The sequence below is a fragment of the Tinamus guttatus genome, unplaced genomic scaffold, assembly GCF_059628265.1.
Source record: "Tinamus guttatus ecotype Peru unplaced genomic scaffold, ASM5962826v1 Tinamus_guttatus_pri_ptg000261l, whole genome shotgun sequence".
In the NCBI taxonomy this organism is placed as follows: Eukaryota; Metazoa; Chordata; class Aves; order Tinamiformes; family Tinamidae; genus Tinamus; species Tinamus guttatus.
In genome coordinates this window covers 607,364-739,853 of record NW_028288795.1, presented here as the reverse complement: position 1 = coordinate 739,853, position 132,490 = coordinate 607,364, and the positions used below count along the sequence as shown (strand labels likewise).

The 132,490-nt window shown below is 60.9% G+C and overlaps 13 protein-coding genes and 1 long non-coding RNA gene across 20 annotated transcripts in view; 9 read left to right on the top strand and 5 right to left on the bottom strand.

The window, feature by feature from the left end:
- DPP9 (dipeptidyl peptidase 9) overlaps nt 1–14,631 on the top strand; it is an 18,350-nt gene extending 3,719 nt beyond the window's left edge. Inside the window, exons 3-22 of one of the 2 annotated variants that reach the window (XM_088527103.1) lie at nt 1,232–1,334; nt 1,431–1,485; nt 4,007–4,119; nt 4,992–5,165; nt 5,375–5,543; nt 5,711–5,824; nt 6,131–6,259; nt 6,708–6,769; nt 7,271–7,371; nt 8,313–8,490; nt 9,227–9,392; nt 9,511–9,590; nt 11,160–11,312; nt 11,515–11,650; nt 12,053–12,198; nt 12,483–12,629; nt 12,773–12,925; nt 13,483–13,625; nt 13,922–14,033; nt 14,519–14,631. In XM_088527103.1, coding sequence (XP_088383229.1) covers nt 1,232–1,334; nt 1,431–1,485; nt 4,007–4,119; nt 4,992–5,165; nt 5,375–5,543; nt 5,711–5,824; nt 6,131–6,259; nt 6,708–6,769; nt 7,271–7,371; nt 8,313–8,490; nt 9,227–9,392; nt 9,511–9,590; nt 11,160–11,312; nt 11,515–11,650; nt 12,053–12,198; nt 12,483–12,629; nt 12,773–12,925; nt 13,483–13,625; nt 13,922–14,033; nt 14,519–14,611 — 2,527 coding nt within the window. In that variant the 3' untranslated portion in view covers nt 14,612–14,631. Of the gene's footprint in view, nt 1–1,231; nt 1,486–4,006; nt 4,120–4,991; nt 5,166–5,374; nt 5,544–5,710; nt 5,825–6,130; nt 6,260–6,707; nt 6,770–7,270; nt 7,372–8,312; nt 8,491–9,226; nt 9,393–9,510; nt 9,591–11,159; nt 11,313–11,514; nt 11,651–12,052; nt 12,199–12,482; nt 12,630–12,772; nt 12,926–13,482; nt 13,626–13,921; nt 14,034–14,518 lie in introns of both variants that reach the window. The other variant, XM_088527101.1, reaches the window with a different exon arrangement.
- Nucleotides 14,632–17,293: 2,662 nt separating this feature from the next.
- Nucleotides 17,294–18,989, top strand: LOC104575368 (procathepsin L-like). Its single transcript, XM_088527108.1, has 7 exons — nt 17,294–17,410; nt 17,499–17,621; nt 17,704–17,853; nt 18,022–18,246; nt 18,327–18,495; nt 18,674–18,788; nt 18,890–18,989. Exons 1-7 carry the CDS (start codon nt 17,294–17,296, stop codon nt 18,987–18,989), a joined length of 999 nt encoding a protein of 332 aa, XP_088383234.1.
- Nucleotides 18,990–19,969: 980 nt separating this feature from the next.
- On the top strand, nt 19,970–23,940 carry MYDGF (myeloid derived growth factor). Its single transcript, XM_010222701.2, has 6 exons — nt 19,970–20,158; nt 20,884–20,934; nt 21,970–22,031; nt 22,406–22,487; nt 23,046–23,118; nt 23,454–23,940. The coding sequence occupies exons 1-6, from the start codon at nt 20,003–20,005 to the stop codon at nt 23,531–23,533; spliced, it is 504 nt and encodes a 167-aa protein (XP_010221003.2). The 5' UTR covers nt 19,970–20,002; the 3' UTR covers nt 23,534–23,940.
- Nucleotides 23,941–24,016: 76 nt separating this feature from the next.
- Nucleotides 24,017–24,190, top strand: LOC148594281 (uncharacterized). Its single transcript, XR_015913518.1, has 2 exons — nt 24,017–24,100; nt 24,145–24,190. It is a non-coding gene; the product is annotated as an uncharacterized LOC148594281 (long non-coding RNA).
- Nucleotides 24,191–26,846: 2,656 nt separating this feature from the next.
- Nucleotides 26,847–27,424, bottom strand: TIPE1 (TNF alpha induced protein 8 like 1). The gene has a single exon (XM_010222700.2). It carries the CDS (start codon nt 27,414–27,416, stop codon nt 26,856–26,858), a length of 561 nt encoding a protein of 186 aa, XP_010221002.1. The 5' UTR covers nt 27,417–27,424; the 3' UTR covers nt 26,847–26,855.
- Nucleotides 27,425–49,213: 21,789 nt separating this feature from the next.
- Nucleotides 49,214–56,672, top strand: SEMA6B (semaphorin 6B). The gene is given in 17 exon segments (XM_088527104.1): nt 49,214–49,354; nt 49,799–49,913; nt 50,376–50,433; nt 50,525–50,587; nt 51,051–51,152; nt 51,356–51,446; nt 51,521–51,640; nt 51,713–51,801; nt 51,874–52,091; nt 52,286–52,417; nt 52,904–53,053; nt 53,782–53,976; nt 54,547–54,687; nt 55,457–55,534; nt 55,653–55,711; nt 55,788–56,020; nt 56,022–56,672. Coding segments are annotated over 17 exon segments (2,610 nt in total). The 5' UTR covers nt 49,214–49,239.
- Nucleotides 56,673–57,733: 1,061 nt separating this feature from the next.
- On the top strand, nt 57,734–61,413 carry LOC148594280 (perilipin-5-like). The gene is given in 8 exon segments (XM_088527163.1): nt 57,734–57,787; nt 58,788–58,916; nt 59,594–59,702; nt 59,705–59,791; nt 60,095–60,177; nt 60,265–60,406; nt 60,748–60,899; nt 60,979–61,413. Coding segments are annotated over 8 exon segments (1,191 nt in total).
- Nucleotides 61,414–62,638: 1,225 nt separating this feature from the next.
- On the top strand, nt 62,639–65,076 carry LOC104575988 (perilipin-3). Its single transcript, XM_088527107.1, has 7 exons — nt 62,639–62,695; nt 62,955–63,150; nt 63,269–63,351; nt 63,428–63,725; nt 63,895–64,085; nt 64,163–64,285; nt 64,729–65,076. The coding sequence occupies exons 1-7, from the start codon at nt 62,639–62,641 to the stop codon at nt 65,074–65,076; spliced, it is 1,296 nt and encodes a 431-aa protein (XP_088383233.1).
- A 6,397-nt stretch (nt 65,077–71,473) lies between these two features.
- Nucleotides 71,474–80,932, bottom strand: HDGFL2 (HDGF like 2). Its single transcript, XM_088527100.1, has 16 exons — nt 80,852–80,932; nt 78,397–78,473; nt 78,176–78,314; nt 76,417–76,596; nt 75,881–75,997; nt 75,667–75,738; nt 75,190–75,337; nt 74,931–75,006; nt 74,536–74,821; nt 74,001–74,095; nt 73,562–73,632; nt 73,191–73,261; nt 72,989–73,090; nt 72,678–72,891; nt 71,770–71,893; nt 71,474–71,525 (listed from the first exon to the last, which is right to left on the bottom strand). The coding sequence occupies exons 1-16, from the start codon at nt 80,921–80,923 to the stop codon at nt 71,474–71,476; spliced, it is 1,896 nt and encodes a 631-aa protein (XP_088383226.1). The 5' UTR covers nt 80,924–80,932.
- Nucleotides 80,933–82,637: 1,705 nt separating this feature from the next.
- On the top strand, nt 82,638–85,524 carry UBXN6 (UBX domain protein 6). 5 transcript variants are annotated; one of them, XM_088527099.1, is made up of 11 exons: nt 82,638–82,769; nt 82,854–82,882; nt 82,919–82,957; nt 83,024–83,143; nt 83,293–83,390; nt 83,594–83,669; nt 83,754–83,838; nt 84,042–84,261; nt 84,334–84,464; nt 85,034–85,179; nt 85,370–85,524. In XM_088527099.1, the coding sequence occupies exons 1-11, from the start codon at nt 82,685–82,687 to the stop codon at nt 85,496–85,498; spliced, it is 1,158 nt and encodes a 385-aa protein (XP_088383225.1). In that variant the 5' UTR covers nt 82,638–82,684; the 3' UTR covers nt 85,499–85,524. The 5 variants fall into 5 exon arrangements, with proteins under 5 accessions (XP_088383225.1, XP_088383222.1, XP_088383221.1 ...); XM_088527096.1 differs by lacking the exon at nt 82,919–82,957 and having other exon boundaries at nt 82,854–82,918; nt 83,003–83,143; XM_088527095.1 differs by having other exon boundaries at nt 82,854–82,927.
- A 1,138-nt stretch (nt 85,525–86,662) lies between these two features.
- Nucleotides 86,663–99,472, bottom strand: CHAF1A (chromatin assembly factor 1 subunit A). Its single transcript, XM_010228358.2, is given in 15 exon segments — nt 86,663–86,853; nt 87,425–87,518; nt 89,619–90,094; nt 90,438–90,699; nt 90,914–91,003; nt 91,165–91,245; nt 91,473–91,641; nt 92,197–92,420; nt 92,771–92,839; nt 93,281–93,341; nt 93,937–94,178; nt 96,082–96,138; nt 98,331–99,154; nt 99,422–99,460; nt 99,463–99,472. Coding segments are annotated over 15 exon segments (2,781 nt in total). The 5' UTR covers nt 99,470–99,472; the 3' UTR covers nt 86,663–86,767.
- Nucleotides 99,473–100,652: 1,180 nt separating this feature from the next.
- SH3GL1 (SH3 domain containing GRB2 like 1, endophilin A2) lies at nt 100,653–117,994 on the top strand. Of its 2 annotated transcripts, XM_088527093.1 has the most exons (10): nt 100,653–100,721; nt 110,699–110,767; nt 110,860–110,932; nt 111,487–111,630; nt 112,994–113,127; nt 113,526–113,684; nt 114,729–114,832; nt 115,826–115,950; nt 116,406–116,459; nt 117,569–117,994. In XM_088527093.1, exons 1-10 carry the CDS (start codon nt 100,677–100,679, stop codon nt 117,763–117,765), a joined length of 1,104 nt encoding a protein of 367 aa, XP_088383219.1. In that variant the 5' UTR covers nt 100,653–100,676; the 3' UTR covers nt 117,766–117,994. The 2 variants fall into 2 exon arrangements, with proteins under 2 accessions (XP_088383219.1, XP_088383220.1); XM_088527094.1 differs by lacking the exon at nt 116,406–116,459.
- Nucleotides 117,995–118,933: 939 nt separating this feature from the next.
- MPND (MPN domain containing) lies at nt 118,934–123,886 on the bottom strand. Its single transcript, XM_088527162.1, is given in 15 exon segments — nt 118,934–119,065; nt 119,141–119,233; nt 119,369–119,458; nt 120,230–120,300; nt 120,372–120,537; nt 121,098–121,174; nt 121,249–121,321; nt 121,449–121,545; nt 121,645–121,729; nt 121,803–121,899; nt 121,902–121,931; nt 121,933–121,956; nt 122,762–122,992; nt 123,063–123,289; nt 123,880–123,886. Coding segments are annotated over 15 exon segments (1,455 nt in total). The 3' UTR covers nt 118,934–118,978.
- A 1,665-nt stretch (nt 123,887–125,551) lies between these two features.
- FSD1 (fibronectin type III and SPRY domain containing 1) lies at nt 125,552–129,836 on the bottom strand. The gene is made up of 13 exons (XM_088527092.1): nt 129,785–129,836; nt 129,074–129,169; nt 128,786–128,917; nt 128,613–128,714; nt 128,143–128,165; nt 127,904–128,025; nt 127,083–127,292; nt 126,878–126,976; nt 126,597–126,756; nt 126,401–126,480; nt 125,941–126,192; nt 125,763–125,851; nt 125,552–125,676 (listed from the first exon to the last, which is right to left on the bottom strand). The coding sequence occupies exons 1-13, from the start codon at nt 129,794–129,796 to the stop codon at nt 125,566–125,568; spliced, it is 1,488 nt and encodes a 495-aa protein (XP_088383218.1). The 5' UTR covers nt 129,797–129,836; the 3' UTR covers nt 125,552–125,565.
- Nucleotides 129,837–132,490: the final 2,654 nt, after the last annotated feature.

The window sequence follows — 132,490 nt, the reverse complement described above, 5'->3', positions numbered from 1 at the left end:
TCCTTTCCCTTGATTCCCTCCACTGGGAAAGAGCTTATTATGTATCTTGCTGAGGCTGAAGTCTTCAAGATTTGGTTTGTGTGTAATTCTTATTTAATGCTCCAGTGTGGCAGTTGCATCTCAGAAGCTGTTCTTCTGTCAGAATGCAGGCGACTGTCCCAAATGACAAGCAGCATTCAAGAAACATCTAATTTGAAAATGGAAATCTTAGGGCTGCTGAGAACAAGGCCTTTTTTGGTATAATCCCTCCTCACTGGTTCATCATCTTGATGCTGCATTAAAGGTAGCGATTCTGTCTCCATGGAGCAAGCATCTCCAGTCTAATTCTCTCAGTAAGTTGTACTTCTGGAATTCTTTCTACAATTCTTCTTGATATCCTAAAAAAACCCCTAAAATGCCCTTGTGCGGGGAATCACCTGATTGGGATGATGGAGACTTGGGAAACCAGTTTCTGGCTCATTCCTGCTTTGCAATGTATTACATCATTAACCTTGGGCAAGTCAGTCTACCTCTCCTCAAATTAACATTTGCTTTAGTTGCGTGTGGAGGCGGCGGTTTGTAGATTCTCATTCAGTAAATGTTGGCTTGGAAGTGTGCGGGATGCGTGTTCCCTTTCACAGGATATGCCCAGCATCTGTGTTACTGCTCTCTTCTTTCTCCCTGCAAAGCCAGTTATTCTGTTACCTTCCTGTTTGGCATTTCTCTTGCTTCACTTTTCATTGCATTTACTCTTCAGGTAAGTGAGGTGCTTTGCTTTGGTTTAGCCTCATTAGGTGCTAAGCTGACCCCTTCCTTAGGGCAGGAAGGGGACTTCACTTCTAGGTCCTTCCACGTCAGAACTTTCTGTGCCTTTAGCACAGGTCATAGCTGTGATATCTTACCCAAAATCCTGGGGTTGGTTTCCTCTGGGTCAAACTGATTTAGTTGCTATGCCAGAACCTGCTCCTTGGGGTTCCTTTAGCAACTACTTCTTCTAAAGTTGGTCCTGGGAGAGAGTCTTTTGGATTTAGCATCTTCATTTACAGGGCTGACTATGGAATTGAAGGTGGGCTTTTCCTTTCAGTACATCAGTGCATGTTTAAAATGTAATCTTTGTGAATGTAGAGAATCCAAGGACCGGAAGGAGTGTCTGTCCTCTTAGGTTTGTTACATGCTTGGAGCCTTCTCTAAAGCAGGAACATGTGCTTGTTTGATTCTGTAGCTTAATTCTTTCCCTCAACTCCTCCCTCAGTTTTTTGACCAGTTCTGAAGGGGACGAGAGGATGACTGCAGTGGACACGCTATCAGACAGCTCAGAAGTGGTCGAGATGGAGGATGTGCCTTCCCAATTCCAGGTGCAAAAGCATTCTTGGGATGGGCTGCGTGACATTATTCACAGCAGCAGGAAGTATTCAGGCATGATAGTGAACAAAGCTCCCCATGATTTCCAGTTTGTCCGGAAAACAGAAGAGTCCAGCCCGCACTCTCATCGTCTTTATTACCTGGGTAAGCTGGGTGCCAGGCACCGGGTGGGAATGTGCTGTGGGAGAACTTCCAGCCTGAACGGGGGAAGAGGATGGGAGGTTTCTCCATCTGTGAGATGGGGGAACTGAGATTAAATAACATTGCTGGAGACTACACACTGTCTATAGCAAAGCCTGGGGCTGAGCAGAGGCTTGAGAAGCACTTGACAGACGTACAGTGTGGTGTCTCTCTCGGTCCACGCACCAGGGCAAGGGAAGGGAAGCTCTTCCAACTCAGCACTTTCTTGTGCCTTTGTAGCTTAAAATAAATGGGATTTCCTCAAGTGATTAGCCAGACTGACTTTCCAAGGAATTCAGTTTCAGTAACTTTTAACTGTTGCAAATCCCATGTATTGGTGCAGGGGAGAACTGGCATGGAGGCTTGTTTGTTTTCTCCCTGCTTTATAAAATAGTATGTACATGGAATCCTTTCAAGAGTAGGAAGGAGGATGAGGCAGAAACGAGCTATTAATGATACTCCAAGAGCAATATCCTCTTCCTCATAGCAGAATTGAAAGCAGAACGCTGTGTTGAACAGTGTAGATGGAGCCCCAGTGTAATTAGTGACAGAGTAAAACTCGGTGGTTGGGTTTTAATAACTGAATCACTTTGTGGTTGGTAGGATGGGATGCTTTATGGATTCTAAAGAGTTTGTTACGCCGCAGGGCATGAACTGGTCTTTACTAGGCCAGTAAAGACGCTGCCCCATGTCCAACTCTGGCTGCTTTCCTGGAGAGACCCTGCTTCTCTTGGGGTCATTGAGAGCAGGTCGCTAGGGGGTATAAGATACCAAATTGTTCTTTCATTAAAGCAGCCCCTGTGGCAGGTCTGTTACAGCTCCTCAAACATTCTAAGCACAGGTGCTGTTCTAAAGGGCAGTTTCCAGAGCTAGGATGCTTTTCTTTTTGAGTCTGAACAGTGAAACTTGATTTAAAATTGAATGTATTTCAAGTCCAAGTTGACTTTGATACTGTTTTTGATCTAGAAGATTAAAGAATCAAGTGACTAATTTACAATATTTTTCATGTTCTGTTGTATGAAAAGTTGGCATTCAGACTAGCTACTGGCTGCTTGGTGTTCTGCAGGGGTGTGACTGTTATACAAACTAGAACCAGGAGTTCTAGATTCTAGAACCAACATCTTTTCAGATTTTGGGGTTTTCTTTTTTGCCCTTTTTATTCCCCCTCTTAAGAAAATGTACCCTTCCTAACGAAGGGTAACTGCTAATTAATTTTATTGCCATAATGAGCCTGGTTTGAGTGGCACGCTATCAGCTGTGTGCTGCTTCAGTACCCGGAGCCCAGTTCAACAGTTCTTAAGTGTTTAACAGCAGACTGCTCTTATTGTGCCAGTGTTAAATAACACAGTTTTCAAGCTTCTTTGTGAACCCTTTTAGTGGGAGCCTGCTGAGAAGTAGGGCAAAGACTTCTGAAGAACTTTGCTGTAAAGGCTGGTGCTTTTTTTCACTTCAGGACAAGGCATCATGTCTTTGGGGGATGAAGGCAAAATTTTTCTTTTAATACTGATTGACTGTAGTCATTCTGAAGTCATTGCAGAAGATACTAATGTAATAGAGAAATTAAGTCCAGGTCACAGTTACATTAAAAAAAAATGTGTATAAGAACTTGTTGCTATCTGCAATTTGTTTTCTTTGGACATCTTAAATCGTTCCCAGGCTGTCCCTGTAGATTCTTATGTTGTATCATGGCAGATGCTGCTTATATTAAACACCACATGTTCAGCACTGTGGTGTTTCTGCCTCTCTGAGGGTTATATGCTCACATGTTGCTTTGCTTCCTGAGCACTTATTAATATTTCAGTTTTAATTTTAAGTAAATGTAGAGCCCAAAATATATGCAGAGTAGGCATCATCACGGTATGTTTCCTGTGCTAGATTCTGATCTAGGGAGTCTCCACGGCAAACGCAGAGGGCAAGGTCATGGTCTTTGACTACTGAAACTGCCAAAATTGGTGTCAGGGTATTGTATTTTTCACAGTTGTTTTGGAAATTGGGTGAAGGCCAACAGCTTATTTGATGGCTACAGTGAGAGGCTTATGTAAAATGCCAAGGTCTTTTGATTACTAGTAGACTGTATCACATTTGATTGGGCTCTCTGGAGCTTCCAAGGTTTTTTTTTTTTCCTCTCTTTCAGGCTGGCATGTTGGCCTGAATATGGTCCCTGTAGCAAATTTCTGGCTGAGGAATGTGGAAAGTAAAGTTGATGTTGAGTCAGCCACGCAGGGAGTGGCTTTTTAGAGTGGATCCTGGGGTGTGGGTTGAGCAGTCCATGCAGACCAGAGCTGGACATCGCTAATTCTGGAAAAGTTTGTGTTAATTTTGCCTACGGAAGCTTTTCCTTAAAGTCAGTGGATTTGGATATTGTTCCGAGGATGACCTGACAGCCACAACCGCTCTGTTATCGACGACTTTTTCAGTCTGTCTTGGTCCTCCTTTTCCTGCTTAACCAATCTAAAATAGGGTGATGCTTTTGTCCTCCTGATAGGAATGCCATATGGTAGCCGGGAGAATTCCCTTCTTTACTCAGAGATTCCCAAAAAGGTACGGAAGGAGGCCCTTCTACTCCTGTCATGGAAGCAGATGCTGGATCACTTTCAGGTAAGCTGAAGTGTAAAGGTTCTGGGTCAGTGGTGCTTGGGAGACCTGACTGGTGATGAGAGCCAGGTATGGTGTCCTTTACTCAGCAAGGAAAGGAGTAGCACGGCAATTGCCAGGAGAAGGAATGGGATTGGTGGGAATGCTATGCTGGGAATTGCTTCCTAATACAAGAGAGTCACTTGTACGTGCACCAGAACTGGCAGGGAGAGTGAAACAACAGTTGATGGAAAGTGAGTTTAATCTGCTGCTTCTGTCCTATGTTTTACTGCCAGCAAACCAGGAAGGAGGTGAATTTTCCCCTTCCCAATTTCCTTGTCTTAGGGTCCCTTTTACTTAGAGCACTGGTGAACAAGGGCCTGGAGGAGGTTGGTCCCTGCTAAAAAGGTTCCCGTTGAAAAAGAATTTAGTAGTCTTGAACCCACGTGGATTTCTTAGTTCCGTTCAGGGTAATTCAAGATCTCTGGAAGAGCTTTTGTTTGCAGTGTCTGACATGGAAACTGTTTGTGAATGGATGTAGATAATGTCATTAAGTTAATTGGTTGCATCTGATTTGCATAAGCAGAGCAAGTCCAACTGTCCTCAGCTCACGCTGAAGTGCAGCCTGCGGAAATGCTAGATTAACCCTTCATCCCTCATATACAGAGGGACGTTTGGGCCTGCAGCTGGGGGAGTCCTGGCCACACCTGCAGATCTCAGTGTGGTAGTTCTGGACTGTTTTAGTAGGATTGCTGGCTGGTTTGGGTTATAAATGTGTTATATTTGGGGTATTCACAGACCCAAGACTGATGCCACGCTTGGAGCATTCCTCTTCTGTAAAGCAGTAGGTTCTGTCCTTGCAGATTCTTTCAGATCTTCTTTTCCTTCCATACTAGGCAACCCCTCATCATGGGATGTATTCCAGAGAAGAGGAACTCTTGAGGGAGCGCAAGCGGCTTGGCGTCTTTGGAATAACCTCTTACGATTTCCACAGTGAGAGCGGCCTGTTCCTCTTTCAGGCCAGCAACAGCCTCTTTCATTGCCGAGATGGGGGCAAGAACGGGTTCATGGTGAGTCTGCCAGTGATCCCTGCAGAACGTGTGAAGTGAACGTGATATTTTTGGTTGACTTGGCTGCTCGTCTGAATCTGGTTGTGATCGTTGCTCCTGTGTGCTGTCCTGGCTGTGTTGTCCCTCATTTCACAAGCTGCCTCCATGGTTGAGGCCTTTAACCGTGGAGCTGGGCTGGTACAGAGCTCTTTGTGTGTCTCTTGCCCCAGGTGTCTCCAATGAAGCCACTGGAGATTAAGACCCAGTGCACGGGGCCGCGGATGGATCCCAAGATCTGCCCTGCTGACCCTGCCTTCTTTTCATTCATTAATAACAATGACCTGTGGGTAGCAAATATAGAGACAGGAGAGGAGAGGCGGATGACATACTGCCATAAAGGTAACTCATGCTACTTGCCAGATTAAAAAAAATCCCTCTGATAAAGGGGCTGGATGGAAGGGTTCATGTCTTGATGGTTTCTTACAAGCCCATTCTTTTTTTTTTTTTTTTTGGACCATTTTTTTCCAAGGGGATGTAAATGTACTCTGCTCTTTGTTCTTTCCCAGGCTTATCCAATGTTTTAGATGACCCCAAATCTGCTGGTGTAGCCACTTTTGTCATTCAGGAGGAGTTTGATCGGTTCACAGGCTATTGGTGGTGTCCCACAGCTTCAACAGAAGGTCAGTGTTCTATGTAACAAACCCTGACTCTATAACCACTGCTGGCCCCTGCTATAAATGATATTTTGAGTATGGTTTTGCGTGGCATTGGCTTGGCCTGCTTTTAGGGAGGCCACCTGGAGCAACTAAAATGGTTAGTAAATGTTGAGGGATATAATTGTGTGTGCTAAGGAGTATTTGTAAATAGTTGCTGCGAGATGTAGCTCTATGAGAAAAGGAAGGACAAAGCAAAAACCTGCACAAAAATGCAGGAAATCAGAACAACTGGAAAACACAGTAGCAAACGTGATTATTATTTGTTTCTAGGTTCAGAAGACTTGAAAACATTGCGGATCTTGTATGAGGAAGTAGATGAGTCAGAGGTGGAGATAATTCATGTTCCTTCACCTGCCCTGGAGGAGAGAAAAACAGACTCCTATCGGTACCCTAGGACAGGTAAATGAAATAGTGATTCTGCTAATGCAACTCTTGGCTCCTCCTGGCTGAAGCAGCAGAATTTATGCTGTAAACCTTGCGTGATTAATCTAGGCACTCGCCAGGATATGGAAGCTGGTTGTAAATGTTGAGGGCTAATTCAGTCTATGAGCCCAAAGTCTACTGCAAGAAAGGAGTAGGATTTAAAGTCCAGGATAAAAGAAGGGTTGTTAAGAAAATGGGATAGATCCAGTGCAGATATTCCATATTCCGGAATGTGTTTGGAATTCCTTTTTCCTTCTCCCTTCTGAAAACACATGCACCCATCTAGGCAAGGCAAGGACAAGCTTTTCCCGTATGCTAAATGCCAGCAGTGCTTGCATATAACTGATGTGTATGTGTTCACATGCAGCCACTTTAAGTTCAGGATTGGTTCTTATCGGGTACTCTCTCAATCCTTCCTCTGCAGGCAGCAAAAACCCCAAGATTACGTTAAAACTGGCAGAATTTAGAACGGACAGCAAGGGTAAGGTAAGTGGTAACAGCTCGGAATGGAATATTGCACAGGAAAGCTGAGTGCTTCTGAAGCTTTCCAGACTCGAGGATAATAAGAAATCCTAGATAGTGTCAGCTTTTGCTTTTGTTGTCATGTAATACCCAAATCTATCCTGTGTTTATCCAAGAAAGAGAAAAACTTTATAAAGCTGAAAAAGTACTGTACTGTGGAGAGAGAACTGGGAGCGGGGAGAGAAAAGGCAGAAGAAGGATTAGCCCTGATATATCATATTGTTAGTAGCAGAGCTGGAGAGACGAAGCCCAGATCTAATCCTGGGCTTCAACCCCTGGCCATATCCATTTAACTTATCCTTTTCTGTGGCTGGATGCTGAAATCAAGGTGGTAAAGGGCTTGCTTCTCCTAGCCCAGACTTTGCTGCTGCCAATAGCTCCCACCTTCCTGTTCTCTACCAAGCTCCTGTAGGAGGAGGTTTGGTAGCATTCTGACTTGATCCTGGCCCTTTCTTTTCGCTGCAGATTGTGTGTGCTCAGGACAAGGAGCTGGTGCAACCGTTTGCTGCTTTGTTTCCGACGGTGGAGTACATTGCCCGTGCCGGATGGACCCGAGATGGCAAATAGTACATATGTTTTTCTTCCAAACTACTGCTCCCAAGTGCTCCCTCAGCTGAACTATTGCAGGCCTCTGTGCTTTGTGTTGTAGTCATGACCTGTTTTTAAAGCTGTCAGCCCCATAAATGGCCCTTAAGTATTTGGCTTCCGCAATGCTGTAACATCCTAAAAGGAGAAGTTAATCAATTGGAGACCAGTGACAAGCTGTGAGTTGTAATTCAGAGCCACAACCGCACAGTTAAATGACATTGATAGGTCAAGCAAGCAATGCTAGGGAATTCTTTTGAGATGTTTTAACATGGGAACAACGTTGCTTCCTGCTGAAAATGAGAACTTGCTGTAAGCAATTTTGTAGTGGTTCATTTTAATGATTGATCCAGTTTGTGCTCAATGCCAAATGTGTCATGGGAAAGTGGTCCCATGGAAAGTGACCTGCCATGTGTCACGTTGAGAGCCTGCGGTGCAGCCCCGCTTCAAATGGCTCCTTGGAGAGGAGCAAGGCAGAGCCTCCTTCATGTGGCAGTTCTCCTAGGTCTGTGCCTTTCCCTCTAGTGCAGGGTGCAACAAGGAAGCTACAAATGGATTGTTTGAGCTTCTCTTTGCTTTAGGAGCTCGCTAGAAAGCGAATAAAGCTCCCTGACAGAGGGGCTGTCCGAGGAAAGTTATAATCTAGAGAAGAGGTTCTGCTGAGTGTGGTCTCCTGGAATAGACGCTCTGGCAAATCTGTCAGGCATCTTGTCTGAATGCTACCCCTGCGAAATACCGGAGATATCTGGCAGTGCATATTTGCTGGCAAAGCTTTCAGGAGGTCAGAAAGCAGCAGTGATGTTCAGCTTTTTGTTCAGTTGTCTAAATACCCTCTGCCAGTGGGAGAGAGTTGCATGATCTGAGTGTAAGAAAGGGACGTATGTTTTATGGTACTGACAGTCACCTCCGCTTCTTTCCCCAGCGCCTGGGCTATGTTCCTAGACAGACCTCAGCAGCGGCTGCAGCTAATCCTTTTGCCTCCAGCCCTCTTTATTCCAGTCCCAGAAAGCGAGGAGCAGCGTGCTGAATTTGCCAAAACTGTGCCAGAAAACGTCCAGCCACTTGTGATCTATGAAGAAACCACTGATGTGTGGATAAATGTAAGAGGTTCAGGGCTGGGAAGGGAATCCAGGCTGCCCCTTCTCCCCCTGGAGTTAACTGTTTTAGCATTGGGTTTGCATCCAGCTTAGTCCATGCTCCAGCAAGCTGCTTCCCTGCCAGTATTGCCAGGCCCCCTGTTAGTCCAGGGGGCTTGATAAAACCATGAAAAAGGATTTTCATCTACTCAGTCTGGAAGAGATGAGTTTCTGCCAGCTCCTTGCAGTTGGAGCCATTCATTTGATTCCTGGTAGTGTTCTCAGCAAATGGGGCACTTTCAGATGTGCCGGTCTCTTGTGGTTATCTTGGAAGACTAAATAGTTCTTGCATCATGAGCAACCCCAAGCCCTGAAATTAGCCCTGATTTGGGTAGCTAATGGGGTCAGGGAAGAAACTTCAAGCCCTAAGGCTAAGCATCTTGATGCACAAATGCCCAAGGGGCCTGAGATTCACTTGGGCGTTTGAAGGTGTGGGAGCAAGAAGCACCTTCTGGGACTTACCTGGGTGAGACATCTCGCTCGGAGGCAAGACCACCACTGACTTCTGTGGCAGACATTGAAAGCCCAGGGCATGTGGTCTTCTACGTGTGCACAGTCTCTTTGCAGTAATAGGAAAGTTTGAAATGTATTTTTTTTCCCCCACTAGTTGCTTGCCCTTTCCTTTGAGAGTGGTATTTCACAGTGCGGACTCTGTTGTGCTCACAGAGATCACTCATGAGCATTTTGTCTTGTGTGACAGGTTCATGATATCTTCTATCCTTTCATCCAGCGGGAGGGAGAGGAGGAAGAGCTCTGCTTTATCCGAGCCAACGAATGCAAAACAGGTTTCTGCCACCTGTACAGAGTCACGGCAGTCCTAAAGCAAGGCAGCTATGACTGGGTGCAGCCATATGTCCACAGTGAGGGTAAGAGCTGCATTTTGTCCCTATGTCAGTTTGGCTTTGGGAATCCCCTCTCCGATTTGCTCATATTGTCTTTTTTTGTTCATATTGTCTGATTTTATTCTTGTGTTCCTTCCTCTAGATGATTTCAAGTGTCCCATTAAAGAGGAGGTTGCTCTGACTGGTGGGGAATGGGAGGTGTTAGCGAGGCATGGATCGAAGGTACTGGTTATTTTTAATTTTCTCTTGCAGTGTTACAGCTCTGCACTGTCTGCCCACAGTCCTGGCCTATGCCCTGTGTTACGCCTGGGACCAGCTAGAACTACTTAAGTTTCATTTTGTTTCTCCTTTTTTCCCTCTCTCTCTTATTTTTATTGCTGCTCCTGCTTCCCCCAGAAGTGCTGTAGCCCAGTGCACATTGAACTGATTGCCTTTTTAATCAGGTTTCTGATTGCTCCTTAAAGGAAATCCCATGAGTGAGTCAGACCATAAAAAAAAAAAAAAAAAGGCTCAAGCCTGAGGTTCAAGAGCAACAAAGAACTCTTTTGTGGAGAAAGCTGGGCATACTGCCCTGGCTAAAGCATTTTAGCCCCAATAAGCACTTCGGAATTGGGAATTTGTCTTAGTGCTGAGAGTTATCTCTTGGTCTCCAGCTGATGCCTCAGCAGCCTTTAAGAGGGCAGCAGATGGGGAGCAGAAAGCAATTAGAATATGGAGGGACTACAACTGTTATTGGTTGTAGAATAGCCAAACAGGGATTTTTAGTTATCTTGTAAAGTCAAGTTCTGTTTTGCTTAAGGGATTAACTCCAAATCTGAACTTTAGTGCTCCCAGGTGAATTCTGTCAAAATAGAAACCTTGTCTGTTCATTCCCAATTAATCAGGATTTTCACTTCTTGCTTTGCAGAAGGCTTGCAGCTTCGTGCGCTTTCTTTGCTGCTTTTCCTCAAACTGCAATTAACCTGCTGTGCCTCCACACGTGGATTCTCACTATACACGATGCTGATTTGGGCCCCAGCACTTCCCTGTATGTGTTAGGGCTCAAATCCTGTTAGCAGCAATTATTTTGATGTATTTGTTGTTCCATGGAGCTCTGTGTGGCTTTCCCAGCCACCCGACTTTGATATTTCTTTCCCTTTGCTGTCCCCAGTGTTTTTTAAACTGCCGGTTAGCTAGAAATAGCATTTGGGCCTCAGCATTTGGAAAGTGTAAGGTGGAAAACAGTTTAGCTACTGTTGCTGGATCGATGCTGCGTTTAAAAGCTGTCATTTCTATTCCTGGCTGGCCAGGTGGTTTTTAGAAACCGCTCTTTGATTTATCTGGACCTTGAAAACATGCTTTCATATGAAGTTTGGTGCTGTTAAGGTTGTTATACTCTTCTTTCAACTGGGAATTTGATTTGTATGATTGCTGGAAAACACATCTTTACCTTTATAATCAGGAAATACTACGGGAAAGCACCATACTTAAGCATAGGAGCTTCTAGCTTCGGCTATAACGAACAGAGCCCTTTCTACTGCTTAGTAAGCAAATGCAGTGGGTTTCCCCAAAAAACTGACTGGTTTCTCTGTCATTTCATTGGGCTATACGTTGAGCTACATGCATTGAGCTGCACGTGTGTTCTCTAACCTGTCATATCAACAGGCCTTGTGCGCTGTCCCCGATGCCGTGAGCAGTCTGTCATGGTCTATTTGTGTTGGAGCCGCTTCTGCCTGCGGACAGACTGTTTACCTTGGCAAGGGAGCAGGAGCTGTCATCCTTCTGCTGCTGAGCACGCTCTTCTCCCTACAGATCTGGGTCAATGAGGCTACGAAGCTGGTGTATTTCCAAGGCACGAAGGACACCCCCCTGGAGCATCATCTCTATGTAGTGAGCTATGAGTCTCCTGGAGAAATTGTGCGGCTGACCACCCCGGGCTTCTCCCACAGCTGCTCCATGAGCCAGGTTGGTTCGTTTCTCCTTAGCCAGGAGACCCCTTCATCTCCTGAGTGCCCGCGGTTGTAACAAGGAGCTGTCCCAAGTCATGGCCAGTTAAGGAATCCTGAGGGTTTCTTTGCGTTGGGGAAGTGTAGAAACTCTGGTTTGAGGAGGCTGGATAGGGGAAAGGAAAGACTTTGGTCCCCTAATTTTTCTCTTCCCTCTGCAGAACTTTGACATGTTCATCAGTCACTACAGCAGCGTGAGCACTCCGCCCTGCGTGCACGTCTATAAGCTCAGCGGCTCCGACGACGACCCGCTCCACAAGCAGCCCAAGTTTTGGGCTAGCATGATGGAGGCAGCCAGTAAGTGCCCAAGAAGGTCTCAGTGGTGTCTGTGATGCTCTTCCTATGAGCAGGAGCCAAAACGGATGGAGGGGGAAGCGACCCGAGTGGCTTTGTTGGATGGGAAAATGAATCGTGTCCGTTCAGGGGGTGAGGGTGTAGATCCGTAGGGGAAAGCTCGGTCAAGGAAGGGGATAGGGGCTCTGCAGAAGTTGCTTCATGCCCCAAGTGAAAGCAGCTGGCCAAGGTGAAAGATTTACCTGGCTCTGTTCTTAGGTGTTTCTTCACAATTTGCCTAAAGAATTGGCCACTCCATTCCAAGGCTGCAACCTTTTAGAGGATGAAATGCAGCTCACAGGAGCAAAAGACTTTCTTCATCTGCCCGACGATGTGTTCATGGGTGATCTGAAATTCCTTTTGCAGGTTGCCCCCCGGATTACGTCCCGCCTGAGATCTTCCACTTCCACACTCAGTCAGATGTTGAGCTCTATGGGATGGTCTACAAACCTCACGATGTCCAAGCTGGGAAGAAGCATCCCACAGTGCTGTTTGTATATGGAGGCCCTCAGGTAAGAATGCAGCTGGTTAACTGCTGGCTTCAGCCTTGGGATTGCTGCCTGCGACAGCTCTGAGTAGCTTGGTCCTGAATCAAGACTTGTGCTCTGGTTAGGATTGATTGCTGGGCCTCTGCTTGGATCACTGTTTCAAACCTCAAATGACTTCCCCTATTTAAACCAATTTATGTGGCTCTGATGTCTCTTTTAGTGACCGCTGCTCAGCACAGGTTCTACATGGCAGGACAGTTGGAAGGCAGCTGCTCAGCTCTGAAACTTCTCCTTTTGTTCCCTTGCAGGTGCAGCTAGTGAATAACTCCTTCAAAGGCATCAAGTACTTGCGGCTAAACACGTTAGCATCCTTAGGCTATGCAGTGGTGGTGATTGATGGAAGGGGTTCCTGCCAGCGAGGACTCAAATTTGAAGGAGCCCTGAAAAACCAGATGGTAACGTACTTCAAATCTCTGCTCATTTACCCTTTCCGAAGCTACTTGGCTCTACACTTGCCTGTGTAGTTCCAGCCTTTTCCTGTCTCTTAGGTTTTTATGTTTAGACAGTCACTGACTTGAGCTTCCTTGTTGCCTTTTAGGGTCAGGTGGAGATAGAGGACCAGGTGGAAGGTTTACATTATGTAGCAGAGAAATACGGGTTCATCGACTTGACTCGGGTGGCCATCCACGGCTGGTCCTATGGGGGGTTTCTTTCCCTCATGGGTCTTATCTGTAAACCCAATGTCTTCAAGGTAAGTCTGTGCTTGGGTTTCATCTTGGGAGAGACGTAGCTCTCCCTGCTCTATACCTGGGTGTTTGAAGTTGGCATCAGGAGTTTTAGGAATGGGCAGTACTTTCCCTGTAATATCCCTACAAATTGTGCTAGCTCTTTGGCAGGATGTGTTCCTTCTATCGGGAATGTGCTTAGCGCATCATGGATTTAAAAGATTAAGTTGCATGACAGTAGGAGAAGAAAAATTATTATTTTGGGTTTTGTTTTGTTTTAGTTTTGGTCTGTTGTAAAACACCACCTAGCAATTCCTGCATTGTGCTGGAAGTTCCTTGGAAAAAAGTAGCCTTTAGTGTTGATACATAAGAATTTGCCTCATTCTGAATACAGGAGGAACAGCGTTAGGAAGGATCTAGGTGTTATATTGGGATCTGTTTTTAGAAGAATCCTGGTTTAAGCCATAGTACTTTTCCAGAGCCTTTTTTTTTTTTCCCCTGTCTCTTCAGGAGGACAGGGGACACTCGAACTCTTTAGCACTTGATAATTGAAGCTGTCTCCTGCCTCCTATCTCTTTGACAGATTGCTATAGCAGGTGCCCCTGTCACCGTTTGGATGGCATATGACACCGGCTATACCGAGCGGTACATGGACGTCCCAGAAAACAACCAGCAAGGCTATGAGGCCGGCTCCGTGGCGCTGCACGTGGAAAAGCTTCCCAATGAGTGAGTGTCCCCGGGGCTGGGCGACGGGCTGGAGACCTGCTCCCTGCTGCTGCTCGTGCTCCTGCCAAGCCCCGGGAGGGTGGGTGGTTCACGACCACGTTTAATTTTAACTCACGGGGCTAATTAGCTCCAACCTCTTTTGCCAGGGAGGGGTTGGAGACCATTTCTGTGGCCTCGTGCCCTGCCAAATGCTGCCTGTTCCCTGCTCGGTGGCGTGGTGATGGGCAGCTCTCTGCTTAGACCTACCACGGAGCTCTGTGTGCAGATTCTCATCCTATCTCCTATCCCCTCTGCAGGCCAAATCGCTTGCTCATCCTCCATGGCTTTTTGGATGAAAATGTGCACTTTTTTCACACCAACTTCCTGGTGTCACAGCTAATCCGGGCTGGAAAACCTTACCAGTTGCAGGTAAGGGGAAGCAGAGTGAGGTGGGGAGGTCCCTTAAAACTGGAAGGAAGCAGAAAAGGTTTTTGGCTGGCTGTCCTGGGAGATGGAGGTGGATGCGCTGCATCTTGTGGCACCACAGATGACAGTAAATGCTCTTGACTGCTTAGTCCCACCCCAAGAGGTGGCCAGGAGGTGGCACTGTGGCTGTTTTATTGCTGCCAAAGTGGCCCTGTGGCTAAAAGCATTAGGCAAACAGGACTCCTGTCCTCGGGCCTGGAACTTTCCTTCTCCCCTGAACTGCCGCTGAGCGGCCTCGTGGCAGGAGGAGGGATGTGGGGAGCCCTCCCTGGCTCCCCTTTTCCTCTGCGGAGCCCAGGTGAGAGCTGGGGGGAATCCCAGAATGGCTGAGGTTGGAAGGGACCTTTAGGGATCTCCAGCAGGGAACGGGCTGCACTCGGAGAGGTTCGAGAGGCTCCCGCTGAACCGCCCTGTCCGCTTCCACGCAGATCTACCCCAACGAGAGACACAGTATTCGGTGCCCCGAGTCGGGAGAGCACTACGAGATCACGCTGCTGCACTTTCTACAAGAATACCTCTGAGCGCCGCGGGCCGCCGGCCCCGCTCCCCGGCCCCGTCCCGCCGCCAGCGCCTCCCCGCGCGGCCAGCGCGCCCAGAGCACAAGGGCCAGGCCCCGAGCGAGGCCGCGGGGTTGCCCCCCTTTGGACAGTGCCACCTTCTTTCACTTCCCGAGCTGGGGGGCTGCCCCTGCTCGGCCGCCCTCCTCTTCCTCTCCTCCGGCCTGGCTGTTATCGCTTGTTTTGCTGCTACTCCCTCTCTCCTGGGAATCAATGGACAGCGGTCTGTCTCCTGAGGCTGAGGTTTGTGTCAATCTCTCTGCCCTGGCCTTGCCCCTTCCTCTGCGGTTCCCCTGCTCCCACCTGCAAGAACTCAGTGCCTATGTTGGAAATGGAAGAGCTGAAGCAACCAGCTGCCTTAAGCCAGGAGTGGGAGGGAAGAGAGAACTACCTGAGGTTGAGTCCCAAGGGAGCTGATCGCTGCTGCTGTTGTGTCCTGGCCCCGCTGTGACAAATGTGGAGCCCCGGGACATGAAGAGAGCTCTACAGGAGCATGCAACACTAGTCCTTTCTGGTTTTTGTTTTAATTTTGCAGAGCAGATGGAGGAAGGGGCTGGGGTCCGTAACAGTGTCCCCTGAGCCCTTCCTCTAATGGCCGCTCACAAGCAGAGTTGTGCCAACAGGTAGCAGGGCAGCCGGAGCCGCTGGCTACAGCCGGAGACCGTCTCGAGAGATCGCAGCAGCATTTGGGTTTTTGCAACACAAAATGGATGATATTTATGCAGATTCTCCCTCCCGCCGTTCTCCGTGCCGCCTCCTGATCCCACCTCCTTCCCTGGCATCCCGAGCTTTCAGACATGCACTGAAATTGGCTGTGCTTCAGTTCTCTGCGGGTCAGTGACTGTTCCCCCTGCCCATCGACTCAGCAAATGCTCCGGTCTGGTTTTTATTTCCCCGGTCCACAGGAACTGCAGTTCTGGGGAGGGGGGATTGAGCAATCGCACCTCAGGGGAGCACAAACCCCCTCAAGCCAAGGGTTCTGCCGGGGCAAAAAGAAAAACAAACCCACCCTAATGAACCACGTCAACTTGCCCTGGAGTATTTTAAGTGCGTATTATGAAAAGAAAATATTTTTATGGATTCTTATTCTTTTATAATTATGAGTGTAAGATGTAGCGACTCATTAAAATATTGGAAAGAGAGAGCGGCGGCTGCGCCTGTGTCTGTTGCTGCAGCGCAGGGGAGGGCGAAGCTGCGCGTGGGGCAAACCGAGGGGATGCCGAAGCCCCACGTTCCTTGGGGCAGAAGAGCCGGGATTCCTGGATCGTGATCCCGGCCCCGCCAAGTGCCATTCGGAGCTGGAACGTTCTCCTTGGTGGCCGTGAGCGTCCCCGTTGCAGCCGTGTTGCAGCCCCGGCCGCCCGCGCCGTTGAGCAACCCGGGGTGCAGCGGGGAGGCCGGGGGCGGAAGGGGCCCTGGAGGAAGCCGCGGAGCTCCGAGGTTTCCTCGGGCGCCGTTTGCAGGCGCGAGAGCTGCCGCCCCGTCCCGCTGCGCCCTCGAGCCGGGCGGCTGCTGCTGCGCGGTAAGAGCCTCATTTTGCAGGATTTCTTTCTTTTTCGCTCTTAATCTTGGCTGCTTTTTTCCTGTCCCGAAAGAGCAAGCAACCTTAACGTGCCTGCAACCTTAACGTGCCTGCAACCTTAACGTGCCTGCAACGCGCACTTAAAGGTCCTTGTCTGGAGGAGTTTACAGATCTGCCAGCTCCTTTGATCCGCCGAGCTCGCTGCTGGAGCCAGAGGGCTATTTGATGCCATAAAAAAAACAAAGCTCTTTCTCTTCTTTGGGTATTGAGACCCTGAGAGGTGTTAGCTGGGAAATCGCCGCTGCACGCGCGGTTGTGGCCACATTCCAGCCTGGAATGGCCATGGGGATGCTGCAGGGAGCTCTCCCACGTCCTGCCCGTGCCAGAGGCTCCTGGTCTCCCTCGCGCGGGGCCGGGGCCGCAGCTCCGAGCGGGTTTCCTGCCCGCGCGGGCGCAGGAAGCCGAGGGCCCCGGAACGGATGCCAGGGCGGCCGGCTCAGAATTCCCCATCCTCGAGGAGGGGACGGAGCCTGAGAGCTGCTGCGAGGCCTTTCGCATCCCCCTGGGGCTTTATTTTAGCTGGGGGCCGGGAGGAGGACGCCTGTTTGCAATAACTTATTTATTAAGAAAGAAGCATCCCTCAAGCTGTAAGCGGAGCTCAGGAAGGCACCTGCACCCCGACGGTGCCCAGGCGCCTCTTAGGCACTTGGTCCCTCTCTGCAGCCAAGACGGCTGGGAAAAGCCTCATGTAAAATGATACTGGAACATCCCCATGGAGTCGGGATGGGATGGATGCGCCGCTGCCGTCGCCTGGCTCTATGGGCGCTTGCGCCCTGGCCCTTCTCCCAGCTCGGAGGTGCCCAAGCCAGGCGCTCGGCTGCAGGATGAGGCTCCCACTCAACGCTGCTCCTACCCCTTCCCAAAAGGACGCTTAAATACCCCTGGAAGGCCAGCTCAGACCTCCCAAAGCTCCTGTCAAAACGGGAGCAGGCAAAAGCCAGCACAGCTGGGTGAACCCTCCCGCCTCCTGCCTCCCTCCATCTCGGACTGCTTTTCTTTGTGTTTTTGCCCCTGCTTTTAATCCAGGCTTGGAAAAAAAAGGCCTGGAAAAGCGAAAAAGGAAAATGGCCGTGGCCCTGGGGCTGCTGCTGACGGTGCTGGGCTGCGCTGCCACACGGGACCCAGCCCTCGAGGAGGCCTGGAGGGGCTGGAAGAGCCTCCACGCCAAGGAGTACCCGCAGGTAGGAATCCTGGCTCCGCGGAGAAGCCGCCTCCGCAGGGATTTCGGGATCCAGTAGCCTGGGGAGCATCTGAGCTCGTTCCCGGCAGGACGCCGAGGCTGCCCGCCGGGAGGTGTGGGAGAAGAACCTGCGGTGCATCGAGGAGCACAACCGGGAGCAGGCGCGGGGCCGGCACGCGTTCCGCCTGGGCATGAACCACTACGGAGACCTGGTACCCGCGGAGCCCCCGTCGCACCCCGGGAGCTGCGCCCGGGCGCCGCTCACGCGCGTCCCCCCGCGCTCTTCCCTTGCAGACGGACGAGGAGTTCAACCAGCTCCTGAACGGCTTCGCCCCCGCACGGCCGCGGGAGCCGGCGCCGCCGTTCCGGGCTTCGGCAGCCGTGCGGACACCGGCCCAGGTGGACTGGCGGGCCAAGGGCTACGTGACGCCCGTGAAGAACCAGGTGGGCATGGGGAGCTGGGAAAGCAGGAGGAAGCGTCCTCCGAGGGGACAAGAACCAGGAAGAAAACGCTCTCCGGGCACTTGGATGTCCCAAATCCCCGCAGAGCCGGGGCTATCCCGCTCCCGAGGGTGGCTCCTCCGTCATCCCATGCTGTCACCCTCCCGCCAGGGCCACTGCGGCTCGTGCTGGGCCTTCAGCGCCACGGGGGCCCTCGAGGGCCTCGTCTTCAACCGCACGGGGCGGCTGGCGGTGCTGAGCGAGCAGAACCTCATGGACTGCTCCCGCAAGCTGGGCAACGCGGGCTGCGGCGGCGGCTTCATCACCCGCGCCTTCCAGTACGTGCGCGACAACGGCGGCCTCAACTCGGAGCGCGTCTACCCCTACCTGGGCACGGTAAGGGGGGCGGCACAGGGGGACAAGGGGGACAAGGGACCACCCCGTCGCCATCCGCCCGGGAATCTCCTTCCCGCCAGGATGCCTCGAGCTGCCGCTACGACCCCCGGGACCGGGCGGCCAACTGCTCGGCCGTGCGGCTGGTGGCGCCGGGCAGCGAGGCGGCGCTGGAGCAGGCGGTGGCGGCCGTGGGGCCCGTGGCCGTGGCCGTGGACGCCAGCAGCTTCCACTTCCACTTCTACAAGTCCGGTACCGTGGGACGCTCCGCCAGGATGGGAAAACCAAGGCGGGGGGCATGCGGGCTGCCCCGTTTGGGAGAAATGAGTGGCCGAGTTGCCCCTTTGGCAGTAAAAGGGGGGTATCGCGAGCTGCTCTGTGTGTGGCTGGGATCAGGGTCCCGGGCTCAGCCCGGCTCCGCTTTCCCCAGGCCTCTTCAGCGGCGCGTTCTGCAGCCAGCAGGTCAACCACGCCATGCTGGCCGTGGGCTACGGCACCGGCCAGCAGGACAACCAGAGCGTCGGCTACTGGATCCTGAAGAACAGGTAGGGGCTGAGGGCGCTTCACCCCCCGAGGTGGCACGTGGGGACAGCAGGGAGCACGCGGGCGCCGTGGGAATGCCCTTGTGCTCCCTCTCGTCCTGCAGCTGGTCGGAGCTGTGGGGCGAGCGGGGCTACATCCGCCTGCTCCGCAGAGGGGACAATCCCTGCGGGGTGGCCAACCAGGCCAGCTTCCCCGTGCTCTGAGCGCCGCGCACGGCCTCGGCCTTCGCCCGCCAGCCTTCCTGGCCTCCCTTCAGGCCGGTTTCCTGTGGGAAGAGGCTTTCCTTGCCCAGCTGATTGTTCCGCACACCTGCAAACCAAGCTGGGTGCAGCGCGGCGGCCTTGGCTCCTGCTTTTCCTGCTGGGAAAGTCAAGCCCCTTCCGTAGGGTGCTCCGTGCAGACGGCCTTCGCGGCACCTTTCCGCTTTCTCAGCACCTTTTCTCCAAGCTTGGCCGCCCCTTTCCCCTCTTGCAGCCCCTTGGCCCCTTTTCCTTCCACCTCAATCCCGAGGGGCGGCAGCAGCAGGGCTGGAATTTTTGTCCCTGAGCTCTCCGCTTGTTCAGCCTCACCCCCGTGCATGGACCCCGGTGCCAACGCTGCAGCGAGCCCAGCACTTCCATAAAAACGTCTGTCCTAAATTAAAGCTGTATCGCAAGTGAAAAGCGGGAGACGTGGATGCGAACAGAGTCTGGAAGTCACATGTTCGGACGTTGATTTTGGTGTGTAAAGCCAGTCCTGTGGGATCAGCTCGCCCTCCCAGCAGCTGCCGGCCTCCTGGGCAGGAATCCTGGGCCATCGTCCATGGCAGCTCCATGGCCCCGGAAAAGGCCACCACCCATGGCAGCCCCCTGGCCAGGGGGACCCCCGATGTGTGTCCCAGCCCACAGGGGGGGAACCTGCCAGCAGTTCCTGTCGGGGTCCCAGAGGCTCTGTTTGAGTGGACACCACTGTCCCCATGGCCCCTTGTGATCCCTGTCCCCAAGGGCACTTGTCCTAATTCTCCCGTGGTTCCTTGTCCCCACAGTCCCTTTTGTCCCGTGTCCCAATGTCCCGACTGGTCCCAGTGTCCCCCCAGGCCCCCACTGTCCTTGGGGGCGGGCGGATTCGCCCGGGCTCTCTGCCCACACCCAAGATGGCCGCCAGGGCGCCCCCCACTGAGCGGCCGCGGGGCGGATTGACCCCTCCCGCACGCCGTAGCGCAGGCTTCCTTTCCAAGATGGCGGCGCCCAGCGGAACGGCTGGCCGGTGGCTCCCGGCCGGGGTGGTGGCCGTCGTCCTCCTGTGCCTGGCGGTCCGGGCCGAGGAGGCCTCGAGCACGGCAGACTTCGACGTGCGGCCCGGCGGGATGGTCCATTCCTTCTCCCGCAGCCTGGTGAGAGGAGAGGAGGGAGGAAGAGGGAGCAGAGAATACGTGCCTCTCCCTGATTGGCTGGGGTCCACGTCGCTCCCGCCTCCCGCCGCGGTGGTTGGCTGCCGTCGAGAGAGGGCGGGACGTGGCGGTGGAGGCGGGTTCAGGCCCGTTGCTAGGGCGGGTTGCTAGGGGCCGGGTAATGGGGGGGTCTGGGCCGCACTAGGCCGCAGGGGGGTCCCCAAAGGGAGAAGGTCCCCAAGGACACGGAGGAGCCCAGGGAGGAGCCCAGGGAGGGAGGGCTCCTCAGGGAGGAGGGTCTCCTTGCAGGGAGGTGCCCCCCGGGGTCCCCAAGAAGGTGGGGGGCTCCAAGCGAGGAGGTTCCCGGGGAGAAAGGGGCCCCAAGGCGAGGGACCAGGATCCCCACGTGGCCCTGGAGGAGAGGGTCCCCTGGGGACCTCCAAAGGGAGGAGATTCCTGCACGGAGCCAAGCGAGGGGTCACCAAGGAAAAGGAGCTCTCAAGGAAAAGGGCTGCTAAGAGGTAGAGGCTGCAGGTTGCTGTGAGAACCGTGGACCCCCCAGTACCCATGTGCCCATATGAGCCCTGCATATGAGCTCTCCATACAAGCTCTCTGGATGTCACGTGCTCCTCACGTTGCCGAGGGGAGTTGCTGATGCTCCACAAATAGCTGGTCATGCAGACCCTCCTGCTGCAGTTAGATTGCTCGTGTTTTTCTTCTCTTTCCAGGGAGATTACACCTGCACATTCACATACTCTGCTCAGGGAGGAACAAATGAGGTGAGCTTGGAAGACCTTCAAATGTTTCCCTTGTGCTCAGTCTCGAAGGTGGCACAGAGTAAGAAGCTATTGAGTCTCTCTTGATAGCAATAGTAGCTAAGAAGGACTTACATGCCCCAGAGATAGACTGCTATTCTGCCCCAAATCTTGTTCTGCTAAAATCGTTTTGTGTCTAAAAAAATCAGCAGTTTAAAATGATAGTGTTGAGGATGAGCGAGGCTCAACATTTATAGGGTTTCTTTGTATAGTTAAAGGAACAAGAAACTTTGTTCTCCTCCAGAGAGGAAGCTGCTCCTTTTGTGACCTGCTGACCCCAGGAACTGGGAGCTGCGAGGAAGGCTGGTTGCAACAGTTTCCAAAAGTTGCATGTTGATAAAAGTAACTTGTTGGATTTGTTTCTCGAAAGGAAGCGTCCTTTGTGTGCTGCAGTGATGCTGCGCTTTGCAAGGCCGGGGACACTGTAAGGCTTAACCAATCTCTGTTTCGGGTACCTCCTTCAGAGAACAAAGAACAATATTTTCACATCCCAGTTGCTAGGAAAGGCCTTGTTAGAGTAACTCCTGTTTTCTTTATGAGGCTCGAAGGTGTTGGCATTGAGTCCTTTTCCTTTGTTACAAAAGGCAATGAAACTTTAACTCGCCTCTGTAACTACTGCTGAAATTGTGGAAAGGAGGCAGCCAGCCCTGGGCTTTGTGCAATACAAGATAAAAGGGGCCATCAGCGCCTGTGTTGCAATTTTGTTGTGTTGTTTTAATAAGTCACCATTTGGCAGGAGACCTGCAAGTGTTCTCACGCTTTCTCCACCCCTGTCCTTTCCAATAACACCCCTGCCACGACATAATAATACTACTTTAAGTTTCTGCCTCTGATTCAGGCCTATTCCCTCTAATGAGCTGCTTCCCCAGGAGTAATTGCAGTGGTGGAAACTTGTGACGCCTGCAGCTATTTGGGGAGGAAGGTGATTCACGTTGGGGGGCACCCGTGAGTGGGACAGTCTTACCCAAAATAACTCTTGGGGCCTTTTTCTCTCCACAGCAATGGCAGATGAGCGTTGGCGTCAGTGAAGACAACCTGCTCTTCTCCTGCTCTGTCTGGAGGTGCGTTGTTTAGCCCTGATGTCCCCGAGATAGACTCAAGGACAGGTTAAATGGGACCCAAGCCGTGGATCTCCAGCCACTGCACCTTGCCAGCAGCATTGGCAGCTGGACTTGCGTGTCCTAGCTGGACTTGAGGAGCACAGAGGGCTTTGCTGTCCTTAGAGCTGTGGGGACAACCCCACCACCAGCTTCCTCACTAGATGGAGCTGCAAGAGAGCCAGGAGGGCGCTGGAGGAGGCAGATCACACGAATCCCTCATCCAGAGAGCCAGGAACTGCCTTTACCCTCCCCGTGCTGGAGTTTTGTCCACCTTCCCCCCTCCTGTGTACCTTTTTCCTGCTTTCAGTGCCAAAGATTTTGCTCTCTTGTTTCAGGCCCCAAGGAAAGTCTTACCTCTTCTTCACCCAGTTTAAAGCTGAAGTGAAAGGAGCCAAGATAGAGCATGCCATGGCTTATGTAAGTCCCAGCTGATGGGTTGGAAGTGGGCGGGTGGGAGGATGGCTGGAAAACCTGTATCGGATTAATCCAATAAAACATGCTCCACCATGGCCTTAACTGGAGAGTGGATGCAGCCCGGCCCTCCTGCACCGATTCCTTTTGCTTCCTCAAAGCCATCATTTGGCCACTGGCTTTGCTGATGCTGGTGACTCCAGCAGACACCGTCGTGCCAGGGCATGCGGGACGTGGGGAGTCTCCGTCTGTCTCAGCAAATTGAATGTGGCAAAATAAATAAAACCTCTGCTGATCCTTTTGCCTTTTCTATTCGAAGCCCTTATTTTTCCATTTCCCACTGTCTTCAGTGATGAGGCTTTGAGTTATGTGAAGGATAAAAATACCTGATTTAACAGGAAATGGAAAAAGAGCTAGAGATTCTTCTTAAAGTTTCCTTTGCTGATTTAATCCCTTCACTCTACCTTATTAAAATGCAAAGTCTTCCTTTTTTTGAGAGCTGTTTTGTTTGTTTGTTTCCTGGATTGCCTCACCTGCTTAAAACCTTCTTCCTTCCTGTTTCAGTCTCAAGCTGCAGCGGGTGGACAAAGCGACGTTCCCTTAAAACAGGAAGAATTTGAAATCACTGAAACAACAGGTCTGTGCCCAAAAGAAGTATGTGAAAAATGGGGCCGGTGTGGGGAACGAGCCTGGTTATCTACCAGCAGCCAAGAGCTTAGACCTGGTACAGAGAGGTGACAGGGCATAGGAGGATGCTCCATGTCACTGACTGCTTTTGATCCACGATGGACAGCAGGATTTTGCTGTTCCAGTGTGGATTTGTGTGGGGTTTATCACAACATACTAGTATTTTGCATAGAAGGAAACGTAAGGCCCTACATACTGGCTTTTTCATTCTGGAAGGGACCCAGCAGTGCTGTTTGTTCATGCCTTACCATCTGTTTATCCTTTGCTTGTTTTCTCTCTTTCTAGTGTCTCACAAGGAAGGCAAGTTCCGTTTCGAACTGTCCAAACTCATGATTGTAGCAAAAACACCCCGTGACGAGCTGTGACCCCAGGGCCAGCGCTGGGCAGGGCCTTTCAGCCAGCAGAGCATGACAGATGGAGGGGACTGCTGTTACTGGCGGGGTTTTCGGTTGGACAAATCTTTCCTGTTTTCCATATTGAAATGTGCTGGGGTCCAACACAAGTGGGACTTGGAGGTGTTAAGACAGATGCATTCTGTCTTGTGTCAGAGTAACAATGTGCTGTGCAGCTGGAAACCTCCTTGGAGACTCTTGATCTGCAGCCAGCCATTCTGTCGCCCGCTTTCTGCTTCGCTGATCTGCTGAATATGGTAAAGCTCCCCTCTAACAGGGGCTCCTTATCTCCCCTGCTAGAAAGAGCAATGCAGAAAGATAAGCAGCTGGATTTAAGCACGGTTTGCTAAAGGAATGTTGTTAACTCTGTAGTCTCTGGAGGAGGGACAGAATTTCTCTCTCTGCAAGCATGACAGGAGACATAAATTAAATTGGCTGGGAGGGGGGATGAAGGGAGAGTTGGCTTTCTGGCTCCTTGATGAGTGGGGCTTCTAAAACCATCACTGATTTTGTTAGGGAGGATGTTCTGGGCCTGCCTTGGTGCAGGGTGGCATAACTTAGCACCAGGAAGGCAGAGCTTGCAGGCTGCGCTGGCCTTCTTATTCTGACACAACCCAAGAAACCATCCAAGCAGCACTTCCACGTCCCAGTACAACTGCAGGACTATTTTCTACCTACAGAAGTGATTTTTTTAATTATTATTATTTAGATTAATAACACAGGGGGGGATATGGAATTCCTTTCCAGTGTCAATACAGCACAAATAAAAAAATAAAGCATAACAATGTCATCTGGATTCACTCCAGCCTGCGACTCCTGCCCTTTGCACGTGGATGCCCCGTGAGCAGCACGACCTGCGGTGTTTGCTTGACGGGGGACATGAGATGTGGGGCTGCCGAGTGACAGGAGGGCTGTCCCTGCACGAGATGCTCTGGTGACATTTGCCAGCCTGAAGCCACCCTGCAGGGACAAGGCCCTGCTGCCCAGCAGCAGCATCCAGAGGTAACTCCTGATGGGGACCATGTTTGTTGGTAGCTGGGAGCTGCTTCACCTCGTTTTGGAGCTGCTCCATGGTCTGTGTCAGGCTGGGGCGTGATTTGTCCCAGGGGGTTTATAAGCTCTGTTTTCCAGGCTGTTTATGGATACTTCTCTCCCTGCTCCTAGATGTGTACCGAGGTCAAAGGCTGGAATTTGAAATCCAGGCCATAAGGTGGCAAGAAGGCAAGAGCTTGGGAATGAGGCAGGTATTTGCTGTGACACGAGGTGGGAAGTTTCGGATCAGACATCTACTTGAGAAGGGAAATTGGTGCTGGGAATTTGGTGACTTAAGTCACCTTACACCTGGGGGTGTAAGAGCTGCAGGGCAGGAAGGAAGCAGCAGCGAGCCGGGAGCCTCGTTTGGTGCAATTAAGGAGCATCCTGCAGCTGGTGCTGGAGAACAGACCCATGGAGCGTTCCCGGCTGGAGCGCTCCGGCAGCCCCCGCTCCGCCGAGCCGCCACGGGCTGCTTTCCAAGGCTGGTTTCTCATCCGCACCCACCTGGCAGCTGCAGGGAGCCCAGGGGACGGTGGCTCTCGAGTGTCACTCACCGAAGGCCGCTGTCACCTGCCCTCTCCGGGGGCCGGCATCCCCGCGGATCTCGGCTGCCGTCTCCAATGTGCACCTCTTTGCCCTTGTCTCTAGCTGCTTCGTGCAGTTAAATTAGCTGATATTTGGAGCGATGCCTATGAAATGACAAAGATAGGCGCTTTATTCCTTTTTTTAATCTTAAAATCTGAAACATCTCAGTGCTTGGAGCCGACAGCAGAAAGGGAGTGGGGAGTGTGAGCTGCGGAGCTCGCCGTTGCTGAGGCTCACGCTGTAATCTCCCGTGTCGGGAGGCATCCCATGGACCAGGAGGCACAAGAAGGTCACGGAGATAAGGCCAGCTGCGATTGTGCAGGGCCTTGTTCGCTAAAAGGGCAATTTTCAAAGTACAAATTGATCAGAGCTGTGGAAAGGAGCAGGGGTCGGTGCATCCGCGTGCAGAGAGAGCAGCATTCCTGCCGTGCGCCTGTATTTAATGCTGTCAAAGGGCCCTTTGCTGCCTGTTGTCCGCGTGGTGCTTTCCCAGCCCCGTCTGCACAGTGAGGGGCTCCGGGAAGGCAGGTGATGGGGGACAGGAGCTGCAGAGGGCTCTTTACCGTGCGTTTGCTCTGGGTGTTTTGCCCCAACCCTTCCCTGCATCTCAGCACTGGCAGGGAAGAGACTAATCCCGTAATTCCTGAGGGAACCGAGTGCAGGGAGTCTAATTAGACACAGAGGTGCTCCAAGCACTGGCTCTGCGGGCCTGGGCCGGGAGAACGAAGCCCCTGGCCGCAAAGACCCATCATCATTTGAAAGACGAACGCTACCTGACCCCGCACATACCCCATAACAACCACATTGCTCATCCAGGCCACAGAGGTGAGTTTATTTCAATAACTCATCAGGGCTACACTTTGCCAAAACCCAACAGTTGTTGTTCAGTCTAGGACAGGGAAAACCGGATGAAATCCCAGGGAAAGCTTTGGGCACATCCCAAGGAATGCGCTACTGTCTGCAGGAGCCTGCAGGGGAGCTTTGGACAACCAAGTGCATGGGGACATAAGGAAAGAGCAGGTCACCTCCCTCCATCTGGGTGACTCATCTGGCCCAGGGGACTCACTCAAGCAAGGGGGGATCTTCTGGGCACAAGGACCTTCCTTGGAGGAGGCCAAAGCACCTTCCAGAGCGCAAAGTGCAGAGGAACCTTCTCCTCTCGGGCAGTGTCAGCCTGCCCAGAGCTGCTGGAAGCTCCCATGGCTTTGTCACCCCACAGCCCTTGGAGGGAGGATGTCACGACCGCTCCGATGACAACCCACCCCTCTCAGCTTCACCTCGTGGCTCTCACACACCGGGAGTCTTTGGTTTGTTTTTTTTTTTTCTTTTTCCACAGGAATATTTCCATCGAGTTCAACGCAGCGAGTCCAATCCCCACCGCTTCCTTGGACTCTGAGCTAAGAGCACTTGGTGGGGCAAGAAAAAGAAATGTACAGCAGGAGCCCAGGGTCACCTGCGAAGGACCCAGCCCAGCGCAGGGGAGGTCGAACCTTGGGCAAGGGTTAACCAAAGTAAAGAAGTTCAGTCCTTGCATAAAGGAGGAGGAAATGACAGAGTTAGCACTACGGAGAAGAGGACGTGAAGCAGGCGAGCGCCGGAGGAGCCGCACGTCCCGTCCTCGCTCTCGCGGGCGACAGGAGGCTGCAGGTGCTGCCCATGCCCCATCCAGGCCCCGTCAGATGTTGTCCTCCTCCAGCATCTTGTTGACGCCCTCGCAGATCCTCTGCAGGTGGCTGCGGTAGGGCTCGGCCGGCCCGTACAGCGCCGACAGGAACTCGTAGTCCGCAAAGTGGTTGAAGACGTGGTTGATGCGGGAGTGGGATTTGGCCGTCAGGTGGGTGTTGACCGCCTGGTGCAGCAGGTCCCGGCACTCGGTGAGCACGCTCGACATGACCCTGCGGTCGAAGGTGAAGTCTATTTGGTGGAAGCTCACGGCCGTCATGGCCAAGGTGTGCACCTTCTTGCGGAAGCGCTCCATGAGCAGCAGCTCTTCGGGGCTGAACTGCCCGTTGCGGTAGAGCACGCCCAGCTTCATGACGATCTTGACGAGATTTTTGATGATCTTCTGGGCCTCTTTGCGGTTGCGGGTGTACTCCTTGGTGGCCCGGTAGAGCTCATCCAAGATTTCGCTGCTTGTGTCGTCGATGAAGACGTTGACCATGGTCTTGGAGGCCATTTTGCTCAAGAGCTTCTTCTGGGCCTGCAGGGCCAAGCTCTTGGTGCTGAAGGTGTCCATCGCTGCAAGAGGGAAGAGACACACGAGGTTCAGCCCAGGCCCTGCACCAGTCCCTGCACCTCCTCCCTTTCCCTGCTGTCCTTCAGGTGGAGAAGAATCAGAGAACCATGGTTGGAAAAGACCTTTAAGATGACCATGTCCAGCTCGAAAGCATCATGGTCCACCAGCAAGCCCCAAAGGAGTACGGAGGCACGGCCTGGGTGCTGGAGCCTGCTCATGGGATGATTTACACCACATTCCTCATGTTTTCCCTGAAATCCTGGGAAGAAGCAATCCAGCACAGATGCCAAGAGAGCCAAGAGAAGGCTCCCTATGTCAGCAAGGCCCTGAGGCTCCTGCGACCGGCGCTGGGTTCCCACCTATGCAGGAAGGGCTCTTGCCCCATCCTCCGAACGCGTCTTCCTTAGAACCTGACTCATTTCCTGCGGGGCCGGAGGGGATGGCGCAGGTGGGGACTGCAGATCCCCCACCGTGGTGGGAAGGGCCCCGGTGCCGCCACTGCTCCCCCTCGTTCCCAACCGCTTCCGCGTCCTTGTCCCCGGCTCTGCCTGTCCCAGCGGAGTGCAAAACGCGGCAGGTCGGAGCTCGCCGAGCCCTGCTCGCTTCTGGGAGAGCAAGTTCAGGCCCCGGGCGGGCACAAATCAGTCGACTCGGGCAGATTATGGCTTGAAAAACCGCTGGGAATGACTAAAGCGCCGCGGGCCCCGGAGATGCATCCCGGCCCTGGGAAGCGCCACGCTGCAAATCCCGGCGCGGCCGGAGCAGCGCGGGAGCGAGCGGCTCCCGCACGGCAGAGCCGCAGGCACCAACTCGAGGAGCCGTCGGGAAGGGCCCTGTGAGAGCTGCCGCACGCGGTGCTATTTACAGCCCTCAGGAAAAACACGGAGCTTTGTGAGTATTTCCCTGTGTGCAAACATTGATTTTGCCGGCACGAGCTCCGCGCTGAGACTCACGCGCCGCAGGACGGGGATGACAAAGCGGAGCCGCAGGCGGCTCCCGGGCCCACGGGGACAGGCACGGAGCAGAGCGCGGGAAGGAGGGCCGTGGAGATGGACCCATGGAGACGGACCCATGGAGACGGACCCATGGAGACGGACCCATGGAGATGCTCCAGCCTTGCCCCTGATTCCGCTGCAGCGAGCAGCACTCGGACAATGGGAATTCCAATGCCCAAGCTCGCTGTAGGGCAACCGGAGCCAGGAACCAAGCGCAAATCCCACCCCGGAGCCTGCGGAAAATGGGAAGCGGCGGCTTCTCCACGCTGCCTGTGAGCAATGGTGCAAACAGCCCCAACCTGCCCTCGGCATTTTGGGGCATCCTGCCCCACTGCAGCCTGTGCCCACACTTGCCTCCGAAGGGAGAAGCCAAGGCCCAGAGGGAGGGTTTTCCTGGAACAGATTCCAACTGCTGGGGATGCGACCTGCACCTTGAGACCCTCCCCTCCTGCTCCGCGGGCTCTTTTCCAGATGGTTCCCTCACGGTTTTCCTTCATTCTCCCCAGCCGGAGCAAAGCTCCCCTCCCCGGCCATCCGCACCCGGCGCCCTCCCTGCTGCTCTTCCCACCAGGGAGATGCCGCTGTTTTCACCCAGAACAGGCTCTTTCCATGGGAATGCGGCGTCTTCCTGACGGGAGAGGCCCTGACGGTCCCATTGTTTGCCCAGGGGCTGCCGCTGTTATCAGTGCCCGGAAGAGGCAGCTTTGCCCCGAAGAGCAGCCGAAAGAAACCGCCAGATTTCCTTCCTGTTGCTCAGGTTTCCAGCCCTGCTCAGCCCTTGTTTCTTTTTTTTTCCCCTTTCCTTCTCCTTTTTAATGCAAATGGCCTCAAAAAGCCCCGTCTTCCATGGAAGGAGCAGCCCAGCGCCATTGTGCAATGAGCCGGTGCTGCTCCGGAAGAGCGCGGTGCGGCCGGGCCGCTGCCAGGCTGATGCTTCCCGTGTAGTCACCGCCACCACCTTGTTTTTTCCCACCTAATTTCCCGGAATCTAAATCCCATCAAGAACAAGAAGGGTCTCGGACCTGGGCGTTCCATCCTGGAGCGATCACGGGAGGCTCTGCCGCGGATGCCGCGTGGGGCGATGCTCTCCCGCACCGGAACACGCTGCGAGAGGTGGCCCTGGGGCCACCTCCTGGTGCTCGGTGACACAGAGCAGCGGTGCTGCCGCGACACAGGGGACACATGAGCAGGCGGTTCCGTGCTCCGGGGCCGGCCCGGTGCCGACTTCCCCTTCCAGCACATGGCGGCCATCACCCAGCATCCCGCCTGCATCCCGGCTTCTTGCTGCGGGATGTGGAGGTGAAGGGAGCAGAGGGACAAACCCGGGTCCGGATTCATTCCCTGCAGCCGGGTCAGGACGTGGAACTGCAGCTGGCAGAGCCTGGTGGCCCTGGCGGCTTCAGCCCCCTGTGCCTTGCAGGGCGAGAGCAGAGCAGGATCCATCGTGCTCGTTAGAAAGCGCCAATTAAAGCTGCTGTCTGCAGGGGGACCGGGAAGCCCTGTCATTTTGCCAGCTCCCGAGGGCTGGTGGCGCTGGAACGTGCCGAGGCAGAGCCGGCGCCGGAGCGCGCGCTCGGAGCTCGCGTGCAGCCCCCGGCGCCGAGCGGGTCCCCCCCGGCAGCAAAGCCGCGATGGGGATTTCTGCCTCCCCCGCTGCAGCCGCTCGCGCCCCGCGGCTCCCGCTCCCGCTTTCCGGCTCCCAATTACCGGATAACCGGCGGCGTTTCTTTGTGCGCCGCTCTGCACCCCCCTCCCGGCTCCCTCGGCAGCGGGATGAATATTTCATGCCGCAACACAAAAGCGCTTCAATAATTTATGGGTCAGCGCGCAGCAAGCGCACGGCGCTGCAACGGATCCGCGGGCACGGAGGATCCGATGCCGGCCCATCCGGGCCGTGTTAACAACCCCCGGCACCGGCGCTGCCCTGCTCCCAGCTCCATCCCGCTCTCCCACGTTTCCTCGGCTCCAGAGCTCGCGGCTGCGCACGGGCACCGCGAACGCCGCTATCGGCTTTAGCCCTCTGGGATCGGTTTCCATCGCCGCGAGGACGCGTCGAGCATTAATTAATTAAGCGCTGCTGCCGGGCTGGGTTATCGGAGCAGGGCTGCAGCGCCGGAGCGGCACGAGGATGTAACCGGAGACGGGACCTGGGCTGGCGGCAGTGACCGGCCCGTCCCCTCCTCCTGCTTTCCCCCCCTCTCTCCCCTCCAGGCCCCGTTTCCCTCATTTTCAGGTGAGGATAGGTGATGAATGAAGCCCCATGGCCCCCAGCAAAGCGCTGCAGGGCACGAGGACTTGCCAACTCATTGCACATCCGCGGGGACCCCATGGCCACCAAGGAGCAGAGCGATGCCAAGGGGCACCGCGTGGCGGAAACCAGGAGCGGCCCCAAAGAGCTGCCAGGGCTTCTCGTTTGGAACAGGCCCCTCATCACCGAGGGGCCTGCTGGGGCTGGCCGATATCCGATTGGCACCCGAAATCCCTCCCGGAGCTCGTGGGAAGCCGGCCGTGCCCGGCAGCTCCGACGTGCCCGTGCAGGGAGAGGGGCTCCCGGCCCGGAGCGTGGGCGGAGAGGCCTGGCAGCGCGGCTCATCCTGCGGGGCAGGATTCCCAGGATCATGGTGGGAACGGGGCTCCTGGCAGGCGGCTCCAGGCTCCCAGGTACCATTGTGCAGAGGAGGAGCCTGAAGCCTCCGGGCTCCTCCAGGAAAATGGCTCTTTTTTTCCCAGGTTCGTCGGCTGATGGGAAAGATAAGGCCCTGCTGCAAGGCTTGGGTGTTCTCTGGCAACCACTCCGGGCTCGTAGGCATTCCCTGCCCCAGCTCGGGAAAGGGAGCTCTGGTGGGAATCTCCTGGGAGCACCCGAAGGAGCCCAGACATCCCAGCTGCAGCCGCAGGGCTTGGCACGCGACGCGAGGGAGGACGGAGCTATTCCGGAGCATGTGTCTCGCCTCTTTTTCCTCCTTTTCTTATCGGGCCAGGATCAGGAGCTCTCCCCTGCCGCAACTTCCTTTCTCCTTCGCTCCAGAGGAGCCGGCGACTCGAGAGCGCAATGGGGAAGTGCAGGAGCCAGGCCAGGCCTCGCTCCGCGCCGCTTCCCAGCCCGGGGGCACATCACGCGCTTCCTGCGCCCTCGGAAAACCAGTGCGGGGACAGAGCCGAGGGCGAGGAGGAATCGCACAGACCAAGGCTCAAATCCAGGCATCCGGCTGTGCCTCGCGTGGCCGGATCCCCATTCCCGCCTCCAGCCTCGCCACGTTTAAACCAATAAATAACGTGAAGGCTCCGGTCCTTGCCCCAAACCTCTCCGCGTGCTCCGAAGCTGCAGGGCCTCGGCAGCAGCCAGCAGAGCCCGGGTGCCGGGAGCCGCGTCCTTTCCGGACGGTCTCCTGGAGACCGGCTCCCTCTGGAGCCGCCCCGCGGGCCGTGTCCCCGGCTACGCCGCTTTGCCGGGGACGCCAGGACCTGGGCATGTCACATTGCGCTGGCCCCGGTGACTTCCCATCCCTTCCCGCGGTCGCGGCGGCAGCGAGGGTGGTGCACAAACACATCCTGTTGTCACCCGTGCGGTGCCACTTCCCGCTTCACACCCCTCCGGAGCGGCTCCCCGACACGATTGGCCCAGGTGGGACACATCGGCTCCATCCCAGATGGTTTCCCAACACTTCCCAAAGGAGATCTCCCCTCTCCTGTGTTTTATGGAGGCCCAGCTGGAAAGCGGAGCTGGGATCTCTCAAGCGCCATCCCGGAGCTCAGTCCTCCAAAGAGCTCCAGCCTCTTGGTGCTTCCCAAATCCCTGCTCATCCCTGTCCCCTTTCCCTAGGACCTCGAGTTCTTAGATATCTCTCACCGAGGGGCCAAACAGCCCCTTGCCTCTCTCCCAAGGAAAAGGACCCAGGCGGGTCAATGCCTCCCGGTGCCGTGTCCGGCTGCAGCGGGAGGAAAGAGCCGGGGAGCGGCAACCTGCAGAGGGTCCCGGCTGGAGCCCCGGCCCGGGAGAGGTGCCGGGGGGGACACGGTGGGTGCTGAACCCCGGGGCCACCAGCACCGAAGGGTCCCGGGAAGACGGGGATTTTCCTCCCGTGAGAAGCAGAGGCCGGAGCGCGGCGGGGGGCTCCAAACGCCCCTCGGAGGGGCCGCAGCCGGGGTTCCCGCGGCGGGACAGCGGCGGCCGGGACAGGGACGGCGCCCGACGGGACGGCCGGGAAGGGGCTCGCGGAGCCGCCCCCATCCCCGCTTACCTGCGCCCGAAACCTGCCGAGCGGCTCCGGTACCGGCACGGGGCGGGGGGGGTCCCTTCCCCCCACCCCCGCTTTGTGTCCCTCGTCGGGATCGGGGACGGGGAGGCTGCGGTGGTCCCGGTCCCGGTCCCGGTGCTGGTGCCGGTCGCGCTCCCGGTGCCGGTCCCGGTCCCTGCGCCCCCCCCTCCCCGCCCCGCGGCCGCTCCGAAGTCCCCGGCGGGGCAGAACTTGGATACGTCGGGGCGGGGGGCGGGGCCGGGCGGGCGGCGCAGCCAATGGCGGCTCGGGGCTTGCTACGAAGCAGCCAATGAGCGCGGCCGGCGGGGGAGTCCCTCGTGGGGGGAAGGCGGGACAATCCCGCCCCGTCCCCGCCGTCGGGGACAGGGGGGTCCCGAGCGCTTCCCCCCTCCGGCCCCTTCCAGAATTTGTGTCCCCCTCCCTTTCCCATCCTGCTGCATCCGCCCCCCGCGCCGTCCCTAAAGTCGGAGGAGGGGCCCAGGCGTCCGGGAGCCCGGGGGTCGCCGTCCGCTCCCGCGCTGCGGCTCTTCTGCCCGCTCCGGGCCGCGCGGAACCGCGGTTGGCGAGGCCGGGACTGTCCCCGAGGTGACACCGGGGCCGGACCCGCTCCCTCCGACACCTCCTCTCCCCCGTCCCGCACGGCGGGCGCCGTCCAGGCTCCAGTCCCTGCTCCTAAACCCGAGGATGCGCCCGCTCCCCTCGTCCCCTTTAGCTGCTCGCATTAGTGCTGGCGATCCCCTCCATAGTCCCCTATAGCCCCCCAGCGAGGACGAGGCCACTGCGAGGGACCCCACAAGGGGACCGAGTCCGGCTCTGTCCTGGAGTGGCCAGCGCTGCCCCCTCGCGGGACGGGACACGCAGCTCCGTGAGCTCACACATGTCCCGAGCGCGGCAGTGCTCAGCTCAGTGCCCAGGGCTGCGTTTAGCCACATGGGCCGCGTTAACCGGCCCGGTCCAAGCGCGTGGGCACTGTTCGCTGCGTCCCCGCCGAGGACAGCGCTGGGTGAGGAGGCGGCAGGAGGAGGAGGAGATGAGAAAAAGAGGTGACAGAGTTCACAAGGGATTGGAAGCAGAGCAGAACCAGGTGGAAAAACGCCAGGAAAAACTTCAGCCTCGGTGCAGGGAAGAGGCCAGGGTCAGTCCCACCCCCACCCTCCCTGACCTGGCCGATGCCTCCCTCCTGCCTTTGTGCTGCTTTTATTCCTTTTTTCCTCCTTTTCTCCTTTTTTTTTTTTTTCCACCCGGGGAGCGGGAAGGCTGCTGCCGTGGGTTGCTAGGTGACAGCCACCGCGTCTCACCTCCGTGTCACCTGCGCCAGCCACATGCGCCGGGGCCACCACAGGGGCTGGGTCCTGCCACCTCCACCCACGCACCTGGATCCGAATCCGGATCCCTCCTGGGAGCCACCACAGGGCCGGTGGCATGGGGACCCACCGGGAAGCCACGGGCCTGGTGGCCATCGGAGCTTCTTGCCAGTAGATGTCAGCCCTGGGGAGGATTTTTTAGGCTGAGATGTGTGAGTCTGGCAGAGGGAGGCCCAAATGTGTCCCCCCCTCCTTGTTCCCGAGCACCAGGACACCTGCCCCCTGCCTCCAGCCTTCATCATCCTCCTCCTCCTCCCAGCTCTGCGGGCCGGAGCAGCCATGCAGGAGCCTCGTAGCGAGAGGTGACATTAAACGGATTAGAGACGGGGTTTAGTGCGGATTAACGTCCAGATTAAGCAGAGCCTGGAACTGAACCCGCTCGTGCGCAGGCAATGGAAAGCAGAGCGGGTGCCCCCCTGCACCACCCTGGAATGGGACAGGGCCCCCCGGCACCCCCAAGCCTCCCCACTGGGAGACTCAGCACCCACTGCAGCCAAATCCAGCAGAGGATGCCCTGGTGGCTCCAGATCCCACTCCATAGCTCCGAGGGAAAAGCGGGAATGGCTCCCTCCCTCCACCCTGGGCTTCCTCCAGAGACCTGGAAAAGCAGTTCAGCCCCAATATGGGATACACAGGAAGGCTGAAACCTGGGTGTCCCATCTGGGGTGTCCCATCCAGGGACAGACGGCTCCACGGCTCCGAGGCTGCCGCGCAGCCGGATCCGCCTGGGGCTCCGCTTCCCGCCGCGCGGAGCAGCGGAAGCAGCTGCCGCCGCGCTCCGGAGCAGCTGCTCCCTCAACCTTCCCGGCATCAATCACCATCCCGGCTCGTCTGCTCCCTCTGGCCGCTTGCAGTGATCAGGAACAAGCCGTTTGCTGGGAATACTGCGACACCGCATGGAGACTGGGACACGTCGTGAGCGGGATGGCAAATGGAAGCCAGCAAAGCCCCGGCAGGGCCCGATATCACCCCTCTGGCAAAGTGGCTTCCATGCCGCTCTGCATCCAGCCTCCCCATCCCGGGCTGGTCCCATCTCCCCATCACTGGTGGGGAGGAAAGAACCCTTTCCCAGCCCCATTCCCTGCTCCAGGGCCATGGGACCGAGGGGGAAGCAAACTTGGCCGCTTTGCTGGAGCAGCTGCCTCTCCGGCTGTTGCTGCTCCACAAGAAACGGGAGCTGGAGTGACAGTGAAGCAGCAGCACGGGGACCAAACGTGGTGCCAGGGACCCCCCGGCACCCGCGACCCACCGGGGAGGCCGATCGGAGGCTCCAGCTCCCTGCTCGATGCCCATCGGAGACTCCAGGTCCCTGCTCGATGCCCATCAGAGACTCCAGCTCCCTGCTCGATGCCGCAGGAGCCGGTGCAGTGCCCAGAGCCAGGGCACCACGCGCCGAGCCCTAATGAAAGGCTGGGATCTTATCTGCGCTTATTAAAAGCCCCTGGGGATGGAAGCTCCGCGGCAGCAATCGGCTCCGCTCGCACTGCAGCAAGCGGAGGCTGCGGCGGCCACCAGCGACACGCGGTGCCGGGGGCAGCGGGACCAGGCGGCGTGCGGGAGAGCCGCTAATTGCTAGCAGCAGTTTAGCTGTTAATGCTGGAGCGTAATAACTGCGCGTGCGGCTCCAGCTGGATGCCGGAGCAGGGAGCGCTGCCAGCTCCTGGCCGCGAGGACGGTCTCACAGCGCAGCAGCTTCCAACAGCCTTCGGGATCACCCCCGTGTCCCGGCTCTGCGGATCCATTAGACCCGCGGCTAAATCCACATTTCCCATTGCTTTGCCGGCACAAAAAGCCACTTATTGCAGCTCCGCGAGGCGCTGGGACGGCACGGCCGCATGAGCAGGGACAAAAGGAAATGTAGGTTAAGCAGCGAGTGCCGCCGTCCCCCTTCCCGCTGCCACCAGCTCCCTGGCGGGCGGCGGATCCAGCGCCCATGAGAGCCCTAATTACGGACTGAATCGTCTCGGGACGGTCGTGTCCATCCGGACACCAGGGCAGCTGCCCCCAGCTGTGTTCCCCCTCGGCCCATCCGGGATTAAAGCAGCTGCCGGCCCCACAGAGCGGTCCTTTCTCCGGGCGCTAATCCCAGCGCTGCCCGGCTGCCGCTGGCCTTCCTCCCCTCCCTCCTCCTCCTCCCGCGGGACAAAACCCCATTGAGCCACAGCTGCCCGGCTGGGGGCATCTCCAGGCGGCCCCGGCTGCTTCCCCCCGGGCACATTTTGGGGCGGTTTCTCTCGTTCTTGCTCCCAGCGTCGCGGTGCCCGCGGGGCCGGGCCGGGGGGGCCGCGGGCGCCGTGCGTGCGCCGGGTGACTCGTTCCTACGGCAGGTGACCTCATTCGCTCAGACTGATTTTCCGCGGTGTCACTCCAAGTGCGCCGCATGCTCCGGCGGGGTGGCAGCTCCGGTGGCGGCCGCGGTGCTCCGCAGGGCTCCACGAGGCCCCTCCAGCTCCAATGGGGCTGGGTTGGCACCAGGGAAGGATTTTCCCTAGGGAAGAGATGGTGCGGGGGATGCTGAGGATGCAGCAGCCCCTCTCCCTTTGGGTGATGCTCCGGCAGGGAGACCACCGGCCCCAGGAGCATTCCCCATGCAGAGCATCCTCTACCAGCAAAAGCTCATGGTCCATTCCCAAACGGATCCGGGTGTGAAGGGGAGCAGTGGGGCAGCTACAGCACTGGGAAGCGCCTGGACCCGCTCCCGGGAACGCTGTTAGCCCAAACAGGCGATTCCCATCTCCAGGGTGTTGGGGTTGCCAGCTCTCCCTCACGTTGCCTCCTTTGATCATCTCCCTCTTGATCTTCCTGGTGCCAGGAAGCACCCGGACACATTCCGGCTAGTCTGGGAGGGTGGAGATGGTCCTGGCCTGATGCTGATGGGATGGTCCTGAGAGGGGGATGATCCTGGGGCTACCTGGTGTGATGAAGATGGTCCCGTTCTCATGCCAGGCTGGAGGGGACGGAGATGGATCCTGCAGAGCTGCGCAGGGAGGAAGAAGAGGAGCACAAGGCCAGTTTGCAGGGACCTTGCAAGCAGCTTCCCTGCACTTAATTCCCAATTTTTTTGCCCTGTCTTATCCATGGGGTCTGCAAAACCAGGACTGCGCAAGACATCTCCCTCCACGTCCCAAGGGGGCATTTCCCAGCCCAGGGAGGCAAAGCCAGGCACGAGCACACTGGGAAGTTTTCCCTCTTTCCCAAATCTCAGCTGCATCCAACAGCGCCCATCCCAGCGGAGCCGGAGCCAGCACGGTCACCTTTTCCTGTGCTGAGTGATCCTGCCTCCGAGCCGCCCTTCCCGAGGGAACGTAGCCCTGGCAAAAGGGACATTCGGGACCAAGGTGGGAAGAGAGCCAAAATCCCTGGGGATTTGGCGTCGGCTGCGAGCGGAGCATGCGAGAGGGAGCGGAGAATGCCGAGCTATTTCTATGCAGCGTTTTGAAAAACAAAGTGTGGGACTTTGCCAGAAAAATGTTATTTCTTCCTTTTTTTTTTAAGCAAACCAAGAGCCGTTTCCAAGTGGCTCTCTTTGCGTAAGAGCTGACCGGGATATAAGGGAAAGGGTGGTGGAATAGGGAAGGGGGGGATGGATCAGAGCTGAAACGCCCCATAGAAAACCAGCCCTCGCCGCGGCGCCGCTTGGCTCCAAGTGAAAGGATCCGCCGTTATTGTCTCGGAACACAAAAAGCTCCAGCCTGGATGGAATCGCTGCCTGTGCCGGGCCCGGAGCCGGAGCACGGAGACTCCCAGCCGGCGCCTCCATCCTGCACGGATTATCCTGGGGGTCCCGACCCCATCCTGGCTCCAGCAGGTGCCCCCAGGCTTGCTGGAGGGACCGGGCAGAAACGGGCATCCACATGGACGAGAAAAGGAGAAAATTTCTCTTTTCTTCCCCCCATCTTTTTCTGTTTGCTCTGTCCTTGTTCTGATCGATTCTGGTTTGATTGAATGGCTGGGAAGCTGCTGGTAAATGGGAATCACCACGGAGCTCCGGCCGCCCCGGCATCAAGGAGCCAGCCTGGGAAGCGGCTGAGTTTTCCAGCCTTGGAGCCGGACGAGGATGCACAGAGGGGGCTGGTGGCCTCTCACGTGCCACCCTGCACCCTCCCCATCCCTCAGCCGGTTGGGATGTCGCATCCCTCTTCCTCCCTTGGGAAAGGGCCAGATCCAGCCAGCTTGGCCGCAGGGTGCCAGCTCCAGGGCCAGGCACATCCCTCATTCCCGCCGTTCCCGTGCTGCTTTTCCTGGGTTTTGGGGAGCGCTGGGAAGCGGCGGCGCCAGCTGCGTGGTTGCTAGGTGGGTTGCTAGGCGAGCCGGAGCCTGAGCTGAAGCCGGAGCCGGAGCCAGAGCGGAGACTCCATCCAAAGGCCCCTTCCCTGGATTTCAGTGCTCTGACCCCCACACTGCCCCCCCCCAGCATGGGGAGCCCCTTGGCCACATTGCCCCGTTCTGCCCCCACGGGCGCCCATCACCCCGGCATCCGGGCGGGCGGCATGGGATGGGGGAGCATCGGCTCGAACCTCCGTGGGGATGGGGGACAAGTGACAGTGGGGATGGAGGGAGCAGAGGGAGGGGCCACCACGGGCACAGGGAGAGCATGAGGACAAGCAAGGACTGGGACAAGGGAGCACAGGGACAAGGGAGCAAGGGGACAAGGGAGCAAGGGGACAAGGGAGGACAGGGACAATGGGGCACAATGAGAGGGATTCGGAGTGCGGGGAGAGCTGGAGCCTCCAGCTGCATCCCGGGTGTCCTGGGGAGGCCGAAGGGAAGGATTCCCGGGCACATGGAGCCACAGAAGCGCAGAAACGCGCGGCCGGAGCTGCTGTCCCTCTGCCCCAGGATGCAGCATCCCCACGCGGCCGGGCCGGCTCCGCTTCGCCGTCCTGCAGCTTGATGAGATGGAAATTTTAGACAACGCTCGTTAGGCTCAATTAAACAGCTAACGGCGCAGCGAGCGCGGCCGCTTCCAGCACCGCTGCAAAGCCCTGGGGTGCCCAAAGCCGCCGCGGAGACCGAGGCGCCCGGAGCAGAGCGGGATCCGGCCCGGAAACCTCAGCCTGTCCCGGCCGCGGGAGTTGGAGCATCCCGGGAAGCCGCCGGCCGGAGCGGGGGGCTGGAGCGGCAGCAGCGCCGGGGGGGACGTGCTCGCCCGCACTTTGCTGCTGCCTTTGATTAAGTTGCTTCTCCCGGTTATGGTCCCGCTGGGAGATGTTAAGCAGCTACTAATAAAGACGGATGCTCCTGAAGTGGCTCTGCCGGATCGCTCGCATCCAGGGGGTGTCCGGGGGGGCCTGGCCAAGTCGGCATCTGTGAGCCCGGAGCAGCGGCCATCGGCTCCGGCTGCCTCCGGCTCTCTCCCGCACGCCGGCATTTGGGGATTCTCCGCTGGCTGCTCCAGGTTGGGCTCCGGGTTTGCAATCCGGGCAATTTTCCCATTCCCACATATTTTTAGCCCCCCCCCCCCACGCACGTGGCTCCCCCCGGCTCATGCCGGTTTGAGGAGCCGCGGTGCCTTTTCCGCACCATAATTAGCAGTGTTTCTGCAGGCAAATGGCAGTCGGGAGTGGAAGTGGCGTTTCCTTAATTAAAGCCATTAATTAGGGTGGGCGAGAGGGGAGATGGAGCGCTTCCCACCGCGGCAGCTCTCCAGGCGGGGTCCCCAAGGAGGCAGCTGCTGCATCCCGGCTCCTGGATGCTTCGGGTGATAGGATAAGCCCCGCGGTGCCGGGATCCCGTCCGCAGCGCTCCAGATGTGCACAGCTGGAGCCGGAGCCCCCGGGGCCTCCGCGGGGCCCAAGTCACCCTTGGCTGAACCGCAAGGGCCGTCGCGGTACCTGCTCAACCCGGAGCCTCCAAGGGAAACTAGCGGGAGCTCCCGGCCAGGGCGACGCTCCCAGCCTGTTCCGCAGGGAAACATCCCCCTCCGGAGCCGGCTCGGCGCTCGCAGCTTCAAAGGCTGAGCCTCAAAGCGGCCACGCTCGTTTCATCAGCGCAGCCGCCGGCTAATTACGCGGCCGCCCGCCGGAGCCGGCGCGCGGAGGCCCGGACGCCCCCCCGGAATAGCTGGGATTGATCCTTTCCACGGAGGCGCCTGGCTCGGGACCCCCCGCCGGGAGAGCCGGAGGATGCGGTGGCCGCTCTTTGTGCCCAAGTATTAATTAAGTGCAAGGTGGAGCCCCTCACTAATTGAGCTGCCGGGTGATGATCCCGCTGGGATGGTGCGGGATGCAGCGGAGCTGTCCGAGCTTGGAGGCAGCGCCGCTTGCGCAGGGGTTAAAGCGCCCGTGTGCTGAGCTGTGTCGGGGCTCTGCACGTGCGGGTGCAGCGACGATTCCCAATGGCCTCTGGATTTTGGGGGGATTTCTGGGGGCTTTTCCCTTACTCAGGGAGACTCCACACGCAGCATCCGCCCGCCTCGTCCTGCAGGATCCAACCCCCCAGGGCAGAAATTACATGTCAAAAAAGAGGAAAAATTTCCAGGAAAGTGTGAAAACGAGGGAGGGAGAGAAGCAAATGCAGCTGGTTGACGGCCAAGGCCAAAACACTTTTGGGATAAAAGACACCTATTAATGATGGAAAAGAAGAGACCTGGATCCCAGGCTTTAGGTGCCGAGAAACAGGCGGATTTGGCATTTTGGGGCTGCTTGTTCCACTCAAACGTGCTGAGTGAATCGTTTCTGTTTCAATCTCCTGCCTGGAGTTGCTCTGGCTGCCACCGTTTCAGCCTTTGGAGGGGGGACCGAGCCTGGCGGCTGCCCCATTCCGGGCACCACCTTGGGGAGAAAAACCCCAAAACAGGCGTTTCTGTCTCGTGATGGGAAGGTGCAAAACCTGTTCTTTCTTTTGCACCTCCAGCTGCAAATTCCTGCTGGCTCCAGGGTGGGAAACCCGCTGGGAGAGCCGCGGAGCCCCCCCGCTGAGCTCCCCCCAGCCGGCCTCCTTTCATCGCCCCGGGAGAGCGGGAGAAGGGAAAGGCTCCGAGTTATAAAAAGGAGGTTGCGAAAGTCGGCAGCTTCGCATGGAAACGGAGCGCCGGGAGCCGAGCGGGAGGTTAAAAATATCGGCGCTGCAGCGGGATGCGGGGGATGGCAGCGGGGACGCCAGGACGGAGGGCAGGGTGGGAATAACGGGAATAACGGGCGGGATGGGGCTGGTGGGGGCAACATGGGATGGGCAGAGCCCTGGGGCGGCGGGGGGCACATCTGGATGGGGAAGGGGCGGGTGGATGGTGACGCTGGCTGGGGAGCAGCTGGAGGGGGCGGCTCCGGCTGGGAGCACATCTGGATGGGGAGCAGCTGGGCTCCTGGACAGAACATCTGGATGGGAGAGCCCGGAGGTGGCCATGGGAACAGCTGGATGGGGAGCCCTGGGGAGAACATCTGGATGAGACCTTATGGGGGGGACAACGACGGGAACAGCTGGATGGAGGCAGGAGAGCAGCTCCAGCACGGGCAGGGGGGCACAACCCAGGAGACCCCTTCCCATCCCAGCTGCCTCCGGAGCTGCCTCCGGGCATTGCGGGATGCAGCCCCGGCCCCATCCTGGCCGCAGGGTCCCCTCCCCTGGCCCGTCGCGCGCATCCCATCATTAGCACCCAGAAAATACTGGGTTTCTGGCTGGGAAAACACAGCAGATATGTACATTAAACATCAAATTATAAAATTAACAGATTCCAACTGAGGATGATTTGCATGTGCAAATTAACTTAATTACCGCTCTCGCTCGCCGGCCGCCATGGCAGGGCTGTGCCCGCGCCGGGCACCGCGCTGGCCTCATGCAGGTGGCACCTCCGGGCAGGGACATGGCCTGGGGGCCACCAGGTGCTTTGGGGACGGGTTTGGGGCTGACAGAGGGGCTCGAGCTGCCCCCAGCAGAGCGGAGGTGCCCGTGTGTGCGTGGCCATGCACTCGTGCATGCACATGCAAGCTCACCAGCACGTGCATGCACGTGGGCACCTGGTGCCATCCTGCTTGCACACCTGCACGCTCGTTTGCACACCCATGCGCATGCTTGCACACGTGCATGCTCGCTTGCACACACGTGCTCTCGCTTGCACCCGCGCGCTTGCACAAGCCGCATCCCGCAGCGCGGCGACGCTGGCAACCGCGCGCATGCGCACGCACCCCCTGCAAAAAGACCCCCCGATGGCACAAAGGCGGCTCTGTGGCGCAGGGGCCGGTGCCGTCCTGGGCTCCTGCCCAGCTCCCGGCCCAGGTGGGAGGCGCTGGCAGCGCGGCGGGCGCCCGCGCGCTCAAAGGCGGCCCTGTGCGCGGGGCGGCAGCGCGCCAGCGCCGCGAGCGAGCGCGAAGGGCGCCCGCGCGGGCTGCAAACCCAGGGCACCCCCGCGCCTGCACGGGCACACGGGTGCCCCAGGAGCTCCCCACAAGAGAACGGAGCAGCTTTAGGGCGGTTTTCTCCTCCTTATGGCAGCCCAGGGGCCGGAGGGGGATGCTCGGCACGCGACGGACACAACTCATTACAGCGATGAAAAAACCCCTCTGTCTCCGCCTCCCCGGCGTATAGGTAAACGGGGGCCCTGTACATCACGGGCACAGCCGGTGATGGGGCGGCGGATGCGCCGGATGGATCCGTGGATGGATCCTCGAGGGCCTGGGAAGGGGCGGGAATGACGTCGTCGGGATGCAATTAGCCCAAGTCCGGCCAAAACGCGAGGGCCTCGCGCTGTCCCTGCACGGCACCCTGGGGACGCTGACTCAGGCCAGCGCTGAGTCAGGGCCACTGGTCCCTCCCCACGCCCGGCCCAGGGTCCCCAGAGCCGGATGGCGGCAGCAGGACGTGAATCACCAGAGCCCCGACCGGCCCCTTTCCGGGTGCGCCGGGTGAGACCCCTCGCTGCTGCCAGCGGATTTCGGGGGGTTCCCGCGCTTCCAGATCCACTCCGTGATCCCAACCGCTCCCTGTGCACACGCGGTGCTGAGCTGGCGCTCAACCCCCTCCCGCTCCCAAATTCCCGGTGCCCGGCACCTGCCAGGGCGCTTTGGGGGGGGGTCCCAGCATTTCTGTCTGATGGGATTTTTTTCCTTTTATTTCTTTTCCCGGGCAAGTTGGGCTAAAAGCAGCTGGGGAAGCAGATGGTGGAGTGGGGGGACCACGATGCTGCCACCCCCCGCACTGTGATTGAAGGGAGCAAAGGTGCCTGGGATGGGGGTCGAGGCTGGGGGGCTGGTGCCGGGACCGGGATGTGCCGGGGGGGACAGACCCGCGGGGACAGTCCCAAAAGGCGCTAGGGAAACTGAGGCAGGGATGGGGAGGGGGCTGACCCGCCGGTGGGGAGGTCCCTTGTGCACGAGGGAACAGAGGCAGGACGGGGAGGTCCTCATGCCCCCCCGGCGGCAACGAGGAAGGGGACAGGGCCGGGAAGGGGACAGGGAGGCAGCAGGACGGGGTCCGACCGCAGGGCGGGGGGATGCAGCGGGAAACTCCCCTAATTCCTATATATTTTGGGGGGGGGGGGTCACAGGTCCCCGGTGACGCCCCTGAGGCGGGATCGGGCGGTGGGAGGGGGCGCTCCCGGCTCCGGCGCGGCGGGGGCTCCAGCCCGGGTTTTCCCGGGCGCTCCCGGTAGCGGCGGCGCCGCCGCCCCCCCCCCCCCCGCCGTTACCCGCCCCCCCCCCCGCCCCGGCGCAGCGCGGCGGCCCCGGGCGGGCAGCGGGGCCGCCCCCCGGCCCGCCCCGCGCCGCTCCCTCCCGCGGCCCCGGCGCCTCCCGCCGCGCTCGGAGCCGCCGCGTTCCCCGCGGCCGCAGGTGCCGCGGCCCCCCCGCAGCACCGGCAGGTAGGAGCGCGACCCCCCCCGCCCCAAACGCTGCCTTCGGGGGGGGGGGGGTGTCATCCCGCGGATCCCCCCCCCGCCTCTTTCCCTCATTCCCTTTTTATTTTTTTTCTTTTCATTTTTTTTTTTTCCGCCGGAATCGGTGCAAACTTTGCGGGGGGGTTACAATGGGGGCCGTGCGATGGGGGGGTCCCCTCGCGGAGGGAGGGATGGAGGCGGAGGGGGGGGAGAAGGGAGCTGCCCCCCCCCCCCCGCCGCCGCCGCCGCTGCTGCATTGGGAAGCGGCGCTTTTGTTAGCGGCTCGGGCGGGCGGAGCGGGCGGAACCTTGAGGGGTCACGGGCTGGGGGGGCCCCGCCGACCCCCCCCCGGCCCCGCCGGTTCCCGCTTCCCGCCCCCCCCCTCCGGGACCCCCGGCCCCGCAGCCTCCCCCCCCACCCCGCCCGGCCCCGCCGCTTCCCGCCCCCCCCCCTTCCTCCAGCACCCAGGTGACCCCCCCCCCCAACATCCCCCCCCCTGCACCCTAGTGCCCCTCCCTGCACCCTAGTGCCCCCCCCTGCACCCTTGTGGCCCCCCCTGCACCCTGATCCCCCCCGGCCCCCCGCTGCCCTCCCCACCCTCTCGGCCTCCCGCTCCCTCCTCATCCCGTTCCACCCCCCCCCCCGGCACCTCCATCCTGCACCCTGCCCCCCCCCCCCGCACCCCGGACACCCCCCCCGCTGCACCCGGTACCGCGGGCCCCCCCCTCTGCCGGCAGGATGGAGAGGAGGCAAGTTGAGGCGGGGGGTGCACCTGGATTTGGGGACCAGCATGGGGTTTATTTGAGGGGGGGGCAGAAAGGGGGCCCGTTGCGGCAGGGATGGTGTGGGCCCCCCCCCCCCGGGGTCACAACATCTGCAGCCACTGGGAAACACCTGAAATGGGGAGCGGGGAGGGGGACGCCATAAATGTGACCTTAAAAGCCGGGGGGGAGAGCACCTAATGCTGATCCTGGAGGGGGTCCCCGTCCCCCCTGCCCCAGCGCTGGCATCGGTGTCTCCGGCCCAGACTCGGGGGCTCCGTAATTTCCCCATGCAGGGCCACGGGGCTCAATGGGGGCACACGGGGACCCCCCCCTTCCCACCCCGGATAGCGCCGGGATGGGGCTGCTGGCTCTGGGGTGACCTTGGCTGCGCCGCTGCCCTCCCCCTGCCTCAGTTTCCCCGCGTGTCGCGGGTCCCAAGTGGCCCTCGGCAGGGGTCCTGTGTCCATCCATCCACCAGCCTCCCCAGCAGGCCCCGGGCTGAGGCCAGGCGCTGTCGTGACAGCGATGACCACAGGCAGAGCCCCCGTCATGCAGGCCTTGGCCTCAGCGGGGCATGAGGAAGCCCAGGGAGGAGGAGGCTGCTGGAGGCCGTGGCCCTCGGCGGGCTGCGCGTGGGGACCCGCGGGTGCCGCCGGCTCCGAGCGCTGCGGGAGGCCGGGATGGCGGCGGCGAGGCCCGGGAGGCAGGTAGCGCGCGAGGCCGCGGCCGCAAATAGCCGCGCGCAGCTGCCCCAGCACCTGCTGCGCCGTCTCCTTCATTTCACCTTTGGGGAGGCCGCGCGGCCCCGGGGTCGCGGTGGGGCCCGGGGCTCCGCGTCCCCCCATGTGGCATCCTGTGCGAGGCCACCGCGGGGTATGTGCACGGTGGGGCCGCGCGCTCTTGCACCCACGTGTGCGCCCTCGTGCAGAGCCCTTGCACACCCGCGTGCACGCGCAGAGCCCTTGCACACCCGCGTGCGCTCGCGGCCCCTTGCACACGCGGGCACCTCGCGGAGCCGCCCGCGCTGCGCCCGCCCGCGCGCACCGGGACGCCGCGGCGCTGCTGGCACGCGTGTGCACGCGCCCCGCGCCGCCCCCGCTCCCCCGGCCCTTCGAAACCCTCCTCCGAGGCTCGCTCTGCTCCAGCGGGAATCAATAATTGCCTTTTTTTTGCTTTTTTTGCACCGTTGCTGGGCCCTTAGCAACCCGCTCGCTTGCGGCCGTTCACCCCTCGGGTGTCCCCTGGGGATGCTGGTGGGGGACAGGGCACCTGCTGGCACTGTCCCTTGTGTCACTGTGCGGTGTCCATGTGGCACCTCCTGGGTTGGCTTCGCAGGCAGCAAGCAAGCGGCCACCTTCCTGCGCCGTGGTGGCAGGGCGAACAATAGCCCTTTGTCTGCTGCTGGTGGCATTGCCATCACCGGACGGGATCCGGGGACAGGGCGGAGGTGACGCCGGGGGGCAGGATTTGAATTCGCCACCGGCATGAGGGCCGTCGCCGGCAGCGTCGCGGTGGCTGCGGTGGCAACGTCCCCACAGGGGGTATCGCGGGAGTCCCCCCGGCTCGGCCGCTTCCTCCGCATTCCCAGGGAGCCGCTTTGGAGCGGGGAGGTCGGCGCCCGCCTCGGAGCTGCCGTTCCCACCTGGATGCAGGCTGCAAACCCAAGCGGCATCGGGAAACTTTGCAGGGGCCGGCGGTGCCAGGGCTGCGCGGCACCGCGTGTGGCACCGTGTGGCACCATGTGCTGTGTGGTGGCTCTGCTGGCCGTGGGGACCCGCGCGCGGGCTTGCGGTGGCCGGTGACCTGCTCGCGGTGGCGTTGGTGGCACCGGTAGCTCTCCCACGTGCAAGCTGGACGTGGCAGCGGGGTGGCCTGTGGCACCGGGCTGCGAGTGCCAGGCCAGCGCTGGAGGTGGCCGTCCTGAGCTCCATGGCTATTGGCACCAAGGGCCACTCTGCGAGTGCCGGGGTGTCACCGCAGGGGTGACGTTGCATGCGGTGACGGGGTCCCCGCTGCTCCCATGGCACGGGGGACATTGAGGGACACAGTGGGGCCTGCCATGCCGTGTCCCCCCGCGCAGGACGCCCCGTTTGGGAGCGAGCAGCGCGAGCGGTGATTAAAATTAATGAGCCGCGAGTGGCTGCGGCCGCCTGAATTATTTAGGGCACCGGCAGCAGCCCGGGGGGACCTGGCCCGGCCGGGCTCGACCCGCCACCGTCTGCATTATTGATGGCACCCAGGGAGCGGGGGACAGGGACACGTGTCCCCAGAGACGGGGGAGAGGAGGGGATGGGGGGACAAGAGAGATGTGCGCTATAGGGGACGAGGGGGACAAGAGAGATGTGCGCTATAGGGGACGAGGGGGACGAGGAGGGATGAGTGCCCCTGGGGACAAGGGGATGAGGGAGGTGAGTGCCGTAGGGGACCAGATGGATGAGTGTTGTTGGGATAAGGGGATGTGGAGGATGAGCGGTCAAGTGCCGGTGGGGACAAGGGGCACGGGAGGTGTGTGCTGTGGGGACAAGGGGGACAAGTGACCTTGGGGACAGAGGGACAAGGGACGTACGTGCTGCTGGCAACCAAGGACCCCTGCCCTGGGGGACAAGCGACCTTGTGCCCTGGGGGATAGGGGACACAGGAAGGGACAGCAGCTCTGAGGATGGAGCAGGGACAGGCTGGGGAGGACAGGACAGGACACCAAACACCCCTGGGGTCCCCGCGGTCCCCAACACCTGGATGTTGGGGGTAACGCTGGGAGACACCATGAGCCCCGTGGGGGGCAAGGGCCCGGACGCCTGGGCCCGCAGGCAGCGGGGCGGGGGGCTATAAACGGCAGCTGTAAGCGGAGCCGGTAACCGGAGGCGCGGGAGGAGCCGGGACACCCGAGCCGGGCGGGAAGCGCCGCTGTCCCACGGGCTCCGGCACCAGCTCCCGCGTCCCCATTGTCCCCATCCCCGTCTCGCTCTGGGGGGAACCAGCTCTGACTCCCTGCAGGGTCTTTATGGGGTCCCGAGTTTCACTTTGAGCCCCAACTCCAAGCGACTTGTGTGCAGCGGCGGGAGGGGACACGACACATGTCAGGGGACAACCCGGGTGCCAGGTGGCCGCGGGGACAGCTGCTTCCTGCCTCCGCCATCCGAACCGGCCCGGAAAACCTGGGATCCCCCCCCCGGCGGGAGCCTTGAACCGTCGGCCCTGACGTGCCTGGCAGTGGCAGCTGCCACAGGGGCTCCGTCTGTCCCCCTGTCCCTCTGTCCGTCCCTCCATCCATAATGGGGCCACAGGAGCCTCTCGAGCTGCCACCGAGCTCCCCCAGACCCCCCTGGTGCCACCGGGGTCCCCGTGGGCACCGGGGACAACAGCCCCGTCCCCACCAGGGCTGGTGACGGCGGGAAGGGGACCCCGAATCAAAGCGGGTGCGGTGACAGCTGCGGCGGGGCCGGCTCTGGTTACGGTGACATCAGCTCCGGTTACGGTGACATCAGCCCCACCTTGGCACCTGGCGCTGGAGGGGGGGACATGGTGACAGTGGACGGGGAGGGGACAGCTGAGTGTCACCGGGGCTCGGCTGTGGGGACACCAGGGTCCCCCCGGCAGCCCCCCCAGCCGGATGTCCCCCCCCCGCTTCCCAGCCGCCTTTGGGCCGGGAATGGGAGCCCGGGCGTCCGGACAAGACGGCGCTGCCGGATCCAGCTGTGCCGAGGCCGGGGTGTGTTTGCGGATAGGGAAACCGAGGCACCGGGCAGGCAGCGAGGGGGATTCTCCGGCTGCTCCGCGCGGATCCCTCCCGGGACGGCGCTGCGGCTTCGCGGGGCTCCCGCCGTCTCCGGCCGCGGGATTTGCCTGCGGAGCCGGGCGGGATGCGCATCCCGGAGCTGCCGCGCTCCGCTGCGCCCGCATCCGCACGGCGCTGCCTGCCCCGGCCATGGGGACCTGCCACCCGCCCCGCTGCGGCCCGGGTGACGCCACCGGGGATATAGAGGCCAGGCTGGGGGCATTTGGGGCACTTTTGGAGGGGTGTGAGTTTGAGATGCATTTTCCTTCTGTTTTTTTTTTTTTTCTTCCTTTTTGCCAAACTTTCCCCCTCCCCAAACTCCCCGTCTCCAGTAACTCTTTGGAAGCACCAAATCAGGGATTTCTGCAGGCATTTGCTGGCAGCAGCCTCCCCACCCTCCGAGTCCTGGTTTGTCATTGCAGGCAGCTGTCAGTCACCTTTTAATTGAAATATTCCCCCCAAAAAAACAAAAGGAGAGAGGCCGGGCAGGCTTTGCTTTGGGAACTCCATGCAACCCTATGCAGAACGGTGTGGGATGCGCGGGGAGATGCATGGAAAGGTGGTCAGGTGCCTTCGGTTTGTTCCTTAAATGTGGGAGCGCTGCAGGGGGGACAGGTGTCACCCAGGGCCCGTGACACTGGAGGGGATGGGGACAAGTCCAGACTCTTGCTCTGGCCACGGTGCTGCTGGGGACCCGCGTCCTGCCGCTCGCTGCAGCTCCCGCGCGTGGCCATGGCTAATCAATGCTAATTAACTGCATGGGGGACAAGGGCAAGCAGCGGGGGAGATCCCTGCGTTCCCATCGGTTTTCCAAGCTGCTGGTGTCCCTGCAGGTGGGGCGGGCGCCCGCCGGGCACCATGCGGCGGCCCCGGGGGGTCCTCCTGCTGCTGCTGCTGGTGGTGGCGGCCACGGGGACGGCGCGAGGCACCTTCCCCGAGGAGCCCGGCCCCATCACCATCGCCCACCTGGACTGTGAGTGCCAGAGGGGACAGGGGCTTGGGAGATGGGGGTGGTGGGAAGAGGGGCACCGGGGCTGGGATATGTGGGTGCTGGGGGAGTTGGAGGATGAGGATGCTGGGGTAGAGGGGAGGATGCTGGGGGAGTTGGAGGATGAGGATGCTGGTGGGGAGGGTATTGGGGGGGTTAGAGGATGCTGGGGGAGTTGGAGGATGAGGATGCTGGGGTGGAGGGGTTATTGGGAAGGTTAGAGGATGCAGGGGGAGTTGGAGGATGAGGATGATGGGGGGTTAGAGGATGCTGAGGGAGTTGGAGGATGAGGATGCTGGGGTAGGGGGGAGGATCCTGGGGGAGTTGGAGGATGAGGATGCTGATGGGGGGAGCTGGAGAATGATAGGGGGGTTGGAGGGCGCCTGGAGGAGTGGGGTGGTCCAGCAGTGCCACTGTCCCCACGCCAAGACGTGAAGCACTACGCCGTGTTCACCGGCCGCGGCTCCAGCCCCACAGAGGCCACTGAGCGCCTCAACGTCCAGCGCATCCTCAAGGTCAACCGGACCCTCTTTGTCGGGGACAGGTAACACTTTCCTGCCCTTCCCAGCCTCAGTAATGCAGGGTGGCCATGCAGGACCCCAAAGATCTGTCCTGTGTGGAGAGAGGGCCCTAAAAGCCGCCCCGTGTCCCTGATGATGCTGTAACCCAGTGCCTTGGGTTTGAGACATAGAGACTACAGTCCCCAGCATTCATTGCGCCCCCGGCCCAGGGGAGTGGGCACACCTGGGGAGCGGTGCATGCTGGGAATTGTAGTCCTGGGAGGCAGGGCATAAACGGAGCGATGCAGCTTTATTCCCCATGGACCCCTCTGCGCGTGGCCAGCGGGACAGAGCAGGACAGGGCCACCACGTCCCTCCTTCATCCCAGCATGAGACCTGCACCATTAGAGCCAGCGCTCCCCAGGTTTCCTGGCAGCTGGGAGGGGGAGGTGGCCCAAGAAGGGGGTGACCCGTGTCCCACAGGACGGTGACACCCTCTCGCGCAGGGACAACGTGTACCGCGTGAGCCTGGAGCCCGCCGGCACCGAGATGCGCTACCACCGGGTGAGTGCGGCCGAGGCCCGGCCAGCTCGTGTCACCGCTGCCCACTCCGCCCCGGCCCGACGACGTTTTTAACACCCCTCTCCGTCCGCAGAAGCTGACGTGGCCCTCGAACCAGCACGACATCAGCATCTGCCGCATGAAGGGGAAGCACGAGGTACCGGGGACCGGGGGCACCGGCCACCGTCACCGCCGCAGGGCGGCCGGGAGCCGCACGCGACGTCCCCACCTCCCCCTCGCTGCCTCCCCGCGAGCGTTTGTGTCAGATGTGATTTATTAGGCGCTTGTATAATTGGGTTTGTAATTAATTATTTCTGGTCTGCTGATCGGAACAGACACATCTCATAATCGGCAAGAAATCCAATTTGCGGGTCCTGCCAATGCCACTTCGGGCTGCGAGTGGCCCCACACCAAATGCCACCTCCCCCCGCCACCCCAGCCCAAAACACCCAGCGGGGATGTGGCCCCGGCGCCCTCCTCCTTGTCTCCATATTCGGGGGACGCACTCAAGGTGACACCCTTGGGTTGGGGCAGGACTCCCGGGTCCCTCCGGAGAAGCTCGGTCCCCAGGTCACCGGAGGCCACTGCCGGTTGTGACATCCCCCCCGTCTCCCGCACAGGCAGAGTGCCGCAACTTCATCAAGGTGATGCTGGTGAGGAACGAGAGCCTGCTCTTCGTGTGCGGCACCAACGCCTTCAACCCCGTCTGCGCCAACTACAGCGTGAGCCCCGCGCGGGGACGGGGACAGGGATGGGGTAGAGGTGGCGCTGGGGGCAGGACAGGGCCATGTTCCTGCATGCACCTTGCTGCACACGCGAGCAACCCCACGGCGTGTGCATGGCGCTCGTATGAGCGCACGCTTGCGCACAGACGTGTCCATACGTCCAAGCGGGCCACGCTCACGGCCTGTCTCGCCCCGCGTAGATGGACACGCTGGAGCCCGTCGGTGACAACATCAGCGGCATGGCCCGCTGCCCCTACGACCCCAAGCACGCCAACGTGGCGCTCTTCACGGGTGAGCCTTCCTCCCGCCGTAGCCTCCGCCGCGCTCTTCCTCCCGCCGCGCCGGCTCACCCAGCTCTCCGGCAGGCGGGATGCTCTTCACCGCCACCGTCACCGACTTCCTGGCCATCGACGCCGTCATCTACCGCAGCCTTGGGGACAGCCCGACCCTGCGCACCGTCAAGCACGACTCCAAGTGGTTCAAAGGTGCCCTTGGGGACCGGGACGGCGACGCCGGAGCGCGCGGCGCCGTCCCCTGATGCCACCGTGTCCCCGCAGAGCCCTACTTCGTGCACGCCGTGGAGTGGCGCAGCCACGTCTACTTCTTCTTCCGCGAGATCGCCATGGAGTTCAACTACCTGGAGAAGGTGGGACGGTCCCCGCGCCCCGGCCGGGGGTGGCCGGGACCCCCCGTTGGTGACGCGCCGCACGCCCCGCAGGTGGTGGTGGCGCGGGTGGCGCGGGTGTGCAAGAACGACGCGGGCGGCTCGCCGCGCGTGCTGGAGAAGCAGTGGACGTCCTTCCTCAAGGCCCGGCTCAACTGCTCCGTGCCGGGCGACTCGCACTTCTACTTCAACGTCATCCAGGCGGTCACCGACATCCTGGAGCTGGACGGGCGCCCCGTGGTGCTCGCGCTCTTCTCCACACCCGCCAACAGGTCGGCCCCGCTACGGTGTCCCCGTCCCCACGAAGGCCCCAGGAAGCTGAGGGGGTCCCCAGGATGCCCCCTGTCCTGCTTAATCCACCCCAGCATGGGACACATCACCGCCAAACCCTTTTTGAGCCACATGTCTCTGCGTCGCGGGGGGACATGGGGTGGCTGGTGATGCCGTTGGCTCCGTGTCCCCACAGCATCCCCGGCTCGGCCGTGTGCGCCTTCGACATGACCCAAGTGGCCGCCGTCTTCGAGGGACGATTCCGGGAGCAGAAGTCACCCGAGTCCATCTGGACACCCGTGCCCGAGGACCTGGTGCCAAAGCCCCGGTGAGCAGGCGGACGGGTACGGCGGTGGCCAGGGTTGGAACAAGCAGGAAGGGTGATGGAGAGGGTGACAGGGACAACCACAGCTGGGCCTTGCAGGGATGGGGATGGGGTCAGGGACAACCAGAACTGGTTCCTGCAGGGAAGGTGGCAGAAAACAGCATAGAAATGGGGACAAATAGGGCTGGCACCATCAGGAAGGTGGTGAAGATGGGCATGGGGACAGGGACAACCAGGATTGGTCCTTGTAGGGAAGTGGCAGAGATGGGAACAAATGGGGCCGGCAGCATCAGGAAAGTGGTGGAGATGGGCATGGGGACAGGGACAACCAGGACTGGTCCCAGTGAGAAGGTGGTGGGGACAAGGACAGCCAGAACTGGTCCCTGCAGGGAAGATGGAGGAGATGGGGCAGGGACAGGGACAGCCAGGATGGGTGCCAGGCGGTGGGGCCGGGGCCGGTGGCGGCGCTGAGCCCCGGTGCGGCCGCAGGCCGGGCTGCTGCGCGGCGCCGGGGATGCGCTACAACTCCTCGAGCGCCTTTCCCGACGAGATCCTGGCCTTCGTGAAGACGCACCCGCTCATGGACGAGGCGGTGCCGTCCCTGGGCCACGCGCCCTGGATCGTCCGCACCATGACCCGGTGAGCGGCCCGGCCCCGCGCGCGCCGGGAGCCGCCGCGCGCGCCGCGAGCCTCGGCGAATCTCGTGCGCTCTGCAGCTGAGATTGTCTCCTCCTAATTAAATCTGCCTTAATTGCTGCTTGATGTGGAATTAATCAAGCGGCGCGCGCGGGCCGCGGCCTCCCGCCGGCAGCGCGGCCCGGGGCGAGCGCCACGCGCGGGGACGGCGCCCGCGGGGACCCTGCGCCGGGCGCCCGCACGGAGCTGCCGCCCCCATGCAGGGCGGAACGGGCAGGATTAATTGGCGCGGGTAATTAGGGCGGTAACGAGAGCCCGGGTGTCTGACCTTGGGCAACAGCTGGGGGTGGAGGGTCTTCCTTGGGGAATGCCGGGGGCTGACGGGTCCGGAAAGGAGCCAGGGGGATCTGTGGTGGGATCGGGGCTGGGTCCTGGGTGGGATTTGGGTGCTGTCCGAGCTGGGATCTGAGTGACTTGTGAGCTGGGTCCAGCTGGGACCTGGGTTGAATCCTGGGTGGAATCGGGTGAGATTTGAGCTGGGTCCAGCTGGCACTGGGCCCTGGGTGGCATCTGGGCCAGATCCTGGCTGGGATTGGGACTAGTTCCCACGTGTGACCCGTGCATCCCCTGGGATGGTCTCCATGTACCCCTGTCCCAGCCGAGGTCCCAGCCCCCTGCCCAGCTCCCCGGGCACCACAGGCCCAAACGCCCCCTCGTTCCGCCCCACGCAGGCACCAGCTCCGCCGGATCGTGGTGGACAACGCGGCCGGGCCCTGGGGCAACCACACCGTGGTCTTCCTGGGCTCCAGCACCGGCACCGTCCTCAAGTTCCTCATCAAGCCCAACGCCAGCAGCAGCCCCGCGCCCACCGCCCCCGGCAGCCAGAGCGTCTTCCTGGAGGAGTTTGAGACCTACCAGCCCGGAAGGTGGGATGGGGAATTGCGGGACATGGACGAGGTGCTGGGTTGGGGGGACATGGCCATGGGATGGGGAGGGGGAGAGGGATGCAATGAGGAGAGGCATGGATGGGTGGATGGGTGGATGGATGGATGGATGGATGGATGGATGGATGGATGGATGGATGAGGTTGGTGGGGCTGCAAGGTTGGGTGGGTGAGTTGGGTCCATGGTTACATGGGTGGGAGAATGGATGGATGGAGTTGCTTGGATGGATGGGTAGATGGATGGATGAGGTTGCTGGGGATGGATGGGTGGGCACGTGAGGTGGATGAGGGCTGTGAATGGATGGATAAGGTTGCTGGGGAGGGAGGGATGGATGGGCGGATGGATGGAGGGATGGATGGATGAGTAAGGTGGGTGCATCAGTGTGTGAGATGCTTGGGGATGGATTGCAGCGTGGAGAAGTGGATGAATGAAGCAAGCAGTTGGGAATGCAGGGATGGGCGAGATGGATGAGCTTCCAGGGCCTGGATGGGTGGGTGGCGGGAGCGGGGAGCCGCTCCGCTCCGGAGCGGCCGGGCTGAGCTTGGCCCCCAGGTGCGGCCGGGACACGGAGGACGAGCGGCGGCTGCTGGGGCTGGAGCTGGACAAGGCGGCGGGGACGCTGCTCCTGGCCTTCCCGCCCTGCGTGGCCCGCGCGCCCGTCGCCCGCTGCCAGCAGCACTCGGGCTGCATGAAGTGAGTGACCGGGTCTCCGCACCGTCCCCAAAGCGGGGGGGCGGGGCCTCTGCGTGGGGGCGGGGCCTCTAGGGGTGGAGCCTCTGTGTGGGGGGGCGGGGCCTCTGTGTGGGGGGGCGGGGCCTCTGTGTGGGGGGGCGGGGCCTCTGTGTGGGGGGGCGGGGCCTCTGTGTGGGGGGGCGGGGCCTCTGTGTGGGGGGGGCGGGGCCTCTGTGTGGGGGGGCGGGGCCTCTGTGTGTGGGGGCGGGGCCTCTGTGTGTGGGGGCGGGGCCTCTGTGTGTGGGGGCGGGGCCTCTGTGTGTGGGGGCGGGGCCTCTGTGTGTGGGGGCGGGGCCTCTGTGTGTGGGGGCGGGGCCTCTGTGTGTGGGGGCGGGGCCTCTGTGTGTGGGGGCGGGGCCTCTGTGTGTGGGGGCGGGGCCTCTGTGGGGGCGGGAGCTCTGTATGGGGGTGGAGCCTCTGTGGGGGGCGGGGTCTCTAGGGGTGGAGCCTCTGTGTGTGGGCAGGAGCTCTGTATGGGGGTGGAGCCTCTGTGTGGGGGCGGGGTCTGTGCGTGGGGGTGGAGCTTGTGCCGGGGGCAAAGACCTGTCTTGGAAATCCCGGGATTTGCAAAGTTATCCTGAGCTGTGTGTGGCCCTTCCTTGCAAGGGGACATGGAGGCACGAGGCCAGTGTCCCCACCATGGCCAAGGGGGGCTGGGGTCTTGTGTCCCCCCAGCGGGACCAGGGTATTCCCAGGGCCGCGGATGCTCCCACTATTTCTGCTCCGTCAGGAACTGCCTCGGGAGCCAGGATCCCTATTGCGGCTGGACACCGGAGGGCTCCTGCGTCTTCCTGGAGCCTGGTCCCAGGTGAGCCAGCAGGGTGGCACCGAGGGGGACAAGGGGACCTGCAGATCTCGAGCCACCCGGGCTCGCCCAGCTGAGCCCCAACGCACTCACGTCCCTCCGTGACGGCCACCTCCCGCAGGACGGCCTTCGAGCAGGACATCGCGGGCACCGGCACCGCGCACCTGGGCGCCTGCGAGGGTGAGCGGGCGGCGCCGGCGGGGACCCCGCGGCGGCGGCACCGCGGTGGCCGTGACGCCGCGACGCCCTCGCGCAGGGCTGGTGACGGAGAGCTTCGTGGAGGGCGAGCCGGACGGCCTGGTGTCGGTGAACCTGCTGGTGATCTCCTCGGTGGCCGCCTTCGTCATCGGCGCCGTGGTGTCGGGCTTCAGCGTGTGCTGGTTCGTGGGCCACCGCGAGCGCAAGGAGGCGGCGCGGCGCAAGGACAAGGAGGCCATCGTGGCGCACGGCGAGTCGGTGGTGAGCGTGAGCCGGCTGGGCGAGCGGCGGGGCGCGCGGCGCGGCGCTGCTGGCGCCGCTCATGGCGCCGGGCTGGCCGCCGGGCGGGCAGCACCCGCTCGAGGCGCCCGCGCTGCCCACGCCGGAGCAGACGCCACTGCAGCAGAAGCGCTGCCCCGGCGCGCCCGTGCCCTGGGAACAGGGCCACACGCTGCTGGAGGCCGCGCTGTGCCAGGCGCCGTGTCCCGGCGCCGTCACCCTGCTGCGCCCCGGCGCGCGCCGACCCTGCCGCGCCGTGGCCGCCGCGCGCGAGGCGGACGGCGAACTCAGCGACTCCTCCGGCGACGGCCACTGGGGCCACGAGGCGGCCGAGGGGCCGCGGCGCGCGCGCCGGGCCACCGCCACGGCCGCCACGCGCGGCTCCTACGGCGGCGTCACGCCGCCCCGCGCCAGCCCCGACCGCCGCCGCGTCGTGTCGGCGCCCGGCGGCCAGGCCGCCGTGGACTCGGCCGAGGGGCCGCCCTGGCGCCCGCAGCAGCGGCCCGAGGCCGCCCACGCCGGCGGCCACCTCAAGAGGAACCACACGTTCAACAGCGGCGAGGCGGCCGGCGGCTACGGCCGCCCCAGCGCGGCCCCGCGCGCGCTCACGGACCTGCAGCACCTGCTGCGCTACGGCGTTGAGCGGACTCCCTCGGGCAAATAGGGCCCCTCCGCGGCACCGGGGGACACCCCTATGCGGTTTGGGGACACCGTGGTGACGGCGACCGCGGGGCGCCCGGGTCCCCGCTGCCCCGGCTGGCACGGAGCGGCTTGGCCCGGTCCTGCCGTCCCCGCTCCGGGCTGGGCCCGGATGCATCCGGTGCTGGATGCGGCGGGATGGACGCGTGGACGGCGGCGCCCAGGAAGGACGTGGGGGTGCCGGTGTCCCCCAGGGCGCTGAGTGGGGACGCGGCCAGCGAGGGGGCCGGGTGCTGCTCAATGGGTGGCTTCTCTGTACGGGGTGGCCGCAGGGGATAGGGCCGTCCTTGTCCCCCCTCCTGCTCCCTTGTCCCCCTGTGCTGCACAGTGCCAGCGAGGAGGGGGCTGCACGGGGGGGGCCTCCTCTAAAGCACAGCCGGGTGCTGGCACGAGCCCGGTGCCCCCAGGGTGCGTGGGCACCTCCTCCCTGTCCCTGGTTTGGCTTCTCCGGGGTGGAGGGGCCCTGCTGCGCCCTGTGTCCCCTTTCGGTGCCACCTCCGCAGGCTGGAGAGGGGCAGCAGGGGGGGGATTCAGTGCAAGGCGGGGGGGTCTGCGGGTGCCGCGGTCCCCCCAGCAGCCGGGTGACGGCTCCCACGGGCGCTCCCGGCCACCCTGGTGGCAAGGACGAGGCCGTGCCGGTGGCGTCGGGGGGTGCCACCGGGTCCACCGCTGTAAATAGGGTGCGGGAGCGCGGCGGTGCCCGGGCCGCCCGCGCCGGCCATGCATGCGCCAGCAGTTCCGTCTCTGTATGCCCGGAGCCCCCCCCCGCCAATAAAACCTGTTTACAAGAGGCCAGGTCGCCCCCCCGCTCTGTGGGTCATCCCCCCGGTTTTGGGGACATGAGGGGCCCTCCTGATTTGGGGGACACTGGGGCAACGGGTGGTGGCAGGATGCTCGGGAGAGCGGGCGAAGGGGTCGTGGGGGCGCTGATCTGTGGGTAAGAGGGGATGTCCCTGCAGTGCCCAGTGTCCCTGTCACCACGGGTGCACTCGCCCCCACGATGGCTCCCTGTGTCCTTGGCGCACGATGGCACCCACGTGTGGCCAGGAGCAGCTGCTCGTGGCTCAGCAGATGGCTCTGGTCGCGCGCTGGTGGCAGCGCTGGTGGCAGCGCTGGTGACAGCAGATCTGGCTCTGTCACAGCTCCCAGCCCCTCTCCCGTGCAATGAATTCCTCAGTGCTCGGTCTGCAGCCACCATCCGCCCTGGCTCGTTGCCTGCTGCCACCATGTTTGGCCACCCAGGAGGGAGCCGAGGTGGCCAAGCACGTCCCGCTCCCTGCAAAGTGCCCGGTCGTGCTCCCCCTGGCTGCGCAGGTGACTCATGGAGCCCCTATGGGGACAGGCAGTGTGGCCAGCGGGTCCCCTTCCTCTCCCAGTGCCCGCTGTCCTCATCCCAATGGCCCTTGTCCCCATCCTGCTCACCTCCAGGCCATTAAACAGAGCCACTCCAGTCACCAGGAGGCTTGTCCCCAGGGTGTGGGCACCGGGAAGGCCACGTGTCACCTGCAGGGGATATCCTATATGTCCCCGTGTGCCTCTGGCAGGGTGACGGCTGAGCCAGGTGCTACGGGCAACCCGCAGGGGACAACTGCCAGCCAAGGTGGGGACTGCTGCCAAGTGGTGACCCCTGGCCTGGTCACCCTGGGGTGACACAGGGATCACCTTGGCCACTGTTTGGCAAAGGGCTGCCTGGCATGGAGGACACCTGGCATGCGCGGGGGGGGTCACCTTGCATTGGATCCCCAGGAATGGAACCACCTGGCATAAGGACACTCGATGGGGCAGGGGGGACGCCTGGCATGGGGGACATCTGGGAGGGGGATACTTAATATGAGGGTCACCTGGCATGGGGACGCTGGGCATGGGGGTCACCTCGTATAGGGACATCGAGTATGGGGAGGCCACCTAGAATAGGGGCGAGGGACACCTGTTACGGGACAAGGAGAAGGGCCCGAGCGGTGCCCGGCCGGGATCGGGCCCCGTCGCTGTCCCCAGTCCCGCGCCCCCCGACGTGGCCCTGTCCCCCCGAGAGCCCCGCCCCCTCTGAGCCCGCCCTCGCTCGGGATTGGTGGCGGCGCAGACCTCCTCTCCGCTGATTGGCTCCCGCCGCGAGCCCTGGAGCCAGCGCGGCGCGATCGCGACCGGGCGCCGCGACAGGGGCCGCGACCGCGACAGGGGCCGCGACCGCGACAGGGGCCGCCGCCCCCGCGTGAGTAGCGCCCGCGGCACCTGGGAACAAAGTGGCGGCGGGGTCTGGAAAGGGGGAACCCTCCGTCCCCCTCCGTGGGCGGAACGTGACCCGCGGGGACACGAGGGGACCTGCTGCACCCAGGGCAACTTGTCCCCCCCACCTCGGGGACCTGCTCCGCAGGGGACCCTAGTGCACACGGTGTCCCCACCCTCGGGTCCCGTCCCCGGCCAGGGTCCCGTCCATCCCCACCGGGGACCCGAGGGGACCTGCCCTCCATCCCGGTGGCCTCCAGGCTTCCCTGGCCCGGGGCTGCCACCGCCGACGTGCCGGGGCCGGTGTCACGTTGTCACCGCGAGCTTGCGCAAGGCTGCGGGGGGGCCCGGCCAGCGCAGCTGCCGCTGAATCACCGGGCACCGCCGCCCCGCCAGGCCCTTCCCTGCTCAGAGCTCTGCCACTCGTGTCACGAGCTGGCAGGTCTCAGCGGGTGCAGGGGACCAGCAGTGGTGGGGGGCGCTGCCGAAGGCCCCCAGCCTCTTCCTCCTCCAGGAGCGGCTGCTGCGGGTGCCATGTCTGCCGGGAATGCCACCGAGCAGGAGGTGGGCACCGAGGATGGTGGCTTGGAGGGGTGACCATGGTGGCACTGGGGGGCGAGGGGGACACTCGGTGGCCCATCCATGTGTCCCCTCCCTTGGTAGAGCGCGGTGAGCCGGCTGGCCGCGCTGCCCCTGGTGAGCTCCAGCCGCGCCGCGGTGGCGGCCGCCTGCGCCCGCGCTGGGGACCGTCACCCCCCCGCGTCGGGGCGGCCGCCGCCGCTGCCACCAAGGGCCTGAGCACCCTGACGGCCGTCGCTGCCACCGGGGCCCGTCCTGTCCTGGTCTTGCTGCAGCCGCAGAGTGAGTGGGGACAGGGGGCTCAGGGATGGGGATGGCAGGGACAGGGATGGTGGGAATGGGGATCCCGGGGATGGGGATCCCGGGATGGGGATCCCAGGGATGGGGCTCCTGGGGGTGGGGTTGGCTCCGGACTCCCCCATCCCAGCGGAAGGTGCGATGTGGAGCATCCTTCTGCTCCCGCTCCGGCCCTGGCCTGCCGGATCCTTTCCTATTCCGGGAGCGCCAGAGGGGCTCCCGGGCTGCTCCGTGTCCCTGGCTCGCTCCAGGGCCAGCGGATGCTGCATCCCTCTCCTGCCCTGCCAGTTGCCACCGCCAACTCCTTGGCCTGCAAGGGGCTGGACAAGCTGGAGGAGAAGCTGCCCGTCCTGCGGCAGCCCCCAGAACAGGTAACGTTGTCCCCGCGGGGCCGGGAGGGGACAAGCGAAGCCGTCCCCAAGCCGCGGTGCCGCGTGACGCCCCCGTCCCCGCGGCAGGTGCTGGCAGGGAGCAGGGAGCTGGTGGCGTCGGCGGCGGGCAGGACGCGCGCGGCGCTGAGCCGGGCGCTGCCCGCGGGGCTGGACGCGCTGCTGGAGCGCGCGGAGGAGCTGCTGGAGCGGGGGACATCCCAGGAGCCGGGTGAGCGCCGCGGCCCGCCGGCCTTGCCGCCAAAGACGCTCCGGCTCGGCCCTCGCGAGCTTCCCGCGGGCCATCCAAAGCTGGGGAATGCGGAGCAGCGGCGGCTTGAACTCTCACCTGGAAAAGGGAGAGCAAATATAGCCCTCGTGCCGGCCGCACGCCCCGTGCAAGTATTTATAGCACGGGGGCTGTGGGCACGGCCCGCAGCAGAGGTGACCGCGGGGGCTCACTGGGGACTCCGAGGCGCAACCCGGATGCCAGGCCGCCAGCAATGCCCGCGTTCCCGCGGGATGCTCCGGGGCGCCCGGGCCTTGCCCCGCTCTGATGTTTTCGCCCCGCAGCGCCGTCGGCGGAGGGCAGCGGGGCGGCCCCGCGGCGGCCGCGCTCCCCGGCGCGCTTGGGCGCGCTCGCGGCCTCGCTGCGGCACCGGGCGCTGGCCGGGCTGCGCGGTGCCCGCCGCGCGCTGGCCGGGCTCCCGAACCTGCACCGGCTGGTAAGGCCGCGCTGTCCCCACGGCACCGGGCTCGTCCCGCACCCAAGGGTGCTCCCACGCCTTGTTTTTGTCCCTGCAGGCAGAGCAGCTCAAACGAGGCATCGAGGGGACACTGCGGAGCACGTGCCAGCACCTGGGGCTGCCGTGGGGACCCATCGAGGCTGCGGTGCCGGAGACAGCGCCGGGTGCCACCGGGGCCGCATCCCGGCTCGCGGCGCTGCCGGGGGAGCCGCCGGGCCCCGAGCGTCGCCGGACGTCCCGCGCGCGCTCCCTGCACGAGCTGCCGGCACTGGTGCTGGCGCAGGGCCGCGAGCGGGCGCAGCTCACCGTGGACGAGCTGCTGGACTACGTGGCGCAGCACGCGCCCCTGCCCTGGCTCGTGGGCCCCTTCGCGCCCGCGCTCGTCGAGTACCCCGAGGGCAGCCCCGTGGACATGGGCAAGTGGGACGGCTGCCTGGCCATCAGCAGCAGCCACCGCGTCCCCGGCTCGCTGCGGCTCTGCAGCGACTCCTGAGCAGCGGCGAGCGAGGACGACGCTCTACGGTCCCCCTGGGGTGGGGACGAGCTGCCAAAGTGACCCTGGGGTGGCAGAAGCAGCACTCAGGAGCAGCACGTGGTGGCTCTTTGGTGCCTCAAAGGGGGAGGTGACAACAGCACGGTGGCTGCCACAGTGATGAGGATGATGCCCACGTGCAGCCCTGCTAGTGCAGTCTGGGGTCCCCCCCCGTGGACCCAAGTATGGAGGGCATCAGGGTTTCTACTCTCGTAGCTTGAAAACACTAGAAAATAAAGAAAAAGCCTTAAAATGAGCCCTGTCCTGCAATGCGGCCGCTGCGGTGGTGGCCGGGCAGGACCCCCAGCATGGGACGGACTCGGGACCTCCCAACCCCGCGGGTTGGGGCACCCACGTGTGGGGGGCCAGGGGTTACCCCAGGGAGGGCACAGGAGCAGGACACGGTGCCACCGGGTGCCTGCTGGACTGTGAACCGGGACCGTGTGGCACCGACCTTCGCCCCGGTTATCGCTGCCACCGCCGCGTCCCCCGCGCGGCTCCCGCATCCGCGGCCCGGGCCAGCGCTGCCCCCTCGGCCTCAGCGCCGGCAGCCCCGGGGAGCCGCGACCGGTTTGTCCCCCGCTCCCCGCACGTCCCGGTCCCCCCTGCACCGTCCCCGTGTGCGCGGGGAGCGCCCGACCCCGGCCGGTTTAACGGAGCCCCCGGGCGGCCGCTGAGCTCGGGTCGGGGTCGGTGCCGAGGGGTCGGTGCTCCCGGGCCGGGGGTCGGTGCTCCCGGGCCGGGGGTCGCTCGTGGTCCGGGGGGTCCCGCCCCGGGGTCGCCGCCGCTCCCGGGCCGCCCCGGGCCGGCCCCGACGGGGCGGGTCCCGGTCACATGCGCGGGGCGGGCCCCGGACCGGGATATAAAGGCCCGGGGCGGGAGAGGCCCCGAACGCAGCGTCCCGGAGGTGAGAGCGGCCGGAGGGCACCGGGGGAACCGGGTTTTGGCCGCGGGGGAAGCAGCAGCAGCAGCAGCAGCCGCCGCCGCCGCCGCCGCTCCTGCTGCTCCGTGCGGGGCTTGGGACGGGGGTGGCCCCTTCCCCCGTAGCGGTTCTGGGGACTCGGGAGGGCCCTGGCGCTCGCCCCGGCCCGGCCGTGGGGACCTCTGGGGACAAGGGATCCCCCCGGCCCCGGGTGGCCCGTTCCGGGGTGCGACCCGCTTGGTCCTGTTCCCTGCCAGCCCCGCCATGGCCAGCAGCGACCCCAACCCCAACGCGGCCAGTGCCAAGGCCGAGGAGCAGCAGGTGAGTGGGGCTGGGGGACGGGGGGGACGGGCTGGTGGTCCCTGCCTGGGGACAGGGCTCAGGTTACTGTCCTGGGTCCCCCTGTCCCCAGGGTAAAGGGCTGGTGGTGGCTGGGAAATGGGTGCTCCTGTTGTGACCATGCCCTGCTCCAGGGTGGGTAGGGGATGCACGTGCGGATGTCCCCATCGGGTGGCACATGGGTGTGGGCGAGGGGGTGGCACGTGAGCTCCGTCTTTATTTTGGCGGCCCCTGCGCCCAGAGCATCGGCACGCGGGTGGTCAGCCTGCCCCTGGTGAGCTCGGCCTGCGACATGGTGTCCACGGCCTACGCCAGCACCAAGGAGAGCCACCCGTACGTGCGCTCCGTGTGCGACGCCGCCGAGAAGGGCGTCAAGACGCTGACGGCGGCGGCCGTGAGCGGCGCCCAGCCCATCCTCACCAAGCTGGAGCCGCAGAGTGAGTGCGGGCGGCAGCGGCGCCTCGAGGTCCCCAACCTGTCCCTGCAGGGTCCCCAGGGATTCAGCACGGGCAGGAAAACTTGGCAGCTGGTGACAAGTTGTTTCCTTGTCTCTAGTTTCCACAGCCAATGACTTCGCCTGCAAGGGGCTGGATAAGCTGGAGGAGAAGCTGCCCATCCTGCAGCAGCCCACGGAAAAGGTACCACCGCGCTCGGATGCGGGTGGCAGGGTCCCCTGGGACCTCCTGCGGTCACACAAGGTGTTTGCTTTTCCAGCTCATCTCGGACACCAAGCAGCTGGTGACATCCACGGTGACCGGGGCCAAGGATGTTCTCACCAGCACCGTGGCCGGGGCCAAGGATGCAGTGACCAGCCGGGTGACGGGTGTGATGGACATGACCAAAGGGGCCGTGCAGGGCAGTGTGGAGCTGACCAAGTCGGCGGTGACCAGCGGTGTCAACACAGTCATGGGCTCAGCCGTGGGCCAGATGGTGGTGAGCGGGGTGGGCTCTGTGCTGGAGAAGTCGGAGGAGCTGGTGGATCACTACCTGCCCATGACGGATGAGGAGCTGGGTAAGGAGCTGGCAGCAACTCCCGGAGCTCCTTGGGGATGCCCAGAGCCTGTGTGGGACCGATGGCATCGCCCTGGGCCGAGCAGGCCACGTGCAAGAGCTCGGGAGATGCCCTGCAGGGCCTGGTGGCCTTGCGGGACCCCTCAGTGGCCCCGGCTTGTGTCTTGCAGCCAAGCTGGCCACGGCGGTGGAGGGCTTCGAGCCGGAGCAGCAGAAGCAGCAGCAGAGCTACTTCGTGCGCCTGGGCTCGCTGTCGGCCAAGCTGCGGCACCGGGCGCTGCAGCACTCGCTGGGCAAGCTGCAGAGCGCCCGCCGGAGCAGCCACGACGTCCTGGGCCAGCTCCAGAGCACCCTGGACCTGGTAGCACCCGCCTCCCCGGCCACCGGCGCCACCACGGCTTGGCACGGGGCCACCCACACGGGGCTGTCCCCTTGCAGGTGGAGCACCTCAAGCAGGGCATGGACCAGAAGCTGCAGGGCGGCCAGGAGAAGCTGCAGCAGCTGTGGAGTGAGTGGAGCAAGAAGCAACCGGGAGGCGGCCAGGACCTGGTGCAGCCGGAGGTGGGTGCAGGCGGGTGCCGGGTCCCCAGGGTCCCCCTGCGCGGTCCTCACGGTGTCCCCTTGCAGGCTGGGGCACCGGGGTCCCCCCGCTTGGTGCTCACTGTGTCCCCTTGCAGATCAGGGTCCCCAGGGTCCCTGGGGTCCCCCCACATGGCACTCACGGTGTCCCCTTGCAGGCCGGGGCACCGGGCCCTGGGGTCCCCGCGGTCCCCCCGCTTGGTGCTCACGGTGTCCCCTTGCAGGCCGGGGTGCCGGGGTCCCCCCCTTGGCGCTCACGGTGTCCCCTTGCAGGTCGGGGTCCCCGGGGTCCCCCTGCTCGGCGCTCATGGTGTCCCCTTGCAGGTCGGGGTCCCTGGGGTCCCCCCATGTGGCGCTCATGGTGTCCCCTTGCAGACTGGGTCCCCAGGGTCCCCCCATGCCGTGCTCACGGTGTCCCCTTGCAGGCCGGGGCACCGGGCGCGCTGGCCGCGCTGCGCGGGCTGGCGCAGCAGCTGCAGGGCACGTGCCAGCCGCTGCTGAGCGGCCTGCAGGGCCTCCCGGCCGGCGTGCAGGACACGGCGGCCCAGGTGCGGCACAACGTGGAGGAGCTGCGCGCCACGCTGGCCGCCGTCACCTCCCTGCACGACGTCACGGGCGCCGTGGTGGCGCGCGCCCGCGGCCAGGCCGCCGCGGCCCGCGCGCTCATGGACGAGCTCGTGGAGCACGTGGCCCAAAACACCCCCCTGTCCTGGCTCGTGGGGCCCTTCGCGCCCGCCGACCGGAGCCTCATCGAGGAGCAGGGGACCGAGTAGGGGCCCCGTTGCAGCTCCCATCTTGTCCAGGAGCTCCTCATCTGCCCCCAGGCCCCATAATTAGGAGCTCCATCCTCCTCTTCCTCCTTCTTGCTTGGCAAAGGCTGCAGGAGCCTCCCGCAGCGGTGCCACCTCTCCAGCCTTGTCCCTCCATCCCCTCTCTAGACGGGGAGGTGACACCCTGGTGTCTTGCTCTCCTCAAGTGCCTTTGGGGCTCTGTCCCCCATGCTCCTACTCCCCACTCAGTGCCTAAAGCCTGCGGTGCCTTGGAGTCCCCTGTGTCCCCCCTGGCCCTGGGGTGACGTTGTCCCCAGGGTGGTGCCGTGTTGAGCCCGTTGCTGGCGTGGGAGCCGCGTGGACTCTGTCCCCGTGTGTCAATAAAGTCCGGATGTCCCTGCAGCGGCTCTGAGGTCTCATGTGTGGGATGGGGACGTGGGGCTGCCGGGGTGGAAGCCGGGTGGGGGCTGTCACAGCAGCGCTGTGACCTCATCGGTGCCACGGAGTCACCGCGCGGGACGGTCCCTGCGCCGGGGCTGCTGCCACCTCCATCCGCGCGCGGCGCCCATGGCCCAGGGTGAGCACGGGGGGCCCCAGGGCTGCCCCCCATCCCGCGGCAGGGCCTGGACCCCCTCCTCACCCCCCGGGGTGGGTGCCCCATGGGTGCAGGGCGTCCCCTGCTCCTAGGGCCTTTCCTGGCACGGTGACAGTGCCAGGCACAGGGACAACGCTGCTCCCCTGCCCGCCAGCCCTGTCACCCCGCTCTGTCCCCCACCCCAGAGCCCGATGTCACCCAGCCCGGCGCCGCCGATGCCCCCCAGGCCCCGTCCTGCGGCGCGGGGACCCCCTGGCAGCAGCAGGTCGGTGCCGGGGCCGCACGGGCGCCCGGGCAGGACGCGGCAGCCCCCGCGCTCAGCCCGGGCCCGGCGCAGTTCGCGGTGAACAGGGTCCTCAGCGCCCCCGGCACCGCGGCCGGCAGCCCCAGCGAGGAGCCGGCCCCCGAGGACAGCGGGGCCGGGCGTGAGTAGGGCCATGGGGACGAGGCCGCAGGGGGGACACACGCGCTGTCCCCTCGCTCAGTGCCCCTGTGTCTGCAGCCACCCGGGAGCCCGAGGATGAGACCGAACCGCGGCCACCCCAGCAGGTGCCTGGGGGGCACAAACAGCCCCCGGGTGCTGGGGTTGGGAAGGGGGTGCTGAGCTGAACGGCTCCAGGATGGAGCTGTGGGGCTGGGACTGGGAGCTGTGGGGCTGGGAGATGCACGGCTGGGAGCTGTGGGGTGGCAGTTGTGGGGCTGGCAGCCGTGGGGCCGATGCTGGTAGCCATGGGGCTGGGAGCTGTGCAGATGGCAGCTGTGGGGCTGGTGCTGGAAGCTGTGGGAACGGGAGCCACTAGGACAATGCTGGTAGCCATGGGGCTGGTGCTGGTAGCCATGGGGCACCTCCCTGCCCAGGGCAGCCCCAGTGACCCTCCCTGTCCCCGCTGCAGGACAGTGGCCCTGGGGACAGCCCCCCTGGGCAGGCCACCAACGCACCCCTGCCCTCCATGCTGGGCACGGTGGCCGGGCAGCTGGTCCTGCACAGCGTGGACCGCGCGCTGGAGCGCTCGGAGCAGTGGCTGAGCCACTACCTGGGTGAGCGGGGACGGCTTGGGAATGGGGGGGTCCCACAGGATGTCCCTGTGTCCCCATGTCCCACACTGGGGGCGGTGCTCCAGGTTAGGGGGCCCCCATGTCCCAGCGCAGGATCCGGTTCTGCATCCTGTGTTCCACAGCGGGGGATGCTCAGGGGTCCCCCATGTCCCAGCCCGGGATGTCACTCTGTGTCCCACACTTTGGGGGGGTGGTCTAGGTTAGGGGGGTGGTCCCCATGTCCCAGCGCAGGATCCAGTTCTGCCCCTCCATGTTCCACGGCTGGGGATGCTCAGGGGTCCCCCATGTCCCAGCCGGGGATGTTCCTCGGTGGCTTCGTGACGCTGTGTGGGGCGCAGGGACGTCCCCGCGGTCCGTACCAGGGCGCTGCGTGTCCCATCCCTGCCAGGAAGCTCCTCAGGGCTGGGCTGGGGGTTCCAAGGTCCCTGTCCCCCTCAGCGGTGTCCCCGCTCTGCCCAGCGCCCTCCCTGCTCCCTCCAGCACCGACGGAGCCATCGGAGACCCCGGCCGGGAGCCCCGAGGCCACCGGGGGCCACCTGGGCGCCCGCGCGGTGGCCGTGGTGCTGCAGTGGCTGCGGCAGACGCGGCTGGCCATGCAGCACGGCCTGGTGCAGCTCTCGCAGCTCCTGCACGCGGTGAGCGCCCCGCGCCACGTGTCCCCAGCGTGTCCCCAGCGTGTCCCCAGTGTGTCCCCAACGTGTCCCCAACGTGTCCCCGTCCCCGCAGGTGGAGGCTGCCCAGCAGGACTCGGCCGAGCGCCCCGGCCGGGAGCTGCTGCGGGCGCTGTGGGCGCAGTGGAACCCGGAGCTGCAGGAGGAGGCGCCCAGCAGCGCCCAGGCAAGGCCGGCCCCAAAGTGTCCCCACCGCGTCCCTGCTGCGTCCCCAGCGTGTCCCCTGTCCTCGCGCCATCCCCATGTCCCAACCATGTCCCCATTGTGTCCCTGGCATGTCCCCACCGTGTCCCCACTGCATCCCCTTGTCCCTGCTGCGTTCCCACCACATCCCCACTGTGTCCCAACCAGGTTCCTATGTCCCCGACATGTTTCCACTGTGTCTTCACCATGTCCCCGTGTCCCTGCTGCAGTCCCAATGTGTCCCTGCCATGTCTGCATGGTGTCCCCACCATGTCCCTGATATATCCCCCATCACATTCCCATGTCCCTGCTGTGTTCCCAATGTGTCCCCACTATGTCCCCGCTGCGTTCTCAATCTGTCCCCACCGCATCCCTACCACGTCCCCACTGCGTCCCTGCCATGTCCCCACCACGTCCCCGTGTCCCTGCTGTGTTCCCAATGTGTCCCTGCCACGTCCCCATGGTGTCCCCGCTCTGTCCCCACCATGACCCCATGTCCTTGTTGTGTCCTCAGTCTGTCCCCACTGCATCCCTACCATGTCCCCACTGCATCCCTACCATGTCCCCACTGCGTCCCTGCCATGTCCCCAGCACATCCCCGTGTCCCTGCTGCATTCCCAATGTGTCTGTGCCACATCCCCATGGTGTCCCCACCATGTCCCCATGTCCCCACCACATCCCTGCCATGTCCCCACCATGTCCCCACTGTGTTCCTAATGTGTCTCTGCCATGTCCCTGTGATGTCCCTGCTGTGTCCCCGCCATGTCCCTGTGTTCCCACTGCATCCTCAATCTGTCCCCACCACGTCCCAGCCGTGTCCCCACCACATCCCCGTGTCCCTGCTGTGTTCCTAATGTGTCCCTGCCACGTCCCCGTGGTGTCCCCACCATGTCCCCGTGTTCCCGCTGCGCCCTCCATCTGTTCCCCCCCCCCACATCCCAGCCGTGTCCCCACTGCATCCCAGCCATGTCCCCACCACATCCCTGTGTCCCTGCTGTGTTCCCAATGCGTCCCTGCCACATCCCCGTGGTGTCCCCATGGTGTCCCCACCATGTCCCCATGTCCTTGTTGTGTCCTCAGTCTGTCCCCACTGCGTCCCTGCCATGTCCCCACCACGTCTCTGTGTCCCTGCTGAATTCCCAATGTGTCCTTGCCACACCCGCATGGTGTCCCCACCATATCCCCAATGTGTCCCCACCGTGTCCCCACCACATCCCTGCCATGTCCCCACCATGTCTCTGTGTCCCCACTGCATCCTCAATCTGTCCCCACCACATCCCCTTGTCCCTGCTGTGTTCCCAATGTGTCCCTGCCATGTCCCCACCGTGTCCCCACCACGTCCTCGTGTCCCTGCTGTGTTCCCAATGTGTCCCTGCTGTGTTCCCAATGTGTCCGTGCCACATCCCCATGGTGTCCCCACCATGTCCCCATGTCCCTGCTGCATCCTCAATCTGTCCCACCATGTCCCAGCCATGTCCCCACCACATCCCCGTGTCCCTGCTGTGTTCCCGCCACATCCTCGTGGTGTCCCCACCACATCCCCGTGTCCCCGCCGTGTCCCCACTGTGTCCCCCCCCACGTCCCCGCGGCGCTGACCCCCGCGCCGCCCGCGCAGGTGGAGCAGCAGGTTCTGGACGCGGGCCGGGCGCTGGCGCAGCAGCTCCAGGGGCTCTTCCTGCAGCTCCTGGCGCACGGGCGGGCGCTGCCGGCGCCGCTGCGGGAGGCGGCGCGCGGGGCGCACCGCGACCTGGCCCAGCTGCATGGCGCCTTCGCGCTGGCCGCCTCCCTGCAGGGGCTGCCGGCCCCGGTGCTGGCCCGCGGCCACGCGGCCGTGGCCCGAGCGTGGGCCGCGCTCGAGGAGCTGCTGCAGCTGCTGCTGCGGCGCCCGCCGCTGCCCTGGCTGGAGGCGGCCGCGGCCGCGCGCGCCGCCCACGGGGCCGCCGGCACCGCCGACCTGCTGGCCACGCTGCGGGGCTGCCGCCGCTGACGCGGTGCCGACGCGGCTCTGACGCGGCGCGCGTGGCCCCACCAACCGGGCTCCGCTCCGCGCGGCCGCGCGTCTCTCTCTTTGGTGACGGGGCCACCTTGGCGCTGTGCACGGGTGCTGGTGGCCCGAGCGGGCCCACTGCATCAACAGGGCTCCTCTCTGTGCTGCCATCACGTCTTTGGTGACAGGGACACACACAGGGCCACTCGGGGTTGATCGCGAGTCCTGGTGGCCCAAGTGGGACTGGCTGTGGGTCTGGTCCCGGGGTTGCAACAGCCTGGGGTGAGGGGGGGACAAGGGACGGCTCCATAGCCTCCCGCTGGCACAGGGCACGTCCCCGTGTTCCCTCTCCCTGTGACATCTCCCCAGGACGAGGCTGCTGAGACGGCGCCCGTCTCGTCCCGTAACTTCCTTTGCTTCCCGGGAATTGGGGATGCTGGGACTAGCCCATCCTGCCATGGCCACTGCACCAACAGGGCTCCTCTCCACGCTGCTACCACATCTTTGGTGACGGGGACACACACAGGGCCACCTGGGGTTGATCGCGAGTCCTGGTGGCCCAAGTGGGACTGGCTGCACCAGCCCAGGGCGAGGGGGGACAAGGGATGGCACTGTAGCCTCCCGCTGGCACAAGGGGACATCCCCGTGTCCCCACGTTCCCTCTCCCTGCAGCATCTCTCCAGGATGAGGCTGCTGAGATGGCGCCCATCTCATCCCATAACTCCCTTTGCTTCCCGGGAATTGCGGATGCCGGCACTAGCCCATCCTGCCATGGCCACTGCACCAACAGGGCTCCTCTCCGCGCTGCCACCACATCTTTGGCGACAGGGACACACACAGAGCCACCCTGGGCTGATCATGGGTCTTGGTGACCCAAGCGGGACCAGCTGTGGGTCTGGTCCCAGGGCTGCACCTGGAGCAGGACAAGGGACGGCTCCGTAGCCTCCCGCTGGCACAAGGCGACATGTCCCCGTGTCCCCGCATTCCCTCTCCCTGCAGCATCTCCCCGAGCGGAGGCTGCCCAGACGGCGCCCGTCTCGTCCCGTCACTCCCTTCTGCTTCCCAGGAATTGGGCAAGAGGCGCGGGGGGTTGTTTGGGTTCTGTTGACGGCGGCTTGGAGCGTGAGATGAGCCCGGAGGGACAAGAGGGAAGCGAGGCCGGGCTCCCCCGCACAAACACGGCTCAAGGCCGCGGCGCCGCGCAGAGCTGGGAACGGCTTTGTTTTCCAAACACAAAAGCTGCCGGTCCTTGGAAAGAGCAGAGAGAAGGGCACGACGAGGCCAGCGCGAGGCAGGACACGGTCAGAGATGGCACCAGCCCCCAGTGTCCCTCTGTCACAAGAGGTGTCCGGGCTCAGCCCTGTTGTCTCCAGAGGGCAGAGTTTGGGGCTCCGGGAGGCCCCGAGGGCTGGGAGAAGCTTCCATGGATATGGTCAGTCCCAACACAGCCTCCCCCTGGGGACACTGGAAAAGATCAGGAAAACAGGAGGGTGGTGGTCACAAGTGGGGACAGGGAGAGCCCTCGGTGCCCCCCATGGGGACAGAGGGACCAGAGGGACCCGAGGCCGGGGCGCGGGGACAGGGCTGCCCCTGCCCTCCCCTCGTCACTTCAAGAACCAGACACGAGGGATTTTCATTAAAAAAAAAACCTTTATATTCATTTCATGGCGGTTGAAATCACAAGAAATTAGGTGGAGGAAAAAAAAAAAAAAAAAAAGAAAAAAAAAAAGCAAAGGAGGGGACAAACACAGACAAACCGCCCAGCCTCCCGCCGCGGTCGGTGCTTTTGCAGGGCCAGGGGACAGGACCTAGGACATCAGCTACGGAGTGGAGAAGGGGGACGCGGGGCAGGACGAGGCCGGTGTCCCTGGGCAGGGTTCCCCTCGGTGACGTCCTCCATACGCAGCCTCAGCTCTCCTCGGCGTCCCCTGCGGCCTCGGCGCTGGGATAATCCTCTTCACTGCGGGCAGGAGCAGAGACCGGGATCAGCGGGAGCGGAGACCCGGATCGGCGGGAGCTGCTCCCCTCCCGGCCACCCCCCTGCCCCTGGCATCGTCCCCAACTCCCCAAGGTGGGGACAGCCCCTGCCCGCTCTGCCCAGCGCACCCGTGCGCAGCTTCCTGGCGGGATAACGATGGGAATGGGGTGGATCCAGAGGGGCCGGGAGCTCCGGCCCCGGCTCTGCCCCTCACTCACTCACTCACTCGTTGTGGGTCTCGGCGGCGGCTGCCTCGGGCTCTCCCGCTCCCTGGCTTTTGTCCCGCTCCTTCTCCTCGGCGCCGTCCGCTTTTTGGGACAAGGACTCTCCGTTGACGGGACCTGACAAGTCTAAAGCGAAGGGAGAGGTTCAGGCGCCCAGGCCCCCAGATCTCACCCAAACGTGAGGCAACACGGGGACACGCGGCCACCTCCGGGCTCCTGCAGGGGACATGTGGCCGAGCGCCTGTCCCCAAACCCCGACCGCAGCAGCTACGATGGGGAGGCCCCCGGACACCCCGTTGCCCCGGCCGGAGGCAGCCGCCGGGACGGATTTTCCCTGGCGGCTGCTCCGGGAAGGCGCCGTCTCCTGCAGCAGCACCAGGACGTCCCCAGCAGGGACCTGGCTGGGCCCAGGGCCACGGAACGATGGAAGATCCTGGTCGGGAGCTGCCTGCGCAAGAGTCCGAGTGGGCGGCCAAGGGCGGCTCCGAATTCCTGCAGCTCCCTGGGGCCCGGAGCAGCTGGGAGCACAGGGCGATCCCGGAGGCTCCGGGGCGAGGGTCACCTCTGCTCCCCCTTGGCATCCCACCGCCCCGGGGCGAAGGCGCAATCCCTATATTTGGGCTCACTCCACTTGGGAAGCTGGGATTCAACCGCCCTTTCCTGAGACGGCTCCGCAGCCCCTGCCCTCTTCTCCAAACTGCAGCAAAACCCAAAAATATCACGGGCAAACGAGGATTTCCACGAGCCCTTTCCCCTGTCTGCACCCCTAGTGAACAAGGGACCAGAAATGCCACATGTGGCTGCAAATCCCTGCACTGCTGATTCCCGTTTAGGTCCCAGGGCACCAGCGGGAGCTGCTGCGTCCCAGGAGGGCCCTGGGAAGCACCCCGAGCTGCGCAGGGAGCGTTACCAGCACTCGTCTCCTCTTCACCCTTCTCATTCCGCATCTCTCCACTGGACAACTTCTCCTGCCCCTTCTCTGCGTCCCCCTTGTCCTTCTCCGGCCCGGCTTTGTTGGCTTTCTGGATCGCTTCCATCTTTGGTCCCAGGACGCGTGACTTCAAGCGGGTGTAGACCTCGGCGGCTTTCTCCATCACGTCCTTGTTGGCTTTATAGCGACGGATCTGCGACAGAAAGGGGGCCGAGGGACCCGCGCTGGAGCCCGAGCGGCCCCCCAAAGGGCTCAACTCCCTGCTCGGGGGGCTGGGCCCTCCAGCCGACCTTCTTCAGGGTGGCCACCACGTCCGTGTGCTTCTGCAGGATGTGCGAGGTGACCTGGAGCGAGCCCAGCTCCTCCAGCGCGTTCAGACACCGCTTGATGTCCTGCGAGGACGGCACGAGGTCAGGAAGGGCCGGGAGGACCTTCCTCGCGTTACGCCCGGCCACGGGCAGCGGGACGGGCAAAGCGTCCCCGGACACTCACCGGGTTATCGACCTTCAGGGCAAACTTGATCTCACTGTGAAGCTTCTGGAGTTTCTCTTCAACTGTGGGCTCTGGAATAGCAAGAGATAGGCAAAACAGCAGGTCACTGGTCTCTGGTGCAGAAAATGCCACTGCCCAGAGCTCAAGGTGCCTGCAGGAAGCTCAGTTCCCTCAAACAACATCATTCCAGGACCACAACATCATTCCCAACATCATTCCAGGACCACAACAGCCTGCGTAGGGCCCAGCACAACCACACAGGGCCCTGCGGGAGAGACGCTTCCCTTCCAGGATGGGGGGGATTCGTCCTGGATCCCTTCTCTCTCCTCCCCAAACATCTCTTCCTGTCTTGGGTACAACCACTCTCTCACCCTTTTTCTTCTCCATCCTCCTTTCTGGGATCAGGTCAGACTTCTTTCGGCCTCGTTCCACTTTCGGAGGCCTGCAGGAGCAGAAGGAAAGAGCCAAGATGGTTCAGACACCTGCAGGCCTGGAAGCACCGTCCCAGCCACGCTCGACCCCTGCCCCAGCATCCCAGGACTGCAAAAAGGCAGAGCCCAAAGCAACGTGTCTGAGACCGTCCCCAGGATCTTCCCCTGCAACATCAGAGACCAAAAATGAGAGGGAAGCTCAGACTGGAGCCTCTCAAACACCTTCTCCAGCCCCCACAGATGCTGCTGTCACTGAGAGCTGCAGAAGGGACCCCCATGCCCACGCCAGGGTCTCAGCCAGGACGGGCAGGGCCCTGGCAAACGAACGTCCCTGTCCCCAGAGAAGAAAGCGCCAAGCCCAGGGAAGGGGGATGCTGACTTGCTCCGCGGCTTCTCCTCCGCTCGGCCTCTCTTCTCCTTCTGATTCGGTTTCCTTGACAACTCCGAGGGCTGCTTCTTCGGCGGCTTCTTTACCTTGGAGGAGAGAACAATGCAGGCGAGAGTGGCCGCCCCTTCCCGCGCTGCCCCGAGCCCGCGGGGCCACCGCCAGCACGAGACAGGAGCCTGGGGACACCGGGGACACCGCGGCTGGGAGCTCTCGACAACCCATCTCCGAGCTCCAGCCCAGTTCCACCGACCCTTCCCTGCTCCCAGGGGCTGCCTGTCCAACCGTCAGGGCAGTGAGAGCCCCGCAGAGGTGCCAGGACTGCAGCTGGTGCCGGGAATCCCGGGCTAGGGGAAGAGCTGCTTTGTACAAGCACTGCCTTCCCAGTGCTCTCCGGGCAACTCCGGGATCACAGAGGATCAAGACTCAGGTCACCGCCAGTCCTGGAGGTCCCTGCTGACCTGACAGGAGGGGACGGGCTCTGCGTGTCTGCCCCCAGCTCCTCACACCGCCACAGAGCTGGGCTCACCTCCTTTTCAAGCTCTAGTTCGGAGTCTGAGGAGGAGGGGGCCTTGGTCCGGCCTTTCCGGCCCTTCTTGGCCACCTCCTCGTCAGCGCTGCTGTCACTGTCCGAGTGCATCTCCTCGCTCTTCTCCGCTTTCTCCTTCCTCTTCTCTTTCTCCTCCTTCTCCTGCTCCCGGAGCCGACGAATCTCTTCCTCCTGCTCCCTCTTCCTCTTCTCCTCCAGCTCCCGTCGTCGCTCTTCGTCCCGCCTCTTCCACTCACTGATGCGGTCCACATCGCTGTCACTGTCACTGCAAAGGACAGGGCACGTTGGGACCCCTCACGTAGAGGGGGACACTGGTGACCCCCCAGCCTAGCCCTGGGGGTGACAGTGTCCCCGTCGGGCTGTGTCAGTCTCACCTGTCGCTGCTGGAACTGGTTGGGACGCGTTCGGGCTTTGGCTTCCTGCCGCGGGGCTTCGGAGGGGGTTTCTCAGCTGCAAGACAACAGGCAGATGCTCAGCACGAGCCCAGGCTGTTGCTCTGGTAAAACAGCCCTTATCAGAAGGACAACAGCTTTGGGCCCGAAAAAGTCCACAGTAAAAGGCCCCTCTGGACCCCTGGCAGAACCCCCCAAGCTCACGTGCTCTCCCGGTTCCTGAGGGCCTCCCTGGCATTACCTGGCTTCCTGCCCCGTGGAGCTTTCTTCACAGACACATCTGAATCCGAATCGGAGTTGGAGTCCGACTTGGTCATGTTCACAGCCGCACTTCCCATCTCCGAGTCCGTGTCCACTTTGGAGTCCGAGTCGGAGGCAGACTCCACCTTCTGCAAGCACAGAGTGGGACAGGTCGGGAGGTGGCCACTAACAAGCCCTAGCACATAGGAACAAATGACCCAGGCAGGTCCCTGGGACACAAGCAAGGTCCCTTGTGTCATCGAACGCACAAAGGGTCCATGGGGACAGCTCTGCCACCCCCTGTCCCTCCTCTCCGCAGCGCCCCAGGGCAGGGCTGCCTTGGGTACAAGGTGTCCCCCCCAGGCCATGCCAGATCCCAGCAAAAGCCACATCCCTCAGCTCCAGGCTGGCTTGTCACGCAGGGCAGAGGGGCAAAGAGCCAAGTGGCACAAAGCTAATGACTGCAGGAGTCTTTTACCTTCTTCTTCCTCCCTCCCGCAGGCATCCTCCGGGGAGCCCTGGCCACCGGCTTCTTCTCGGGAGTAAAGTCCTGGAGGAAAATGGAGGGATTAAGGAATGAGGAGCCGTCTCCTGGTGGCCTAGGAGGCCAGTGGGTTTCCCCTGCAGCCGGACTCAGTGCCGTTGCCTCCTGCAGCTCCTCCAGCACCACTCGCAGCCCCAAACCCGCTCACCTGGTCGCTGTTTTTCTCCGACTCAGAAGACGTCTCCGAGTTCTCTTCCTCTGTCAGGGAGGGGCTGCCCTGATCCAGGTCACTGGAAGATTTCCGAGGCCGTTTTGCCACCGGCATCTGCTGGCCAAGAACGGATGCCATGAGAGAAGCCCATCCGTCTCCACCCGCGACAGGAGCCAACAATTCCTGGCCAGGGGCTCTGCCCACCCTCCCTCGGCAGCGCTGCAGGAACAGCCCCACGTGCTGGGAAGAAACTCTGGATGCAGCTCTGGATGCAGCTGGACTAAGCGAGACGGCTGCGAGACCCCCTAACCCAACACAGACCCCGTCTCCCAGCGCAGCACATGGAGGAATTGGCTCCTTCGCCTCCTGCCACGACAGGATCTTCCACTTAAGAGGGACGTGCAGATCTGTGGTGGACCCAAAAACCATCTCAGAGCTTCCTGGTGACCAGGCCGCCCTCCTGTCCTAACCCTAACCCCAAACCCTAACCCTAATCCCTAACCCCTAAACCCTAACCCTCAGGCCGTGCTCACTTTCATAGCCAAGGCCTTTCTCTTGAGCGCGCTGTGATCGCTGCCCCGGTCCGAGTCCTCGTCGCTGTCCATCTTCTCCGCGGCGGCTGCGGCGATGGCAGCGTCGTCCTCGTCGTCGCCTGCGTCGCTGCCTCCCATGGGGTCGTTCTCGGCAACGTCGCTGTCCGAGGAGCTCGCGGGCTAAAGAGAGCAGAGACGAGACCTGTGTCATTGTCCTGGCAGGGCTGGGATGTGCTGGGATGGAGAGGAAAGGGGGTGCAGGAGGGTGAGGAGCGATGGAGAGTGGCACCGAGCGGGGAGGTGCACGGGATAGCGTCCCTGTGCGGCACCGTCCTGCTGAAGGGGCCACCAGGACAACGTTCTGCAGCACTGAGGACGCTCAGCCGACCCGCTTCTAATTCCCCTGCGCCCCTTTCCCAAAGCCCCGACGTTCCGTCCCCTCCAACATGGCCAGCGAGACCGTCCCTCCGGATGCCCCGGCTCAGGCTGCACCACCGCGCTCTGCCGAAGCGCCCGCGAGCGCCGCAGCGAAGCCTGAACGCGACGGGAGCAGATCCCAAACTCGCCCTGCCCTCGAGGGGCCCGAAACGCTGGGCTGGGGGCTCAGCCCTCAGCTCAGCTCCTGCTCCCTCGCTCCTTGTCCCACGTCCGAAGGGCTCCCGGCCTCTCCTCGGCCCGTCGTGGCGTTCCTCATCCGCGCGCACCGCGCCGAGGGCGGCTCCGCTGCCGGCCCCTGCACCCTTCCATTCTCTTCGTGCCCAGCAGGACTGGTATCCCCTAGTGTCGGGATTCTTCCAGCACTGAAGCCTTCCTGCTGGAAGGGCCTCCTCACCCTTGACTTTTCCTGGCATCTTTCTTCATTTGGGTCTCAAAAGCAAAAAAAAAGAACCCAAAAAAACAAAACCAACTGCTTCTGCCTCAGTGTCATCTTCTGCTTTTCCAGCTGCTTCAATCCCATACGGCGGTTGGTGTTCGGGAACCTCCAGCCTTGCTGGGACCTCTGGCGTTGCCTCAATCCCAGCGTCTCCGGTCACAGCCAGCCCCTCGGGAAGGGGCTTCCCATCCCTGTTGGCATCGGAGCGTCCCGGGCGGCCTCCGGGCTCTGCCTCCCCCACCTACCGCGACCTCCCGCCCTCCTCTGCGCTCCAGGTCCTCGGGAGCCTCCGGGCTCTCCGTTCCCCTCCATCCGTGATCCAAGGTCAGCCGTGTCCCACAGCTCCTCGCTGCCAACCACATCCCGGCAGCAGCGCGGCCCGGAGCGGCGCCTTCCCCGCGCACCGGAGCCTGCCGACGCCGAGGCCGTCTCCGGAGCTCACCCTAAAAACCTTCCCCTGCCTCCTCAGGCCACCTTTGGACGCCTGCGGTGGAGGTGGCTACACACAGCACACCGTGTCACACGGTTATTGTCACAAAGCGTCCCCCGCACACGCAAACCATTGGCACCAAACAGCCGCGTGTCCCGGGGCAGTGGCTTTTGTCCCGGGACTTCGGGAACGGTGCAGAGGGAGGGCCCAAGCGTCCGCACGGGGACCTGCGGGTCTCGCCGCTCCAGCAGAGAATTCCCGGGCGGCTCAGGGCAAGCGGCAGAGCCCCGGCTTCGTCACCAACACGGGCAAAGGTGCTGGGAGGATGAGGAGGGCCGGCTGCTTCGCAGAGAGGGGCAGAGCAGGAAGGGGAAGCGATCCCGAGAAAGCCGGAGCAGCGGAGCGCAGCAGCGGAGAGAGCGCGGGGGAGCCGGGCAGCCGCCCGCCACACTCACCGCAGGGGCACTGTAACTGGCGTGAGGGTTGTTCTGGATCTCCCACAAGCCTTCGTTGAAGCCTTTCCTCTTGTTGGGTTTCCCGTATTTGTCCTTATACTTTTCATAGGGGAACAGGTCTTTGGGGCCCAAGAAGGCGCTGGAGAGAGACAAAGCAGAGGTGAGGCCAGAGCAGAGGCAAAAGCGGGGAGAGCTGCGGAGGGGAGCGAGGCCGCGCTTACGTCTCGTGGGTGCCGAAGAAGAAGATGGGGTACTTGTTCGGCGGCGGCTTCACGGCGCCGTCCGCGATGTCGTCGATCTGAAAGGAAACCCAAAGCGGGAGGTGGTCAGAGAGAGGCTCCTCTGCGAGGCGCCCCGGCGCGCTGCCCCCGCGGGACGCCCCGTCTTCGCTCCGGGCGTCCTGCGTCCTCGTGCTGCGGGGAGACGTCTTCGGGGAGCAGCTCCAGTCCTCCTGGAGCGGCCGGGTCCTCGCGGAGCGTCCTTGGCGCCGGAGCCGCCCCGGCGCCGATCCCGCCGGCGCCTCCAGCCGGTCCGGCCTGCAGATCCCGCTGGGAACGGCGGGGGTCTCCGGGCAAACCCGCGCCGGCCTCGCGCGCACGGAACCCCCCGTCCCGCGCACGCGTCCGCGGCTCCTCCTGAGCCCTGTCCCTGCTCCGGCTGCTCCGGCCGGGGCTCCGCCGGGCGGCCCTGCAGCGTCACCCGTCCGACCACGCGCGGGGTCACCCCTGCCCAGCAGGGACCCCCCATGCAGGACCCGGAGGGGCGCATTCCCGGCGGGAAGGGGAGCTGGAGGCCGCGCTCCGGGCGGGATTTCTCCAAGGATGGGAGCCGAAGGCGCCAGCACGGGAGGCCGGAGCGACGCTGGGGCTGAGCCCAGAGGGGACCCGGGTGTCCCCAGGGTGCGGAGGAGGGTGCCCGGAGGGGGGACACTCGGTCCCTCCGCTCCGGTACCAGCGCACAGGACCCTCGTCCCGGCCGGCACCGACCCGCATCCTGCTGGGGATGCTGGTACCGGATCCCACCCGCTGCCCGGGACACGTCTTGATACAGGTACCGATACCAGAGCTCCGTGCCCGCGCGGGAACCGGTACCGGACCCGATCTCGGCACAGGGCTGGTCCCGGCTCCCCAGCCCCGAACTGGACCCCCAACCTGGTACAGCCCCATCCCAGCGCGGCTGCTGGCTCCAAATCCCACCCCGCTACGAGCGCCAGACCCACACTTTGGTACAGGTACCGGTATCAGACCCCCAGCCCGGTACCGGCCCCAGTCCCGGTGCCGACCTCCCACTCCAGAGCTGCCGGCATCCCAGGCCAGGACCCGCATCCCAACCCGGTGCCACTAGGTGCCCCATTCCCGGTACCCGACTCCTGTCCCAGACTGGTTCCGCTGTCCCGATTCTGCTGTCTGGGTCCCAGGATCCCGGTCCTGCTATCCCAGTCCAGGTGCCCCTCTATCCTGGTCCGGGTGTCCCAGTTCCAGCATCCCAGTCCCACTTTCCCAGTCTGGATGTCCCACTATCCTGGTCCGGGTATCCCACTATCCTGGTCTGGGTGTCCCGGTTCCAGTATCCCAGTCCGGGTGTCACGGTCCGAGTGTCCCGCTCTCCCAGTGCGAGTGTCCCGGTTCCTGTATCCCGATCCCGCTATCTCCGTCCCGCTATCCTGGTATCCCGATCCCGCTACCCCGGTCCGGGTATCCCACTATGCGGTCCGGGTGTCTCGCTATCCCGGTTCCGGTATCTCGATCCCACCATACCGGGTCCGCTATCCTGATCCCGCTATTCCGGTCCGGCTGTCCCGCTATCCCGATCCGAGTGTCCCGGTTCCAGCATCCCGATCCCGCTATCCCGGTCCGGGTGTCCCGCTATCCTGGCCCAGGTGTCCTGGTCCGGGTGTCCCGATTCCGGTATCCTGATCCCGCTATTCCGGTGCGGGTGTCCCGCTATCCCGGTCCGGGTGTCCCGGTTCCGGTATCCCGATCCCGCTATTCCGGTGCGGGTGTCCCACCATCCCGGTCCGGTTGTCCAGGTTCCGGTATCCCGGTCCCGCTACCCCGGTCCGGGTGTCCCGCTATTCCAGTCCGGGTGTCCCGCTATCCCGGTCCGGGTGTCCCCGTTCCGATATCCCGATCCCGCTATTCCAGTCCGGCTGTCCCGCTATCCCGGTCCGGGTGTCCCGGTTCCGGTATTCCGGTCCCGCTATCCCGGTCCGGGCGTCCCGCTATCCCGGTCCGGCTGTCCCGGTTCCGATATCCCGATCCCGCTATTCCAGTCCGGCTGTCCCGCTATCCCGGTCCGGCTGTCCCGGTTCCGATATCCCGATCCCGCTATTCCAGTCCGGGTGTCCCTCTATCCCGGTCCGGGTGTCCCGGTTCCGGTATCCCGATCCCGCTACCCCGGTCCGGGTGTCCCGCTATCCCGGTCCGGCTGTCCCGGTTCCGATATCCCGATCCCGCTATTCCAGTCCGGCTGTCCCGCTATCCCGGTCCGGGTGTCCCGGTTCCGGTATCCCGGTCCCGCTATCCCGGTCCGGGTGTCCCGCTATCCCGGTCCGGGTGTCCCGGTTCCGGTACCCCGATCCCTCTATCCCGGTCCGGGTGTCCCGCTATCCCGGCCCGGCTGTCCCGGCCCGGCCGTCCCGCCCGCTCCCCGCCGCTCCCGCCGCTCCCCGCTCACCCTGGCGGGCCAGTGCGGGTAGCCCTTCATCTTGGCGAACACCAGCTCGCCCGCCCTGAAGCTGTGCGGCATGGCGGCCGCGCGGGCCCGCGGCGGCGCCGGCGCCACGGCCCTCGCCCCGCAGGATGTCCCGCCCCCGCCGCGCCGCGCCGCCGCCGCCGTTGGCTGCGCGCCGCGCCGCTCCGGGCGGCCGGGCCAATGGGAGGCGAGGCCGGGGCACGGCGGGATAACGGGATTGGACGGCGGTGCCCCCGGGGAGGGGAGGGGGGCGCGCGAGGGGCGTGGCCGGGAGGGGGCGGGGTGGGGGGGGTGGGGGGGATGGGGCTATGGGGGCTATAAGGGGTGGAATGGGGGTGTAGGGGCTATAGGGGGTGGGATGGGGCTATAGGGGCTATGGGGGGGGGGGGGGCAATGGGGGTGTAGGGGCTATAGGGGGTGTGATGGGGCTATAGGGGCAATGGGAGGGCAATGGGGGTGTAGAGGCTATAGGGGGTGGGATGGGGCTATAGGGGCTATGGGGGGCAATGGGGGTGTAGGGGCTATAGGGGGTGGGATGGGGCTATAGGGGCAATGGGGGAGCAATGGGGGTGTAGGGGCTATAGGGGGTGGGATGGGGCTATAGGGGCTATGGGGGGGCAATGGGGGTGTAGGGGCTATAGGGGGTGGGATGGGGCTATAGGGGCTATGGGGGGCAATGGGGGTGTGGGGGCTATAGGGGGTGGGATGGGGCTATAGGGGCAATGGGGGAGCAATGGGGGTGTAGGGGCTATAGGGGGTGGGATGGGGCTATAGGGGCAATGGGGGAGCAATGGGGGTGTAGGGGCTATAGGGGGTGGGATGGGGCTATAGGGGCAATGGGGGGGCAATGGGGGTGGAGGGGCTATAGGGGGTGCGATGAGGCTATGGGGGCTATGGCGGGGGCAATAGGGCTATGGGGACTATAGGGGGGCAGCGGAGTTGTCCGTGCACAGCCCAAGCCGGGGCCGGGGACAGCTCCGAAGTGTCCCGGGGAAGGAAGCTGCCCCAGGGGAGGATACGGAGGAGCGGGAAGCCCCAAAGGAAGCCTGAGCTGACCCACATCTCTGTGAAATTTATATATTAAAAAACCCCTCTTGAACCAAATCCAGACAGTGCAGAGCGAGATGGTGGGAAGCGCCGGCTGCGACGTTTGCCCATCTCTACCTCCGTTTTTATACTGATTTTAAACCAATCTGATCCTTTTTTTGTCTCGCTCTGGCTGTCCTCAGGCCAGGCCGTGGGGGGTTGTTGCTGTTGGGGGCTGTTCCCATCAGGGGGTTGTTCCCGTTGCGGCTGTTCCCATCGGGGTTGTTGCTGTTGGGGGCTGTTCCCACTGGGGTTGTTCCCGCTGGGGCTGTTCCCGTCGGGGTTGTTCCCCCTGGGGCTGTTCCCGTTGCGGTTGTTCCCATCGAGCTTCCCGCCCCCTTGGGCCGCCATTCCGCGCCCTGGAGGACCCCGCGCGTCATAGAGTGGCGGCGGCGGCGGCCTAGAGCGGCGCTATGGCGGCGGCCCCGCCCCTTCCCGCCGCGGTCACGTGGGCGGCGCGGGAGGCCGCGGCGGGCAGCGGCGCCGCCGCCATGCGGAAGTTCTTCCAGGAGATCAAGGCCGACTTCAAGTTCAAGAGCGCGGGGCCCGGCCAGAAGCTCTCGGAACCGCCGCGGTACCAGGGCGGGACGGGGGGCAGCGCGCGGGGCGGCGGCACCGGGCCCCGCGCACCAACGTCCCGCGCCTCCTCCCGCCAGGGCCCCCAAGGAGAAGCCGGAGGCGGCGGCGGCGGCGCCGCGGCCCCGCCAGGGCCCCACGAGCGAGGCGCAGATGGCGGCGGCGGCGGCGCTGGCCCGCATGGAGCTGAAGCCCAAGGCGCGGGCGCCCTCGTCGCACGAGGCCATCCGGAGCCAGGGTAGGGGACAGCGGCGGCGGGCGGGGGGGTCCTCATGTCCCCCCCCGGGGCTGTCGCCGCCACCGGCCGCCTCTGTCCCCGCAGTGAGGAGGGAGCTGCTGGCGCAGGCGGCCGCGGGCGAGGACGGCGCCGCCGCCGCGGAGCGACAGGTACGAGGCGCCCCGGGGTCACCCGCTGCCACCGCCGCTGTCACCGGGAAGCTCCTTCCTCCCCGGTGCTGTCTCCTGCAGGAGCCGCCCTGCTCGGACAGGGAGGAGGAGGAGGAGGAGGCGGCAGGACTCTCCGTGCCCGGGGTCTATTTCAGCTGCCCGCTCACCGGCGCCGTGGTGAGGAAGGGCGCCAAGGACAAGCACATCCGAGAGGCCATCCTGGCAGTAAGCGCCGCCCGCGCGTCCCTCCTTTTTCCCTCATCCCTAATCCCTATAACGCGCCCTTTTTCCATCCCTCCCTGCCTGGGCGGCACCGCTCCGATCCGGGTCCCCAGAGGCCTCCCCCGGTGCCACCCTGACTCCTTGTCCCTCAGTATTTCTCCGTGGATCCCGTGGCCGCCTCCATCATGGAGATCCACACGTTCAACAAGGACCGGGAGAAGGTGCGCGTGGGCGTGGAGACCATGGCCAGGTACGGGGGACGGACGCGCAATGCCCAAAGAAACAAACGCTGGACGTGCCAAAATGCCAAAAAGTTGGAAGCTGCTTTAAGAGCTAGTCCCTTGGTCTAAGAGGTTTGGGAACTGCTGCTCAGGGCTCTGTATTTTTACATCTCTCAGCTGTTTCGGTTGTAATGAGTGTTTTCATCCATCATGTACATTCCTTTTCCTGCAGGTACCTGGATAATATCTATCTTCATCCAGAGGAGGAGAAGTACCGGAAAATCAAACTACAGAACAAAGTGTTTCAGGTAAGAGACTCCTGTGGGTGCCCTTTGCTGAGGGATCTCCTTTCCTGGAGCAGCCTACACTGAATTTTTTACCTTTTCTCATAGGAAAGGATAAGCTGCCTGGAAGGGACACACAAATTTTTCCAAGCTGTTGGTTTTGAGACGAAAACACTACCCATTCCAGAACAAGGCAAGGAAATACCATGTACTAAAGTGTAGGGAGACTCAGGAGGCACCTCAGGTTGCTCCGAGCGCTTTAACCTCCACGGCTGCAGGAGAAACAGCCCCTCACTCTGCAGCTCCCTTGTTATTCAGAGCACTATCGGGTTCCTCATTCTTAAAAGTTCATATATGAAGTAAAGAACAAGTCTCCAGCGTGTGCTCTTGCTGCAGAGACCACAGAGGAGTACTACGTGCTGAAGGAGGAGATGCTGAGCAGGTTGGAAGACCTCAAGGACTACAAGGAGCAGCTTTTGAGCTCGGAGCCGGTGCGAGCGCGGCTGGAGCGGCAGCTCTCCGTGTTCAAACCCTCCCCGGCAGCCGCCCGCTTCGAGCTGCCCAACGACTTCTACAACCTCACGGCCGAAGAGATCAAGCGGGAGCAGAGGCTGCGGTGAGGAGGCCGAAGGGAGGCCCCGGGGGGCTCCTACCTCTCCATCCTGCTCAGATTCCCGTCTGTCCTCAGGTCGGAAGCGGTGGAGAAGGCCTCGATGCTGCGGACGAGGGCCATGCGGGAGCGGGACGAGCAGAGGGAGATGCGCAAGTACAACTACACCCTGCTCCGCGTCCGCTTTCCCGACGGATACATCCTCCAAGGCAAAGCCCTACTCGCCCTTCCTTCGTAACCCGCCCAAACGCTTGTACTGCAAGAGCTTGACCAACAGGCAGGGTTGGAGATGTGCAGAACCCAGCGGGCGGGATGAAATAACAGGCTCCTGGTGTGGGAGCAGCTCTGGGAGGGCTCTCTGCTGTGTCTGAGCATTTGCTTTATCCAAGTAGGGCTGGGACCATAACCCAGGGAGAGGGTTGGGGCTCAAGGCACTGTTAATCAGCATGGGCTCGTTAGAGGAGGCAGCAGGAGGCTGCTGCCCTGGTGGCAACAGAGCAATTCCTTTGCAGCTGAGTGCTGGAAATAACTCCAGGCTTCCCCAGCTCTTTGCTGCTGCCTGGCAGGGACTTAGCACAGTTGAAGTGACACTTTTCTTGAGCGAGTCTGCTTCTGTAGCTGAACCAGGCTGCACTTCTAGGGCATTGAAGCAGTTCATAAACTTAGCATCAGTACTCAAGCCCTACAGCAGCTACCACTCTTGTTACTACTTGAAAACAAGGCTACAAAGAAACTTTTTTTCCCCCCCTCAATGTATTGCCTTCTTTTTTCATGGCAGGGACATTTTATGCACGAGAATCAATATCTGTGCTCTACAGTTTTGTGAGAGAAGCGCTTGTCAATGACTGGCTGCCCTTTGAGCTGTTGGGGCCTGGAGGTGTCAAACTGACAGACGAGACCTTGGCCTTCAATGAATGTGGGCTGGTAAGTTTGTTAAAAGGTAAGAAAAGCTGGTGGAGACGCTGTCCCAGGGGAGCTGGGCCAAGAACCAGAGCGGGGTTCTACAATCTTCCTTCTCCCTGGAAACCCTGTTAGAGGTTGTCAGGTCTAGGAACACATACAACGTTCCCGGGAGCGGAGTTGCAGCTTCCTAATCCTGCCCTTCCTCCTGCAGGTGCCCTCGAGCCTCCTGACCCTGGTGTGGGATGCATCGGTCATGGCAGACATCCAGGCTGCGGGAGAGGAGCAGCCCACGAGCCCCCTCAAACCGCAGCTCCTCTCCCAGGTCCAGACCCTGTCATGAAATAAAGGGAGCAGAGTCAGAGCTGAGGATTTGAGACTCTTCCTTCCTTTCCCTAAAGCCTGGTGGAGCTTCCAGCTCCGGGACCTTGGAAATGAGGCTCGTTTTAGCTCCATGCAGTGAGAGTCCAGATTCTGCCATGCCCCAACCCTTGCTGTCATCTCCCCTCTAGCAGCCTTGCCCACTAAAACACTACGGGGCTGCTTTTAATGGCTTTGAAAATCAAGTTCTAGCAGTTACTGCTTGTGGTATTTTCTAGATCCTGAGGACTTACCCCTCTCCTCCCTTGGAGGAGGGATTAGGTTCTAATTCAAGGCTGGATTACCAAATGATGGAGCCTGGATCCTGGGCTGGGCCTAGAACTCAGCTTTTCCTATCGCTTCTGTGTGCACTGTTAACTCCTACTGGAGAGAGTTTATTTAGATAAATTATATTGAGTCCAATTAAAGGGAATATTTAAAGATTGAGTGCTGCTGAGAGTTCTTTGAAATGTGGAAAAAGAGAGTTGCAGTTACGGGTGGGAGCTGAGGTCTCACCTGCTTTTTCAGCCACTATTTTAGAGACTTAATGGAATCAATTCCCCAACTGTATTAAATGAGAAGAAGCAACTGCAATTGTTACATGTAGTATAAAGAACAGTCTTTGCAATTTTCTATGCCAAACGGCTTAAAAATGAGGTAGAGACTATTTTTTTTTATGTAAACATGTATTACAGTGCTGCATACAGGAGACTAGGTCAGCCTGCTGCTAGATTCAATTAGTACCAGCCCAACCCAAAGAGAAACAGCTGGCAGAGTCTTCCTCTTTTCTAAAGGTAAATCCTTGCTGCTGTTCTCTGGAGCAAGTAAGACCACAAACAGGATAGCAGACATAGCATAAATTCAAATATAATTGTACATCATTTATACCCAAGGCCATGCTATACAGAATTATGAACAGAAAGATTCCTCAGTGGCATCACAATAGGCTTATATTTCAAATTCCCGCCACTAGATTAGAGATAACTTAGATACTTTCCATTACAAAGAAGTATCAAAATTTCAATAATGCTTTATTAAGGACAGATTAAGATGCTTTTTTTTTTTTTTTTTTTGGCTAAAAACTAGACCTAAAGGTTTAAGCTTCCACATGGTCTGGAGCAGAACAAAGTGCTGTCTTCTCTTTACAAGAAAGATGGAATACTTTCAAGTATCTTGTTCAAAAGATACACAAGTTTAAAAAATTTCTAAGTAATTCTACATACATACAGGGAAGTTAGTAGGCATTTAAGTCTCAAATTGGATTAGATGGGCTGGCCATGCTCATGTCCTGGTGAGGGGCAATTGTGCCATTGGATTCTGTAGCTGCCAACGTCGAATCTGCAAAACAGAACGTGTTGCAATTGTTTCAAATCTCTGTATGTGCCCATAGAATCAGATTGTTGCTATATGTGCTTTAAGTCTTATTTTGCCTGTATTCAGTGTTTGCCCTAACCTGTCGCAACCCTCTTTTCAACACCATTCTGAAGCTGTTTTTAACACTGGGTTACAGCAGCCCAGAATAAAATTACATCAAGCCTAAAAAAAGCAGCTTTACAGCCTTCACAGTGCTTTAGACTTAAATAGATGCAGCTGCACACGTGTCAACAGAGCCTGCAAGAAGCTCCTGCGCCACATCCCAGTTCTCAAAGCAAAAGGTTCCAAACCTGAAGCAAAAAACTTATCTCGCCGCAGTCTTTTGCGCTGGAAATAGGCAAAAGCAGCATGAGATTAAATGTATAAAGCTTCTTGTATCAAGAATCAAGATGTATGTATCAAGAATCAAGTTTCATGTATCAAGAATGGGTCACACGCACAAAGAAATCCATGTTTCCAGTCGAGCCTTTAGGGAATTTAGGGATCCTTTTGCTGAGCACAGAGTTCCTGCTCTGCTGCACGCCCATTGCCCCACCTTTGCCTGGCTGCACATCCACGATCATGCAGTCATCGTCTTCCTCATCTTCCTCAGTGTCTGCCTGAAACCCGTCCGTCTCCGCTGCTTCAGCCTTAGTGAGGAAAGGGCGGGAAAAAAAAGAGAGTTCCAGGTTATTAGGCTAATGGTGCAAACAAGCATGGACATTCCCAACTCATCCTCACAGCAGTTTGCACAGTCAGGCAGGAATATTTGTAGAAAAGGGAAGAAAAACCCCCACATTTCTGGCTCTAGACACTGACTTTTGACACGAGGCCTCGCCTGCAGCGGCGGGACGGGCGCCAAGCTCCTGCTCCAAGATCCCTCACCATTACACAATGCAGCAAGCAGCCTACGCAGCTAATAAATGCGGTCGAATCCTTAACTGAAATCTGATTTTTTTTCCTCCTCCTGATTATTTCGGATGTTTCCTTGCTTCTGGAAAAATCACTCCTGGAGTGTCACATCCGAAGCCTCTTCTCCGACCCATGTCTCATCTGTTGGGTCAGGTTGGCTTTTATGTGGCGTGGGATGACAGCGCTTCCCTCTCTGACCCCATTTTTGCCCCGGGAGCAGCCCTAACTACTCATTTTGCAATAACAAACACGAGCGACACGAGGAGCTGCAGCTGCCCAGCAGTGACCAGCTGGGAGCATTCCTGGGATTGCAGCATGAGAAGCCTCAGATCCTAGAACTAGGTCCCAGGCCCCTAGCAGCTATTTCAAGACAATAAATTCTACATTCACGTCTTTCAGGAAGGCCTCAGGTCTCAGATTTCTCACTATTCCCTTCCTGCATATGGAAGGGAAACACTTCAAAACACTTCAAAATTGAACTGTTCTTTTGCTGCAGCTTCAAATCTCTGGCATAAGCATCAGGATGGAGTCCTACATACCAGAAACACAGAACCTGTCAGTCTAGACCTACCAACCATCCCTAATTTCCCCACAAATCCTGCCTTGCTCGAGGGGAAGGATGGGATCCTGATCCCAGAACACTGCCAGTTTAGGTATCAGATATGAGAAGGTCCCTGGAGTCTCCCAGCATGTTGTTCCTAGCAGCATCACATCTCACAAGGGCAGCTTTACTTCAAGGTGTTTTCAGGAGCTTTGAAGATTTCAGGCTTGGGATGTCATTTTACTAAAAGCCCTTGAGCAGGAAGAAGGAAACAGGAGCTGGTTCTGAGCACAGTCTCCAGTAACTGCCAGAGATTTTGCCTCTGCCTTTATTTAGTGTATAGAAAAAAAAAAAATCTAAAAAAACCTAAACAGATGGAGTTCGGGGGCTGAACAGCTCCTCACAAATCTGAGCCCGATCCGCACATGAATTCAGAGGGAGGAAGAGCCAAAGAACCCAAGAACAAGGTGGGAAGAGCCTGAAAAGCCTCATCCAAGGTTTCTCTTCCTTGTCCATAGGGTAATAAACCCCATGCACGGTGCAATCCCTGTCCTACCTGTAGGTTAGGAGGCAAACGGCGATAATACCAAGCTTAATCCCTAGAGCCTCCCTGTCTTAAATGCAACAGCATCCAGGGCTTAACACTATGTGTTACCCCAAAAAGCAGGGGAGACCACATCAAAGCTCAGACTGGAGCAAACTACACCAAATGCATCTCATTCTATTCCCATCATTTTTCTTCTTTTTCAACCAGCTCTTGAAACTCAACGCTGTGTCTGACAGCAGAAGCATCAGAAATTACAGACTGTTACGGATTGAATCTAGCACATTCGGGCTGCATTTTCTCGGTACACAAGCAAGTGCTGCAAGCCATCAGCCCCAGCTATACCTCTGACAGCCACACACAAACATAAGAACCTGCATATACATTACATAAAGCTGTAAAACCAAGCAGACACTCAAAACTATTTGTGGCTTGGATGCAATCGCTGCCAAACAGCAAAAAATGGAAGAACAGCAGGAGAGCAACATATCAAATGGAACAGACAATCCAAGCTAGAGAGATACAAAAGAAACCTATTGCTTTAGAGTCACGTAATGTGACTAGAGTCACTCCTTGCCCGCTAAAAAGGGATCTATCTGTGTCAACAGCTGTGTTTGCACCTTAATATTTTGCCTTTGTCTGTGACACAGCCCTGGCTGTGACAGAGCCCTGTGTTTTTGCCAAGGAAGGTGCCCAGGCTGGATGCCCACGGGTGTTTTTGCCAAGGAAGGTGCCCAGGCTGGAGGAACTCACCTGCTCGGCGCCCCGCGGCCTCTTCATGAACTTGGTGATGGACATGCTGCCCGTGGGCCTCCTCTTCGCCGACACCAGCGGGGTCTGCGCGGGCGCCGGGCCGCCCGGCGCGCTGCCACCCTCCTCCTTCCCCGCCGAGGGCACTTGGGTGACGTAGTTCCATTGGCAGGGGACGGGGAGGTGCTCCTGCTCGAAGCTCTTGAGCACCTCGGAGTGGACGTACCAGCACATCCTGTACTTGGGCCGCTTGTCGTACACGGCGTTCTCGGAGATGAGCCGCTTGAGCCGGGCTTTGGAGGGGACGCCGCTGTCCTCGCCCACGGGCGTCTGCGGCCGCGACGCGTGGGGACTCGCGGGGCCCGCGTCGCCGCCCTCGTCGCTGAACAGTCCTTGCCGGCAGCACTCCTGGAATTCCTGGATGATCACTTTGCTCCCGTTCACGTTCCCATGGAGCAGCGGCAGGAGCTGGCCGAGGACTGCGGAGAAGGAGGATCACACAGTCACTGCAGGGCAGAACTGGTGGGAGGTCAAGACAAGCCAGGCCGATACAACCCACCCGTGCCAATGCTCCAGGAAAGGCTACGACTTAATTTTAAATTCCTGCTGCAATTGCATGTGTTAAGTTTAATACAAATTGCCCCAACCCAAATGGCCTCTGAATTCCAAACTTTACCCCGCTGTGACAGCCCCTTGTGTGTTATTCCCTTCTCCTGTTAACCACACGCAGCACAAGCTTGGCCATCACACAGACCAAATCACAGAAGCAGAGTAGGATGACAGTGCCGCAGAAATACAACCACTTAGTCCTTCGTGTCTTACTTTGCTGATCTTTTGCTGTTTTTTTGCTACATTTCTGTATCTGCTGCTCTTCCTCCACAACAGGTAGATCCAGGATACATGCTGCAAACTGCTGGAGCACCTTTATGTCTGCATTTGGGCTGCTGTTGCTTTCTCCACCTTCCCAGATGCAGCCAATCTTCACAGGCTGTAGAATATGGAACCTCTTCCCCTTGGCCATCAGTTCATCCCACTCTTTTGCTTTCAGCTTCTGACGAACCTTCTGATTCTCTGGATCACACTCCTAAAGCCACAAGCAAGCACAAAAACCTGATATATCATTCCAGAAAACACAAAAGGGTTTTAAACCCAGCTTTTTACTGTGTTCTCTGAGCTACAGAGGTTTGTTCCAGAACCACCCATGTGGATCTGAGACCAGCTGTTTCACTGCCAACACACCAGGCATGGGCTGACATTTATTACGTGATACATCAGCAGCTGTGTCCCAATTCACTTACTTCTGTCACTCCTTCATCTTCAGATAGATACCCATGGGGTACAAAAAAGCCATCGTCGTCGTCTTCATCCTCTCCTTCCTCTTCATCATCCTAAAAATAAACTCTTATTAGAAAATAAGTAGTGGGCAGTATCCAGTATCAGCTGCCTCGCCTCAGGCTCTACGGATGGACAAACCTGCTCCCCAGGCTGCTGTATTTTATGTTGTAGGAAAGTTGGTTTAAAAGACTTTTTTAGCGTCCGAAACCCTTACCCCTTCACTGTGGGAGAGGCTCTCTCCAGGTTCTTCCTCTTCCCATTCTTCATCACTATCTACTTCGTAATCCAGCAGTTTCTAGAGCGAGGAACAACAAAATGTGATTTCTGTCAGCAGCTTCAGACACAAAAGCCAAGTTAAGTCTTTCGAGACTACCCGTAGCACGAAGGAATAGGCAAGGGGTCAGAGATCCCAACGAACACATGAACCTGGACACCCACATACGCACTCAACAAGCATAAAGAGCCAGAGGAACAAACAAAAAGTCACCCCACAGCCACACTCCCTGCAGCTGTGTTGCTTACACCGTCCTTTGACCACGGGTTCCTGGGCCGGATCAGAGGGGTTTTCTTGTTCCATGTGCCCCAGTAGGCGGGTCGGTGATTCTCACAAAACTGCAGAAGTTTCATCCGACCGAATTTCCTCCTTTCGGGAACAGCATCCGTTTGGCAGTTATCCACTACTACCACGTCACTGTTAAAACAGAGACCGTCTTCAGCAGTTACTGCACGCTCTCCTGCTGCTCAGGAAGGAACATCCTGCAGAGAACTCCTTCAATTCAGCCCCATGACACCACCCCAGACCCTGAGCTTGTTAGAGCAGGCGCTCCCAGGCTGCTCATGAGAGCACGAGCTCCAGACAGGACACTTCGCTCCTTAAACACAACAGTGTGTCCAACAGCAGCTCTGCTTTAGCCATCTGACAGTTTTAAAAAGTGTCCCCACTCAAACATCACCAAAGGGCAGCAGTAACCAAGCTGAAAGGGAGCTGCCAGCAGTGCAAGATTCCCCGCAGAGAAGGATTTGAGAAGTGGTGCACTGAGCGAAGGAAATCTGCATCATAATATACTGCTTCCCAGGGAGACAAATCACACAGAATGACCATTCAGAGAAAAGCTGCATCTTTCCAAAGACTCCCATTTTCACCTAAAACTACCTTCAAACCCACCTAGCAGTTCAGCACAAAAGAAGTTCATTGTAAAAGCTCAGCATAAGAAAAAGAAGAACACCCAAAAGGCAGCAGACTGACCTGTTGGCTTCGTCGGTGCTGTTACTGACAAAAGTAGGTCCAGTTTTTCGAGGTTTACGACACTTCAGATCCCTCAAGAAAGAAACTTCACTATTCTGAGCACGCAGGAGCTGGTCCAGCTGTTCCAAGAGGTCTGGATCAAGGGCAACGCGACAGAGGGGAGCTAAAACCATGTTCTCCTTAATTTCAAAAGGAGCAAACTTTCCGCAAGAGCCAGCAAGAATCTGAAATGGTAAATGAGGATCATTAGGGTCCAAACACCTGGCAAGCTGCAGCATCAACCCATTCAAGATTAAATATCAAGCGCTACTATAGAAACAAAACCAACAATTCCTGCCCAAGTCTCCTGCAGATGATCTTGAGGGAATTTAGGTCTTTACAGACAACATTGCACAAGACAAAATTAAGATTTTTATTAAAGCAACTACAGAGTTCTTTATATTCTCCGCTCTGGCTATTATTATTAAAGCCCTTTACACTTTCAAAATTAAGAAGTACTAATGATTTGTTCACCTTAAAAGCTTTAAACAACTGGTCAGAATGAAATCAGAAACACCAAACAGCAATACCTCACCTTGGGGGCTTGTGGAGTCTTTGGTTTCTGGAAGAATCTAGTAATCTCTGCTTTCTGTGCATTAATACGCTGAAATCAGAATGAAAATACAAATTATCAATGTAAAGATGAGATCTAAAAATTCCAGACAAGCTCATGCATGACCCAATCTCAAATCTAATGAGGTATGGAGCAAAGTTGAGATTCATCAGCTCCTGTAACTCAACAACAAAAGCACAACTGTTTTCTGTAACACATCTGTGCAGATTCCAGCGTGACCACCAAGACAAAGCAGACAGAGCTGTTCCATTGGCATTGGAAACCCAACTGCAGTAAGGGTTTAATAAAACAGAATAAAAATTTAAAGAAAACCAATCATAAAAAGATAAAGAAACATGCACAGTAGTATTGGTAGAAGAACTTCCGAGAGCTGCATTGACAGCTACAGGAGCCTCGTTGCTAACGGCTGTGCAAGGTGAACATCTTTTCACCATAGTAGAAAAGCTTAAAGAAAAGGGAGAGATCATTTACCTTTTCCTCCTCTTTTAACCGTTTCTCCTCTTCTTTCTTTCTTTTCTCCTCAAGCTTTGCCCTTTAATATAAAGATAATTTCAGTTGTCGCATATAATAAAGTATTTATTCGCACAGAGTTAGAGTGAAGGAATGCCAGACCTTGACTAAGCCTTGATCATGCCAGGCAAAAACATAATCTATTAATTGAAACCAAGAATGGTGTTTGATTAAATGTTCAGACCAGAAGACTCCCTCATCACTCTAGAGCAAACATTGATCTGTTTAAGCCATGTAGTAGCTTGGCTGCTTTGAATTCTCCTCAGTAGAAAGAGGAGGTATCTATACTGTTATCAAATTACAAGCAATTTCTTTTACAGACAGGGCACCTGTGCCAGCACATTGCAAACACACAACACGAGTGGCCACGAAGGGCAAAGGCAGCGAAGCACAAAACTCTTTCCAACTGTTTTGAGCCAGAAGTTGGGTTCAGCCCAGCCTGCAGGCAAGGAGGGAAAGCTCCGGGCTGCTTGGCCTCCGACACATTTCAAACACCCCAGTGTGTGGCACACACCATTTCACCAGCATCAGCTGAACAGGCAGCTAAGGAAAGCATGAAGAGGGGCTCACACCAACGCACCTCATCCCCTGTGACCTGCAGGAGCCCCAACACTTACTCCAGAGCTTCCTGCCTCTCCTTGCGTTTCTCTTCCTTCACTCTTAACTTCTCAGCTTTTTCCTTTTCTTCTTTCTCCTTCTTTTCTCTCCTTTCTTTCTCTTTCAGTTCTTTCTCTTCCTCTTTCTTCTTCTTCGCCTCCTCCTTGGCTCGCTCTTTTGCGGCTTTCGCCTCTTCTTTCAGCCTTCCCTTTTCTTCTCTTTCTGCCTGTAGCTTCTGCAGTTTGTCTGCGCGCTCCTGGTCCTAGGCAGGAAAGAAGTCATTAAACGAGTGTCCTTGGAGCACAAGCAAAGCTGCTGGTGCAAACTGAACAAAACCAGGATCTAACTCCTTCAGCTGAGACACTGGAGTCAGTTATTCCATTTCTAGGTACTTGGTGATCCACAGGATCCATCTCTTGCATCAGCTAATCTAGCTTTCCCTTACTGATATTTTGGGGCCTTACTCTCTCTGAGGACATTAACTTTCTTTTCTCCTAACCAACCAAGACACTTTTTGCCCTCTAGGCATTAAAAAAAAAAAGCTTTGTGTTCTACTTGCTTTATATTTGATCTACATTATTATACTTCTTTATTACTGAAGATTACTTACAACTGACTCTTTTGTAGATTTTTTTTTTGAGGTGATTTTGCTTTGTTTCCAGAACATTTGCTTTGGAATCAGCTCCCTCCTGAGCTGAACTCTCCTGCTTTTACCTCAATGTAGGCCTATCACTACACAGATCTGAAATAGGAATTTTGGGTTCATGTTGAAGTCTCATTTTCTGACCGTTTTTCAGGCTCTAAGGTAAGAACAGAAGTGTCCAACCTTTGGACTGTGCAGCTCTTTTCTAAGACTTGAAGTTAGCAGAAGAACAGTCACTTCTGCTCATTTCAGGTAATTACACAGTGTAAGACATCTCAGTTACAGGTCTACAAATAAATGAGCATGTGGTATGCATGCTAAAAGTGACAAATTCAGGCAAAATAGCTCCCCTACATCCTAGGCAATTACAGCTTCCCCAGGAAACTAGGATACATCTGTGCTCAGACAAACAAATATCCTCATTGTGCATTTCTAATTTCTTATTATTTATTTTGCATCTTAGACTTCTTGGCAACATCAAGACTTGTTGAGCAGTGACTGCAGGAAACAACAAACATCTGAAATTGTGCCAATGACAGAAAGACAATATTGTCAGAGAACAGTCATAGTAATCAAGGAAAAGCTACTGGCTGGTTTGGAAATGGCATGAAGTTAACAGCAGGGTTATTGGGTCTATTAATTTTTAACAGAATATGGCTTTCGTTCCCATCTCTCCCTCATTGCTGCTCTTTCTAATATGCATGCGGAATGGAAGACCACAGCAGACTGGAATTCTGTATAGTGCTGTAAGAAAAGGAGCATCTCTAGAATCTACAGCCTGTCCAGAAACCCAGCAACCCTCTACTAACTTTATAAACTAGTTGCTACAGAAACGTAATGGGAATTCATAAGTACAGGCCTATCAAACTGCTGTTAAAATACCAGCCGGTTCCTCAGCACATAAAACCTATTCCTACAGCACAAACTGCTCAAGAACTCTGCACAATCCATCAATCTGCTTTTCATTTAGCATTTCCTCACTAAACACAGGCAAAATTTAAACACTGCTGCTTTGTTACGGATCAGACTTTGCTGACCAGCAACTCTGTAGCTTAAATGTTTCCCAGCCCAACTTCCAGCAGTTCCTCCCCATTTGCTGAGCTTATTACTATGTTTTGTAACTACAAGCAGAAAGTTGAAGCAGAAACCAGCCCTAAACAGGAGGGGCTTGCAGATTTTGCTTATATTTGTCCATCTGAGAGGCTGCACCTGCTCTGTCGGGAAAGGTTTGATGCAAAATCCTCAGAACCCCTTTGAGGAACAGTCAGCAACGTTCATAGGCCCTTAATACTTCCCAAATCCCTGGAAATGCAGGGCAAACCACCCACACTTCGTTACCAGGCACTGAGGAGCTGGGGAGCAAACTGAGCACTTGACCTGCACTGAGATCCGTCCGGGAATCAGCGAGGAAAGCCAGGAAAAGATGTTAGAAGGGGACGAAAAGGAAACGCCAAGGGCTTTGCTCACTATGCAAGGCAAAAGCACAGCAGGTTAACTTTCTATGTCAGTGAAAGTGCCTTACTCTTTGCAATCTCAGCTTCTCCTTCTCTGCAGAGCTTTTGTGGCATTTCTGAGATACCTGAAATTAGAAAATGCAGTTTTATTGAGCCGCATCGTTCCCCTTCCAGAAGATGCTAGAACTTAGCAACTAAGGGAATAGCAAACTTGGTCTGAATTACATTAACATTATTCTTTTAGATTCATATATTCAGTAACATGAGCATTCCTACAGTATAGGGTATAAGGATAGAGCTCAAGCGTATCTAGTCTCACTGATTTACATTTAAACCTGAATACATCTAAATGTTTCAGTTTACATTAAGTTCTCATATTACTCAATTTTGCATAAACAAATCCCCCTTGTCTACTCAATTCTAAGGCATCATTTGCACTGCAATATTATGTGCATAAAAACAAATCACTAGAGCACTGCAGAGGACATTAGAGCAAAGTCATTTCCCCAGTATTAAACTTTTTTGCCTCCTATCACTTACTTGTGCTACAATATTTAGATCTCATCCCTCAAATACAAGGAACATTACCCATGGTTTCCTCTCATCACCATAACCTTCCACTAGTACAAGCATACCAGCCCTAAATTCCCAATGAATCACACTTTAATTTCCCTTAAAGCTGACATTTACCCAAAATATTATGTTTACACAGTCAAAACCAAAACAACAGCAAAAAGAATCACTTAATCAAATATTTAGTTTGCCAATATTTTTTTCTTTAAGCATATTATGGCTTTCTCCCCACCTCACACTGAGAATGGCAGGAGAGAGACATGTTTACCCCTGAGATTAAAAAAAACTAACCCCTATAAAATGTTTTATTTTCTACACTCAGACAAGTCAGTTTATACAGTGAAAAGTTGCATCTGCAGATTTTGTGTTTCCTGATGCAAGGGAATCCAAGCTGCTTCCACCTAGGAAAACAAGCTTACAAGTACAAATAACTGAACAGTGCAAATTTCTCACTGCAAGAAATACAACAGGAGGTTTTCTACCTTCCTTCAAGCAATGCGAAGCCATTAACTTGTTTGCATTATCATAGCAAAGTGATATACTTTTATATATATATATATATATATGATTACCATATATATCATAGCAAGTCAAGCACTTTTTGTTCTACTGCACTGGGTGTGGTTCACACTCGAGTTCAACTGTCTTTCACAGGAGCAAGGCTGCAAATTTAACAGCCTAAAACTGGTTGTTTTGAGAAAATTCACTCAGCAGAAGAGCAAGCCCCATCACGCCGTGAAATCCCAGCTAATTAACTGCTATGTCCTGCAGACCAGTAGGGTTTTCCCCCTCATCACATGTGCTACAGTCTCTTGTTAAATCCCTGCAGAGCAGCTCAGGAAAAGCTTTCTTAAAATGCTCCAAACAGCAGCAGACATTTGTGTCTGCAGCACCAGGAGCTGCTCTGCACGTTCACTTTCCTGATTCCCTCCACTCCATCCCTTCGCCCTCCTTTAAATCCCATGTTTCTTTTCCAGACTCCCACGGGGCAACATCTACCTCCTGATTTTCCCTTTAAAAACGTAGTTAGAACAGAACAAATGCAAAGTCTGGGTAAGTTTAGGCCCAATTTGGCTACAGCGTCCAAGCACGTTCACCAGGACTGCTCTATGTCTTCTTTAAGGACCGGGCTATTGTGCTTGCTGCAAGAGCAACTCCCACTTCACATCCCAGCGGATACACTCTGGAAAAGCCTATTCACTTCCCAGCCGTTGAAGGCACGCGATTGTTTTGGCCATCTGCGCAGAAAATGCCCTCTTGAAAAGTTCCCCTTGCGACGCAGCGCCGAAAGTCACCGAAACCACAGGGCCGAGGTGCTAAATGGAATGAATTTGGCTCAGAAAGGAGCAGCTCGTGCAGCAGATCAGGTTAGAGGAGCTCGTCGTGGCGCTGCTGCCTGCGGGGGCCACTGAACCCACCTTGACTTTGCCCTGTTAAGTGGTGTCCCCCCTCATGAGATGCCCCGAGTTTGGCACCCCAGCTTGGAGAACCACATAAGGACTCCCTTCTCTGTTCACAGAGCCTGAAGTTCCCATCCGGATGCACCATCAAGACTTAGATCCTTTAGCTAAAGGGTTTAAGGAAGGATTCAAAAGCTTCATAGCTCAGTTACAACACGAATAGCTTGGCAGCACTTTCCAGACTAAGCTTTGTGCATATCCCAGTTATTCTTTTGCCTATAAGCACAGATAACCATAGCACCTACAACAAAATAACGCTTAAAAACCCAAGAGAAGAGACCAACCTTCCTAACAGGTGTTGAGACAGCTAAAGGACTAGAATTTCTCCTTTTTTCTGCGGCAGGCTGGGTCTCGGGGGAGCTCACAGAGGGAGAACTTAAGGAGGAGTTAGTAAGTACAGAGTCTCCTTCATGGGATGATTCCACAGTCTCGTTTTCTGATGTGACGCTTCCATCCACAGAAGCAACTTGGGGAGACTTTGCAGTCATAATATCCTCCAAAACCACTACAGGCATCTTCCCCTTGAAAATGACATCCTTCAGTTCACCCTGATTTCTCTTCGTGTTTTCCGAGCTGTTACACTGCGTCAAGCCAGAGCAAGCCTGGATTTCATCTACCAGTTCTTCCCGTTTATTTGCTACGGCTTCACATGGTGCATCAGCCTCCATCAAATCATCCATTTGCCTATTCTGAGGGGAATTCACACAACTCGACTGCTTCCTATCTTTTTCTAGCGTGCCATTAGTTATTCCTATGGACGAAGATGCTTCCGAGGCTAAATTAACACAGTCCGCATCGTCACTTAGTCTATGGCTAGAGTCCTTTGTCAGATCAATAACGATTACAGGTTCATTTGTGTTGTGTTTTGTGTTTTTTTGTATAAAATGATCTAACGGACCCTTCCCGTTAACGAGTTTTGGGGTGAAATTGGCATCCGCATCCAGCTGGCAGTCGTTCTCCACGTTGTCCAGCGCCGCCTGCGCCGTGTCCAGGGAGGAAGCCTTGGTGGCACCAAAACCGCCCGGCGAGCTCTTGATTTTTTTCACTTCCGAATCCGCCTCGTATTTTTCCTTCGGGACGGGATTCAAGCGCTTGAAAGGCAACCGGGCTGGAAGGAATAACGTGGTTTTGTTTAGTCGCGTTACATAAAATCCATAGGGAAGGGGCGGTGGGAGAAGGAAGACAGGGAGGGAGATGAGACAAAGGAGGGGACGTGCAGAGAGGTCCCGGTACCGGAGCTGTCCCTGATGCACCGGGGATGCTGCCGATGAGGAGGAGGGCGAAGTTGACCCCACAAGCCCCGTCCTTACAACAAAACCAGCCCCGGGGGCGCGCGAGGCGCCCGGTGGCGCCGTTACCGTTGCCGCGGCCTTACCTTGCACCAGCCTGCGCGGGGCAGCGGCCGCTTTGTCCGGCACTCCATGGCTGCAAGGCAAAGACACGGGTGACGCGTCGCGGCCACCTGCTACCGGGGACCTCCCCGTCCGCCGCCACCACCCCCACAGCGCGGGCCGCCGCACGGAGCGGCGGGGAACGAACCCGGCGCCTCCCTTTGTTACCGCCGGAGGCCTCGCTGCGGCTGGGGGGCCGCCGCGGAGCCCAACGCGCCGCCGCGGGGCCTCCCTACCTGCCATGGCGCCGGCGGCGGCGCCCGCCGCTCCCCGGAGCCCCCTCCCGCTCCGCCCCGGCGGCGCCCGCTCGTATTTGGCGGGAGCCGGGGCGACCCCGCGCCTCGCCGCGCTGATAGGCGGAGGGCGCCCCACGTGACGCGCGCGCTTCCGCCCGCCGCGCGAGCCTCGCGGGGAGGGCGCCGCGCCACGGGGGAGAGAGGCGTGGCGCTTGCCCGCCTCGCTGCTCTCCGATTGGCCGAGAGGGGGGCGCCCCGCAGCTGATTGGCGCCGGCGCCTGTCCGTCTGGCCCGCTGCGCGCAGCTGATTGGCTGGCTGCGAGAGGCTTCTTCACGGCTACCCTCGAGGCCTCGTGCCCGATGGGCGGGCGGGCGGGCGGGCGGGAGCTGCAGCGGCGGCGCGGCGGGGAAGGGCCCGGCGCGGGCGGAGCGGCCTGTCCGGTTGGCGGGACGGCAGCGGCCGCCGAGGGGGCGCGAGGCAAAACGCGAAATGGCGGCGGCGGCGGCCAATGAGCGAGCGCCCTCCCTTGCGCGCGCGCACGAGGGGGAGGAGGTGGCGCGGAGACGCTGCCGCAAAGGCCTCTGGGGGTTGTAGTTCGGCGGCGGCGCCTGGCGCAGGGCGCGCTGGGAGTTGTAGTCGCCCCGCCGCTGCTCCGGGCGCCATGGCGGCCCCGAGGGGTGTCCCCGAGCCGCCACCGCGCGGTCCCCGCCCTGCTCCGCCCGCCGTTGTGCGGGACGAGGCGGCACCGCGGGAGGAGCCCCGGGGCCCCTCGCGACACCCGCATCCTCCCCGCGACACCCCCGCCGGGTGGCGCCGGGTGGCGGCGGTCCCCGCCGGGCCGCCAGGGGGCGCCGCGGTGGCGGGGCGGCTCCGCGGGGCGGCGCGCGCGGCGCTTCCTGGCGGCGGAAGCGGCGGCCGGGCCGGGCTGGGCTCCGCTGCGGGCTGCGCCGCGCGTGTCGCCGCCGCCGCCGCCGCGTCCCCGCCGTGTCCCCGCGCGGCAGCATGTCGGTGGCGGGGCTCAAGAAGCAGTTCTACAAGGCGAGCCAGGTGAGGCCGGCCGGTACCGGCGCCGCCGCGAGCCCCCGCGGGGCCGCCGTTATCCCCGCCGCGGTGGCCCGCGGTGTCGCGCATCGCGTGTCACCCCGCCGGTACCGCTGCCGGTACCTCCCGGTGCTTCCGGCCGCGGCTCCGGTGCGCAGCGAGATGGCGGCGCCTCCTTGGCCCGGCCGCGGCGGGGCGGGGGGGCTCGTCCCGGCCCGGCGAGCGGGAAAACCATAATATTAATTAATAGTAATAATAATAAAGGGAAGCGGGGAATGGAGACCTGGCCGGGCTGGGAAAACGGCGGGAGCTGCGAGTTTTGTCGTGGGTTTTTTGCCGCACGAAGCTGCGTGGGGTCTCCCTTCGTTAAGAGGCTTCGTCCCCTCCCCGGGGCTTGTGAGCGCTCCCCAAATGAACGCTTATAACGCTAATTAACGCACATATATTTGGAGCGAGGCAGGGATCGGCCGAGCTTCCTGCCGAGAAACGCCGCCCCGGCTTCCCGATTCCTGCTTTCCTGCCCCCGTTTTAAATCTAAGACAGATGAATTTTGCACTCGTCCGCCCATCGGCTCCGTGTGGTTTCCAGGCGGAACGTTTCAGCGCTTCCAGGCTCGGTCCAACTATGTTTGCTACGTGTGTTGCCTCCTTTCTTGGCTGCCTTTATGCGAGAGCATTTTGCTTAAGCAGCAAAAGCGAAATAATAGATTCCTTAAGTCATTTCCCCATCCCCTTTCTCCCAGCGGATGCGTCAGGGCTTTTGCAGCTTCCTGGGGAAAGGTTGTGCTGAAAAGCGCTTTTTTTGGAGGGTTTTAGGCGTGCGGCTCTGCGGCGTTGTCGTGGCAGGGCGGGCAGAGGTGAAAGCTCATCTGTGAGTCAAAAGCAACGCGATTCCGAGGTCCAAACACGTCATCCTGGAACATCTGGTGAAACCTGTCACCGAGGGGGGAGTCGCTGTACCACGAGCCCTTTGCAGGTGTTTTCGTGCTGTCCGTGTGGGTTTTTCCCTTCGAATGGCACCGTTCTGGTCGCCGGTGGCCATTGAAGCCCTGTGCAGCTCTTGGAGGCGCCGAGCGCGGTGCCCGGTTGTGTGTCCCGTGTCACGTCCCTCATTGGAAGCACTTTGCTAAGGGCGGTATCCAAAAGTGCCAGATAAGGCTCGTGCCGGCGCTCCGGGAGTCCCCGTGCAGCCCGCAGGATCTGGGGAGCTGGTTTATCCAGGATATCCAGGGATATTCCTGCTGCCTCCTTGGGAACATCCCATCCACAAAGGCCGCTAGCGATTCCATTCCTGCCACCTGGGAGCCAGTGCTCCCAGTTCTCCCATTTTTTGGCATTCTCCCCCTCTGCTTTCCCTTTTCACCCTTCTTCCCCCTCCTTCCAGCAGCCCCACTCCCTGCTTGGCTGAGGGAAAGGGAGGATTCGTTATTTTTTGGCTCCCTTAAACGTATTAGGACCCAAACATGTGGAAGGGTTTTTTTTTTTCCTAAAGCGTTGTGCGTAATTCCATGTCTGTTGTTAATTGAAGGAAAACGTAGCCGGGACCAAGGCCTGTGAGGAGCCTCCTAGGAAACCTGCACTGCCGCAGTGTGGGCTTGGATCTTCCTCCCTCGCTTCCCATCGGGAAGAGGCTCTGGCTCGGCTGCCTCGCGGAGCAGGGGGGCGCTGGGGCTCGATCCCGTTGTTCCTGTCCCGACATTCCCGGTTCCCTGCGTGCTCCGGGGGGGAGGCTGCCGGGCGCCCACGCGCAGCAGGGAGCCGGATCCTCGGAAATGCCGCGGACGGCGCCGGCTCCGCGTGCGCGGCCAGAACAGGTTCTGCGAGTTCCCAGGGAAATGTCCTTTTTTAAAAAAAAAATCCCATAGAAAACATTTTCCCAAGAGGAAAGGGGAGAAACAGGAGCATCTCCGAGCTCCGCGATCCGGCAGGGAGCTGCTCCATCCACCAGATCCACCGGGGATGGACCCGGCTGTGGAGAAGTGGCCCCGTTGGTGCCATTTGCTTGTCTTGGCGCCCGCATCGAGGCCACCCTTGTGTCCCCACGGCCGCGTGGGGCCGGCCGCGCTCCTGGATAACATCCTCATCCCAGCCCGGCTCGGAGGAGCTGCACAAAGAGCAGCAACCGCCTCCTGGGATACGGAGAGACCGGAGGGAGCGCCTGGAAAACCGACGAGCCCGGGATGTCCCCGCGTGTCCCCGAGTTCCGTGGCTGCTCCGGGGGCTCTTGGGAACACGAACGGGCAGCAGTTGCTTCCGCCTCATCCCAGAGCTCAGACGTGCCCTGATGGCGGCTTCATCCCAGCGGGATCCGGCAGCTCCCGAGCCCCCCGGCTGGGGCGGCATCGGAAGCTGCTTTTCCGCTCGTTTCCCGGCTGTCCCACGTGCCGCGCTTCCCGTGCGAGGAGGGATGACCTTTCCCACTGGAAAACAAAACCGGAGGCCCCTTTCCCTGGCCGGAGCTTGTCCGTGAGTGCCCTGTGTTGCTCCGGATGATTCGGATTCGGAGAGGGTTCGAGCTGCTGTTTCCCACCCGCATTTTCTTTCCCTTGCTGCTCCCGTTGCTCCGTTCAGCTGGGAGCAGAAGGAGTCTCCGGAGCAGCCGGCCTTGTCCCTGTATCAACATGTCTATCGGCTCCTCTGATTCTTTTCCGTTATCTTCTTGTTTCCAACCCAGAAGAGCAAAATCCTCCAGTTTTTGCTCCCAGGTCCCTGCTGATCCCGGGGGAAGTCGCCCGCAGGCAGCTCGGGGCCGTGTCCGATGCCAGGATCGTGGCCACGCGGTGACAGCGGCGCCCGGGCACGGCGCGGGTGACACCAACAACAGGTCATTCCTGAAGGAGCAGTTGGGCTCCGAGCGCTGTTCCTGTAAACCCGGGTGGGAGCTTCGGAGCCGAGGAATTCCGCTGATTCCTGCGAGACTCCCCCGGCACCGGCTGTTTCATTAACATGAACCGGGGCCGGCGTCCTCCCCGCTCCATCCATGACCATTAATGTGCTCCCAAAGCGGAGAGCTGTCGTCTGGAGAGACAGGATGGCTCCCGCCTCCGTATCCATTACTTTAACTTGGCCTTTTATTTATTTATTTGGGATCGCTTTCACGGGCTCCGCTAGTAGCGAGCGCCCTGTTTCTGGAAGGGAAAGACGGAAAACGGAGCTTGGCAGCTCCAGCTCCCAGTAAACCCTGCCCCGTTCACCCCCTGCTCGTTTTTCGGTGTTAAAGGGAAAGTATTATCCGTGTTTACGGCTGGGGAATGTGGGACGCAGGAAGGATACGTGACGCACTGGGGGCCGGGGAGGAATCGTCCCCGCGTGGCAACGGCTGCCTCTGGCCTGGGGCTTTCTGTCCAAGATTATCCATTTATCCAACGATCCTTTGGAACGGGCTGGCTGGGGGGAGCTCTGGACAGCGTGAGGAGCAGGACGGTGCCCGGGGGGTTGGCAGGGGAAATCCGTCCTCCCGCTTCCCCCTGCCAATCCTTCCCTCCTGGGAAAGAGCAAAATGAGGATGAGATCAGGCAGCAAAAAGCTGAGTCATTCCCGTAGTCCGTGGTCGTGTCCCGGCTCTCCCCCGTTCCTACGGAACCGTTTGCCAGGGCTGGGAGCGCTGGACTGCGGCAGCCGGGGCACGAGGCCTCTTGCTGCTGCTGGCTGTTTGTGCCGACCGGGAGCGGGTGACACGGGGTGAGCGGGTGACACGGAGCTACAGGGTGACACGGAGCTGCTGCCCATGACGGGGTGACACGGAGCTACAGGGTGACATGGAGCTGCCGCCTGTGTGGAGGTGACACAGAGCTGCAGGGTGACACGGAGCTGCCGCCTGTGTGGGGGTGACACGGAGCCGTGGGGTGACACGGAGCTGCTGCCTGTGCAGGGGTGACACGGAGCTGGGGGGTGACACGAAGCTGCTGCCTGTGATGGGGTGGCATGGAGCTACAGGGTGACACGGAACTGCTGCCTGTGCGGGGGTGACACAGAGCTGCAGGGTGACACGGAGCCACGGGGTGACACGGAGCTGCTGCCCGTAACGGAGTGACACGAAGCTACAGGGTGACACGGGAGCTGCAGCCTCTGAGCAGGGTGACACGGAGCTGCAGCGCGTGAGCGGGTGATTATAAAAATAATAATTCATAGTAAAAAATAGAGGTTTCCGCTCCCTCTTGCGGTCTCCATCCCTCTGCCCTGCAATCCTGTCGCTTCCCGCCGCGGTTCCTGGTCCGGGAAGGGGCCGCGCTCGGCAGCCGGGGCTGCACCGGGGGGATAAACAGGCCATTCCCTGGACTCTTCCTATCTCCCGTTAATGGGCTGTTAATAAAATCGTGATAGTGTCACTAATTAGCTTGCTCTTCTGCTCAAAAAAAAAAAAAAAAAATTAAGCACGTCTCCATAATGAAATTCCGTCTTTCAGGCAGGATCAAATTTGCATGATTAAAGCTTTAAAGAGCATTTTTAAATTGAGAAAAAAAGCTTCCTAATTCACCCTAGAAGCCAGGCCGTGTTCCTTTCTGCCCAGGCTTTCTTCAGGCTGCAGCCAGGGTCATTTCCGAACCGTTTTCTTGCCCAAATTTGTCTTGGCTTTACAGGACTAGCTCTATTTAACGCAGTCTTGCCACCTTCGTGCTAAAACGGGCAGAAAAACGGCCAACAATTATCCAGCCTCGACGCAAATCCACCGAGGAAGGAAGCGCCGCTCTTGCCGGAGGGTTTTTTCCCTTCTCCCCCGATTTTCCTCACTTTCCAGCGGAGCGTTCCGAACGCGTCTCGGCGTGGGGCTGGGCTCGTGGTTTTGGGTGGTTTTGGGTGGTTTTGGGTGGCCTCGCTCGAATTCCCAGTGCCAGATGTTGCTGCTGTCATTCCCGCAGTGCTCCTCCTCGTTGCTCCGGGTGGGTTTCCCAGGAATCCGTGTTTTCCTGCTCGGAAGGGACGACGGACGCCGGCTCCCGCCGTTCCCGCGGGAGCCGCCCGCGTCCCCTCGGGATGCCGGGCTCTTCCTGGAATTCACGTTAACAAAGGAACGGCTGCACTTAGGCCGGATCCTTTATCCCTGTCTTTGATGTCCGGGTACGCGACGATGCCGTCGAGTCCGACCCGCCGCTTCCGAACGCTCCCCGTATGGAGCAGGGGGTGTCCGAGCGCTCGGCACGGCCCCTCGCTGCTACCCATGGAAGAGAAGAGGATTTTGCCTTCCTTTCTGAAGGAAAGTGGCTGCTCTGTTTTCCCGAGGGCTCTCCCAGGTGCAGCTTTCCTGCCCTCTCCTTGCTTCCAGTGCAATCCGTAGGAGCAGCGTGCGGGCGGCAGGTTTTCCCATCGGAGAAGGGCAAGGCCTCGCTCCTCATCCACCTTGGCTCATCCTTGGAAGCTGCGCTAGGATCCAGCAAAGGAGACAAAGGGAAACTCGTGTTTCCCTGGGCCCACCAAGAGCAGCGGGAGCTGCTGGGAGGTGACGGATCAGCAAAGTTGGGAATGTCGGTCCAGAACGAACTGAGGTTTTAGCGAGATGCTCAGGTCCTGTTGGGATGCAGGGAAGTCGGGATGTGAGGCCAACGTGCCCTGTTGTGGCACAGGGCACACACAGGGGATGGTTTCATTTCAGTGTTGTCCCAATTTTCCCTTTTTCTCTTCCAGCTGAATAGAAATCCCATCTGGTTTGGTGCAGAGCAGGCGAGAAGCAGCTAATAACAGGAGAAAACGGTTGTTGGGAGGCGCCTGGCGGGAGCATCTCGAGTGTCTACCCAGAATTAGCGATAGGCAGTGAAACTTTTCCCTTCTCCAGCGGGAATCTCCCTTCCAGGAGGCTCCATGCCCTTTCTCCAAGTGCCCGGTGCCCTTTCCTGCTTGGCAAGGCCGAACCGCCGGGATCAGCTCGGGAAGTGGGAGGAGGCCCCGTTTTCCTGCTGGGAGAGCTCGGAGAGCGGCCGGGGGCGCCGGTGGGTTCAGTGCGGAGGGGAGCCGTCCCCGCTCCGGCCGTTCCGGAGCAGCGATCCCGATCCCGGCCGGGATTCGCGGCAGGGGAAGGACAAGCGAGCGCCGTGCCCTGCTGCAGCCGCCGCTCCCGCCTGCGTTCCATGGTTTTAATTCCCGCTGTCCTCGTTCCCAAGCCCGTAGGGATGAGTCACTGGGCAGGCGGCTCCCTGCGGCGCTGCCCGCGCGGCGGCTCCTTCCCTGCGCCGAGCGGGCGGCCCGGGATCCCTTTGGAGCTATTCCTGCTTTGGCAGGAGGAGGCTGGAGCTCTGCCCTGCTCCGTGCAGACCGGGCCGCCCTCGTGCCGCAAATCCAGGCGTCGGGCAGGGAGCAGCCGGTGCCTTCGGGACGCTGAGGGGACGGGCACCGCTCCGTGCGCTGGCACCGCTGCCTCCCCGGCGCTCGGGGCTCCAATGGGAACAGCCCTGAAGGAAGGAAACGGGGGGAAAGGAAGTGCAGGGGATGGAGGACTGGGAATGGAGCGGGAACGCGGGCGCAGGGGGAACGGGAACGTCCCTGGCCTGGGAATAGGGTCCCAGTGGGGTGGCCGCGAGGACCCGGCTTGTTCTACGGGCAGCAAGGTGAGACCTTGGAGGACGTTTCTTGGATGTGCCCGGCTCTTCCCCACCTGGAAGACTGGGACATGTCAGGATAAATGGGATAAATCCGCCCGCCCATTCTCCGCTTGGAGCAGCAGCTTTGGGGAGCGAGCGCGTGCGCTCCTCGGAGCAGGGGATCTGCCTTCCCCTTGGGAGGCACCGTGGAGATGTTGTCCCCAATTCCATGCCATAAACACTCGGGCCTGTTCTCTTCCCTTCAAAGTGGGTGGGAAGAGGCGGCTGGGATTAGCGCGTGCTTTGCCGGAGGCGTCCGGATCTCCGGCTAAACTGGGACACCTGCTGCTGCGCAGCAATGTGCGTCCCCGGGAAGGGATGTCTTCCATAAAAACAGCGTTAAACTGCTGCCAAAGAGGATAAAATCCTCTGCAGAGAGACAATATCCCGTCCCACACGTGATGCCGACGTGGCCTGGCTGCCACGTGCCGAGCAGAGCCGCTGCCGGGCTTGTGTGAGCAGCAGAAAACAGGGATGTGGGTGAAAATTGAGGATTCGGCTCGGCGACACGCAGGCTGGATCCCGACTGGATCCCGGTTGGATCTCGGCTGGATCCCGGTTGGATCCCGGCTTGGCTGGTTTCTTGCAGTGTTACCTGGATTGTGCCACGAAGGTGACAATTAAAGTTGCACGAGGTGCCCTGCACGGAACGGGAGCTGCTCCGGACGGGGCCGTGCAAGGAAAACCCCCGGGTGTTTCCCATCCCTGTCGCATTCCCGCTCTGCCCAGCTGATCCCGACCATGCCATGGAAGAGGGCACCGTGAGGAGCCCTCGGAGGGGTCGCACCCGCTCGCAGAGCCGGAGGGCCCGGTGACTGTCACCAACAACCACCCCAGTTACTGCAGGTCTATTTTAAATCCTAAACACCCACGCGGCAGCCGAGTAAATCGCTCTGCCCGGCCTGATGATGAAGCTCCCCATGACATTGACCTGAAATTCCGCCTAATTCCAGGGAGTTGTGGCGAGCCGGAGCCGGGAAGGGGCCTTCGTTTGGCTCTGCCCGGCGGGATGCGCGAGGGATTTGCCATCGGATTTGCATCAATCCGAGGCAGTTTTCCCTTCGTTGCTTGTTCTGCACGTCCGTCTGGCTCAGTGTCCCGTGAAAACCCCGGTCCTCCCGGATTCCAAACGTTTCAGGCACCTTTGTAATTATTCCGCGGCTCCTTTTTAATGAAGGGAGCTTTTAACGAGGGGCGAGGGCGGCGCTCAGAGGCTCCAGTGCAATGGGAGCGTTTCCCTGTGTTTGCTAGTCTGTAAATAGGGCAGGTTGTTTGCAACTGGGAAAAAAATAGTTAAAAAATAGGTTTTGGGTGTCTCAGGGAGTTTTGTTTGCCTGAGGCCGGAGGAGGGAGCTGGGCCCTGCTCTGGGCTAAGTCTGTTTCCGGATGGGAAATATTTAAAGGCCAGGGAGCGGAATATCAACATCGGGTATGTAAAATTCCACAAAATTTGCTTTGTAGCAGAGCCTGAGTCCTGTCCCTGCGGATTAGCACCCGGATGGGAAATGGGACCACAGCGTTGGCCGGAATGGGAGCGTCCGACGGGATAACAGGGACGCTCCCCTCTGATCTCAGGACGCAGCTATCCAGGGCACGCGTCAGTCGGCAGCGTCCTTTTAATTAAGGGCTGATGGAAACGAGGAATCGATTGCCGGCTCCTCCGCTGGAATGTGTGCGCTCCGCCTGCGCCTTCCCGCTTCCCTGCGCCGGGAAAGAGCCGCCCCGTTTGGAAGCGGTTGGGTCTCTAACACCCCGCTCCATCTCCTGGTGCTTGGCCTAAAAGGGACCCTTTGGGCCGCCGAATTCGCAAGCAGGGCCACCAAAATCACCCCCTGGCGCTTGGAAACGCGGCCTCTGATGGGATGGGAGAGCTCCAGGATGAACAGGGAGGCGGCGAGGGCAGCTCCTGGCTCGCGTCCCGGTGCCGCAGGGGAATCCGCGCCCGTTGCTCTTCCAGCGTGGCGGATTCGGGAGCGCGCGGCAGGGATGGAGCCGCCGCGGGCGGCGCGCGTCCCTCCTCCTCCTCCTCTCCTGCCGTGACGAAGCCTCTGCTGTAATTAGCAGCAGCGGCGAGAAAGCCTCAATCTTCCTATTCCCTCACAGCTGCGTTCCCTGGATGTCAAAAAGGAGGATGAAATCAGTCCGTGAGCGCGTCCTCCTGCTGCCGGAGAGCGTTGGGCCTCCGAAATCCCAGTGCGGATAGAGCCAGGCTCCCCACCATGGGAATTGCAGCCTTCCAGGATGGGAATTTGCAGGCGGATGGGTGGAGGAAAAGGGGAGTGCAACTGCATGGGAAAATTGGAGCCTTCCCGGGTGCGGGAAGGAAAGCGGGAGCCTCCGTGCCGGTGGATTCGGCCCCTCCAGCCATCAGGAAACCCCTTCCCGGCTGCGGAGGTTGCAGCACGAGCAGTTTTTCGGGATGGCAGCCGGGAGCCGATGCCTTTTGCTCTGTTGAACGTCCCCTCGTGGGACCTGGGAAGCAGAGCAAGCGCTCGGGTCAGTTTTCCAGCTCGGGAACCGCAGTGCACCAGGATGGGAATCCCGCTCCGCAGCTCGGAGCTGCCACCCCGAGCAAGGGCCCAAAACCCAGCGGTTTTTTCCAGCTTGGATCATTTGCAGCTCCGCAAGCAGCTCCAGGAGAGCAAATCCCATTGGGACCTTCCCAGGCTTTTGTTTCCCCCTCTTCCACCAAGAAATAAGGAAGCATTTTGAATCCCCGGGAGAGCAGGAGGGTGCCGGAGGAAGAAACGCTCGATAAAAATCAAGTATTTGATGCTGAAGTAAACAAACCCGTATTGTTCCCGCAGAACTGGAGTTCGACTCCAAACACGAGAAATCCTGGCAACGGCCCCGTTGCAGGAGCAGAGCGATCGGCGTCGAGCGATCGGCGTCGGCAGCTGTTTCCTAAACCCCTTTTGATGTCTTTGTAGGTGATTTTGGGGCCTTTGGGAGGCCTGGCCTCAGTTCTTGTGTTGTGAATTCCCCGTTTTCTTGCGTTTTGCCGTGTGTGGAACCCCAGCCTGTCTCCAAATGGAGTCGGGAGACTCTCGCTTGCTTTTTCCAGCAAGCGTTGGAGTCGGAGCCGTGTGTGGGATTTAGAGCGCTCCGGGTATGGAATATCCCACCTGCCTGCGGGCCGAGCTGCTCTTCCAGGGAGCGATTTTGAGGGTGTCTTGTTGGCTGCTGCCGAGCAAGGAAATACTTGGATTTTTATTGGGGCTGTTTTTCACCTAATAAAGAGATTTTTAATCTCTTTATCAAAGAGCCACGTGTGTTTTTGCTGTGGAAGCTGACACACAACACCGGCACCGACTGACGGTCCTGTTAACCTAAACCAGGAGACGGGAACGGGTCTAAGGAGGGAACAGCCACTCGTGGGCCTGATTCCTCCTCCCTCGCTCTGTTTCCACAGCTGGTCAGCGAGAAGGTTGGAGGGGCTGAAGGGACCAAGCTCGACGATGACTTCAAGGAAATGGAAAAGGTGAGTAGGGAATGAGAGAAACCTCTGCAAACCCCCTGTGTCTCCCACGTGGCCTTTCCAGAGCTGAATTTCACGGCTTGTTTTTCCTGCAGAAAGTGGATCTGACCAGCAAGGCGGTTACAGAAGTGTTGACCAGGACCATCGAGTACCTCCAGCCGAACCCAGGTGAGTGGTGACCGCCCCGTCCTCGTCCCTCTGTCCCCGGTCACCCAGGGAAAAAGGCAGAGAGACACATGAGAACTTCCATCCTTGGGGTGTCACCCGGCAGCCCCTTTTCCACACCAGGTGCCCTGGTTTTGGAGATGGGCTGGCCTGCCTTGTGCCACCGCTGTTCCTCCCTTACTGGCCTCGCCAGGGGATCAAGATGCCCCTTGTGTTTCTGCACTGTAAGACACCGAGTCACCTTTATCCTCAGACCTAGAGAGGAGCCAAAGGGGACCAGTTTTCATGCAGTGTCCAGAAACAGGGACATCCCTGGGTGTCACCCCCTCCGGAGCCGGCCGTCCTGCTCGTTTCCAGCTGGCTCCTTTGGAGAGCACCAAGGGAAACACCTTGGCCTTCGCTGGCAGCCTGTGGGGAGCTGCTTTCCTTGCTGCCTTGGCAAAGCAACCTCTCCTTCCGTAGCAAGCGCCGTTCCTAGGGCTCGTGGCGTTGGGAGCAGTGGGGAAGTCGGCAGCGGCCAGCGCGGGTAACAGCAAACAGGGCTGTTTCTGTGGCAGCTTCCAGAGCCAAGCTGACCATGCTCAACACCATGTCCAAGATCCGCGGGCAGGTGAAGAACCCCGGCTACCCGCAGTCGGAGGGGCTCCTGGGGGAGAGCATGATCCGCTACGGAAAGGAGCTGGGCGACGACTCCAACTTCGGTGAGTGCCCGCAAGGCTGCTTGGATCCCGTGTTACCCAGTGCTTTGGGTAAAAGAAACACCTCGTAATGCTTTTTAATTAATATTGAACGTTGGAAAAAATCTGCGTGTCGGAAAAACTACCTCCTTGCTTCGAAACTGGAGAGTGGTGATGTGGAAAATAGATGGAATGAGATTAGGAGTTTCGCTGCACGGTTTCCAGCTAAAACTCTGCTTTAGGGAGGCCGGAGCCAAGACATTTTTCCGTGGAGTAATTCCTTCTATCCATGAAATGAACCGTGTGCGACTCGCAGGGAGGAAGGGGGCGAAGCCTTTTGGTGACATCAATTTTAATCCACTAAAACCTCGGGAATGTGACGGAGCCGGGACAGTGCCCAGCTGTCCCACCACCTCCATGGCAGGGAGGGCCCTTCTTGTCTTGGAAAATTAAAAAGCTCTGGCTACTTGGGAGTGACAAATAGGTCTCAAGAGTATCCCTGGCCACTCCAAGCCCCGCGTCCCTCTTTCCCTGCAGGAACTGGAGTTATTATGGATCACAAAAGGGAAGGAAGTTTTTAGACGAGCATTCCAAACCTCGCTTCCTTTAATGGCCTCTCTTTAAAGGAACACTTAACTTGATAAATTTATATTTTAACACCACACCCACCCCCATGACAGGTTATTTAGTGGTATCAAACTTGAAACAACGCTTTTGCAGATATACTCTGTATATTTTTTTCCAGATAGACAGGAGACTGGTGGCTCTTTTCACCATCTGTTTCACTTGCATTTTCTCCTGTACTAATCCAGTGCTGAAATGGTTGGTTTGCCAAAGCTGTGCAGGAATAATTTGATCTATAAATGGTTTCCACTGGAATAAAAAAGCTAAGACTAGAAATACTTCGCTGATACTCTGTCTGGCTTAACTGTTATTGTGGTAGGAACCTTAGAAAAGCATGAAAATAGCTCAGTTTCAATAAGGCGTTTTGAGCTCCCTCAATTTGCAAGGTTGGCCCAAGAGAGGTTAGAGTCTAAAATCAATAAAAGACGGCGGATTTGCTGCCAGCACCCGGGGAAACTTTAACAATTTGCTCCAAGTGCTGCTTTTGCCTTAAAACCATCGGCACAAGGGGCTGGCTCCGGCGGAGGCCGAGGAGCGAGGTTGGCTCGCGCTCTCCGGGGGTTTCCACGGTATTTTGGTACCTTCTCCTTCCTCCTGGAGCTCAGCCCTGTCTCGCGTTGGTCCCGCGCTCCGTGCGGACGCTCCGTGCCGGCTCGGAGCGCCGCTCCGGGCGGATGGCGGCACCGGACGCACGACGGCGCTTGCGCACGCACGTGACGGGCTGGCTCTGTCCCCTCTCCTCCCTTCCCCTCCTCACTTGAAGGTGATGCCCTTCTTGATGCTGGCGAATCTATGAAGCGGTTGGCTGAAGTGAAGGACTCGCTGGATATTGAAGTCAAACAAAATTTTATTGATCCCCTCCAGAACCTGTGTGACAAAGACCTGAAAGAAATCCAGGTAAAACCTGAGATTTTTTTTTCCTCTTCCTTCATTTCTTAACATTCTGGCTTTCCATGCATGCAATCCCTTGCTCCGTCGCAGTGGGAATCCAGGTGGACCGGCATCTGTTCCCCTCCACTTTGTGGACTTGCTCTATCAGATTCACTAGAATTTCCCCCCTCCATGTGCTCAGCATCACTGCTCCTGCTCTTGAGCAGCTCACAAGGCTGCATGTGGGTTTGGATGTAGGAACTTCGTTTACCTGGGTCAATTTATGAAGGCCGTTTTGCTATAAGTCCTGACATACGTTCTGGGATCCCCGAGTTTGATTCCCGTGTTCCATTCAGGGCTGCCATGCGTTAAACTTCCCCGTGAGCTTCCCTTGTGCCCTGAGCTTGTCACCTTCCTCTCCCCAGCACCATCTCAAGAAGCTGGAAGGCCGACGCTTGGACTTTGACTACAAGAAGAAACGCCAGGGCAAGATCCCCGATGAGGAACTTCGACAGGCCATGGAGAAGTTTGAAGAGTCCAAGGAAGTAGCTGAGACCAGCATGCACAACCTCCTAGAAACTGATGTGAGTGCTCAGAGGGAGCCCAGCCTCACCCTATAGGTGCTGTGGGGCAACGGGGCCTGTTTCCAGTACGTGGAGCTGGGATCTCTTGAGGGACAGGGGACTTAACGACACTGAATTCCACTCTTGCCCTTGGTGATGTAATTTTGGTCTCTGATCGTGCAGATCTGAGCACACAGAGTGGTGTCACAGGCCTTTTTCCTCTCTCCAGCCCCTTCCTCCTGATGCAGCCCATGGCAGGGCAGAGGCTCTAGCTGTGCCGAGTGGGTCTCCTCTTGGCATGTATTTTAGGGGGAACAAGTTTGGGCAGCTCCCATGGGAAGGGTTTGAACAGCTCGGGAAGCCCCGAGGGTGGCAGGAGCAGCCTCCTGTCCTCATGAGCCTCACTCAGTGAGTGACCCCTGCTATCCAGAGCGGTTAATCCTCCCCTTGGCTCCTCGGGAATGCCTCTCCGGGCGTTTCCCGATGCCTCGGCCGCCTCCGTGCGCAGCGGGAGCGTCCTGTGGCTGGAGTATTGTGTCCAGTTCTGGGCTCCACAGGACAAGAGGGATGTGGAGCTGCTGGAGAGAGTCCAGCGCAGGGCTACGAGGATGATCAGGGGCCTGGAACATCTGCCCTATGAGGAGAGGCTGAGGGAGCTGGGCCTGTTCAGCTGGAGAAGAGAAGGCTGAGAGGGGACCTGAGCAGTGTCTAGAAGTACCTCAAGGGAGGGAGTGCAGAGGATGGTGCTGGTCTCTTTTCACTGGTGGCCACTGACAGAACTAGAGGTAATGGCCACAAACTGAAGCACCAAAAGTTCCACAGGAACTTAAGGAAAAATTTCTTCCCAGTGAGGGTGCCAGAGCCCTGGAACAGGCTGCCCAGAGAGGTTGTGGAGTCTCCTTCTCTGGAGATCTTCAAACCCGCTTGGACGCAGCCCTGTGCCACGTGCTCTGGGTGACCCTGCGTGTGCAGGGGGTTGGACTAGATGATCTCTAGAGGTCCCTTCCAACCCTAAGCATTCTATGATTCTGTGAAGCTCACGCCGCCGTGCCGCGCTCCTTGCAGATCGAGCAGGTGAGCCAGCTCTCGGCCCTGGTGGACGCCCAGCTGGACTATCACCGGCAGGCCGTGCAGATCCTGGACGAGCTCGCCGACAAGCTCAAACGCAGGTGAGGTGCCGCGGGGGCTCCCGCTTGTCCCAGCCGCCCGTGACATGTCCCTGGCTCTAGGTTTATCTCCTGGGATTAAGGTCACTTCTTGCAGTCCCTGTTGCCTCAATCCGAAGCTCCTTGGGGTTGCAGGGAGCAGCTGCACAACCTGTTTGCCACAACAGATACATGCTGGCGTCTGAGGCAACGCTTCTGTGCTTGCTTCATCTGTAACTGGTGTCTGTTGGTTTCAGTCGTGCCTGGATTAGCAGGTGCTGCTGCCAGGGAAGCTGGGGTTGGATTTGGCAGGACAAAGCCGAAGAGATCGCTTCCTTAGAGGAATGTGTCCCAGGTCAGGCCCTGGCTCTCCCTTCTGTGCACAGAAGGCTCCTGTGACGCAGAGCAGCTTGTGCAGAGCCAGGGCAGCGTTTCCAGCTCTCGGGGTGGTTCAGCACTGCTGCCTGCTGGGCTTTCCTCCTGCAAGAAATCACTGCTTCGAATTAAGAGCTGGCGGGGTCCTGCCCGTGTGAGCTCTGGAGCTGCTGCACGAGTGTCCTCTGCTGGCCTGAGAGCAGCAGGACTTGTCCCAGCCGCCGCCAAAGCCGAGCCCAGAGCAACTTCCCTTCCCTCGGGCTGGCAAACCCTGGAGAATGGAGAAGATCCATCTTAAAAATGCCCCAGCGCAGAGTTGCAGGGATTTTTGTGCGCCAACTAAGCAGTCTGCACCTCTGCAAAGCCACCAAGGTGCCACATTGCTCTTAGTTGTCTGTGACAAATTCTTATAACAGATGATACAAATACAGCCTTGCAGGACGGGCTCAGTCACGGGCTGAGATTGGCCTCTGTGAGTGATACCTGCCTGGTCAGCAGGACGTTTTGGGGCCGTGGGGAGGGAGGTTTCTTCTTCCAGCCTTCACAGCTTCGTTTCTCCAAAGCATTCCCAACAGCGGCCAAGAAATGAGTTGATCTCATCGTGTCACTTCAGTTTAGTCACGTTCCTTTTCCTTCTTCCAGGATGAGGGAGGCCTCCTCGCGTCCCAAGCGGGAGTACAAGCCCAAGCCCAGGGAGACGTATGATTTTGGAGAAAACGACCAGTCCAACGGGGGCTTCTCTTGCAATCCTGCCCCCAAAGTCTCAGGTAAAGTTGTCCTACGTGTGCGCACGCAGGTGCCCCCGGAGCACGGATGGCCTCCTGGGAATGCAGGGGAACTTCTCGGCCTGGAAATGTTATTTCTAACGTGCTGGATGTGTCTGTGTGAGCTGGTGGCTCTGAAGATACCAGAAATCTCTCGACATTCAGGCTGTTTTCTTGGGGTTCAGGGCAGTCCCGGCAGAGCCTCCAGGGGGGGTCACTGACCCATAAAGTCCCATCAGTGCCAGCAGTGGCAGACAGGAGAAATTCAAGCTCTTACCCTCCCTCCCTGTCCTCCATCCTGCTGCATTCATCCCTCCCTGGTCCCGGCGAGGCGGATGGGTCTCTAACGCAGCATGCGGGATACCCTGTTTCTCCTAACAGATCCTCCCTTTGGGGCCTGCCTTTCCCGCTCTCCCGTTCCCGTCGTTTTAAGCATGTCTCTTTTTGTTTGGAAGCAGCTTCCTCCTCTTTCCGATCCGACAAGCCGTCCCGCGCCTCCGTCAGGAGTATCCGTGAGTTTCCTCCCTCCGCACTGCATGATGTGTGACCATCTCTCCCCGTCCCTCCTTGTTCCTCCTCCGTTGACACTGCTGCTTAGAGCCACTAATTCCCTTGTGCCTGGCCTTGTTCCTCCACCAAGGCTCAGATTAACAGAGCTGCTCTAGGCTGGGATTTACTGCCCGCAGAATTGGGCTTTTGCTGCCCCGCAGCTGCCGTTTCCCATTTCCATTGCCGGCATCCCGGCCCTCATCCCTCCTGCTGCCCCTGCTGAGGGCTGGAGACGGAGCGGGTAGCGCCGGACGCTCCGAGCGGGATTTGTGGCCGATGCTCCCGGAGCCTCGGGGGGCTCGCGGGAGCGAGGAAGACCCTGGGCAGGATGTGCAGGTTCCTGCCGAAGGCTCTCGCTGGGTCCCTGGCTCGGAGGCATTGGGATAGAGGAAGCGCTCTGGGCTGCGGGACCAGTTTGGGATTTGGGGAAGTCGCCGCAAAAAGGGACCTGCTTTTGGCTGCTGCTTTTGGTGTTTTCTGGGTCCTCTTCTGGTGTCGGTTCCGCCCTTGCTGGGGGTGTTCAGGCCGCTTGTGCTCTCCCCGTGCTGCTCCCTCATCCCGTTGGGAAGAGCTCGAGCCCAGAGCCCCAACAGGGAGGGCGAGCGGGCGCCGGAGGCCCTGGCAGAGGCTGCTTTAGCTGCAGCCGTGGTCAGCAGCATCCCCAAACCCCACAGCTCAGCGCGTGCCCGTCCCAGGGCTTTTATTTCGGTGCTAAACAGAGCAAGCAGCAGCGTTCCCTGCTGCAAAACAAAACCGCCCTAATCCCATTTGCAGCCTAAAGCCTCGTGCTTAAACCACGCAAAGGAGACCTGGGTCCCCGGGGCGTCCCCGGGGCCTCGTGAGCCCCGTCAGGAGGGTAATTCCCAGTGGGGGCCGATGCCAAAACCCCATCGTGGAGGAAGCGGCTCCCAGGGTGGCTCCCAGGGGCTCGTGGCCGCCGTTTGGGCCCGGTTTGCAGCGGGTCAGCTCAGAGCTCAACGCGCGCCGAACGGCACCGGAGCGGCCCAGGAGGCACCGCGGGGGCGAAGGCGCCGCGGGCGCCGCTCACGTCTCCGCCGGCCTCTGCCCGCAGCTCCCCTGGACCAGCCCTGCTGCAAGGCCCTGTACGACTTCGAGCCCGAGAACGACGGCGAGCTGGGCTTCAAGGAGGGCGACATCATCACCCTCACCAACCAGATCGACGAGAACTGGTACGAGGGAATGATCCACGGGCAGTCGGGCTTCTTCCCGCTCAACTACGTGGAAGTGCTGGTTCCGCTACCTCAGTGAGACGGCGGCGCCCGCGGCTCCCGCTCCGGCCTCCATTCCACGTCGCTCCCGCCGCTCGGGGCCAACCTGCCAGCAGGGAACAAGCCAGAAGGGTCGAGCGCCCTCCCCGACCCCGTGCGTTTGGGTTTATTTTTTTTCTTTTCTTTTTTATTTTTGTCCTTCTGGTGCTTGAACTTAGGTACTTTACGGGCCCCACCAGGTTCCTCCCGGTTTGTACGATTCCGTCGAGCCGCAGGTCCCTCCTTGTCACGTTTTTTTTGGTCTTTCCTCTGGGTCGGGCGAGCCGGGATGGCGCCGTCCCGGAGCGGCTCCGGCGGGAGCAGCGGCCCTGGAACACTACCCCGGACGCCGGGGCCCCGCGGAGCGACACTACGTGCAGGTCAAACACTAAAGCGGCGCCGGGATCCCGCGGAGCTGCTCCGACCCTCCCACGTGCCTTTCCCGAGGGCGGCCGGAGCGGCGGGAGCTGCTGCTCCCGCTCCCCGCGGCCGTCGCTCCTTCCCATCCGCTATTCCCGGCGCCCATCCCGGCTCGCTCCCTGCTGCCGCGGGGCCGCGGGCCCCTCTCTCCCTCCCTCGTGGGCTCCTGTTACATTGACACAGAACCTTTTTAACGTTTTTAGCCGTGCATGCGGCCGTGCGTCCCGTCCCGTCCCCTCATCCGGCTCCCCCTGCATCCCGGCGCCGCGGGGAGCCCGAGGGACCCGTGTCCCCGTGTCCTGGCCAGGGCCAGGACGGCGCCGCGGGAGCTGCAGCTCCCGCTCCCGTGGATTGAAATGAGTGTTGCCGCTGGGCCAGCTTGCTCCATCTTTTTGTAATGGTTTCTCCTGGTTCTTAGGGGGAAAAAGAAAGAGACGACCCACAAATCTCGACTTGTATCTCTGAATAAAAGTATTAAATGTTTTCTTCTTTCTAAAGGCCGCGTCCTCTCCCTGAGCGTGAGCAGGGCCCTGAGCCGGGCACGGGATGAGCCCTTGGCTCCGGAATACCGAAGAGGGGAGGTCGGCGGGACATGGAGCGCACGGGGGTCTCGGCTCCTCCTGTCCCCGTCCCCTCCGGGGTTCACGGGGTCCGCAGAGCCGCTCACGCAGCGCCCATCGGGAACTGCCCTTTAATCAATAACTTACAGGGTCCTCCCGCCGCCGCTACGGGGTCCTGGTGTCCCTGGGGGTCCCGGTGTCCCCGGGGGTCCCCGCGCGGCGCCCGCGGCTCCCTCAGCCGCTCTGCTGGAGGAGGCCGTAGATCTGCTCGAGGACGTGGGCGAAGCCGAGGTCCTTGGGGGTCCGCGCGGCCAGCGAGCCCTGGGGACAGCGCGAGTCACGGCCCCCGCGCCGGGCGGCCCCGTCCCGCTGTCCCCGGCGTCACCTCCCGCCAACCTTGAGCTTGTCCAGGTAGGTCTGGTCCTGGCTCCAGAGCTCCTGGAATCTCACCAGGTCCGGGGCGCCCTTGTAGAACTCGACCAGCAGCGTCTGCGGCGGGGACAGGGCTGCAGGGACCTCGGGAACGGGCCGCCCGCCCCATCCCCGTGGTGGCCGATGTCCCCGTCGCCCGGAGGAGGCCGGGGCAGGTGCCGTGGCCTGGCGGGGACGGGGATGGGGACTCACCATCTCCTGCAGCACGTCGGCCGTGAGGAAGCCGTCCTGCACGTAGGCCACCTCCACCTCCATGGGGATGCCGTAGTCGTTGGGCCTTTGCTGGGGGAGCAGCGGGTGGGAGCTCCTGCGGCCCCGCCGGGGACACAGGGGGGACACACAGGGAACACACAGGGTAGGGGACACAGGGGACATGAGGGAGACAGAGGGGACATGGGAGAAATACAGAGGACATGGGGGGACACGGAGGAGACACACAGGGGACATGGGGGAGACATAGGGGACACGGGGGGACATGGAAGAGACACATGGGACATGGGGGAGACATAGGGGATACGGGAGAGACATACAGGGGACATGGAGGAGACACAGGGGACATGGGGGAAACAGAGGGGACATGGGGCAGACATACAGGGGACATGGGGGACATGGAGGAGACATACGGGACACGGAGACGGGGGACACAGGGGAGACATACAGGGGACACGGGGGAGACACGGGACACAGGAGAGAGGGGACATGGGAAGACACATGGGGGACACAGGATATGGGGGGACATACAGGGGACATAGAAGAGACACAGGACACAGGAGAGACACAGGGGACACGGGAAGACACATGGGGGACACAGGACATGGGACATGCGGGGGACATGGAAGAGACATGGGAGATGGGAAGACATGGGACATGGGAAGACACATGGGGGACAGGACACGGGGGACATACAGGGGACATAGAAGAGACATGGGACAGAGGAGAGACACAGGGGACACGGGAAGACACATGGGGGACACAGGACATGGGGGGACATGTGGAGGACACACAGGGGACGCATTTGAGGCACACAGGGGACACGGGGACACACAGACCCACCTCGGGGGGCGGCATCACCCAGAAGGGCGCGATGCGGGACTCCACGCCGGGGTTGCCGGGGTAGTAGGGCCCTGCGCGGAGGGAGCGGAGCGGTGGCGGCGGCGGCCCCGGCGCGCGGCCGCCCGCGGCGCCCGGCGCTCACCGCAGATGAGGGCCAGGCAGGGCGGGAAGCCGTGGCCGCCCTGCAGCCGCAGCTGGTAGCCCATCTGCGCGTCGATGTCCAGCAGCGACGGCAGCGCCGGCCCGAACGGGTGGCTGTGGTACCAGCCCACGAGCGACAGCCCCCGCAGGAAGAGGCTCTGGCAGATCTAGCAGGGGGGGGCACACAGACACGCACGGGGTCACCCTGATGTCCCCTCTGCTGCCATGGTGGCACTTTGGGGGTGTTTTGGAGCACTTTGGGGGTGCTTTGGGGCACTTTGAGGGTGTTTTGGGGCACTTTGGGGCGGGGAGGGGGGGGGGGTGCTGCTCACAGAACCCCAGAATGGCTGCGGTTGGAAGGGACCTCTCGGGATCATCCAGTCCAACGCCTGCTCCAGCAGGGACGCCCAGAGCAGGGGCACAGGGTCCATCCGGGCGGGTTTGGAAGATCCCCAGGGAAGGAGGATCCACAGCCTCTCTGGGCAGCCTGTGCCAAGGCCCTGTCACCCTCTCAGTAAAGGAGTTCCTCCTCCCATGGCAATGAACCATCCATGTTTCAACTTACACCCGTTACCCCTTGTCCTGTCACCTCCCACCACCGAGAAGAGCTTGGCCCCATCGAGAAGAACTTGGCCCCATTGAGAAGCGCTTGGCCCCACCGTCCCCACAACCCCCTCAGGTCCATGCGCACGTAAACAAGATCCATAAGGAGGCCCCCGTTCGTCACCTCCTCCTCGACGGCGGCGGCGGCGTCGGCGTCGCCCAGGCGCGTGCGGCAGGGGAAGGCGCGCAGCACGGTGAGCACTGCGGGGGACGCGGCGTGAGCGGCGCGGCCGCCCGGCCGCCCGCGCGCCGGCCCGGCCCCGCGCGGCACCCACGCTGCGCGCCGGTGTCCCAGCGGCCGCCCAGGTAGCCCACGACCTCGCTGCGCGTCAGGTGGCTGTGGAAATCCTGCAGGACGGAGCGGGAGCCGTGGAGCTGCCGCCCCAAGCCCAAAACCTGCCCCTCGCGGGGTCCCCGCGGCCGTGAGGAGCCACCCGGCGCTGCCACCACCCCCCCGTGCACAACCCGTCCCCACCAGGAGCAGCAGGACGTTGCTGGAGATGGCCACGTTGAAGGGCTGGAACTTATTGATGGCCGCGAAGGACGTCACCTCCACCAGGGTCTGCGGGTTCCTGCGAGACACCCAGAGCCCCGGGTGCCACCGGCCACCCCAGGGTCCCCCCCCGCCGCTGGCACCGCAGGGCACGGTGTCCCCACCGCGTCCCCCCTACCTGGCCGCGTCGCGGGTGCCCAGGGTGCAGTAGCGCACGGGCACGCGGGGCTTGTTCTCCGGCCTCTTGGCGGAGGGGCCGTGCTCTGCAGAGCGAGGTGGCCCCGTCACCGTGGCCCGGCCGGGTGGCAGCACCCAAGGGTGCCCCGCGGGCCCTACCTGCCGCCGGCTGCTCCGCCAGGCTCCTGCCCTGCTGCTTCTTGCTCCGCTCCTCCGGCTTCTTGGGTGGCTCCGGTGCTCGGCCCTCCTCGGCGCCACCTCCTCCTCTTCCTCCTCGGGCAGCTCGTCCTTCCTCACCCTCGCTGGCCAGGCTCTGCTTTGGGGAGCAACGCGGGGCAGGTGCACCCAGTGCTTAATCCTCACTGCACCCAGCTGCATGCAGCAGCATCCAGCGCTGCATGCATTGCACAGCGCCCTCACTGCACCCATTGCACCCAGCTGCACGCAGCGGCACCCAGCGCTGCATGCATTGCAGCACCCTCACTGTATCCACTGCACCCATTGCTGCACCCAGCAGCACCCAGCCGCGCTGCACGCATTGCAGCACCCTCACTGTATCCATTGCATCCATTGCACCCAGCTGCATGCAGCGGCACCCAGCGCTGCATGGATGGCAGTGCCCTCACTGCACCCATTGCACCCAGCTGCATGCAGCAGCATCCAGCACTGCTGCACCCTTACTGTATCCATTGCACCCCGCTGCATGCAGCGGCATCCCGCACTGCTGCACGCATTGCAGCATCCTTACTGTATCCATTGCACCCAGCTGCATGCAGCGGCACCCAGCGCTGCATGCATTGCAGCGCCCTCACTGTATCCATTGCACCCATTGCACCCAGCTGCATGCAGCAGCATCCCACATGCATTGCAGCACCCTCACTGTATCCATTGCACCCATTGCTGCACCCAGCAGCACCCAGCCCTGCTGCACGCATTGCAGCACCCTCACTGTATCCATTGCACCCATTGCTGCACCTGGCTGCATGCAGCAGCATCCAGCGCCACTGCACGCATTGCAGCACCCTCACTGTATCCATTGCACCCATTGCTGCACCCACCATTGCTGCACACATTGCAGGGCCCTCACTGCACCCATCGCCGCACACAGCGGCACCCACCTCGTCGGCGGCCGGCGCGTTGGGCTGGTGCTGCCGCAGCCAGGCCGCCTTGTACTGGTCCAGCTTCTGGCCCTTGTAGCGCACGGAGGCCCAGCCGCAGCCCGACTTCTTGGCCGGGTTCACGAGCCGCTTGCAGTGGGTGGCCCAGGCGCTGGGCGAGTTGAAAACCTGCCCCGTCTCCTGCCACGTGATGGTCCCGTCCGCGCCCAGGTCCCCCACGAACTTCTTGCCCTGGGGAGGCCGGGGGGTGAGCGGGGCCGGGGGGGACGCGCGGGCGGCCGCGGCGCCGTGACGCTCTCACCAGGTAGTAGATGGAGAGGACGCCGCGCGCCGGCTCCAGGAGGCCGTCGCGGAGCAGCACGCGCAGGGTGATGGCGCGGCGGGTGAGCACGGCGCCCCGGGAGCCCCCCGCCGCCTTGGCGCCGCCGCCGGCCTCCGCGTCGGCCTCGGCCTCGTCCAGCCCCGGCTCCAGCTCGTCCTCGTCCTCCTCCGGGCAGTCGTCCCCGCCGGGGGAGCCGGCGGCCAGCGCTGGGACAGGGCGGCCGTTGGGGTGGCCGCGGGCAGGACGCCTGGGCCCCCCGGGCCGGCAGCGCGGCCCTGCCCCACACTGCGCACAGGTGGACATGGGGATGGGGGGACATGGGGACACAGGAAGGTGGAGAAACACATGGGGCTAAGGGGACACTAGGACACTGGGACAGGGAGAAATAGGGATGCAGGGACGGGAGGGTTGGGGCCGGGGGACACAGGAATGGGGGATATGACGACATGGGGCGACAGAGGGACATGGGGACACAGGGCCAGGCACACACAGGGCTGGGAGGACATGAGGACACAGCGACGAGGGACACAAGGGCGGGAGGAAATGGGGACGGGGAAACACGGAGGCACCGGGACAGAGCAGCTTGGGGACATGGGGACAACAGAGACGCACGAGGACACGGGGCCGGGGGGAGACGGGGACACGGGGGACACGGAGCAGAGGCGGATGGGGACGGGGAGCCGCCCCGGGCCCCCCACAAGGGCGCGCGCACGGGGGGGGCGGGTGCGCGCAGGTGCGCGCGGGCTGCGCGGGGCGCGCGCGCAGGTGCCGCTGCCCCCCCCCCCCGCCTCCGTACCTGCCATATTCCCGATATTCCCGATATTCCCGGTATTCCCGGTGCTCCCGCCTCCCCCGGCGGTGGCACGTGACAGGCGCGCCCCGCCCTCCCCATCGCCGCCGCCGCCGCCGCACCGGGGATCTGGCCCAGCCCCCAGGCCATGGCCCCGCCCCTTGGCCCTGGCCCCGCCCCTCGCGCCGCGGGCGGGGCTGCGCAGGTGCCCGGGGCGGCGGCGGCACCGGGGGCCGAGGGTGGCGCCACCCCCGGTACCGACCCCGGTGCCACCCCCGGTACCGATCCCGGTACCGACCCTGGTGCCACCCCCGGTACCGGCCCCGGTGCCGATCCCGGTGCCACCCCCGGTACCGACCCCGGTACCGACCCCGGTGCCACCCCCGGTGCCGGCCCCGCTGTCGGGAACGCGGTGGGGCCCGCGTCGCCTTCCCGCGGCCTCGCGGTGCAGCGGGAGGGGCCCGCAGGGTGACACTGTCCCCACGGGAGAGGGTGACACAGCGGCTCGGTCACCCCGGGGCGGCGCTGGGCGGGGGGACGGGCACCGGGGTGTCCCCGGGGAGGTGGCCCCGGGGTGTCCCCGGGGAGGTGGCACCGGGGTGGCCCTGGGGAGGTGGCGCCGGGGTGTCCCCCCCGCCGCAGCCCCCGTGTCCCCGAGCCCGTCCCCATGACCGGGCAGGGTGAGCCCGGCCGCACACGGACACCCGTGTCCCCAGGGACCAGGCTGGGGGCACCCACGTGGTGACACCCCCTGCGTGTCCCCATAGGAGACGGCTGCAGCGCAGCCCCCGCCGCCGGGTTCCGCTGCCCCTTACGTGGGGGGGCCCGGACCCCTGGGTCCCACGGCCCGGGGGGTGGATGGGGGTTTGGGGGGCACCGGCTCCTCTCAGGGCTGCCCATCGGGGTGCAGGTGCCACCAGCGGGTGGGAACGGGGGTTGGGGACCCGGACGCCTGGGTCTCCTTCCCGCCAGCCCCGTCTCTGTGTCGCAGCCGTCGCGGAGGAGCCCGCCCAGGTGCAGGTGTGACGAGCCCTCAACGGGGACGAGGGGGACCCACGGGTGCCCCACGGGTGCCATCCGCCCCCCGGCACAGGATACTGCTGTGGGCGGGGGTCTGGGGGACAGCAAGTGACCAGCCCTGTGCAGCAGCCCCCGGGGGCAAAGCTGCCCCCCAGCCCTGTCTGCCCCCCATCCCATGGGCGAGGGGGGCACATGGTGCGAGTGCAGGGGACATTGCTGGGCACGGGAGGTGACAGCGCCGATAAAGTCACAGCTGCTGCTGCCCAGCCCGTGCCGAGTCCTTGGGGTCATGGGCACAAGGCAGAGAGGGAATTCACCCCCCTCACTCCCCAAAAAAACCCCGGGCCAACAAAAAAATCCCCCCCTTTTCCGCCTGGGGCTGGCGCCGCCGCAGCCCCCGGCCCCGCGCGTGGCAGCTCCGCGTCACACCTAGAGCCCAATTTATTTTAAGGCCAGAAGCAGCTGTCGACGGTGAGGGGGCAGCGCCAGCCCGGTGCCCGTGGCCGCGAGGGAAGGGGGGACGACGTGGAGCGGGATCGGGGTGAGCGACGCCGCCGGTGCCGGAGCCGCCGTCCCGGGCGCCCCGCGAGCGGCCGCAGCCCCCGCGGGCGCCGCGCGCGGGCTCGGGGGGGAGTCGCTACATTCAGCTCGTGCCCGGGGCGCCCGCGGGCGCTAGGCCAGGCTGGCGTTGGAGCTGCTGGCCGTGCTGTTCCGCTTCTGCAGGCACCGCACGGCGCTGGGCACCTGCAGGCCCGAGGACACGTGGAAGCTGCCGCACCACACCTGGAGAGGGGGGACACGGAGCGCTGGGCACGGCGCCGCGGGCCCCGGCGTCCCGCGCGGTGCTGCCAAGTGTCCCCAACCCGTACCATGAAGGCGGGCAGCACCGGCTGCGTGAACTTGGCCTTGAACGTGTGCAGCAGCTGCTTGGTCCTGGCGTTGTAGAAGGACAGGAACCCTGCGGGCACGGGCAGCGCCCTCAGCTCCGCGGCGCTGCGCCCGCCGCCGGCACCGACACCCGAGCCCTGCGGCCACCCCGGCACCCACCTTCGTGGAAGTTGCAGTAGACGCCGATGCAGTCGGGCACGGGCACGTCCAGCACCTTGGCCTTGTTGGCGTGCTTGGCGCTGAAGCTCACCTGGAGCCAGTTGTTGAGGTGGAGGCACCAGGAGGCCGAGGTCTTGCCCAGCTGGTCGAACTTGCCCAGGCTGCGGTAGGCGACGCCGACGCCGAAGGCCTTGCTGTCGCGGTCGTACCGCACCTCCCAGTAGTGGTCGTCGGCGTCGATGAGCGTGTCCCCTGCGGGCGGCGGGCGCTGGCGCGGGCTGGGGACTCTGCGCCGCTGCCACCAACCTGGGAGCCCCTTCCCGCATCCTCTGGGTGCCCCATGGCGCCTCCCTCTCGTGCCACCCTGCCCCTCTGTGCCACCAGGTCGTCTCCTTTGTGCTCCCGTGTCCCCTCCCTACACCTCGAGGTCCCCTCGTCACCCTCAGTGCCCAGCGCTCACCCAGCACCGTGTAGGACTCGGCGGTGAAGCGATCTCTGCCCCCGCGCCCCGAGGGCATCCTCTTGGGCGACTGCACGGCCCTGGCACACACAGACACCGGTGAGGCGGGGGTGGCACCACGCAGGGACGGGTGGCAGCACCCGGGGCGGGTGACATTGCCGGTGCGGCGGGTGGCATTACCTGGGGGTGGCGTTACCTGGCGGGCGAGTTGGCCGGCGAGGCCGTCCTGCCCTTGCCGTCCTTCTCGCGGGCCTTGACGTCCTGCACCTTGCCGCCCGTGGCGTCCCACTCCACGCTGAGCTCCTCCACGCGCAGGTTCTGGTGGCACGTGCTGGCGTCCAGCCGGAACATGAACGCTGGGGACGGCCACCGTCAGCGCCTCACCCGTGTCCCCATGGTGCGCCATGGGGGGGCACGGGGCGTCCGGACGAGCGCCCTGTCACCCCCTAGAGCCCCACGGCACCCCCTGGTACCCACCTCTGGTCTCCAAAGTGACCGGCTCAGAGAACTCGCCCGCTACGGCCTTGTTACACGCCCGGACCCGGAAATTCATGTATTTCATGTCAAACTTCAGCCCTGCGGGGACAGCAGGGTGGCCAGGGGGACACCAGGACCCCCAGGCCCTCCGCAAAGCCTGGCACTGCCACCCCCACGGGGACACCCCGGCTCGCCGTGCCCTCACCAGACAGGGTGTACTCGGTGCCCTTGATGCCCTCGATCACCATCCAGGGCTGGTCCTCCTTGGCGCGGGGCGGCCCCTCGAAGTTGGTCTTGCGGTACTCGAGCACGTAGTGGTCGATCTTGCTGTCCTCGTCGGGCAGCCGCCAGGCCAGCGTCACGCAGTTGTCGGCCACCAGCGACTCGGCCAGGTCGATCTCGGGGGTGCTGGGCACTGCCCGCGGGAGCGGCCGTGACGCTGCCGCCTGCGGCGCCGATCCCGCGGGACACCCCACGTGGCACCCGGGGACCCCGCGCAGGGCGGGGGGACACGCGGACACGGCGCCCAGGGACACGACGCCCGCACGGATCCCGCGGGCAGGGCACCCCTCAGGTCCCAGCACGGCGCCCGCTGCAGCCCTGGGGTCCCCTAGAGCCATCCCTATGGGGCACCCCCTTGTCCCTCCGGATGAGACTCGGACCCAACTCGTTCCCCTAGAGCCATCCCTATGGGACACCCCCTTGTCCCTCCGGATGAGACTCGGACCCAACTCGTTCCCCTAGAGCCATCCCTATGGGGCACCCCCTTGTCCCTCCGGATGAGACTCGGACCCAACTCGTTCCCCTAGAGCCATCCCTATGGGGCACCTCCTTGTCCCTCCGGATGAGACTTGGACCCAACTCGTTCCCCCAGCCCTGGCACCCCCAGAGCTCCCCAATGCCCCTAAAACGCCCTCCTGGCACCCGCCCGTCCCCGCTCGGGCTGGCACAACCCTCCGTGCCCCACGCGCCCCAGCTCTTCCTCCCCAAAACGCTGCGCCCGGCCCCGCTGCCCGCGGGCGATACCTGGCAGGAAGGCGAGAGCCTGGAGCAGGCGCCGCTCCTGGGCGAAATCCACCATCAAGTGGCTCATGTTATCGCTCACCTTGGCCTTGAGCGAGAGGCGGAAGGCGGGCGCCATCGTCACGCTGCGCGGGGACACGAGACGGGCGCAGGGAGTGAGCGGGACGCGGGAGAGGGGGCAGAGCGCGCGGCGGGGGGGACCGGGCGACGCCGCGCGGCGGGTTAGTGCGGGGGGACCGTACCTATCCTTGATCTGCTTGGCAGCCTTGGCAGCGCGCAGGGAAAAGAGGAGAAAAGAGAGCGTGAGGCAGCAGTGCCGGGAGCCAGCGCGGTGCAGCCCTGCTCTGGAAGCCGCGCGGCGCCGCGTGCCCGAGTCCTGCCACCGAAAGCACATGGCACCGCGCGCCCCTGCCACCCTGCGACCCCATCCCTGCTGCAGCACCCACGGGGACCCCCAAACGCCCACACGAAGCAGCCCCTGAGCGAGAGGACCCTCCATCCATCCCGCCACCCTCCTGCTTTAACCCTCCTCCTCCTCGCCACGACGTCCTGGCGCTCCCCCGCTTGCCCGGTGCTAATCTAGCCCTGCAGCGGGCGAAGCCAGCCCAGCGTTAACGGGGTGCCAGGCTGGAAAGAGAGCAGAGGTGCCCGCGTGGGGCAAGCGCAGCCGCGAGGAGGCGACGGGCAGCGGGGACCGGGAGCCGGTGCCCACCTGGGGGAAGTCGTGGTTGTTGGCGGTCTCCAGGGTCTGGTTGGCCGTTTCCAGCAGCTCCTCCGAGCTCTCCAGGGCCTTGGCACAAGCCGCCAGCTGGGCCTGGAGGAGGGAGCGCGGCAGCGGGTGGCGGCGGCGGGCGCGGGGCCGCGGGGCCGCGCGCGGGCGCTCACCTGCAGCTCGTACGTGCGGCTCGCGCGGTCCTGCTTGATCTTCATGAGCATGTTGTCCTTGAGCTCGTCCAGCAGCGCGTACAGCGACTGGAACTCGCCCTCCAGGTCCTCCTGCACGCGGGCCGAGTTGTCCTGGCGGCGCCGCCGCGCGTCAGAGCGGCCCCGGTGCCCGCCCGGTCCCCGCCATGGGACACCCCAATGTCCCCCGTGACCCCCCCCATGCTGCAGAGGGGGATGGGGGCAGTGATGACTGCGCCGGGGCGGCACGAGGCCGAAGGCTGCGGGTACCTCCACATTCTGCAGCATCTGCTTGAGGGCGTAGATGAAGTTCTGGATCTCCTCGTTCTTCACGGCCAGCGTGGTGATGATCTTGCGCAGCGCCTCCTGCGCCGGCACCGCCGTCAGCGCCCGCCGCCGCCCGCCCCGGCCGCCCCTCCCCGCCGTGCCAGGCGCCGCGGGGGCCCCGGCGTCCGGCTGCACCGGGGCTTGGCCAGCGGGCGCTGCCTGGCGCGGAGGGGGCCGCCCGCCCGGCCCGAAACTGCTCCCTTGGGGACATCCCCGAGCGGGGGAGCCCTAGTGCCCCCCCCTGCACTGCGTCCCCTGGCCGCCCATCCTGCCTTCCCTGTCCCTCTTCTCCATCCTTCATCCCTCGCTCCCTCCATCCTGCCTCCTTCCTCCCTTCCCTCCCCCTCATCCCTGCACCCCTCGGACCCTCCCCCCCGCCCTGCCCCCTCAGCCCCCCCTCCTGCTCCCCTCTTTCTTGCACCCTTTTCCTCTCCTATCCCCCACTTGCTGCATCCCTCCATCCTCCTTTTTCCATCCTCCCTTTCTCCATCCCTCCTCTCCCCACCCCTCCCTCCTTCCTCCCTCTCTCCATCCACCCCTCCATCCTCCTCTCCCTCCTGCCTCCATCCCTGCTCTCTCCATCCCTCCCTCCTCCAGCCCCGCTCTCCGCATCCCTTTCCCCATCCCTCCCCCGCGCCCCGGCCCGGCCCCCACCTGGTCGCCCATACCGGGCCGGCCCCGGCCGCAGCGCCGGTCCCGCCGCCGCCGCCGCTCGGCCCCGGGCACCAACAAAGCGGGAGCGGCGGCGCCGGGAGAGCGAGTCCGGGGGGCGCCCGGGGCACGATGGGAAATGTAGTCCGGGGGGCGCGAAGCACGATGGGAAATGTAGTCCCTGGGAGACCCCCCGCCCCCACCCTCACCCCTCCCCCACCCCCGGTGCACGCTGGGAAATGTAGTCCCGAGGAGACACCCCCCACGGGACACAATCCGCATCCCCAGCCATGGTCCTGCCCTTGTCCCCATCCATGGCCTTGTCCCTCATCCACGTCCCCTCCATCTCCACCCGTGTCCCCGTTGAGGCTGATGTCCCTGTCCTTGTGCGTGTTCCCTGTCACCATCCCCAGCTGCGTCCGTGCATGGGCGTCCCCGCTGCGGCGTGGCAGGAAGCCGCGACGTCACGTGTGGCAGGCGTGGGTGACAGACGAGGGCTCTCTGGGGACGGTGCCGACTGTGGGAACAGGGACACTGCGGTGACAGGGAGCCCGCGTGGAGGAACCTCCGGGCACCGGGATGTGGGGCCTCCTCATCCTCCTCGCTGGTGAGACGGATGCGGGGACACGGGGTGCGCCAAGGGGACAGTGCCCGTGTCCCCTTGCCCTGTGACCACGGTTGGGAGTGCCCCGGGGACCAGGGCGGGGACATTGTCCTGGGAGCTGGGAAGGGGCCATGGGGACGAGCTGGGATCAGACAGAGGCTGGAGGGAAAGGGATGGGAACAGTGGGGACATGGACGTGGCTGGGACACCAGCGTGGGGACAGCGGCAGGGGAGGGGAGGCAGCCGGTCCGTGTCACCGCAGGCCTGTGATCAGGGGCTGAGGTGACAACAGGGGGACACACACGGGTGGGACGCTGGGGCCCTGAGGGGTGCCCTGGTGTCCCCATGCCCACGGGGGGCCCCCTGGGGACGCCCTTCCCCAGGGCACCTCAACGTCGCCTTCCCCACGGGTGACGCGGGTGGCACCGGGACCCGCGGGTGGCAGCGGGACCCACGTGTCCCCCTGCCCCAGGTGCTTCTGTGTCACCCTCCGGAGCCATCCAGGCGGCTCCCAACGGCTCCTCACTGTGCTCCTCCCTGAGGACAACACCAGGACAAGTCGAGGGAAGGACCATGACAGGCCCTATGTCACGCGGCCTGTGGGTGACACAGGCGTCACACATAGAACAGACACAGGGTGCAGCCGTGAACCTGCGGTGCTGCGTGCAGGGCAGGACGGACTGGCGCCCGCTGCGCTTCACGTGGCGCAAGAACGGGAACCCTCTGTGCAGCCTGGACCCCACGGTCACCACCAATGACACCTGCGGCCAGGGGATGCTCCTGGCCTGGTGCCCGTCGTCCTGCGTCATCCTGCACTTCCACAACGTCCTCCTCGGTCACAGCGGCACCTACCAGTGCTCGGTCATGCTGGAGACCCCCATGACCATTGGCCAGGGCAACTGGTTTGAGGGCCTGGGCACCCAGCTCCACGTGAGGGGACTGCCCCAGAACCATCCTGCGCTCACAGCGGCCAACAACAGAAACGGTAAGAAGGTCCCCTGTGTCCCAATGGGTGGGTAGGAAGGACCTTGGTGTCCCCTCAGGTGGAAGGGACCCTGATGTCCCCATGGCTGGGTAAGAGGGTCTCCACTGTCCTCTCAGGTGGGTAAGAGAGTCCCCAACATCCCCCCAGGTGGGTAAGAGTGTCCCCAATGTCCCCACGTGTGGGTAAGAGGGTCCCTTCCCCATATCCATGGATGAGGTGGCAGGTCCCCCGTGTCCCTGTGGGTTGATAATTGGATCCCCCCCCATCCCCATGGGTGGATGGGCGGATCTCACATGTCCCCATGGGTCGGTAATTGGGTCCCCCATGTCCCCATGGGTTGGTATTGGATCCCCCCCCATCCCCATGGGTGGATGGGCGGATCTCACTTGTCCCCATGGGTTGGTAATTGGGTCCCCCATGTCCCTGTGGGTTGGGAATTGGGTCCCCAACGTCCCCGGGCTGAGCTGTGGGTGTTTGCAGTGCTGCCCAAGACGCTGGGCGGGTTGTTCTCAGCCCTCGTGCTGCTCCTGGGCGTGATCCTGGCCTTGTACCGCTGGCACCGCTTCGGGACCGCTGGTAACACCCCCCTGCCGTGCCCCAATGTCCCCATGCCCCAATGTCCCCGCTCCCCATTGCCCCTGCGCCCAAACAACCCTATGTCCCCAAACCCTCATGCCCAAACACCCACGACCCCGGCCATCCCCTCCGTGTCCATCCTAGCACCAGCTGCCACCTCCCCGTGCGCAGTGTCCCCAGCCCGTGTCCCCGTGCCCCGACCCCCTGTGACAACCTGCCCTTTCCCCTTGCCCATCGTCCCCATCCATCCGCCCCTGTGTCCCAACACCCCTCAACTTGTTCCCCATGCCCCTCTCCCCGCTGTGTCCCCATGTCCCCACTGCAGCCCCCGCAGCGGTGGGGACACCCAGGGAGACCCTGGGACGGGGGGGACAACACGGTGGACCCCCCACCCCAGGCACCCCAGGAGCCCCGGGCGCCCCAGGCCCCATCGTCTACATGAACGTGGAGCCCTGCGTGGCGATGCCCCGGTGCGCGACGTGGGACAACTGCGGCCACCAGCCACCGCCCCCCTGCTGCCCCCCGCCCCACCAGCACCCCTGTC

Bases quoted from the DNA above. Each gene is read 5' to 3' on its own strand.
- TIPE1 (XM_010222700.2), bottom strand. From the start codon at position 27,416: ATGGACACCTTCAGCACCAAGAGCTTGGCCCTGCAGGCCCAGAAGAAG.
- FSD1 (XM_088527092.1), bottom strand. The intron at 128,026-128,142 runs GTACGGTCCCCC...GTCCCCGCGCAG, and splicing joins GCCAAGCAGATCAAGGATAG to CGTGACGATGGCGCCCGCCT. The intron at 126,757-126,877 runs GTGGGTACCAGG...GGCCGTCCCCAG, and splicing joins GGTCACTTTGGAGACCAGAG to CGTTCATGTTCCGGCTGGAC.
- LOC104575368 (XM_088527108.1), top strand. From the start codon at position 17,294: ATGGCCGTGGCCCTGGGGCTGCTGCTGACGGTGCTGGGCTGCGCTGCC. The intron at 17,622-17,703 runs GTACCCGCGGAG...CTTCCCTTGCAG, and splicing joins TGAACCACTACGGAGACCTG to ACGGACGAGGAGTTCAACCA. The intron at 18,789-18,889 runs GTAGGGGCTGAG...CTCGTCCTGCAG, and splicing joins TACTGGATCCTGAAGAACAG to CTGGTCGGAGCTGTGGGGCG.
- HDGFL2 (XM_088527100.1), bottom strand. From the start codon at position 80,923: ATGCCGCACAGCTTCAGGGCGGGCGAGCTGGTGTTCGCCAAGATGAAG. The intron at 75,998-76,416 runs GTGAGCACGGCC...CTTGGCCAGCAG, and splicing joins GAAAGGCCTTGGCTATGAAA to ATGCCGGTGGCAAAACGGCC. The intron at 73,091-73,190 runs GTGAGTGTCCGG...CCGTCCTCGCAG, and splicing joins CCCTGAAGGTCGATAACCCG to GACATCAAGCGGTGTCTGAA.
- SH3GL1 (XM_088527093.1), top strand. From the start codon at position 100,677: ATGTCGGTGGCGGGGCTCAAGAAGCAGTTCTACAAGGCGAGCCAG. The intron at 110,933-111,486 runs GTGAGTGGTGAC...TTTCTGTGGCAG, and splicing joins GTACCTCCAGCCGAACCCAG to CTTCCAGAGCCAAGCTGACC. The intron at 113,685-114,728 runs GTGAGTGCTCAG...CGCTCCTTGCAG, and splicing joins ACAACCTCCTAGAAACTGAT to ATCGAGCAGGTGAGCCAGCT.
- LOC104575988 (XM_088527107.1), top strand. From the start codon at position 62,639: ATGGCCAGCAGCGACCCCAACCCCAACGCGGCCAGTGCCAAGGCCGAG. The intron at 63,352-63,427 runs GTACCACCGCGC...TTGCTTTTCCAG, and splicing joins TGCAGCAGCCCACGGAAAAG to CTCATCTCGGACACCAAGCA. The intron at 63,726-63,894 runs GTAAGGAGCTGG...TGTGTCTTGCAG, and splicing joins CATGACGGATGAGGAGCTGG to CCAAGCTGGCCACGGCGGTG.
- MYDGF (XM_010222701.2), top strand. From the start codon at position 20,003: ATGGCGGCGCCCAGCGGAACGGCTGGCCGGTGGCTCCCGGCCGGGGTG. The intron at 22,032-22,405 runs GTGCGTTGTTTA...CTCTTGTTTCAG, and splicing joins TTCTCCTGCTCTGTCTGGAG to GCCCCAAGGAAAGTCTTACC. The intron at 22,488-23,045 runs GTAAGTCCCAGC...TTCCTGTTTCAG, and splicing joins TAGAGCATGCCATGGCTTAT to TCTCAAGCTGCAGCGGGTGG.
- UBXN6 (XM_088527096.1), top strand. From the start codon at position 82,685: ATGGCGGCGGCGGCGGCGCTGGCCCGCATGGAGCTGAAGCCCAAGGCG. The intron at 83,144-83,292 runs GTAAGCGCCGCC...CTTGTCCCTCAG, and splicing joins TCCGAGAGGCCATCCTGGCA to TATTTCTCCGTGGATCCCGT. The intron at 83,839-84,041 runs GCAAGGAAATAC...CTCTTGCTGCAG, and splicing joins ACTACCCATTCCAGAACAAG to AGACCACAGAGGAGTACTAC.